The 108,794-nt window shown below is 30.9% G+C and overlaps 16 protein-coding genes, 1 long non-coding RNA gene and 1 pseudogene across 22 annotated transcripts; 5 read left to right on the top strand and 13 right to left on the bottom strand.

Moving 5' to 3' along the window:
• Positions 1 to 23,344: 23,344 nt before the first annotated feature.
• Positions 23,345 to 31,853, top strand: LOC123262951 (uncharacterized protein PF11_0207-like). 5 transcript variants are annotated; one of them, XM_044725455.1, is made up of 10 exons: positions 23,345 to 23,601; positions 24,490 to 24,738; positions 25,480 to 26,121; positions 27,231 to 28,309; positions 28,365 to 28,690; positions 29,076 to 29,395; positions 29,519 to 29,691; positions 29,749 to 29,962; positions 30,033 to 30,227; positions 30,907 to 31,853. In XM_044725455.1, the coding sequence occupies exons 1-10, from the start codon at positions 23,523 to 23,525 to the stop codon at positions 31,140 to 31,142; spliced, it is 3,513 nt and encodes a 1,170-aa protein (XP_044581390.1). In that variant the 5' UTR covers positions 23,345 to 23,522; the 3' UTR covers positions 31,143 to 31,853. The 5 variants fall into 5 exon arrangements, with proteins under 5 accessions (XP_044581390.1, XP_044581391.1, XP_044581388.1 ...); XM_044725456.1 differs by having other exon boundaries at positions 29,076 to 29,455; positions 30,948 to 31,120; XM_044725453.1 differs by having other exon boundaries at positions 23,346 to 23,601; positions 29,076 to 29,455.
• An 863-nt stretch (positions 31,854 to 32,716) lies between these two features.
• LOC123263175 lies at positions 32,717 to 33,971 on the bottom strand. Its single transcript, XM_044725720.1, has 4 exons — positions 33,590 to 33,971; positions 33,273 to 33,532; positions 33,106 to 33,201; positions 32,717 to 33,044 (listed from the first exon to the last, which is right to left on the bottom strand). Exons 1-4 carry the CDS (start codon positions 33,648 to 33,650, stop codon positions 32,760 to 32,762), a joined length of 702 nt encoding a protein of 233 aa, XP_044581655.1. The 5' UTR covers positions 33,651 to 33,971; the 3' UTR covers positions 32,717 to 32,759.
• On the top strand, positions 33,818 to 35,325 carry LOC123263176. Its single transcript, XM_044725721.1, has 3 exons — positions 33,818 to 33,992; positions 34,478 to 34,749; positions 34,817 to 35,325. The coding sequence occupies exons 1-3, from the start codon at positions 33,833 to 33,835 to the stop codon at positions 34,958 to 34,960; spliced, it is 576 nt and encodes a 191-aa protein (XP_044581656.1). The 5' UTR covers positions 33,818 to 33,832; the 3' UTR covers positions 34,961 to 35,325.
• Positions 35,326 to 36,491: 1,166 nt separating this feature from the next.
• LOC123262778 (H2.0-like homeobox protein) lies at positions 36,492 to 39,214 on the top strand. Its single transcript, XM_044725191.1, has 3 exons — positions 36,492 to 37,126; positions 38,417 to 38,613; positions 39,023 to 39,214. The coding sequence occupies exons 1-3, from the start codon at positions 36,853 to 36,855 to the stop codon at positions 39,212 to 39,214; spliced, it is 663 nt and encodes a 220-aa protein (XP_044581126.1). The 5' UTR covers positions 36,492 to 36,852.
• Positions 39,215 to 39,262: 48 nt separating this feature from the next.
• On the bottom strand, positions 39,263 to 43,068 carry LOC123262777. Its single transcript, XM_044725190.1, has 11 exons — positions 42,721 to 43,068; positions 42,250 to 42,656; positions 41,972 to 42,173; positions 41,273 to 41,431; positions 41,150 to 41,194; positions 40,568 to 40,891; positions 40,099 to 40,508; positions 39,835 to 39,934; positions 39,669 to 39,770; positions 39,453 to 39,611; positions 39,263 to 39,383 (listed from the first exon to the last, which is right to left on the bottom strand). Exons 1-11 carry the CDS (start codon positions 43,039 to 43,041, stop codon positions 39,327 to 39,329), a joined length of 2,286 nt encoding a protein of 761 aa, XP_044581125.1. The 5' UTR covers positions 43,042 to 43,068; the 3' UTR covers positions 39,263 to 39,326.
• A 1,297-nt stretch (positions 43,069 to 44,365) lies between these two features.
• LOC123263103 lies at positions 44,366 to 46,267 on the bottom strand. The gene is made up of 5 exons (XM_044725640.1): positions 45,778 to 46,267; positions 45,307 to 45,713; positions 45,030 to 45,231; positions 44,645 to 44,803; positions 44,366 to 44,561 (listed from the first exon to the last, which is right to left on the bottom strand). The coding sequence occupies exons 1-5, from the start codon at positions 46,096 to 46,098 to the stop codon at positions 44,508 to 44,510; spliced, it is 1,143 nt and encodes a 380-aa protein (XP_044581575.1). The 5' UTR covers positions 46,099 to 46,267; the 3' UTR covers positions 44,366 to 44,507.
• Positions 46,268 to 46,654: 387 nt separating this feature from the next.
• LOC123263104 lies at positions 46,655 to 49,993 on the bottom strand. The gene is made up of 5 exons (XM_044725641.1): positions 49,302 to 49,993; positions 48,831 to 49,237; positions 48,554 to 48,755; positions 47,045 to 47,203; positions 46,655 to 46,942 (listed from the first exon to the last, which is right to left on the bottom strand). Exons 1-5 carry the CDS (start codon positions 49,620 to 49,622, stop codon positions 46,889 to 46,891), a joined length of 1,143 nt encoding a protein of 380 aa, XP_044581576.1. The 5' UTR covers positions 49,623 to 49,993; the 3' UTR covers positions 46,655 to 46,888.
• Positions 49,994 to 50,202: 209 nt separating this feature from the next.
• LOC123262776 lies at positions 50,203 to 54,405 on the bottom strand. The gene is made up of 10 exons (XM_044725189.1): positions 53,845 to 54,405; positions 53,268 to 53,674; positions 53,055 to 53,154; positions 52,820 to 52,921; positions 52,561 to 52,758; positions 51,116 to 51,522; positions 50,932 to 51,031; positions 50,558 to 50,659; positions 50,344 to 50,502; positions 50,203 to 50,259 (listed from the first exon to the last, which is right to left on the bottom strand). Exons 1-10 carry the CDS (start codon positions 54,139 to 54,141, stop codon positions 50,203 to 50,205), a joined length of 1,929 nt encoding a protein of 642 aa, XP_044581124.1. The 5' UTR covers positions 54,142 to 54,405.
• Positions 54,406 to 54,486: 81 nt separating this feature from the next.
• On the bottom strand, positions 54,487 to 57,447 carry LOC123263105. Its single transcript, XM_044725642.1, has 6 exons — positions 57,107 to 57,447; positions 56,645 to 57,051; positions 56,485 to 56,584; positions 56,290 to 56,391; positions 54,699 to 54,857; positions 54,487 to 54,634 (listed from the first exon to the last, which is right to left on the bottom strand). The coding sequence occupies exons 1-6, from the start codon at positions 57,389 to 57,391 to the stop codon at positions 54,578 to 54,580; spliced, it is 1,110 nt and encodes a 369-aa protein (XP_044581577.1). The 5' UTR covers positions 57,392 to 57,447; the 3' UTR covers positions 54,487 to 54,577.
• A 1,015-nt stretch (positions 57,448 to 58,462) lies between these two features.
• On the bottom strand, positions 58,463 to 59,245 carry LOC123262944. The gene is made up of 3 exons (XM_044725444.1): positions 58,923 to 59,245; positions 58,722 to 58,821; positions 58,463 to 58,639 (listed from the first exon to the last, which is right to left on the bottom strand). Exons 1-3 carry the CDS (start codon positions 59,207 to 59,209, stop codon positions 58,628 to 58,630), a joined length of 399 nt encoding a protein of 132 aa, XP_044581379.1. The 5' UTR covers positions 59,210 to 59,245; the 3' UTR covers positions 58,463 to 58,627.
• A 39-nt stretch (positions 59,246 to 59,284) lies between these two features.
• On the bottom strand, positions 59,285 to 64,015 carry LOC123262942. The gene is made up of 6 exons (XM_044725442.1): positions 63,056 to 64,015; positions 62,588 to 62,994; positions 62,104 to 62,203; positions 61,942 to 62,043; positions 60,146 to 60,304; positions 59,285 to 60,071 (listed from the first exon to the last, which is right to left on the bottom strand). Exons 1-6 carry the CDS (start codon positions 63,359 to 63,361, stop codon positions 60,015 to 60,017), a joined length of 1,131 nt encoding a protein of 376 aa, XP_044581377.1. The 5' UTR covers positions 63,362 to 64,015; the 3' UTR covers positions 59,285 to 60,014.
• Positions 64,016 to 64,127: 112 nt separating this feature from the next.
• LOC123262941 lies at positions 64,128 to 66,216 on the bottom strand. The gene is made up of 6 exons (XM_044725441.1): positions 65,574 to 66,216; positions 65,097 to 65,503; positions 64,770 to 64,869; positions 64,610 to 64,711; positions 64,391 to 64,549; positions 64,128 to 64,307 (listed from the first exon to the last, which is right to left on the bottom strand). The coding sequence occupies exons 1-6, from the start codon at positions 65,877 to 65,879 to the stop codon at positions 64,251 to 64,253; spliced, it is 1,131 nt and encodes a 376-aa protein (XP_044581376.1). The 5' UTR covers positions 65,880 to 66,216; the 3' UTR covers positions 64,128 to 64,250.
• A 1,247-nt stretch (positions 66,217 to 67,463) lies between these two features.
• On the top strand, positions 67,464 to 68,667 carry LOC123262945. The gene is made up of 2 exons (XR_006509059.1): positions 67,464 to 67,583; positions 67,814 to 68,667. It is a non-coding gene; the product is annotated as an uncharacterized LOC123262945 (long non-coding RNA).
• Positions 68,668 to 68,877: 210 nt separating this feature from the next.
• On the bottom strand, positions 68,878 to 70,552 carry LOC123262940 (odorant receptor Or2-like). Its single transcript, XM_044725440.1, has 6 exons — positions 70,061 to 70,552; positions 69,596 to 70,002; positions 69,423 to 69,522; positions 69,267 to 69,368; positions 69,047 to 69,205; positions 68,878 to 68,985 (listed from the first exon to the last, which is right to left on the bottom strand). The coding sequence occupies exons 1-6, from the start codon at positions 70,352 to 70,354 to the stop codon at positions 68,914 to 68,916; spliced, it is 1,134 nt and encodes a 377-aa protein (XP_044581375.1). The 5' UTR covers positions 70,355 to 70,552; the 3' UTR covers positions 68,878 to 68,913.
• A 344-nt stretch (positions 70,553 to 70,896) lies between these two features.
• LOC123262938 lies at positions 70,897 to 72,870 on the bottom strand. Its single transcript, XM_044725436.1, has 6 exons — positions 72,184 to 72,870; positions 71,718 to 72,124; positions 71,545 to 71,644; positions 71,382 to 71,483; positions 71,162 to 71,320; positions 70,897 to 71,100 (listed from the first exon to the last, which is right to left on the bottom strand). Exons 1-6 carry the CDS (start codon positions 72,562 to 72,564, stop codon positions 71,029 to 71,031), a joined length of 1,221 nt encoding a protein of 406 aa, XP_044581371.1. The 5' UTR covers positions 72,565 to 72,870; the 3' UTR covers positions 70,897 to 71,028.
• A 147-nt stretch (positions 72,871 to 73,017) lies between these two features.
• On the bottom strand, positions 73,018 to 75,926 carry LOC123262775 (annotated as a pseudogene).
• Positions 75,927 to 77,315: 1,389 nt separating this feature from the next.
• On the bottom strand, positions 77,316 to 79,395 carry LOC123262939 (putative odorant receptor 92a). Of its 2 annotated transcripts, none has more exons than XM_044725439.1 (5): positions 78,896 to 79,395; positions 78,055 to 78,431; positions 77,862 to 77,961; positions 77,701 to 77,802; positions 77,316 to 77,549 (listed from the first exon to the last, which is right to left on the bottom strand). In XM_044725439.1, exons 1-5 carry the CDS (start codon positions 79,235 to 79,237, stop codon positions 77,328 to 77,330), a joined length of 1,143 nt encoding a protein of 380 aa, XP_044581374.1. In that variant the 5' UTR covers positions 79,238 to 79,395; the 3' UTR covers positions 77,316 to 77,327. The 2 variants fall into 2 exon arrangements, with proteins under 2 accessions (XP_044581374.1, XP_044581373.1); XM_044725438.1 differs by having other exon boundaries at positions 78,025 to 78,431; positions 78,896 to 79,391.
• Positions 79,396 to 86,512: 7,117 nt separating this feature from the next.
• LOC123262943 (cuticle protein 7-like) lies at positions 86,513 to 92,405 on the top strand. The gene is made up of 4 exons (XM_044725443.1): positions 86,513 to 87,187; positions 89,844 to 90,753; positions 91,763 to 92,000; positions 92,148 to 92,405. The coding sequence occupies exons 2-4, from the start codon at positions 90,745 to 90,747 to the stop codon at positions 92,312 to 92,314; spliced, it is 414 nt and encodes a 137-aa protein (XP_044581378.1). The 5' UTR covers positions 86,513 to 87,187; positions 89,844 to 90,744; the 3' UTR covers positions 92,315 to 92,405.
• The last annotated feature ends 16,389 nt before the right edge of the window (positions 92,406 to 108,794 follow it).

The raw sequence follows: 108,794 nt of genomic DNA, 5'->3' as shown, positions 1-108,794 counted from the left end.
AGTAAAGCAAAGTAAAGGGGAAAGATAAAGATCCAGGCGCGAATGAGGGGCCGGAGCAGTGCGGAGGCCGAGTGGGGGTTGAGGCAAAAAATAACCCGCGAGCTGTAGCTGTTATTCCTTTAAACGAGGACCGAGAACAGAGAATAGAGCCAGACGAATGAATACATAAGGAACGGAGGAAGATGGCGCAATAAGAGGAAAATCCAGTAGGGGAGCTCCAAGAGTTTATGTCTACATAGTTGTATATAAAAGCTAAATGATAAAGCTTCGCCACGCCCATCACCCCTTGACGCGCCAATCCTCTCCGGGTGCATTTGAATCACAACCCTCGGTGCATTGTCCTCTTTTTTTGCTGCACGGACCAAGTCCCTTAGCTTCCGAGAATCCGCCTTTTTCCTCCGGAGAGGCTTCGGCTTCTACACCCCTAAGATTTTTTTAATGTTCGGCTTATTCCCGGTCCCGATCACGCGCTCTTACTCCCAAGAATCCACCACAGTATCAGTCGTATAAGTCTCTTTAATAAGAAGAGATTTTTAATGCGAATATGCTAAGCGAAACAGGGAATAATAAACAATATGCTCCGGAGGGATGAGAGGCTTTGTTTTTTCCTCAGCCTGGATCAAATCTCTTGGTAATATATTGTGTTCTTAAGGTATTGCTTTTTTTTTCGTGATTTTTTAGTGTGCTTAGCTTAAGAGAAAATTTCCAGGAAAATAAGACACTTTTTTGGGGTAAAAATTAATTTAATTGAGACATATAAAGCATTATTAATATTTTTTAGAGAAATTTTGGGCTAAAAAGTGCTTTTTAAAAAATTGAATTGGTTTAAAAGATAAATTATGGACTTAAATAATTAATTTAAAGAAATTTTGGGGTAAAAATTATCTATTAAATTTAATTAAAACATATAAAGCATTATTAATATTTTTTGGAGAAATTTTAAGCTAATAAATATTTATTAAAAAATTGAATTGGTTTAAAAGATAAATTATGGACTTAAATAATTAATTTAAAGAAATTTTGGGGTAAAAATTATCTATTAAATTTAATTAAGACCCCTAAATTATTTTTATTATTTTTGAGAGAAATTTTAGGTTTAAAAAATAAATTATTGACTTAAATAATTAATTTAAAGAATTTTTGGGGGTGAAAATTATCTATTTAATTTAATTAAAACATATAAAGCATTATTAATATTTTTTGGAGAAATTTTAAGCTAATAAATATTTATTAAAAAATTTATTTGGTTTAAAAAATAAATTATGAATTTAAAGACTTTTTTGGGGTAAAAATTCTCTATTTAATTTAATTAAGACCCCTAAATTATTTTTATTATTTTTGAGAGAAATTTTAGGTTTAAAAAATAAATTATTGACTTAAATAATTAATTAAAAAAATTTTTGGGGGTAAAAATTATCTATTTAATTTAATTAAAACATATAAAGCATTATTAATATTTTTTGGAGAAATTTTAGGCTAATAAATATTTATTAAAAAATTTATTTGGTTTAAAAAATAAATTATGGACTTAAATAATGAATTTAAAGACTTTTTTGGGGTAAAAATTCTCTATTTAATTTAATTGAAACCTCTAAAGTATTTTTACGATTTTTTAGAGAAATTTTAGGCTAAAAAATGCTTATTAAAAAAATTTAATTGGTCTAAAAGATAAATAATTAATTTAAAGAATTTTATCGGTTTGATTTAAGCAGAAAAAATTTTTTTTGCTTAAAAAAATTTATTTTATTGAAATTAAGCTTTTAAATTGTTTTTTACATTAGTTAATTTTTTTTAAAGCAATTTGTTAATATTAAACATTAAAAAAATTAATTTTAAAATAAACACTTCATATTTTTACTGTGGAAGCTTAATAGCTTTATTTTGGGTATTATAAGCCTAATTTCAAATAAAAAAAAATTTAATAGAGTTTTTAGAATTAAGTAATTTAAAAACAGCCAACAAATAAACTTTGTTACTTATTGGTCTATTAAAAAGCTGTAACAAACCTAAAATAATTGTTTTACCGAAAAAAAAAAAAATTCTTTTAGTAATTAAAAGTTTTTAAGTCGTAAATAATATTGAAAAAAAACTTCAACTAAAAATAAAAAGATTAAGACATTTTTTTCTTTTAAATTTCACAGAATTTTTAACATTAGAATTTTTTTAAAACAAAAAATAAATTAAAGAATTAAAATTAAAATAAATTTATTAAAAATAAAAAAAAATTAGCGTCTGACTAAAAAGATTCCTGACTACTTTGAACAAAGAAAAGTGATATTTTCCTCGTCTGCAGACTGAAATTATAAACTATTCGACGGCGAATGGATTGAGCGGTAGTATGTGAGCCGAAATGGAGAACGGGGGCTCGTATGTGGAGGGTTTTAGGTTCTGCAAGGGTGGAAGCGCTCGCCGGAAATTTAATAGTATTAGAGAAGTAGAGGGCTTTTATTCTTACTGACTATCTCTGGGAACAGAGCTTGGGGACAGATATGGAGGATAAATGCATCGATATAGAGCAGTCACTCTTATCAACTTTTCTTTCATTGGATTTGAGAAGGACGGAAATGGGAGCAGCCATTCGTACGAAGACTCGGGCTTAAGTTGAAGATGATGATGACAGAATGGAGTCAGTCTTGGGGGCGAAGGCTCTTGGCTGGTGGCTGGTGGCTGGTGGCTGTTGGCTGTTGAATCCTCACCAAATCACCCTTCACCCGAAATTGATAATAAATTCGATAATGGTGAACGAGCGACGTAATCGCGCGAGGGTGAATTACCGCAATCTTATTGATATTGCCAACCCAGTCGCTGCTTTTCTGCTTTCGGGGAAAATTCAATACTCACGGCATTCATCCCATTTTATTTTTAATATATTTTAGAGTTTAGATTTTATTTTATTTTATTTTATTCTTTGCCTTTTATAGTTCCGAGAAATACACTCAAGTCACAATTTAATCACGGATTTCCTTCGATTTTTAATTTTTTTAATTTAGTTTGAACTTTTATATAATAAAACTACTTTTTTTATTATTTAAAAATTAAATTTAAATTATTAACTTTTTTTTTAAACAGATTTGTAATTTTTTATGGATATGATTGAGAGAAAAATTAATTAAACCAAGCCAATTTTTTTTAATTAAATTTTAGAGTTTATAAAATAAAAAGTAAATTTAAATTTTTAAACAAGTTTATTTTTTACAAGTGATACAAGTCAATATAAAAATTTTAAACTTTATAGCAAAATTATTAATTCAAAATTTTTTTCTTAAATTAAATAGGGAAATTTTTACATTTAAAAATTATTTTTTGTATAGATCTTTATTTTAATAATTGATTAAAAATATTTAAATTCTTATAAATTAATTTTTTAATTTACTATTTTTCTCTTGAATTAATTAAAAAATTTTTTAAATTAATCGTTATAAATAATAATTCAGGTCTAAATAATAAAAAAAAATTAAATAAGACCTTTAATTAAGATGATAATTCAAAATTTGTTTCTTAAATTAATTAGGAAAATTTGAACATTTAAAAATTATTTTTTGCATAGATAAATTTTCTTTTAATAATTGATTAAAAATATTTAAATTCTTATAAATTAATTATTAAATTTACAATTTTTCTCTTGAATTAATTAAAAAAATTTTTAAATTAATGGTTATAAATAATTCAGATCTAAATAATAAAAATTAAATAAGATCTTTAATTAAAATATTAATTCAAAATTTTTTTCTTAAATTAATTAGGGAAATTTTAACACTTAAAAATTACTTTTTATTGATAAATTTTAATTAATTCGATAATTTAAATAATTTATTAAAAATATTTAAATTCTGATAAATTAATTATTTAATTTTTAATTTTTCTTTTGAATTAATTAGAAAAATTTTTAAATTAAAGAATTGTAATAAATAATCCAGACCTTTATTAAAAAAATAATAAAATTCGTTGACATACAAAACAAAAACAGAATAATGTAAAACAATTAGAGAACTAAACAATAAATTTAACGAGGTTCAGGAACCTAAACCCTTTAATAAACAGTGACAATTAAAATAATTTCTTAAAATACTTAAGAGTAAATGAAACTCGTAACAATTATAAAATAAATTAAAATAAGTGAGGACAAAAGAATAGAAGCTTTCGCCGGAGTTTCTGCTCGGAGCAGAGTGAACTAAAGCAGTAAGCTGGGGCACACTTACCAGAGTGATGCAATTACAGCACTAACGAAGCTAACTCTTAATAGAAAATGGCTGTATGCTCCGCTGGTTGCAAACAGTAAACCATTACGGTTTTCTTGATTTAGTACTTTTGTCCTCGGCGCTGGTAGCACCCTCCGACCTCGGTCCTCAGTCCGCTCGCCCCCAGCTAACGAACTTTTATTTTAATTTTTACTTCAAACTATCCGGCTCTGGTAATTTTTAATTGCAATTGCTTGTTCCGAAAAAAACACACATATTTTCTCTTCCCACAGTGATTTATTGCCGAGACAATTGACGTGCTCTATACCTATAATTGACCGGCGGATCGGTAGCAATTCTACGAAAAGTTAGATCCATTTGGTAAATTGCGAAATTTCAATCAGTAATTTGGAAAAAAAGGTCTCTTTAGTCCCTCGCTTGGTCTTCTGGAGCACAATGATAGCAATAACAATGACAATGACAATGACAATGAGAAGGACGAGGACGCGTGGATTCTTTCGAAAAATCGTTTTCCCAAGCCATTGTGCTCGCAAGCTCCTGCCGACTTGGACTGCTGGAGATAAGAAGAGAGACAGAGGAGGAACCACCCTACGGGCTTCCAAGCGGAGGGTTTATACTTTTCGCTCAATGCTTGTCAGTACCAGAACCAGATATCTTTTGTCAACGGTTAGTGGTCCAGCAAAATTGTATGTTGTGCACTTGGATATATCACGATAAAAGCTCTTTCCCTCCCGCTCTCCTCCTCCTACTCCGAAAAAACCTCTTTTTCCGCCAGCAATTTTCCTAGCGTTTCATTTAGTTTGTTGTTGCTTTTTATAAGCGAAATAATTAAGCGGGGCTAAGGGAAATTGTGATAAGAATTTATTTCGTTTTTTGGTGAGTATATTAAGGGTGAATATTTACTTTTTATTGATTAGAACTAAATTTCTAGAAATAGCAGTCAATTTTTCTAGGAAAAATAATAAAAAATACTTTAACTTTTTTTATTATTTTAATATTATTAATATTAAAATTATTACTAATAATTATTACTAATAATTATTACTTATTATTACTAATAATTATTACTAATTATTACTTATTATTACTAATAATTATTACTAATTATTACTCATAATTTTACGAATTATTCCTAATAATTATTACTAATAATTATTCCTAATAATTATTACTAATAATTATTTCTAATTCCTACTAATAATTATTACTAATTATTACTAATAATTATTACTAGTTATTACTAATAATTATTACTAATTATTAGCAATATTATTATTAATATTATTTTTAATATTATAAGTTTTAAAAATTAATCTTATATTGTCTAAATAAAGATTTTTAACTTTATAAAGAGACTTTTAGACTTTTAATAATATTAAAGCTCGTTGAAAATTTATTTTTATAATTAAAAACTTTATAGAATAATTTTTGAACTTCTAAGAATTTTATAAAAATATTTACGAGCTAAAGATACTATAAAAAATGATTAAAAAATAATTAATATTGTTTTAAATTTTATAAAAATGTTTTAGAGCTTTTAATGACTTAATAATTCATTTAAAAATTTTTTTATGCCTTCAAATATTTTTAAATTCTTATTAAATCATACAAATAGCTTTTTCAAGTGAAAAAACTAATATAAAATCAAAAATTTAGCGTTAAAAAATTTGTAATAATTTTTTTAATAAGAAAATAAATTAAAATTCCACCAAAAACTCCAAGATTAATAAAAATAACAACAATTAATATACCCGGAGCTAAAAGACAATGAACGGTGTCAATTTCCTTGAATTTTTAATGACGACAATGTCTTTTCCGGCGTAATTAAAAACTATATTCGCTCATAGCGACTTACGAGGATTAATATTCGTTCTATTCTCGTGACTTCTTTGTCAATAATTACACCCGGTTACTCTTTACTTTAACTCAAACTTCTAACTGTAAACCATAGACAGTTTTAATGACAGCCAAGCGGATTTGCCGTGTCATGTCACATCAGTCATAAATCTAAATACATTTTATTTTATTTTAAAAAATACATAATACTCGACAAAAAAGTAATTTGCATGGATCCAGGAGCCTCCATATGTACGGGGTTCGCGCGTTGGAGGGTACAAGCCGTTTAAAATGTCGGTACAAAAGATTTAAATTATAATAATGGATTTATGCGCATATGTTAACAGAGCATTATTTTATAAAGATTTTTTTTTTTAATACTAAAGTTGATACGAGTACAAACGATCAAAGCTCTGTTCAGCTTTCAGTGTTCTCTCTTCTGTTCAGTATTGCGCATTATTCAAATACGTCTGGTCCCTGCTATGCACTACACTACTATTTCATATTTCATCTCGTCTCGTCTCGTCTCATCTCATCTCATATCACTTCACTTTGGCTCGGTTAAAAAGAGTTAAAAAAAGAGTTCAAAGCTAGTTTTTTGACTCTGGTGAATTTTCAATGCCGACAATCTCTCTTTTAATTTGAATAATTAAACAGAGATTTTCGCTGGAGCAAAGTAACGCTCAAAGGATCCTTGGTGTTAATATCAAACTAAAAAAAAAAAATTAAAAATAATTCCTAAACCTCGGGATTTATCATTAAGGTTTCAATCTGAGATCGTAAGTAATTTAGATCCCCAGTGAATAAATCAGACCCCAAAGCCCAAAGGGTTCACTGGTAGCGGCTGATGGCTGGTGGCACTCGAGTAAACGCTCTTTTGAAAATATTTTTACACTAATGGCTCCGGTCTGCACCCTTGCCTCTATCTGGTGGTACCCGTCAGTCGAAAACGCTGCCAGATATATATTTATTTATTTCTTACCCTCAACAGCAGCTGATCTCCCCCAGATCTCCAATATAATTGAGCATACAAGGGCTAAGGGCTCTAACTTCTAAGAATCTTCGATGTGTGACGCGTCAAGACGTTCTCCAGCCTCTTTTCACCGCGAATTGCTCATGCAAAAAAAGACCAACCGAGCGTTTATATAAACCCTCGTTTCCTTAATCCTTATCACGGATTTCAAAATTTCTTCAATTATTTTTAATCAAAATTTTATCCAAAATAATGATGATAATAATCTTGATCTAAATTTTATCATTAAATATTAATTGAGATTTATTTTTTAATAGTAAAAAATAATCTATATTTTCAAAAGAATGATAAGTATTTAGGTTGCATTTTAAAATTCTCTATCTCTAGATACATAATTAAGAAATGACCTTGTATCTCGTAAACTATTGACCTTTTTAAAGATATAAGCTCATCCCGATGTTACACTCATCAAGACCTTCCATTTGAGTACCCACATCAATGTTTCATATATTTTATATATTTATATATATATATATATATATATATATATATATATATATATATGTATATATGTATATATGAAAAATATATAAAAATGCATGTGGGTACTCAAATGAAAGCTCTTGATGAGTGTAACATCGAAATGAGCTTACATCTTTAAAATTATCAATAATTAAGAAACGATCTTGTATCTTGTAAACTATTGACCTTTTTATAGATATAAGCTCATCCTGATGTTACACTCATCGAAAGCTTTCATTTGACTACCCACATCAATTTTTCATATATTTCTATATATTATATATATGTATATATGAAAATGCATGTGGATACTCAAATGAAAGCTCTTGATGAGTGTAACATCGAAATGAGCTTACATCTTTAAAATTATCAATAATTAACAAACGATCTTGTATCTTGTAAACTATTGACCTTTTTATAGATATAAGCTCATCCTGATGTTACCCTCATCAAGACCTTCCATTTGAGTACCCACATCAATGTTTCATATATTTTATATATTTATATATATACATGTATATATGAAAAATATATAAAAATGCATGTGGGTACTCAAATGAAAGCTCTTGATGAGTGTAACATCGGGATGAGCTTATATCTTTAAAAATGTCAATAGTTAAAAAAGTACAGTCCAATTTTACAAAAGTCATTATAGTAATAATAATTTTTAACATAAATGAAAAAAAGGAACGAAATTTATTCACCAAAAATTTATTTTATTAAGCTTGCATAATAATAATAATTCAATCTTAAGAAATTTACCAAATTGCATAAATATTTAAATTGGCAAATGAGATTAAGCTTCGAAGTACCGCCATCTTTGCGTCGCCATATTCATTTTTGCGATTATATTTCTCCCCCGAAGAAGAAACAGCAGCGCAAAGGAATAAATTCCCAAAGAATTACCTCGTTTTCCTTGGAGCACCCGTTAACCCCCTGGAGGGTGGGAAAAAATAAATAATTAAGCGATGGACCCGCGAAATCAAGTCTTTTTCACTGTCGTTCCCTCCTACGGCGACTCGTACCCCCTCTTCAAGGGTTAAAATACATTAATAAATAGAGGAGCCAAATTTCGATATCAATCTCAATAAATCGATGGCTGAAATAAATTATTCGGAGATAAAAAGTCTCATCTATTTTTCCTCCTGATTTTTTATTTGCGAGACATATGTGATGAGTGTGACATATGTGTGAATGCAGAGTACATAGGCGGGTCATACTTTTTCACGGGAGTTTTTTCGCATTAATTAAAAGCTCCTGCCTCCGGTACGACTGCTCGGCCATCTTGGCTGAAGGCACGCCCTCTCCTTTGTTTTACTATTTTTTAATGATTTCGCCTTTGGAACTCCACTGGTGATTGTGTACGCTCCACGCGTTCTTCCAGCCCCAGACACCCGGAGGATTTGCCTATTTTTGCAATCTAAATCCACTTCAGCCCTCCGAGCGGTAATAAATAGCCGGATCACCGGCTATGGGCTGGCCAGGTCTAAAAAAAAACGGCCATTTATTTTTGGGTTATTATTTACCTCTAATTTAGCTGGCTAGTTAGTCCTCGGCTGTCCGAGGCTCAGGACTTTGTTTTTTACCTCTAGTTTTTTTTAAGTGCTCAGGTTTATAAATTTTAGTCAGTTATTATTTCATTAATTTCTTAATCTAGACTTAAAAGTTTTTAGCAATTACAATTTGTTGTAATTTTATTTTTGGAACAGTTTCAATTTTATTTTAAATTAAAAATGTAAGTTTTTAATCAAATTTATTTTTTTTTTTTTAACATATTTAGGAGGTTTTTACATTTAATTTTCAATATCAAAAATCAAATTTTACAATAATTTATTTTGTCAAAATTTTAATAAAGTTTTTACTCCAAATTTTACATCATAAAATTTTGAAACCCAAAATTTTGAATTATAAAATTAATTATTAAATATTATATAATGATAAAATAATTAAAAGAATTCAAAAGATAAAACATAATTTATGATGGAAAAAATTTTAAATCTTACTAAAATTAAAACTTATAAATTGATCAATCATTAAACTTATCAAAAATATTGTTTCCAAATTTTTACTCCAATTTAAAATGACGTAATACAATAAATAAAATTTATAAAAAATTGACGAGTTAATTAACAATCTATTTATCCAAACAATATTTTCATAAATTTCCACTCGATAAAAACATCAAAATATCATTGAGAATTTCCACTAAAAAGTTTCGGACATCTGCTTGCGACAATATTTAGACACCGTTGAGTTGACAACTTTTGTCCGCGGGGATTTCAATATCACCATATTTTACAACTCTCACGGGCATAAAACATCAATATATATAAATACATAAATACATAAATTCATAAAACGAGACTCTTGTTGAAAGATGTAGACGCTGCTTGGAAAATATTCAATAGGGTCTAGGTCAACTTTGATCAGCTTTGAATTACTGTCCATTGTCCAGAATCCATTTACGCCTCACAATTCCACGATTAAAACTAAATTTCTCCCACTTAAAAATTTTTCTCACCTTCTTAGAATTTTAATTTAATTTTTAAATAACAAATGTTCACATTTTGCGGCTAAAAGTAAATCTGCGAAATTCGCGCGACGGAACTTTGCGCTCACTATCCGTCGGCACTAAATTTTTCGTTCCACTCCCTCGCAAAAATGCTTGTTGTTAAATTTTGACACTAATTTGAGACATTTGAGGGTGACAGGAGTTTGTTGGCTTGAAAATAAATTAATTGGAGGAAAAATTATCGGGAATCTCGGATAATTCGAAGTGAAAACTAATTTCTTGGGAAAATTAAAGTGACTCGGGCTCTGAGAAATGAAATTTTCGTAACAACAAAATTAAATTTACGGTGTTGCGGTCTAAAATTCTCAACCTCATCTTCGTCTTCTCAAAGTTCGATATAATGTAATTTAATATAATAAAATTTAGTACCTTTGTACCTTGTAAGTTTGTGTGACATGATCGTTAATAGACTCCGTCTGTTGGATGCAATTTGGAGCCTCGGACTTTTGTCATCGAAAATCCCGGGCTAATTTGTATTGGGTGAAAAGTGTAACCCAAGATGCTCCATGCTTTATATAGTTCTTATTTTATTATCTTCTCTTTCAACACACTAAATATCAATGTTATTTGTATTTTGAAATTTGACCTATCAAGGATCGAAGCTAAACATGTTTTTTTAATAAATATTTCCCATGTCAAGTCCTTTGTCCGCTTTAAGTATCGAAATTTTATTGTGCGTCAAAATTATTCTAATACTCGACATATAGGCCACGCTTTGTACTTTTTTTTGGTAAATATTAAATAATTCAGGTTTTAAGATTTAAATTAAAAAGCCTTTTCTTGGATTCTTGGTAAATAAATTTTTGAGGGATTGTAAATAGAAAAATATGTTTTGTAATAAAATAAATATTACAATTTTAAATAAATATTATTATAAGTTTAAATAAATTTTTCTAAAGAAATTTTAATTAAAATTCAATCGAAAAATTTAAGAAAATAATTTTTTTAAATAATACTTTAATGTAGAATTTTTTAAATAATTTTTAATAAATATAAATCACAGAAAAAATATAATATTTAATTTTGATCAATTTTTAATGCTTTTAAATAAAATAATTAAAAAATTATCAAGAAGAAAATTTTTAATAAAATAAATATTACAATTTTAAATAAATATTATTATAAGTTTTAATAAATTTTTCTAAATTAATTTCAATTAAAAAATTTCGATTTTAATTAAGAAAATAATCTTTTTAAATAATTAATTATTAAAATGATTTACTGTAGAATTTTTAAAATAATTTTTAATAAATATAAATCACAGAGAAAATGTAATATAAAATTTTTATTAATTTTTATGATTTTTAAATAAAATAATTAAAAAATTATTAAGAAAAAAAATTTTTTTTAGACTCTTATTTTACAAAAATTTTACAAAAAAAAAAATAAATTTCCAAAAGCCAGCTCCTCAGTTTCTCAAAATAATATTACATACAGTAAATTTTTTAAAATAATTTTTAATAAATAAATAAATTATTTTAATAAAATAATTTAAAAATTATCAAGAAAAAAATTGTTTTTTAGACTCTTGTCAAAATTTTCTACCAAAAAAAAATTTCCAAAAGCCAGCTCTCCAGTTTTTCAAAATAATATTACATACAGTAGAATTTTTTAAATAATTTTTAATAAATAAATAAATTATTTTAATAAAATAATTAAAAAATTATCAAGAAAAAAGTTTTTTTTAGATTCTTATAAAAATTTTCTGAAAAAAATAAAAATTTCCAAAAGCCAGCTTCTCAGTTTCTCAAAATAATTCTAAAAAAAGGCGTAAAGAGTATGAATAATTTCAAATTATTTAGAGAGCTGGTTAGATCTAAGTAATTGCTACAAAAGGAGTAAAAAAAGAGGAAAATAATAAATTGAGAGGTCGTGAGATGCAAATTTGTTGATAGTGGTATTTTCAGCGGTTATGTGTATTTACTCCAAAAGTAAGTCTAGTCTTAACTTGACAATAAGTCATACGACGCACAGTAAGGATTATGGTTGATATAAGCAGGCGGGTCGCGGATTGCGGGCCGGGGGATGAAGGGTGAGAGTGTCAGGGGAAAATGTGTGTGCAGTGAGTGCTTGCAGTGGTGGCGTTCCGATTTGGGTGATGGTGAGCAGAGAGCCTCGTTCGATTCTCAATGTCTGGAAATAATTAGAAGCCGTGGGCACGGGTGTTGCCACGGCAACCGCCAATCAGAGAGGGCAAAGAAAAATTATTTTTTTTCTTTCTTCGCTCTCGCCTAGCCGTGATTTTTCAGTGCTTGAGCACCCGTCCACACTCGCGCCCGCGGGGAGATAATGTATGCAGCGACACGTCGGAACATCAACAGACGTACTATACCATCTACGTACATTCTACGAAACTCTGTACATTCTGCGGATTTGTACTCCCTTGACCGCCCGCGACTCTTGTTTATTGAGGCTTCCACTCTCCTCTCCTCTCCTCTCCTCTCCTCCCCCAATCGACATGTCACTGCTCCGGGCTCACTCGCTTTTATATATCACACTCACACACTCACTCTTGTTCCTCCTTTCCTTTTTATTCCACACCTGTGTCATTGCAAAATTAATCCCTCATATCTTTCATTACAGTTTCTATTTTTAAAAATAAAAGACTCGGATTTATCTGATTTAATCTCGAGTGCATTCCTCATAATGAAAAATAACCAGCTGATATATATATATATATATATATATATATATTTATATATATATATATATATATATATATATATATATGTGCTAAAGCTCTTTGTTTAACAGCTTCACCTCGGGAATAATTTTTAATGAACTTCATATATAATTCCAACCGCTATTCAAATTATTTCTAACAATATTTTTAATTATCGGAGATAAAATGTGTGAGAAAATAATTGAGTTCGATGGAATTTTATCTAAAAAAAATTAATTTGATTAAAGAGAAAAATTATTGAGCCAAAAAAAATTAATTATTTGTCTTAAATTTTAAGGATTAATTTTAAGAATTAATTTTAAGGATTAATTTTATGGATTAATTTTAAGGATTAATTTTAAGAATTAATTTGAAGGATTAATTTGAAGGATTAATTTTAAGAATTAATTTGAAGGATTAATTGTAAGGACTAATTTTTTTTTATAAAAAAATTAAAGTTTTGATAAATTATTTTGGAGAAAAAAAAATTCTCTGAAGCTCAGAAAAAATTTAATTGATTTTTTCCAAGTTTTTGTCGGGTGTAAAAAATCTACCGAGGACAAAATACAACTACCGTATGAATCCATTTATAGAGCAAGGCTCGATGTAGTTCTGGTAAGACATAACATATCCGGCGCGGGTGCGAATACTCGGGACTGAATAAGTTAATTAGGACAGGTAGGGCTTTAAGTTTGCCAAAACAATGAGGCTGGTTGTCAGCCCGAACCAAAATAAGACCCATTCAAGCCTTGACGTCGACACCCATCTTTAGTTCCTAGTACTACAGTTTATTTTATATATTATTTTATTATAATATTAAATAACTCACCATCTTAGTAATTTTAATTTAAAAAATTGAATAATAAATTCAGAAAAATTAACAAAAAAAATTATTCAAGCCAAAAAAACAATTTTTTTAAATAATTCAATCTTTGAATAATTTATTTTTCTAAATTTTAATCAGTAAAAAAAATTAAAAAAAATTTACTCAAGCCAAGAAAAAAAATTATTTTAATAATTTAATCTTTAAATAATTTACTTTTCTAAATTTTAGTCAGTAAAGAAATAAAAAAAAATTTATTTAAGCCAAGAAAAAAAATTTTTTTAATAATTTATTTTTATAAATTTTAGTCTGTAGAAAAATTATTATTTAATTTTAATGAATAAAAATTGATAATTATAATTATTAAAAAAAAAAAAATTGGAAAAATCAAATTCTATCAACGAATCGAAGGACAAAAATAACTTTAGTCAATCAAAAGGTTGTATGAAAAAACGGATGAGTAAATAAAAAAAAAAAGGGGTTCAAATTTCTCGGTCAAAATATCTTCCGGTCAGGATAAACGTGTAAAAGCGTTTATCCTAGGCGTAAAGAATACCCGTAACATGACACGTATTAAGTATACCTTGGCTGCACGTGGGAAGAAACCGCAGTGTGCAGGACCAAGGCAGCATCTCATACAAACCGTAGTCAAAAAAACAAACTCCAAATATCCAATTCAAAGCAAATATAAATCCAACTGAGGACTATTTTATTTTATTTATTTTATCGAGCCTTTGGAAAGCGAAAGGGTGTTTGAAAACATGTCAGATCCAATATCGGCGCTGGGCATCGATCTCCGATCCTCGCCCTCTTTTCTCCTTCTCATTAAACCGAGTGATTCCTCAATTCAACTCTTATTTCACCACGTCGCTGTCCATTATTGTTACTCCCGAGACGAGTAGGAAGTTTATAATGTTTTTTGTCGCGATAATAATAAACAAATAAGAGAAGGGTTAGATCGATCTGATCCGATCAAATTTCTCTTTCTCATGTCTTTCTCATAAATATCGCGATTCCAAGCTTGTCATTTATCATTCATTACTCTCTTTGTGGTTTTGTTTGTAAGAACATTACATTTTTTTTTTTTTTTCCCAAGAAGATGTGGAGTATAAAAAATTATAGAGTGAATTTTGGAAGGACAAAGGACTTGATAAATATTTTTAAAAAATTAATATTAAATATTAAATAAAAAAAAAAAAATATTATTAATATTTAATATTTAAAAAATTATTTGATTAAAAAGAAAATTTTTTTTGAAGAATTTTGCTGTTTTTAATTAAGCAAAAAAATTTTTTAATTAAGAAATTTTAAATAAATTTAAATTAATTAAGAAATTTTGAATAAATTTCATATAATTAGGAGATTTTTTTGCTTAATTGAAGACAGCAAAATTCTTCAAAAAAAATTTTATTTTTTACACAAAAAGTCTTCTTTTAATTCAAATAATTTTTTAAAAATTAAAATATTAAAGATTAAGTTATAAAAATTCTTTAATTAACAAATTTTGAATAAATTTTTCTTAATTAAGAAATTTTGGATGATTTTCTTTTAATAAAGAGATTTTTTGTCATTATTTAAGATAAAAAAATTCTAATTTAGTTTTAAAACAAATAAATTAATTAATTTATTCTAAAAATTTTTGCAACACTTCATCAATTTTTATTATAAATTGTTTTAACTAATAGGGATTAATTTCCGCGCTGTGAAATAATACGATAGCACAGAAATAATAAGGTCCAAGGAGATTTTAGTACTTGACATTAGCTTCCTAATTCCGTTTTAATAATCAGTGAATGGTCTCGTTGACGAGCCATTTTCTTGGAAGTCTTGCCGTCTTGATTATCGGCGAGCTCCGGATCGAGTGCTCACTATATATATGTATATATATAGACCTCTATTTAATCCTTATCGGACGAGTATAATCCGGTCTTTTCATTCGATGATTCAAATTCGGATGAAAAAGCTGTCCACGGTTTCTTTGAGGACTCCAGCGGCCTGTATATTCCTATCCCCGGAACTTTTAATAATTACGAGTGATCAATTACTCTGACCAATTAATCGTCTTGTCATCCAGTTAGCGCCTTCATTACACTCGTTAAATTATAAATAAAACTCCAATTACGGTACTAATTTTCTTTTATTTATCAAGATTTTCTTTTCAATTAATTTTAAAAATTTTACTATATTCAAAATTTATTTTATTTATAATTTTTTAACAAAAATTGACCAAAATAAATTTTATATATTTTTATAAATGAATTTAATTAAAGAAGAAAATTATTTTAAATCAATTAATTAAAATTTTTATCTATAAACAATTAGTACATTTTTTTAGAGAAATATTTAAATAATTCTTTTATTTTAAACAAAAAAATGTAAAAAAAGAAATATTAATTTTGTCTTATCAAAAAAATTGAATTAATTTAAAAATAAAAATTATTAAATAAGAATTTAATTTTTAATCAAGTAAAAAAATTCTTAAAGTAATAAATTTTACTTTATTTAATAATTTAAATTGTTCTTACAATTAATTAAAGTAAAATTTTCCTCTTGTGGCTTTAATATTTTAATTTTTTAGTTAAATTTTGAAATTTTGAAATTTTACTGCATTGATTAAAATTGAAAAATGGCAAAAAAGTGACTAAAAAATAAAATTATCAATAATATAATTTATAAAAAATTATTGTTGGGTTAAAAATGAAAATTCGGATAAATAATAACTTTTGTTAAATTAAAATATTAAAACACTAGTACAGTGTTGTAGATGCTCGTGAGTTTGATCTTGGCGTTAAACGAAAACGAGCCCTCGCTTTTAAACAGTAAATACATTTTAGCGTTAAGGGTAATGTGTAATATTTTTAATTGGATCTCACCCTCTCGCTTTTTCCGTCGGTGACTGCCCGGGACTGTCTTGTTCTCTCAGACCCACAACTCACAAAAAAACCTCTACATAATATTCATACGTATGAGATATGAGTAACATGTACGTACCCTCCTCTGTTCTCTGGTGTGCCTTCGCTGGTTCTTGCTCTGGTGGCAAACAACGTCGCGGAACTCGCAATTATTCTCCGCTGTGAATTGTTGCCAAGTGAATTATATATTTCATTCTTCAGCCCCCATCCCTCGAGAGTTATTCTTCGCGAGCAACCGGCGACATTGCGCTTTTTCAACGCTTCTAAATTTTGTTTTTATCAAAAATTATCGACTAGACTACTCTTTAAGCTTCAAATTTTCTTCTAAAAGTTAAAATTAGTTATTTTGAAAGAAAATTGCATTAAAAATTACTTTTTTAAGAACAATCCTTACTAATTTATGTCTAAAGAGCTTAATAAAGAAAAATTAAATTGATTTACGAACAAAACTTCTTCTCAATTAATTTTTCTTAATTTTTAGTTGTAAAAAAATTAATTTAGAGCTTTTTTTTGCTTAATATAGAAAGAAAATTATTAAACTAAGTAATTATTTTTAATCTGAAGAAATTTTACTTGATTAAAAAATTTTTCTAGTTAATTTAAAATAAAGAAACTCTTAAAAATAATTTTTTTGGTCCAAGAATTTTTCTTTTTAATTGTATTATTTTTTTTATTGATAAAAAAATTATTTTAAAGAGTTTTTCTATCTTAAATAAAGCCAAAAAAATTTTAAACTAAGAAATTTTTCTTAATATGAATAAATTTACTTTATTTAAGAATTTTTTCACTAAAATTGACAGAAAAAACTCTTAAAAATTATTTTAAGAATTTTTTCCTTTAATCAAGTTAATTTTTTTAAATAAAAAAATTATTTAAAGAGTTTTTTTATCTTAAATAAAGCCAATAAAATTTTAAACTAAGAAACTTTCCTTAATATGAATAAATTTATTTTATTTAAGAGTTTTTTTTCACTAGAATTGAGAGAAAAAACTCTTAAAAATTATTTCGAAGAATTTTGACCTTAAATTCTTTAAATAAAGTAATTTTTCTTCCCTTAAATTTTATTTATTTATTTATTTATTTAATTTATATGCCAAGGCAATAAGCCTAATGGCAAATACAAAAATGTAACAGTTTTATTTAATCATGTAATATAATTTTATTCGATTTAAAGTCAATTTTTTTTTTTAATTCAGACAAATTCGTCCTAAAAAAAGTTAAAAATGAGTAATAATTATGAATTTAACTGATTTATTAACAACAATTGCAATTAATGCCGGCTAACGAACCTATCTATGAGTCGAAAGATATTACGTCAGGCTTACACAATATTAACGCAGTCGTTAGTGTCAACCGGCGATGCCGATATGTATCTAAAGATCGTAGATCTTGTGTCAATCTATCTGGAAGTTCATCTGACTATATTAATATGCTGAACGGAACTTAACATCACGGAATAGAATATCCTGATTAGATCTTGAGTGGAAGACATCTGTGGCTAGATGTTTATTATTTGTTATTTTCGGTCTATTATTATCCACTTTGTGCGCAATAGAACTCAGTGACATAAAATATATTAAAGCTCGAGAGTGACAAAAAATACCGACGGGGTATTTCTTGAGGGTTGAATTTTAAGGCACTAAAACTCGACAATTTCATTATTTAAATTCAGTAAATTGCAGCATTCAGGTAAAACCCGTTATCTGAATCTCGGGGGCGGGGTCAGATCCAGACCGAGATAAAGATCAAAATTATAATGAGGATTTACTGTATAATCCGCTAAATAAAAAGTATCTCCGGATTATGCAATTTTTGTAATTCGGTCGTTTGCGGAATTTCATCCGACGTAATGGCGCTTTTCCGACTTCCGACCACTTTTTTTTTTTGTTTTACTTGTTTGCAATGAAATACAAAGAATTTTTTTTTTTGTCAATGTTCTTTTCTTAGAATTGTTTCAAAAGAAATGCATTTTTTCATTTTTACGAATAATTCAGTACAAATTAATATTGGAGAAAATTTCAATTTTTAATTTAATAATTCATATCGCAAAATTTATTTGCATATTATTTTTAAATCAATTATTAATATCATTCAAAAAATCCAAATCAAGAAAATTTTTTAGATTTTTCTTTAAAAAATTAATTTTTTTAATTGTATCATCACCAATTTACATTTTTTTGTATTGTAAAATTATTTTACAGATATATAATTTATTTTTTATAAAATAAATAATTTTTTAAAAAAAGTAATTAATGTTTTATCCAAATTTAAGACTAAGAAGTCTTTAAAATTTAATACAAAATTAATAAAATTAATTTTTAAGTACACAAAATATCACTATCGAATTTTTTAAATAAATTGTTTCAATTATTTTGGAGTAAATTAATTTAATACTGATAATTTTATAAAATAAATAATTTTTTAATAGAAGTAATTAATGTTTTATTCAAATTTAAGACTAATAAGTCTTCAAAATTTAATACAAAATTAATAAAATTAATTTTCAAGTACCCAAAATATCACTATTAAATTTTTTAAATAAATTGTTTCAATTATTTTGGAGTAAATTAATTTAATACTAATATTATTACATTATAATAAAAAATTTTAATAATCATGAATTAATTTATTAATTAAATAGTTGAAAAATTATTGAATTAAGTTAAATTAATCCCAACTAAGAAAAATTCTAATTAAAAAATTCTTCTGCTTGATTTTAAATGAAATATCTTTTAGAAATAATTGTTTTGATTACAAATTAATGCTTTTTAAATGAAATTAATTTTTTTATTGTTGTATTATTATTCAATTTATATTTTATAATAATTTAGACTTAATAAATAAATAAAATAATTTAAATATTGATAGATTACTTTTAAACTTTAAACTTAAATAATATTTCTTTGAAAAATAAAAATAATGCTTCAAAATTTTACAAATAAACTGGCTTTATCTTCTCTTTTACAAAAAAAAAAAGAGTAATCAGTAATCCTCAGGTATAACTTACACAATAATTATCGGTTTCAACAACAGCAGAGCTTAAGCTGAAGCTCTGAAAAAGAGTAATTAAAAATGTTCCTCGAGTTTCCTATCGGCGAAGAGACGGATTGAATTTTTGTCACTCAGAAATTAATTTTCCTCTGACACGATGATGAAAAAATGTAAAAATGTAAAAAAAGATTATAAATGGAGGTGATGATGCGTGCGGCAGTGCAGTGATTACACGTGACGTCTATCTGAATATAAAAATCAAATGGAATAAAATAAAATGATTTTTTATTAAACAAAATGGCACACATACTGCCGATTTGGGGTATGCAGACCCTGGTATTGTCATGCTGTCATATGCGTGTTATACAATCCTAACAAGCCACCATTTTGATTGGTGAAAGCATTCGTTGGCCCACTTTCGAGGGGTGGGTCGCTGGTCGCTTTTAGAAATAAATTTTCAGGCCACCCCTCGTGTTTTCGTCTCTCCTCTCCGAGCTCTGGCCTGTGTCACATTTATTTAACAAGGTAACGTAGTAACTTTGTTAACTTTGATTAGGGGAACCCCCGGCGAGTCAAGTGAGAGCCTAACGACCAATAGAATTGTCCCGGAGCATCAAAACGTTTATCGACGGACGTGTTATTTCTCTCGCTGCGGACCAATATAACGGATTTTCTTTTTTATAGTTATTTTTTTACAGACTTGTTACCTTCTTACGCTCTTTGTTCGGTTATTCTATTCATTAAATAAATAAGTTCATCTATTAAGCTCAATCTGTTACGTCAGTTTGTTATTTGTCATCGAAATAATCTTTGATTTTTTCTCATTTCCGCGAATCGTCGCTTTATAAATTGTTTGAGAATATTTTTACCCGTAAAAAATCTTTTTTGGGTTTATAAATAAATTTAGGACTCAATTTAAAAATTTTAATCTATCTATTTAATTTATTTATTTATTTGTTTAATTTATTTATTTAATTTATTTATTTAATTTTTAAACAACAAGTCCAATGTTAAAAAAATTAATTTAATTAAACAAAAAAAATCTGGAACTAAGAAAAATTATTTTGATAATTTTATTTAATTTAAAATTATCAAACTCTTAAAAATTTTTTAAATGGTTTATTTTGGAGTTATTTAACACAAAAAAATTTTAATAATTTATTTTTTAAAAAAATATTGTAAGGATAAGACTTTATTAAATTTAATTTAGTTTATTTAAATAATTATGAAGTAATTACACATTAAATAATTTTTTTTAATAAGTAAAAAAACAACAATTGATTTTTAATTATTTTTTGTATTTGATGTTGTTAAAAAATTAACAATTATTGTTTATTTAATTAAATTTAAACCTCTGTTTGATAATTTATAATATTTTTATCTGTTATTTTAATTTTACAAAAAAGTTTATTTTTAAAATTATTAACATTTTTATTAGTTACTTTATAATATATTAAATAAATTGGATTTCTTTTTTCTAAGAAAATTTACAAAAAAATAGTAAATGTGAAAATTAGAGCCAAACTAATAATTAATTTAATAAATTAGAGAATTAAATTTAATAAACTTAGATTAGAAAAAAATTATCCGACAATTTGATATTTTGTTGCGACGCAAAATATCTCTTGAATGTTATCCAATTAAATAAACTATTATTAAAAACTTAAATATAAATATTTATATTTATTAAAAATGATTGTAAATTAAAGTAAAAAAATAATTACATTGAAATAAAAAATATTAAAATGAAATGAAATAAATAATTACACCGTGAAGAAAATGCCAGTATAATTAAACAAAAAAAAAGGTGTGGAATTAAAAAAATAAAATGAGAGTAAATTTGATTATGAAGAAAGGCTTTTCATTAAAATTTTCTGCATTTGTATATAACTAAATCATTATTATAATAAAAATAGAGAAAGCAAGAATGAGCTTTTATGCCAAGTGTACATTAAAATTAAAATTAAAATATATAAATATAAAATTGCTGGGAGCGCGAATGTTTATGCCTATTGAATTATTGTGCTAAAACTATGGCGGAGTAATTATAATAAACGAAGGAATGCGCCATTACTCCGGGCTAAGAATTATTTATAGAATAATTTAAACAGAATTAAGAGTTGGACCAAAACAAATATAATAAAATAACACACATATATTCGATGCTTACTATAATACCCGTGGATCAGTTAACGAGGAATATAATTTAGCAGAATGGAAAAATAAAGAATAAAGGACTGCGTCAAAGCTCGCAAGTTATTCTCACGTCAACTTTAGAGGGTTTATGTTCACAGTCAAGGATATCATTATCATTTAATTTTCATGTTCACGCTGTTGCCGAGAATTTCAAGTCGTTAACCTTAGAATATAACTTGACATAACGACCAAGCTTCTGTTCCTCCTTCCATATTTATATTTAAATCCACAGATTCGGTAGAATCTTGCGCCAAGTTCCGTTCAAATCCGTTGTAAACGGAGCGCCAGACTACCGAGTGTGTTTACTGTAAGCAGAACGGTATTTCGAGGTTGCAAAACTTTATTTAATTCTACGGTTCTTCTCGTTCCTAAATTTTATATTATAACAGTCATTCATACTTTATTTTACTGATATTGATTAATTATATTCAATTATAACAATTAATCTACTTGAAATTATTAAATTTTATCTGCACAAACTATAGCAAGCTCAAAAATTTCGATCCTGACTTTTTTTCGATGTAAAAAGTGACATGCCACAGACTAAATAATTCGAGAATGCATGATAATGATAATCCTCCAATAGATGGGAAACTACAGTTAAAAAAATACATTTTACAGCTTGCATCCACACCCACTAGGGTGCGCTGGAATTATTTTTACATAAACTGTAGCTTCAAGGGGATCGTTTGCTATAAAAAATGCAGCCAACGCGAGATTTAAGTTGGTAACAATTGTAAATTTTTATTATAATTACAAAAAAAACTAAAATCCGAACAAAAACAGTTTCACTGTAAAAAAAATCGCGCCAAGTCCACGTTCATGAGACTATTAAGGAAAAAAAAATTTTTTTTTTCTTTACCGATATGACTGTATATGATTGTATATGATTTTCGGAAATTAAAAAAAATTTTGTTGTAAATTTAAAAGTTAAAAAAAAAATTTTAGAACGTACTTGGTGTGCGTCATTGTGTATTTCAATTTTTTTAAAGTTCTAGTAAATAGATTTTATGAATTTCATTAAAAGTAAAATATTTTGCAACCACGCACACTAAATACGTTCCAAAATTTTTTTTTTAATTTTTAAATTTACAACAAAATTTTTTTTAATTTCCGAAAATCATATACAATCATATCGGTTACTTGGATTTTTTTATTTTTTTATTTTATATCTTTTTGTAAAGAAAAAAAAATTTTTTTTTCCTTAATAGTCTCATGAACGTGGACTTGGCGCGATTTTTTTACAGTGAAACTGTTTTTGTTCGGATAATAATATCACTATCGTACGCCTCATTATTATTCTACCTCTAAATTTTAAATTTAAAACCAACAATTCAATATTTTCCTCCCAATCCTCTCAATAAATTTAACAATTTTATCCTAAAATATCCTCTCATATTTTAGCTTTCAATTTTTCAAAACTTTCAGCCCCATCTTTCGATTTTTCCCCACAATATTTCATCCCTTTTTTTACTTCCCACCGTTAAAGCTGCTCGCAACCTTTCTCTTGCTAAGTACCAATAAAAAGAGTCCCAACTTTACCCGCGAGCGCAGCGAGCGCGATTACGGCCGTAGATAAAACAATTTTCAGCATATAATTTATTATTCTGCCGCTGCGGCACTGCAGTAGCATTTCTCCTTCCATTTGAAGTTGAATTAAACATTGACCGTATCAGGGTTTAGCTCGCGTAGTGAAGACATACGCGGATAACATGACAGCCTCTTATAAATTAAAAGTTCTTCCTCCGGAAAATCCGCGAGCTTTAATAAAACAAAAATCCTCGCAAACTTAAAGAAAATTTGGTGGTAAATTTTGTTTTATTTTTTTTTTTAATTATGAGTATTTCTCAGGACAGTGCAGCGACTATCGTCTGTCGCGAGGTCTTTGACGAGGCCTCGCACCCTTCCAATGAGGGTGAGTTTTCACAATTTTCCTTACTAATTTAAAAAATAATTTAAATGTAGATAAAAAAATGGACTTTTTTTGTTTCTTGCAAAATTTTTTTATAAAAATTATCTATATATTTATTCGTAGAAAAATAATTGAATTATTAACTGTTAATTCGTTTGTTTATTTACATAACGATATCTACGCAACGGTACGACCTTATGTCGCGGTAGGAAAATCAATAAGTTTATACTGCGGGCAAAATACTGTAGCTGTGACCCTTGATTCCTTTATTATTTTATTATTTCCAAATACTTTAAGTTTGCTTTTTATAAAATTTATTATTTAAAATATTTATGTCTTTAAAATTTTTATGTTTTTATAAATGTAGGAATAAAGTTTTAATTTAAAATAAAAGACGTTTGAATTGTAGAACAGCTCACCCTGAGACAGCTGGCCTGGCTAGCAACCCACACCCCCATGCAATGCCTATATCCTCATGCCCGTGAGCACCTGTCAAACTAGCCTTGATAGAATTTTTAATGATCGCTATTCAGCTGCCGGAAAATGCAACCGAATAATTAATCTCCGCTTTATTCACACCAATTTTCGGAGCTCTATTTTGGCTTGTTAAATCTTAAATAATGAACTATGTAATTGCTCTATTTCCGCGTTTTGTAATTACAAAATTTTCATACATGATTTTTTAATAAAAAATTAATTATAAAAAATGTTTACGCTTTTTGAAGAAAAAAAAATCTTTAATTAAATAACGTAAGATTTTTGTTTTTAATAAAAAATTAATTATAAAAAATGTTTATGCTTTTTTAAAGAGAAAAAAATCTTAAATTAAATAAGTAAGATTTTCTTTTCGGGAAGAAATCTTCTGGAGTTGAGATTGATGATTTGTTGCAGAGGTTATCGATTACGCAAAGCGTATTGGAATCAACCCAATAACGGAACCACACCTCCTTGATCTTGCGCGTGAAGGGTTGATGGCACCCTTGCCGAAAGGCTGGAGCCCTTGCTTCCACGAGATCTTCGAGACCTGGTACTACTACGAGGCCTCGACGGGGACCACTACCTGGGAACACCCCCTTGATGGAAAGTACAAGGAGCTCGTCAAGACGGCGAGAGCTTCTCAGAGCCGACAGCAGAGTCTTGGTACTGCTCTTATCTTCTTGTTCCAATAAATCACGTTAAGATAGCATGATTAGATATAAGTAATCTTTTTATTTATTACTTGTTTCAAGTTCATGGTTTTATTGGACGGCATGTCGCACCTTGATGCATATAAAATTACATATGAAGCATATATGGTCAATAGATTGGGCTAAAAAAATTGACAATTTTTTTTTTCAATTAGATTTTATACAAATAAGAACTTTTAATGAAGAATTCATTTAAATAGATCATTAAGTTTGAGAAATTTTGATAATTTAACCATAAACAAAAATTATTTGCTGTATAAAATTTCAAAGTAGATAAAAAGCCAAAAAAAAATTGAAAATTTATTTTTAATCCTGAATAACGTTTGAAGGAATTAATTTATTGAGATCTTTTTGGTTGACCATTTAATTTTTTTTTTTAAATAAATATTGTTCAAATTTTTTCAAAGTTTCAATAAAAAAATTCATTCAAAAAAAAGAAAATGAAGTTTTTAATATCAATATTAGAAGCTGAAACTTTCAAAAAAAATTTTTTGGCCCGATCTAATCTCCAAATTAATTATATGTGAGTCATTCTAACGGATCCAATTATCCAATTTTTAACTATCAAAAGATCAATTAACGACAAATTAAATTAATAAAACATTCTGATTAATCAATTAAACAAGTGACCTATTTTCTGTAATTGGATTCGTCAGAGCATGTGTTTAGAGATAAAACCGAATTTCGCCCACAGACGATGACTCGAAAACATTCGCCAAGGATCTGGAATCCCACGAGGAGGCGACGATCCCCACGGAGCCGCCCCCATCAAAGCTCCCCCCGACGAAAATCCCCACAAAGCTGGCGCCGCTCAGGAAGTCCGTGAGTGACATGGGGAAGCGCAAGGACCACAGAAGGTCCACCAGCGAGGCCAGACTGACCGAACGCTCCGCCAGGGACTACACGAACCTCCAGTACCAGGACCCGAGGTTCTACGAGTCTCCGAAGCTGCTGAGCCCCGAGGGGGAGCTCAACCTCAGAGAAATTGTCAAGCGCTCGGAATCTATGAGCCCCAGGTATGAGAAGGACTGGGAGCAGTTGTCAAGTAAGTTCAGCTCCGAGGAGAACGTCATCGACATCGACAAGCTCAGCGCCAGCTCGCTGACCAAGATCGACGGCAAGGGTGACCGGTTCGACAAGGAGAAGCATCCCAGCCAGATAATGAGTCGCCAAAAGGAGCTCACTCTCACTGGCGGTGGTTCTATGTTCCTCAAGAGTAACAGGAGCCGCGATAACACTCCCAGTCATGAAGCCGCCAGGTTTGAGGATTTTCAGATCAACAGCCTCAGTCTCGAGAGGCCAAAGTCTATTCTACGAGAAAAGCCGCCTGAAGATGGTGAGTCCGAAGATATTTTTGATAGTGTCCTAGATTCTGGACAATAGCACTTGCTCTTTTCAAGGCACTTATTGTATTCTTTAACTTAACAAATAAAAGGCATACTACTGCTTAATTCTTTAGGCACTTTGTAGGCCGATAAATTTATTTTTGATTGTATGAAATTTTTTTTTATACACTTTGAATTGTTAAAGTTTCAATACAGTTTATAAATAATCTATAAAAAAATTTTTCTAATAATAAAATTGACCATATTTAGCCATATATATATGATCACGTCAGGCTATATTTATTTATTTCTTTGGAAAAGATCCAACAACCAAAGGCCAATAACAAGGTCACATAAGTTTACTTTTGATACATAATATATAATTTTTACATTATTATAAATACTTGTTTGTTACAAAGTAGTTTGTGCACTTATAGATAGATAGATAGATAGATAATAAATTTTATTTGATCCTGGAGTTCTAAGCTCCTTCAGGACCATCAACAATACACAAAGTTAATTGTTTACAAGTATACATTTGATACAGTTGTTGCAATACAATTTTAAAGATCGACATTAATTAATAACTATCATGTTAAATTATAAGATCAATGGTAATTATATTGATTGCAAGAAAAAATTAAAACAAGCTTGTTTAAAATTTTCAAAGGTGTCAATTTTTGTAATATCTGCCAGTAATTAATTCCAAATTTTTATGCCATGAATTAGGAAAGAATTTTCATTGATAGCAGAATTACTTGTTGGCAAATGCAGATAGTCATTCTTGACGTCGCCTCTCTTTAATGTAATCGGCAAAAATTCTAATTTTGATCTAAATAATTGATTATAATTTAGTTACGTATAATAACTTTTGATATTATTTAAAATATATTATGTAGCTAATATTACTGAAGAGATATTAAGATACATTTAGCTTTAGGTGGCTTAAAATGTCCTCATATGTCTTGATAAGACCATATAAAGCCTAATATGTCCATATATTTTTTGGTGTGAGTCGATATAAAAATTGGCCCTATTAGAAAAATTTTTTTCACAGGTATTTAATATCTTAAGCCTTATTCTTTGTAAATATTATGATTATAAATTATTTTCCTTCCAGATGATCGACATACAGAAGAAGAGCGAAAAAGCGTACGCTTTGACCTAGAAAAAGACAATTTAGACGACATAAAATTCACTTACTCAGGATCTGAGGATGAGGATTGGGATTCTGAAGTGTCAGAGCCAAAATCAGAGTCCAAAGACGACGCTTTAGATGACAAACTGGGTGCCAAGGAGCCTAAAAACAAACCATCTAGCCCTGGATCAAAAATGGTTGGCAACCGTTTTCTAGTTCAGGAGGTATCAGAATCTGAACACTTGAGCCAGTTGAAGGAAGACCTGGACGACCTGCCGACCAACAAGTTTACAAACATAAAAAACATTGACCTGTTCTCAAAAAGCGACACAGACAGCACGCCAAGGACAGGTAAGGACGATTCCAGATCCCTGGAAACAGAGGCTCATCTCAAGAAACTGAGGTCGGACCTCGAGGGGGTGAACAAAGAAAAGGAGAGAAACAAGAGGAAGGACGACGATGTGAAAAGTGCCATTACAAGGAAACACGAGAGAGAAATTCTTGAATTGAAGAGAGAGCTTGAGGAAAGAGTTGAGAGGACGCGGAAGGAAATGGAGGCGAGCTTTCTTGAGCAGCGCTCGCAGATGGAGAAGCTCATGGAGGGAAAGCTGGAGGAGTTTAAGAGTCAGCTGCTACTGAAGGAGCAGGAGGAGATCAATAATTTGGTCGCTGAAATGGATGAGACCAGGAGGAAGAATTTGGAGAAGGTCAGAAGTGAATTGGAGGCTTGCTATGAGAAGGAAAGACAGGAGATTTTTGTAAAGTTGAAGAATGAACTGGATGAGAAGAAGCAGGAGATGCTGGAGCTCAGGAATCATGAGATCGAGAAGATGGAGAATGAGTATGATAAGACAATAGACGAAGAAAAGAACCTCAAGATGGCTGAACATGATTTGGCGCAGAAGCACAATATTAAGATTGAAGATATGAAGAAGGACTTGGAGAAGGAGTTTGACGATTTGAGAAAGAAGCTGAGGGCCGAGCAGAGGGAGAAGATGACCAAGATTACAGAAGAGCATGAAAAGTGCTTGGCTGAAATTTCCCGGGATTATCGCGTTGAGGTAAGTTTTGACTTTTGGTTGTGTCTTAGGGGGTTATTGACTCGTTTTTTTACAGGAAAACATGGCTCGAAAGGTCTTCAAGCAGAAGCTAGACGAAATTAGGTCTGATCTGGCTCGGGAAATTGACAAGGAGACCAAAAAGATCTCCGATCGCGCTACCAGACAGGATTCCGCGGATTACGACAAAATTCGGTGCGAAAAGCGGATTTTGGAGGACAAGTACAAAACTTTGAAGGACAAGTACTTGAAGTTGAAGAACGACGTGCGTTTGGCGGTAGAAAAGAGGAGTAAACGCAAAGAGGGGCATACTACTGCTTCCGAAACAGAGAAATCAGGCTCCACTAGGACCAGGACCGAGAGAACCGAGTCTCTGACTCAGAAGTGAGTCGCTAGTTTTTATAATTACTTTTAAGCATCACCATTTTTCACGTATCTTACGGCAATTAAATTTTTATTCTTAATATCTCGTGAAAAAATTTTCTGACATAATTATTAAGTGATAATCTGATATAATTATTAATCATAATCTGATATAATTATTAAGTCATAATCTGATATAATTATTAATCATAATCTGATATAATTATTAAGTCATAATCTGTCCTGATATGGCGCAATTTGAACAATTGTCCCTATCAGGTAAGATGAAGCTCTAAAAAAATTTTCCCACGGGATTATTATTGGCTTATTTAGAGCCGCTGAGGTACGGGTTTCACCTTCATGTAATTCGCCTTAATATTTGGCTATAGGCCTTAATTCGTATTAGTAGAACATCATCGAAAAACGTGAGCTCAAGCTCGAAGCCAGAAGTGAACCAGAACCAGAACCAGAACCAGAACCAAAACACCGCAGACAACTCCGAGAGCCAGCAGTCCTTTCAGAGGTTCAGCCACGGAGACTCCAGAAGTGCCAAGTTTGAGTCAGACGACACCACCACCGCCAGCGAGACCATGAACTCAAACATCCTCCAGAAAAAAAAGAGCCACGCGAAAAAGACTCCGACAAAACTCCCGTTGAACAACAACAATATCGCGGACAATCCCGTGGAGAATATCCGGAAGCAGCTAGAGAAATTAGAAGACCTAGGTGATCAATTACCTACTAATGAAAATGCTTATACGTTGAGATACCCTTTCCAAGATAAAGGTATAGTCTGCGTGTTGATTTTCTCCAAAAAGCTCCGACTTATCGAGCTTATTTCCGTTCCAGTTCCCGTCAACGCTTCGTCGGAGCTCGAGTTCTTCAGACACCGGATCCACGTCGAGAGGGACTCCGTGAAGCGCGCCAGAGAAACCTTGAGAGCCCAGAAGAACATCTTCCAGGGAGTGCAGAAGGCCTGGAAAGAACGCAGTGCTCGAGCCACTTTGGAGCAGCTTGTTCAAGTATGTCTTCTTGTTTTTGTTTGCCTTTCAGTGCCTGGCTAATTCAAGTGCTTCTAGGAGGAACGAGAGCTTTCGGATATGGAGGTCAGTCTCCATCGCACCAAGAGTCTTCTTGGTGAAAAGGTTATTCATCTCAAGCATCTCGAGCAGTCATTAGAGCGCGTTGCCAACGCTAAAAAAAACGAAAATGATATCAGCCCAATTAAGAGCGATGAATTGACTCTCAGTGATATCTCCAGCGCTAGCAGCGGCTTTTCTTCTACTGATCTGGGTATTTTTATTTTACACTTTCCAACCTATTTAAGAACTTTTTATTAAGTTTAGTGATTCCATGCTTACAGACAAACCCGACTACTATCAAGAGTCTACGGAAATAATTGCCAGTCTTGAGAATTTGAACTCGGAAATTCGGGAAATTTGGAATGTTCTCAATAAGCGTAGGGGTAATAATGTACCACCACCTCCTAATTTGGTCGGTTCTGACACCAGATGGTTTCCTTTTCAGCATCTTACTACTCAATCAAATAATATTCAAGGTATTTGATTGATAATTTAAAAAAGAAAATTTTTTATATGGTTTTATACTGTTTTTTTTAAATTTTATATGGATTACTGTAATAATTGACCATATTCTAAATTTTTAAATACTGAAGTTACACGGAAAGAACAAGATGACACTGGATATCATCCCAGATTATACTCAGTGATATCTGTAGTGAAAAAAAATTTCAGATGGTAGCTAGAAAAATCCAGATTATACTGCGTAATATCTGGATTATTCTCATTGTAATTTAGATTATAATGCGTGATATCTGGATTATACTCATTTTAATCTGGATTATACTAGCTGACAACTTTTAATTTTTAAAATTTTTTTAACAAATCACTTATAATAAAAAAAAAATTCGTTTAAAAATTTCATTTTTCAAATGTATTATTTTTTTTTGATAACAATTTAATTCCTATAATACTCTAAAAAAATTTTTAATGTCTGTCAAATTTACTATAATTTTTTATAATGTAAAATTTACATGTTTTATTCTTGTAAATTTAGTATATTTTGTATATAAATTAAAAATTTTGTTTCCTTCTCCCTAAATTTAACAAATTTTTGACAGGAATTATTTTTATAAATAAATATTAAAAGTCCAGATATAAAAATTGGTTATTTTGTAAAACAAAATAAATTATTACTGCCATGTAAAAATGTTTCAGGTTTCGGAACTCCGAATATTCAATCAAATATTTTGTCACAGCTGACAGCTCACCCGCCGACGACAACGCAGAATATAATTGCTCAATACGGACCAAATAGTGGATTCACGACGAGTGTCGGGACGGTTGACCGCGGGTCTAACTTGATTGAGCGGACGCGAAACATGCGAGACTGGTTGAGGCAGGCGCGTGTCGAGACCACAGATTTAATCAGCACCGGACAGGCCACTCTATAACTATCAGAATTTTTATTTTTTAACGACTCTATTAACGATTGATATTAATATTATCACAGTAGACACGATAATTAATTCGTAGGAATTTATTACTCTCCTAATTGATAATTGATAATTGATAATTGATAATTGATAATTTATTATTGATGTTGATAAATTACAACTAATCAATTTATATATTAATATATTATATATTTTAGATAACTTTTTGGTTGTCCTTGTAAATTTATTTGCGTAATTTGTAAATAGTGAATGTTGTACAGGAAAGAGAAAGTAATTTTTATGAAAACAAAAAAATTATAGTACCTTTGTTTTATCATTTTATAAATATATTTAATATATAATATTACATTTTTTATTCATATATATGCCAAAGTAACACGCAATATCGGATATTGATTAACTTAAGTTAATGAACAATTGGTAATTAATATGACTTTACGGGCAATTTTATTAGAATTTCAATCTTGATGCAACAACCAAATGATTAATTGATGTGATAAAAAATAAAATAAAAGTATGACAGTAGATTACTTAAAATTAAAACGATCAAAAGTTAATATTAATGATAATTAAAATAATTGTTAAAAAAAAATTATACTCCCACGACAGATTTAAAAGTAAGTCGTTATTGTGCTTCCCTTGTTATTTTTATTTGTGATATCTTCACTCACCTGATAAAAATTTTCAAATAAATAAAACATATAATTCCTTAGTATTTTATTTGTTATTTATTTATCACTTTCAAAAATACATAAAAAATCCTTTAAGGCCTTGATTTAAATTTGTGCTTTTTTAAGGTATATCATTCTCACCGATAGTCAATTTATTATGATAAATATTAAGGCGGCATTTGAAAATGCTCTATCTCTAGATACATGATTAAAAAATGACCTTGTATCGTGAGAACTATTGACATTTTTAAATATATAAGCTCATCCCGATGTTACACTCATCGAGACCTTTCATTTGAGTACCCACATCAATTTTTCATATATTTATATATATTATATATATGAATATATGAAAAATATATAAAAATGCATGTTGGTACTCAAATGAAAGCTCTTGATGAGTATAACATCGGGATGAGTTTATATCTTTAAAAATATCAATATTTAAGAAAGTACAGTGAAATTTAACAAAATTAAGTAATGACCCTGTATCTTGTGAACTATGGACATTATTAAAGATATAAGCTCATCCCGATATTACACTCATCAAGACCTTTCATTTGAGTACCCACATCAATTTTTCATATATTTATATATATTATATATAAATATATATGTATATATAAAAAATATATGAAAATGCATGTGGGTACTCAAATGAAAGCTCTTAATAAGTATAACATTGGGATGAGCTTATATCTTTAAAAAGATCAATATTTAAGAAAATACAGTGCAATTTAACAAAAGTCATTATATAATAGCAAAATTTTATTTATTCATAGTTCACAAGTCACGGCAGTCACATAGTGACTGCAAGGTTTTTAGTTTTAATATTAATTCATTTTTAACTTTAGTACAAGAAATTAACTCTCAATTATTCACAAATTCAACATCAAAACTTTGATAATTAAAAAATTCAATTTTCTAATTTTCAAAAATATTTTCACTCCTGTTCAAATTCTTCCGGAAAAACTCGACAGTCTTTATGTTCTTGCTCGCAATTCTCCGAATTATCTTCAAACTCCTCTTTACTCGGCAGCCAAGACGTAAAAACTGTTTTTCTTGACCCATTATTTGACTCGCTCTTTAAAGAAGCTTGAGCTTTCAAAATAAACGGGGTCATTTTGCAGATCAAAAGCTTCACACACGACAAATCCATCCCATCTAATTGCTCGGTTATTTTCCGCGGAAGTTCTGGACTTTGGGCTTGTTTCAGCAAATTTTGGACCTGAATTCCAAAATTAACCTTATTTTCAATTGAAAAAAAATAGTATGATTTAAATAATCACCTTGTCGTCCGTAGAATCGACAATGGATTTTAAAACATCAAATTCTGAGTCGTCAGACTCATCCCTCGAAGATTTGACTTCAAAAAATGACGCGATCTGTTTCAAAAATTGACAAAAATTTGAAAAAAATTAATCCCTGAGATCAAAAAAAAAAAATAATTACTCACCACTTGCGCAAGAAAAATAGCAGAGTTGACAGTTATCGCGGCTATTTTCGGCGAGTCCAAGCCGAGAAGCCGAAAAAAAACAGACGCCAGGCTTCCAAACCCGGCGCTCCGATCTCCAGCGTCCTCTTGCGGGCTCTCATCGCCTTTTTTACGATCGGGCTGCTTCTTCAAGCTGTCAGAGACTAAGTCCGCGACTTCTTTCACCGTTTCCAAGTAATTTCTCATGCTTTGCAGCCCACTTTTCAACTTATCAAAAAATCCTGTCCAAAATTTGACAAATTAATTACAAATTAATCCACAAATTTGCTCAAAATTACCTTCTTCGCAACTTGTCGCGGAAATAAGACCGACCAAAATGAATATTTTAAGAGCAGTCATCTCTCCTGGGTGTCTTAAACTTGTATGAACTTCTGGGCTAGCGGGACCTGGCAATTAAGCGACTTACTTCCTTTGCTGAAAGTGTCACAAGTTTCGCACCGGCGCTCAACCATAAATAAGTATCCTAGAACTCTAGAACATTACACAGTTGCGTTTTAACTGCGGAAGATTTAATATCAGAGATGATTCTCTTCTCTAAGTGTAATTTGATATTTATTTGCACTTTGGTGATCACTTTGCTGCCCTTCGGGCTCTTGGAGCTTTATTACGATGAAGTTCAAAGCTTGAGCGAACTTCCAATGAATAAACTTTTGAAAATACGATCCAGTTTCGGCGAAATCGGTCAGTAGAATTTTTATTCATAAAAATTATCAATTTAATTTAATTTTTTAAACTTGGATAATTTTTCTTAATTCAAATTTTTAAAAGGAACACTTAAAAAAATTAATTTAATTTAATTAATTTAAATGAATTGTGTGTTTAAATTAATTAATTTTTTTAAATTCAAATTTTTAAAAAAGAACACTTAAAAAATTAATGTTATTTGATTAATTTAAATTAATTAATTTATTAAATTTAATTGTTTAAATTAATGTAAATTTGAATAAAATTTAATGTGTTAAATATTAATAATATAAATTTTTATAAATATTTATTGATATCAAAATTTTGATAAAAATTTATTAATGATAAAAATATTAATAAAAAATTATTGTCTTTATTTTATTTAATTAAAATTAATTAAAAATTTTGTTTTGAATTAAAAAATATTACAACATTTAAAGTTTTCTTTTTATTAAAAAATATATTAATTAAAAAAATTTAAGAAGAAGAATATTTAGAAGAGGAAGAAGATGAGAATGGCTTAGAAGGAAGAACAATTCCTTTAGCCTACAAGTTGCCTCAGAAAAAAATCGGTAACAAATTGCGGAGACACGGCGGGTGGGATGAAAAAGGCGAGGAGAGTAAAATTTCTAAAATATTCCAATTTTCTCTAACAACTCTGTCGTTTCTCGCCTTCGGCGGGTACTTGCTCACTTTAATCATTACTTCTTTAAAAAGAAATTCGGGTACTTCCGGAAATGTAATCGTTTTATCGGTAAGTACCTTCATATTTTTTTTTTTTTTTATTTTAATTTTTATAAATAAAAGGTGGAATTTTTTAGAATCTGCAAAAATTCACGAGACCAAAGCGTGATGTGTTCGGAATAGACCCAATGGAAAACGACTTCAACACCGACAGACTCTACCGCGGGATGATAATGCTCTCGGAGGAGTTTGCGTCTTACTCCAAGCCGAAGCACTATTGATAGATATTTAGTTATATTTTCATTGTATTATTTATTGCGGCTGTCAATGTGAGCTGGCAATTTAACTTTTCTCGATCATTAACTGTTCTGAAATCAAATAAAATCTAATAAGAGCGTGTGTGGGTGTGCGCTTGGTGTTTGTGTGGTATATGTGTGTGGATAAACTACCGGGATGTGTATACACAAACTACGAGGAATATTCTCGACATGTAGGTGGTATAAAGCTTCGAATATGCTTTCCCAAATAAACATTTAAGTGTCTGTATACAACGCTCTAGGGATCTGATGATAACCATATGGCGTACGCCGACGAATTTTATCAAATTTACTCGCCTTTTTATTTTCGTTTATCTACTTGTAATTAATTATTTTTATGATTTACAAAATTTTTAATTTAATTATCTAAAAATTATTTTTAGCTTTTAAATTTTAATTATTTTATAATAATTCAAAGCTTATTTTTTTATCTATTGACAAAAAATCAATATAAATTTTTTTATTAAAAAATTGCAGCGCCATCTGTTGAAAATCTATTCAACTATGTTAAGAGGATTTAATGGGCGCCTATAAAGGACAACTTTTGGATAATTTACAGTTTAAGCGCAAGTATAATCTCTAATTAAAGGGACTTTTGGTTATGAGTGAGGTTGGCGCACGAGCAAAGTGTGTGTGCTGACACACGAGCACCAAAAGTCTTATTAACTCATTGTCGGCTTACAAATAAAAAATGTAATTAAAATGATGTGCTGATAATTGATCCCAGACATTTATTACTACGATAGATGGTCCCGGCAAATTGATCCCAGCGTCAATAGATCTACTGATAGAAGGATTTGTTTATAGTTAAAAATATTTCTTAATATTTAATAAATAAATATCAGATTTATTAAATACAAACAAATTATTTTAAATACTAAGAAATATTTGTTTAATACTAAAAAGTGGTCTCTAATAAATTGTTTGTTAAATATTAACAAATATTTTTAACTATAAACAAATCCTATCAGTGTCTTAACGTCAAATGATCCCGACGTCAATTGATCTTAATAATAACTCATCCCAGATGAAGTTCAAGGATAATGACACCCGAAAAAATAAGAAAACAAGTTTATAATTATTTACCTAGAATAATCGGGGTATTTAAATTTGCTTTGATCGAAATAAAAGGAATAAAGTAAATGAGTCATTGCTTATTTATGAGTCATCACACTCTGTAATTAATTGAGCTGAAAATCTATGATAAAAGGGCACAATACGGTAATAAGCTTATGTTTTGGTCGATTGTCGAATAAACATACATAAAATCCATAAAAAAGGGCACAACACGGTAACAAGCTTATAAATTGATAGTGGGATCAGTTGTCATTGGGATTAAATATGCCGCTGGAATCACTTGTCGTTGGGATCAATTATTATGGAACTATTAAAACAATATTGTAGTGAAAAAATTATATTTTTGAATTAATTATTACTTTTTATTACAATTATTTTATTAATATAAAAAATGTAATGAAATTTTAAATGACAGCATAAGAATGAAGATGAGAATGAGAATGAGGAGAATGAATATAAAGATAAACAAATAAAGATGCAGTATAATCTACTTAAGATTGTTTAATATATATAACCAATATTTATTTTCTCAGCTTCCGGATGATCATTTCAGTACTCACGGGTTTTATTTTAAAATAAGCCACGCCTCCGTTTAGTTTTAGTGGCAAATCAGCGGGATCTCACTGTCTGCTACTAAATGACGATTTTTGTTTTACGTAAACTTCACCAGGAATCTCCACAGTCTACCAGATTAATTTATTCCTCTGAAAAATACGCACTTTGTTACAATGTCTTCCGATTTGCTCAATCTTTAATTGTCAATATTAATAAATTTTAAGATGGAGTACAGTGTTGAGTCGTCAAAACTGAAATTTGGAGTTGAGAGAATTTTATCTTCTGACTTTTGCAACAAAACTCTCCCCATTCCCAAAGTGACTATTAAGTTGTTCGGAAACTACTCCGGCCAAGAGTGCCCTTGCATTGGTGGGTGTAACAAGTGCATGACTTTTTGTAATTTCACTTCTGAGTCGCTTTGTGCGCCGAATTATACCAGTGTTATTGAAAAGTATCAAAGTATTTGTCGGCCTGCTCCTTTGAGGCCTATTCCTCGAGGTAATTATCCACTTTTTTTGTTAATAATTAATTAATTAACTGGTATTAATTATACGTTTCCTAAAAAAATATTAATAATTTTTTTTGGACATAAATTTATCTTTTTTTTTAAATAAACAATTAATTTATCTTCATAAAAATAATTTATAAATTTTCTTTAGAGCTTTAATAATTTAAAATAAAATTTTTTTGATAAAATGTCAAAATTTTAAAAGGTTTAGAACTTAAAAAAAAAATAAAAATTACAAGCATATTAATTATTTTAATAAAGAAAAATTTTTTTTTAATTTTTTATAAAGCTACAATATTCAAAAAAAATTTTTTTTAAATAAATAATTAATTTAGTTTGATAAACATAATTTATACATTTTTTCTTAGAGCTCTAATGATTTAAAATAAAATTTTTTTGATAAAATATCAAAATTTTAAAAGGTTTAGCACCTAAAAAAAAATAAAAATTAAAAGTATATTAATTATTTTAATAAAAAAAAAATTTTTTTTAATAGTTTATAAAGTTACAATATTAAAAAAAAAATTTTTTTAAATACAAATAGTGTGAAAAAAAATTTATTCTAAAAAATATTGAAATTTTTATGGGCTTAATAATTAAATAGAATATTTTTAAATATAATAATAAGATAATTTTGGGCTTAATTAATTTCTTAATTACAAAAAAAACAATAGCAAGTTTCTTAGTACAACAAAGTTGATCACAAATGACGGAATAATTACCAAAAATAATAATGTCAAGTGTAAAGTTACATAATAAATGACTAGTACCATATGGAGAGCAGTCTTGTTTCCCTGAATATCTATAACAAACCTGCAATAGAGACGATAATATTTACACTTTAGTGTATTCTTGCGTTTCCTGTCTATGTTTAAACGTTATCCTAAGTGCCTCGGATGATTTACCCGCTGTGTAAACACTCTCTAGAGTCGATGATTTGTCAAAAATCCATTATCCGTCAAATCAAATAGCACTGATCAAAAAAACCGGATAATTAATATTAACAATACCATTTAATTAAATAAATAAATACCAACCGCGAGACATAAATACTCGGCAATAAACTTGGTAATTTACACGATTAGTAAAATTTGTCTGCGGGTAATAAAACGGGAGCTTGTTTAGGTCACGACACATGTTGTATACTTTAAGGTTGTAAATCTCGGGCAAGTACAGACAGAGTATGACTCGACGAAATCTTTTGAATGCTTACGTTCTTTTATCTTTCAGTAATTCCAATCATTAGTTATGATTTTGCAATAAATTTTGTGTTTTTTTAGTTCCTGTTTCTTCGACGACGACGACGACGACGACAAATAATACAGAGAGTGGATCCAGGAGAAAAAGGTCCTGGTCGAGGGCCGTCTTCAGCGCTTTGCAGAGAAAAGGATTGGAGAAGAGATTTTCGTTGCAAAAATATATTACTAAGCCTGACAGACGGCAATTGGCGGCTACTTTAGGGCTTACTGATGCACAAGTAAGTCAAAAAAATTTTTTAATTTAATTTTTGATGATTATTTTATTTTTTAATCGATTGTATTTTTAAATATTTATATTAATAATTAATATATTGATTAATAAAATTTAAATTTAGTTTAAAATATTGTTATTAATATTTTAATTAAATTTTTTAATAGAAAATATTTTATTAATCAATATATTTATTAATGAAAAATTAATTTTTTAATAAAAATACTATCGATTAAAAAATAAATAATATATTGTTTAGTAAAATTTAATTTTAGTTGAAAACATTATTATTAATATTTAAATTAAATTTTTTAATGGAAAATATTTTATTAGAAAAATTTAATGAGTTATTTTGAAGTCAAATATTGAATTAAGCCATTTAAAAAATTATAATTTATAAATTATTTTTTATTTAGGTAAAAGTTTGGTTCCAAAACAGAAGAATGAAGTGGCGACATACAAAAGAAAGCGAAAATATAATCCCAGAAGGATCTGATCCCCAAAAAAATTTACCAAAACACCAAAATCAAAACCAAAATTCGCAAAAAAATTCCAATTCAAATCCAGAAATCTCGGATGAAGAAGAAGAAATTCAAGTTGACATTTGAACTTTGTTTTTTAAGTACATTTTAGTTAAAAATATATTTCTTGATATAATACTTTACATTAAAATAAATAAAATAAAACAATTTTTATAAACTAGACTAAATTCCCAAAAAATTATTCTCCAAGTACGGCGCGCAAAGTCATAAAGTACGAGAGAGTACTGGACAGAAACTGAAAAAAAAAAGTTCAAAATTATTTTTCAACTTTTTATTTAACTCTAGTTACTTATTTTTGGCTTACTGTTGCGTAAAATTGGAGAGTGAGAGCTGGAAGAACACCGACAATTGATATCACCAGAGGTTTTTGGGCCCGACGGATCATCGTCAACGTAGATTTCTGCATTTCTATCGATTTCCCAATCCACGCGGACTTGTAGATCGACCAGGCGACTTTTTCGCTCTTAAAACACGTTTTTGAAGTTAAAATTAATTAGTTTTGGAATTTTTGGCTACTGACCATCGCTCGCAAGTCGTCCGCTGGCCAAGCGCTGATATACAGTCTCAAACATCCGCCGACTACCATTAGAATGAATTGCGACAGCACTGGAAGAGGTTGGCGCTGTTTGGAGCAACAAATTCAAATTTTGATTCATTATTTAATAAAGAATTATAATTATACTTGCATAGATAAGCGGAATCGCGCCAAAAATGACCGCCATTGCCATTGTTGCGTTGCTTTTTAGAATAATGTATTTAACTGGCTTCGAAAGTTGTTTTACGAACCTGAAAGTTCAAAAATTGTCAAAATTACTCTCAAAAATTTTTTTTTTACTCTGAAATTTCTAAAATTTGAACCAAAAATAATTTTTAATCCCAACTTTTTAATAAAACCTTCAATTTTTGATCTGAACTCAAAATTTTTAATCCAAAAATTGATTTGCAATTACCGTATGCAATTTTGATGTTCAATAATGCAAATTTTGAGCTCTTCATTGCTAGAAACTTCTTCTAATTTCTGTGACAGAATTTCTAGTCTCGTTGAAGAGTAGCTCAGTAACAGCGCAACTGTAAAATCCACAGTAATTCCCAAGCCCGTTTGCAAAATCGCCAAAATTTGCTGGAAGTAAATGACGTAGTGTCTGGTCGTAAAAGGCTTTATGTCAAACGGGTACCAAGTGTCTGCTGGCAAAATTTGCTTCATAAAAATTGGGCCGCAGGAAAATGCAATTGCCGTTTGGAAATAGGAGAGCCCCACGAAAGCGCAGAAGGAAAAGTAGCGGCTTACGTATTTTTGGAAAATCACCATCTCGTTTCCCTTTGACAGTTTTATGTAGTCTGATATTTCTGTCAGCAAAATCTGTCCAAATAATTAGAAAAGTTTCTCAATAAAATTTTGAAAAATTCAAAATTACTTACATACAATTGCCGCCGCTGAATTTTGCAGATCAGCAAATTGAAAAAGACGTCGCCCAAGGCCGTCAATTCCGACAGCGACTTCATCATCGAAATAATTTCCTTCCTGTTGAAGTACGCGCCCAAGATCAGCGGAACAAGAAGCGCGATGACGTTCAAAAAGAAAACGCTCCATAAAAATTCTCTAGCTAACTTTGATACTCTGGAGATTTTTGGATCCGGAGGCCAAATCGACGTCAGTCTTCCGAGAATCGACAGAATGTGGACTACAGTCGCCGGCTCGACGTACATTGTTCTCTTGTTTCGGAAAATTGTTCGATAAATAAAGGTTCAGGGCTTTGTTCTGCACTAGACTATACAAAGAACAGCAAAGCTTAAAAGTAGAGACGTAATTAACTTTTATTGCGTTCGATGAATTAAAACGGAGGATTCATTATTGATTCTAATTGATTGGCCGTTTAATGGCGGTTAGAATCGACTAGCCGTCAGAAATGGATCAAAGGAATACTTAAGTAGCTCATAATTGCTCGTTAGCGCTAAAGACATCAAGCGGAATTGTTTATTGGCTTTTTTCTATTGACTTACTACTGCGTGCATTGCCGCAAAGTAGGAAAACGCTGTTGAAAGAAACTGAAACAATTATTGGTCATTAAATCTATTGTTAAAAAACTACCTTCATTATTTTTATTTCCTTTTGATGATAATTACATTTGAGTAGAACTCGTTGGAGAGGGTCTCTAGAAAACCTGGAATGTTTATCGTTATTGGCTTTTGCGTTCTGTGGATTACTGACAGCCAGAGCTTTCTTATGACTGGTGAGTGCATTGCTGTTGTGCTGAAGATTTTTTCTGAGACTGATTCACTTGACTGTAAGTATTTTTTTTTTTCATTTTATCTTTCGAATTATTAATAAATATTAATCAATAATTACTAACAATAATTTTTTTAATTAATTTTGGCACAATTTTTAATAGTATAAATTTGAATTTTTTTTTTTTCACTGATAGGATTTGCTTATAGTTAAAAATATTTGTTAAAATTTAACAAATCATTTATTAGAGATCACTTTTTAGTCCTCAATAAATATTTCTTAGTATTTAAAAATATTTATTAATATTTAATAAATTTATTAAATACAAACAAATCATTTCAAATACTAAGAAATATTTATTTAATACTAAAGGTCTCTAATGAATGATTTGTTAACTCTTTAAAAATATTTTTTGGCACAAATAAATCCTTTTATTAGTGTTTTTAATTAAAAATTATTATTATGATTAAAATAAAAGTTATAAAAAAATATTGATACAATTTTCAAAATATTTTCAGAGTGATAATTCTAAAAAATCAAAATTTGATTTTAGTTTTATAATTTAGTAATTAGATCTTGAAAAAAATATTTCTTACTACAGTTAGCAAATTATCAGCGGCCCAAGTACAAACATAAATATTTATCGTCGCACTGACGACTAATATAGCAAACTGAACTTTAACAGTAATTGGTTCGTCCGAAATAAGAACAATGGCTCCAAAAATCATCCCAACTTTCGTCATAGTCACTGTGGTAAGAACAATAAGCCTAATTGGCCGAATAGCCTGCTTAGCAAACCTAAAAAATTGTTTTTTAAATAATTTATACATGAGAAAGAATATTTAAATAAAAGTTGTGAATATAAAATAAAAACCGCAAGATTTCCTGATGTGTTCTGATAAAATCCCGCATTTCATCTAGAGATTTTAAGTTGTCTATTTCTGAAATAAGTATTTCAAATCTCGAACTCAGGTACCAGAGAAATAAAGCAGCTTGACAGTCGAGAGCCATTCCAGCGGAGCATTGGTACCCAACAATGCACTGATGTGCATAAACAATCGTAGCAACTACGGGATGGTCCACAGAAAAAGGGTAAACAGCGTCACTGGGAAATTTTTCAGGTAGCACCAGAGGTCCCATCAACACCGCGGTTGTCGTCATGTAGTAACTGCATGTCATGTATCCGTGGAATATCCAGCACTTGTTGACGTATTTTTGTAAGTACAATCTGTCATTTTGACTTGCATTTTTTATAAAATCATTCAATGACCCTCCAAGCTCCTGTTTGATTAAAAGTTTTGTAATTTCAAAAATTATTAAACTAAATATTAATTCAAATTCAAACCTGCAGTTCCTCCCGGTAAATCCTGCAGACAATAACCTTGAGCACAAAGTTAACAATCCCCGAAATGAGGATGAATGATTTCATAACCACAAAGGTATCATCGATAAACTTTATCACAGATACTATCAGCGGGAAAAAGAGTCCCACAGACAAAAAAATAGAAAACCAGAAAAAAGCTTCGAAGAGTATCAAATTGAGTCTTCCTGTTGGCGCCCAGATACAAGTCAACCAGACGGTGAGTCTTGTGAAAGACACAGCGGCTTCTGGGGTTACTTTAGACCCCCCATTTTCAGATCCAAGTCTTCTGATAGCTGGTTTCATACTAGCGGTTGATAAACAAAGCGTCGGTTAGAGTTGTTACTTATTATTAAATTTCCGAGACGGTGAGGCGCTTACTCTTGCAGCCGGGTTATGAATTTATAATGCATATTACTATTTAAAACTTGGAAGGGTTGAAACGCTGATACCTCGGAGGGGTGTTATTTTTTAACGCAGAATACAATAGATGATACATAGTAATTATTCAGCCGGGGTTCGCGGAATAGACAAAGGGTCAGAGTATTTTCAGAAGGAGCTTCTTGCTGCGCTAGCTCCAACAGTTACATAGTAATTATTTAACCGTGAGGTTGCGAGGAAACAAAAGCCTCGAGTATTTTTAGTGTCGATTTGTTGGAGTGATAGAAGCTGGACAGTTAGGGCGCTTTTATCGATACAATATATTAAGGAGAGAAACTTAAAATTTATTTCCTCGGCTGAGAAGTTACTTCGATTAGTTTAAATCACATAAAATGAATTTAGGTGATATAATTTGGTAATTTAATATAATAATATTTTAAATAAAGTTTATTTATTGTTTAAATTACAAATTTAATTATTATTTGATTGCATTAGAGACGAAATCCACCGATTACTATTAAAATAACTTGTGATAATACTGAAAGAGTTTTGCGCTGTTCCAAATATAAAATCAGAAGTTGGATTCATTATTACAATTATTATTATGATTATTACAAAAATGATTATGATTATTATCGATTATACTTGCATTGTGCTAAATTTTTCTAAATATGGTCATTATTATCATTGTAGTGTAGCTGTTTGGAAATTACTTTGGATAAGGTTGGAAGACGAAGGCGGCTTACGTATTTTCAGAACATCCCCTTCTCGTTTCCCTTCGATATTTTTATGTAGTCTGATATTTTTGTCAGCAAGATCTGTCCAAATAATTAGAAAAGTTTCTCAATAAAATTTTGAAAAATTCAAAATTACTTACATACAATTGCTGCCGCTGGATTTTGCAGATCAGCAAATTGAAAAAGACGTCGCCCAAGGCTGTCAATTCCGACAGCGACTTGATCATCGAAATAATTTCCTTCCTGTTGAAGTACGCGCCCAACATCAGCGGAACAAGAAGCGCGATGGTTCAAAAGAAAACGCTCCATAAAAATTCTCCTTGGATAACTTTGATACTCTGGAGATTTTTGGATCCAGAGGCTAAGTTGACTTCAGTCTTCCGAGAATCGACAGAATGTGGACTACAGTCGCTGTCGCGACGTCCATTGTTCTCCTCTTTCGAAAAATTGTTCTTTAAATAAAGGTATAGGACTTTGTTCTACACTAGATTACACAAATAACATCAAAGCTATAAAGTAGAGACGTAATAAATTTTTATTGCGTTCGATTAATTAAAATGAGGGATTTGTTATTAATTCTAATTGATTGGTCGTTTGATGGCGGTTAGAATCAACTAGCTGTAAGATGAACAAAATTGTTTACTAGCTTTTATATTAACTTACTACGGCATGCATGGCTGTGAATACGGAAAACGCTGTTGATAGAAACTGAAACAATTATTGGTCATTGCATTAAATTTATTGTTAAAAAGCTATCTTCATTATTTTTATTCATTTCTGAGGATAGTTACGTTTGCATAGTACTCGTTGGAGAGGGTCTCTAGAAAACCTGGAATGTTTATCGTAATTGGCTTCTGTGTTCTGTGAATTACTGACAGCCAGAGCTTTCTGATGATCGGCGGGTGCTTCGCAGTTGTGCTGAAGATTTTTTCTGAGATTGATTCACTTGACTGTAAATAATTGTCTTTATATTATCATTTTAATTATTGATAAACGTTAATTACAATTTTTATTTGATTAAATTTGTTAATATGTATTATTAGAAAAAATTATTGATACACTTTTTAAAAATATATTTTTAATAGTAATATAAAAGATAAATCATATCACGATCAAAAATTGGTTACAGTATTTTAAATTTTTTAATTATTATCAGAAAAAAAAAATATTTCTTACTACAGTCAGCAAATTATCAGCAGCCCAAGTACAAACATAAATATTTATCGTCGCACTAACAACCAATATACTAAATTGTAATTTAATGGCAATTGGTTCATCTGAAATAAGAACCAAAGCTCCAAAAATCATTCCAATTTTTGTCATGGTCACGGTAGTAAGAACAATAAATCTAATTGGCCGAATAACCCGATCCGCAAACCTAGAAAAAATTCTCTCTTTACATATTTTATTTATTAAAAAAGTTAGTAAATTAAAATGAAGAATAAAAATAAACCGCAGAATTTCCTGATGTGTTCTAACAAAATCTCCCATTTCTTTTACAGACGACACGTTTTCTACTTCTGAGATAAGTATTTCAAATCGGGCACTCAGATACCAGAGAAACAAAGCAGCCTGACAGTCGAGAGCCATTCCAGCGGAGCATTGGTACCCAACAATGACCTGATGAGCATAAACAATCGCAACAACGGCAGGGTGGTCCACTGGAAACGGGTAGACAGCACTACTGGGTAAATTTTCAGGTAATACCAAGGGTCCCATCAACACCGCGGTTGTTGTCATGTAGTAACTGCACGTCATGTATCCGTGGAACATCCAGCACTTGTTGACGTATTTTTGTAAGTACAATCTGTCATTTTGACTTGCGTTTTTTATAAAATCATTCAATGACCCTCCAAGCTCCTGTTTGATTAAAAGCTTTGTAATTTAAAAAATTATTAAACTAAATATTAATTTAAATTCAAACCTTCAGTTCTTTCCGGTAAATCCTGCAGACAATAACTTTGACCACAAAGTTAACAATTGCCGAAAGTTGGATAAATGATTTCATAACCACAAAGGTATCATCGATGAACTTTATCACAGATACTATCAGCGGGAAAAAAAATCCCAGACACAAAAAAATGGAAAACCAGAGAAAAGCTTCGAAGAGTATCAAATTGAGTCTTCCTGTTGGCGCCCAGATGCAAGTCAACCAGACGGTGAGTCTTGTGAAAGACACAGCGGCTTCTGGGGTTACTTTAGACCCCCCATTTTCAGATCCAAGTCTTCTGATAGCTGGTTTCATACTAGCGGTTGATGAACAAAGCGCCGGCTAGAGTTGTTACTTATTATTAAATTTCCGAGACGGTGAGGCGCTTACTCTTGCAGCAGGGTTATGAATTTATAATGCTTATTACTAGTTAAAACTTGGAAGGGTTGAAAAGCTGATGCTTCGGAGGGGTGTTATTTTTTAACGCAGAATACAATAGATGATACATAATAATTATCCACCCGGGGTTTGCGAAATAGACAAAGGGCGAGAGTATTTTTAGTAAGAACTTCTTACTGCACTAGCTCCAACAGTTACATAGTAATAATTCAACCCCTAGGTCGCGAGGAAACAAAAGCCTCGAGTATTTTTAGTGTCGATTTGTTGGAGCGATGAAGCCTGGGCAGTTGGGGTGCTTACATCGATATGATATTAAGGAGAAAAACTTTCTTGGCTCGAGAAGATATTTCGATTAGTTTGAATTATATATAATTCAGTAAATTAATATTTTTAATAAATTCTATTCAATGTTTATTCCATAAATTTGATTATTATTTCATTTTATTACATAAATAAAACTATAAGTTGTAGAACTATGAAAATAATTGTCTCTAAAAATTACCAGTTGCGTCGATTTTTGTGAAAAAAAAAAATGATGGTAAAAGCAACTGTAGAAATTATTCAGCAATTTTTTTAGTTTCTAACATTCGTTTGTCTTTGACATATATTATTTTTGAATAACTAACCATCGTTCGTCGTTTGTCGTTTGATTGGAGTTAGAATCGACTAGCTGTGAGATGAACAAATTTGTTTATTAGCTTTTCTATTAACTTACTAAGGTACGCATGGCTGTGAATAGAGAAAACGCTTTTGAAAGAAGCTGAAACAATTATTGGTCAGTAAATATATTGTTAAGTAGTTCTATTTATTATTGTCGTTTTTTTTTTTTTTTTTTTTTTTTTTTTTTTTTTATGATTTTTACGTTTGCATAGTAATCGTTGCAGATGGACTCTAGAAAACCTGGAATGTTTATCGTTATTGGCTTTTGCACTCTGTGGATTACTGACATCCAGAGCTTTCTCATGATCGTTGAGTGCGTTGCAGTTGTGCTGAAGATTTTCTCTGAGACTGATTCACTTGACTGCAAATTATTTTCTCGATATTATTATTTGAATTAGTGATAAACGTTAATTAGAATTATTTTTTCTTCATGACCGATTATGTATATATAAATTAAAGTTTTTTTTCATGCCTACTGGTCAAGTGACTAGTGAACCTTATTCAAGCCAAGCGATGGACATTCCATCTGCACTATTGTTCGAGAGACATTCTCTCTTTGCATTAGTTCTATGGGGTCCATCGAACTTGAATACTAGTAAAGCTGGAAGTTTTGTGGTATTATCTGTTCGAGTTGTAAAGATGTTAAACAAATGAAAGAAAATGAAAGAGACTACATGAGAGCAAAGATAAACTTTGAAAAAATAAATGGGGTAGGTTACCAAGCCAGGAATCGAACCTGGATCTCCCTGATAACATGTCAGGAGCTCTACCAGGGAGATCCAGGTTCGATTCCTGGCTTGGTAACCTACCCCATTTATTTTTTCAGTTTATCTTTGCTCTCATGTAGTTTCTTTCATTTTCTTTCATTTGTTTAACATCTTTACAACTCGAACAGATAATACCACAAAACTTCCAGCTTTACTAGTATTCAAGTTCGATGGACCCCATAGAACTAATGCAAAGAGAGAATGTCTCTCGAACAATAGTGCAGATGGAATGTCCATCGCTTGGCTTGAATAAGGTTCACTAGTCACTTGACCAGTAGGCATGAAAAAAAACTTTAAGTTAATTAGAATTTTTATTTGATTAATAGTATATTTCTTACCTAGGGCAGGAAAATAAGAAATGTCTCAGATTACATGTAATTGTTGACCGAGGCGAAGACGAGGTCGACAAACATGTGATCTGAGGCTTTCTTATTTCCTGCCCGTGGTGAGAATACTATTTTTTTCCTTGACGGAGGCGGAAAGCGGCATTTTCATTTAGCGCAGCGGGCGGAAAATTGACGCTTTCCGCCCGGAGGGGAGAAAAATTATTTTCTGCCCTCCAGGCGGAAAGTGGCAACTTTCGGCCCGCTGCGCTAAACGAAATTGCCGCTTTCCGCCTCTGTCGGACAGAAAAATAGTATACAAACCTATGGCAGGAAAATAATAAATATCTCAGATCACATATATGTCGACCTCGGCTTCGCCTCGGGCAACATATATGTGTTCTGAGACATTTCTCATTTTCTTGCCACAAGTGTGTAATATACTATATATTTATAGAAGAAAAAATTATTTGTTAAATTGGTAATAAAATTATTGATACACTTTTTAAAAATATTATTATTATAATAATTTAAAAAAAAAAATCGTAACACGATCAAAGATTAGTTACAGTATTTAAATTTACTAATTATTATTTAAAAAAGAAAAAAAACATTTCTTACTAGAGTCAGTAAATTATCAGCAGCCCAAATAGAAACATAAATACTAATCGTCGAGCTAATAACCAATATAGTAAACTGTACTTTAACAGTAATTGGCCCGTCCAAAATAAGAACAATGGCTCCAAAAATCATTCCAATTTTTGTCATGGTCACGGTCGTCAGAACAATCAATCTAATTGGCCGAATAACCCGATCAGCGAACCTTGAAAAAATTCTCTCTTTACACATTTTATTTATTAAAAAAGTTAGTAAATTAAAATGAAGAATAAAAATAAACCGCAGAATTTCCTGATGTGTTCTAACAAAATCTCCCATTTCTTTTACAGACGACACGTTTTCTACTTGTGAGATAAGTATTTCAAATCTGGCACTCAAGTACCAGAGAAATAAAGCAGCTTGACAGTCGAGAGCCATTCCAGCGGAGCATTGGTACCCAACAATGACCTGATGAACATAAGCAATCGCAACAACGACAGGGTGGTCCACTGGAAACGGGTAGACAGCACTACTGGGTAAATTTTCAGGTAACACCAGGGGTCCCATCAACACCGCGGTTGTCGTCATGTAGTAACTGCATGTCATGTATCCGTGGAACATCCAGCACTTGTCGACGTATTTTTGTAAGTACAATCTGTCATTTTGACTTACGTTTTTTATAAAATCATTCAATGAGCTTCCAAGCTCCTGTTTGATTAAAAGTTTTGTAATTTAAAAAATTATTAAACTAAATATTTATTCAAATTCAAACCTGCAGTTCGTCCCGGTAAATCCTGCAGACAATGACCTTGAGCATAAACTGAATAATTGCCGAAATGAGGATGCATGATTTCATAACCACAAGGGTATCATCGATGAACTTTATCACAGATACTATCAGCGGGAAACAGAGTCCTAGAGACAAAAAAATAGAAAACCAGAGAAAAGCTTCGAAGAATATCAAATTGAGTCTTCCTGTTGGCGCCCAGATGCAAGTCAGGTAGACGGTTATTCTTGTAAAATAGACAGCGATTTCTGGGGTAACTTCGAATCTCCCATTTTCAAATCCAAGTCTTCTGATAGCTGGTTTCATACTAGCGGTTGATGAACAAAGGACCGGTTAAATTTATTACTTATTATTAAATTTCCTAGACGGTGAGGCGCTTACTCTTGCAGCAGGGTTATGAATTAATGATGCATATTACTATTTAAAACTTGGAAGGGTTGAAACGCTGATGCCTCGGAGGGGTGTTATTTTTTAACGCAGAATACAATAGATGATGTATAATAATTATAATTATTGACCTGGGGTTCGCGGAATAGACAAAGGGCGAGAGTATTTTTAGTAAGAGCTTCTTACTGCGCTGGCTCCAACAGTTACATAGTAATTATTCAACCGCGAGGTCACGAAGAAACAAAAGCCTAGAGTATTTTTAGTGTCGATTTGTTCTTAGAGCGATAAAGTCTGGACAGTTGGGGTGCTTACATCGATATTATATTAACCATTAATAAGAGAAACTTTCTGGGCTCGAGAAATTATTTCAATTAGTTTAAATTCGGTAAGTTAATATTTTTAATAAAGTTTATTGATTATTTATTTTATAAATTTTATTACTTTTAATTTTATTAGATAAATAAATTTATAAATTGTGAAACTATTAAAATAATGGCTTCTAAGAATAAACAACTGCTCTGATTGCTGTAAAAAATGAGAATGCCGCTGAAAGAAACTGTGAACATAATTTTTATTTTTTTTAATATTTTGTATTTTTTATTAAAGTTGGTTTTTACGAAATTTAAAGGCAAAGACATACTGATGAGTAATATTGATTAGAGACTGTCTCTAGAAAACCGGGAATGCGGATCAGCACAGGATACTGCGTCCTATGTATGATAAGAAGACACGTTTTTCTCATTTTTTGGTTCAATGTCAACAATGAGTTAAATACTTTGCTTGACATTCTGTTGCTTGTCTAAAAATAAAATATTAGTTAATTATAGTTACAAAATAGCAGGAACTTAACTTACAAGTTCAATTAGTCGGTCCGCTGGCCTGATAAACGTGTAAATATTTAAGGCAGTAAAGATAACTATTACTCCACACTGAAGTTTTTCAATCAAACCTTCGTCCTGTTGATTAAGGTGTAATTTATAATTTTTCCTTAATTTTATTCTTAAAAAAAACATTGCATAAATATTTTTTATTAATCTTTAAAATTCAAATTTTTAGATAAATTTTCTTTGTAATTATTTATTTATTAAATAATTAAAAAAATTGCATAAATATTTTTTATTAATCTTTAAAATTCAAATTTTCAGATAAATTTTCTCTGTAATTATTTATTTATTAAAAAATTCAAAAATTGCGGAGTTAATTTTTTTTTTAATAACATTTACTTAACTGATATAAGAACAACCGCAGCACAAATAATAATGAACTTATTGATGGTGGCCGTCGAGAAAACGACAGCCCGAATCGAAGGAATAGTTTCATCGACGAATCTACAAGTTGATAAAAACCGCTGAATCTTCAAATAAAAAACTTGAATCTCAATTATCAAGCTTATTAATCAGTATATATTTTACAGCAACAAAGACTGGTGGTTTCTGATAAACTGTCTTAGCTGAAGATGATCCTCGACGTGGTCCATCTGGAGAATCAGGGCCTCGAATCTTACACACAAGTACCAGAGGTAAACCGCCATCTGGCAATCGAGAACAACCGCCGCTGCAGCTTGATACCCACCAATGCTCTGTTGTAAGTAAACAATCATCGCGACTAGTTTATTTTCCGTTGAAAATGGATACACTGCTTCTGTTGGAAATTTTTGCGGGAGGATTAACGGTCCGAGTAGAAATCCAGTTGTCGTAAAGTAGCTACCGATTGTTACGAATAGTTGAAATTTCCAGCACTCGTCGACGTTTTTTTGGATTATTTTTCTCTCAAATTTGTCCGCATTTTCTATGAAATTTTTTAACGTCGATTGTAGCCTCTGCAGGACAATAAATTACTTAAAAATTATTTTTCTGAGTAATTTAATATTATAAAATTATAATTTTTTTTTTTTTTTTTTCAACAATTATAAAAAATTTAATTTATTAAATTTAATTTATTAAGATAATTTAATTAATTAAATTTATATTTTTTGGGACTTTAAATTAATTAATAAAATAGCGTCCTAATTATTAAAATCAAAAATTTTTTTCGTAATATGAAAAAAGGTTCGTGTTATATAAATATACCTTAAATTTATTGCAGTATATTCTGACAATCACAACTTTAATAACGTAATTAACTAGACTGCTCATAAAAGTCAAGGATCTTATCACTACCACTAACTTGTCCAAGTTCTCGAGGATCGAAAGGAGCAAAGATAAAAAAAAAGTAACTGTTAAAAGCACCGAGGCTATCATAAGTACTCTAAACATAAAAAGTCGTAACTTATCAGCACGTTGAGGAGCGAAAATATAAGTCAGAAGAACTGACGCCTCGGTGAATCTAATAGCTGTTTCTGGAGTAACAATGAATCCGCGTCGGCCAGCCTTCATATTGATCAGCTCAGTTTATTAGCTCGGCTGTCAGATAACGACTGCGGATGCACTAAAGTTACTTACCAGCTGAACCCGGAGCTTCTGAATAAATAATAGCTATCGCGGAAGTTGTTAACGCACGTTTCGAATCTAGTTATTATTTTAATTACAGGCATAGAATTGTACTCGGGCCTTAGAAGCTACTTTAGTACGCTTTTTAAAAGGTTTTTCTTTATTGTTACCGATTTGGACTGTGAAGAACATTGTCGGACGTCAATACGTGAAAAATAAGAATTTTTTAAAATTGATTTATAGATTGAAAAATTTATTTATTATTGTTAATCAATGTGCGATAATGTGAATCGTGAAGACATAGGACGTCAGTTACTGTAACTAATTTCTAAGAATTAATTAGGCATTAACAGCGGCACGAATTGTCGCAAAAGCTGAAAATGCTGCTGAGAGTAACTGAAATTAATACAAATTAAATATTAATTTTTTATATTTAATATTTGGTGTAAAATAAATGTAAGACGCACTGCTGAGTAATATTCATTGGAGAGAGTATTAAGTAGGCCTGAAATATTTATAGCGACAGGTTTTTGGGCTTGATGAAGAACTATCGACCATAACACTCTTGTTTTGGAGTCATGCTTCCACGTCAGACCAAATATCTCGTCAGACAAACTTTTGCTGGACTGTAAAAATAAATAAATAAATAAAATATTATTATTTAATAATTGGTATTAAGTTATTTACAATAGTTAGCAAATAATCAGCCGGCCAGATGCAAACGTAGATATTTATTATCATACTCAGCGCCATTAATCCAAATTGAATTTTTACAGCCGTTGGTGCATTCTTTGAAAATAATTTTTTAATTAAGAAAAGATTTTTTTTTTTTGGCTTATTAATATTTTAAATAGTTCAAATAAATATCTGACAAGTTAAAATTAAATTAATAAATATTAAAAATAAAACAAAAATTGCTTACTGAGATCAAAAATATCCCACTTATAATTATTCCCTGCTTGGTAGCAAGAACTGTAGAAAGTGCCAATATTCTGGTCGGAGCAATCATTACTTCCGCGTATCTAAAAAAAAATTAATAAAAAAAAACACTGATAGAATTTATTTATAATTATTATTAAAATGTTGAATAAAAAATTAGTTAGTAAAAAATATTTGAACAATTAAAATTAGTTACCTCAACAAATTTTGGTACTTTTGAATGTAGCGACGAAATTGGCGACGAGTAACGACAGTTTTGGTTTCAGCTATAAGCAAGTCAAATTTAACGCTGATGAACCAGATAAAAAGCGCTGCCTGACAATCGAGAACCATCGCACAGAAGCATTGGTAACCAATCAGGCATTGGTGCAAATAAACGATCCCCGCAACAATTGGGTGTTCCACCGAAAAGGGGTAAATTGCGTCGGTGGGAAACTTTTGGGGCAGCAACGCCGGGCCGGCTGCAATTGCTGTTACCATCACGAAAAAAAAACACGTCAAGAAAAACTGGAATTTCCAGCACTTGTTGACGTACTTTTGCAAAGTTTTTCTTTCCTTGGCATTTGCATTCGCTACAAATTCTTCCAATGACGAGTTTAGATACTTTAAAAAGAATATTTAATTAAAATTAATTTTTATTTATCGTAAATTTTAATATTAAAATAACTTAAATATTTAAGTTTATTATTTTTTACCCTAAAAATACTGCAAAAAAAAAAATAAATTATAATTACAGTAATTTTTTTTATTAATTAATGATTATTTTTACTGACCTGTAATTCATTTTGATAAATTCTAACAACAATTACTTTTCCAACATAATTTAAAATACCGCCAATTACAATCACAGACTTAATAACAATTAACAAATTATTACGGTGTTCGATTATCGAAAGCACTAGCGGCCAAATAAGTAAAAGCGACAATGAAGTGCTAGTGCACATCAATACTCTGAACCAAAACTGATTATTCTTCGGCGGCCATGTGAAGGTAAGAATCACCGATAACTTTGTAAACTCAATAGCTTTCTCGGGAGTTACTTTAAATGCGCAACTTCTTAACGCTTTCATATAGACCGAAGGCTAGTTGCCGTTTTATTTAAAATGCGCTAAATTTAACAGCCACTTGAGCTCTCTCATATCGACTGGAGTAAAAGGACAAGAGGTAAGTAACAAAGGGAGTTCTGTGAACTCCCGGTTTTTGAATAATTAATCACTTTTGTAGGTAGCTCTAACACTAAACGCATCTAATATTTCACAAACGCTTCCTGTATAATTATAACCAGCTATAGTCAGACATTTTTTTTAGGGAAAACTCTTGCCGCGCCAGCTCTGAAGCTTACATTGTAATTACTCGACCCCCGAGTTCACCAGAAGACAAAGGGTTTAAGTGTCTTAGTATAGACTTATACTAGCGGGAGCTATGGTGGCTTTATTTTCCTCTTTCGGTAATTTATTCTATGAAATTTTGCAAGTTGTATTACAAAATAGCGTAATTTTTCATTTTCTAGGAGTTTACTGCGACACGAATCGTCGCAAACGCGGAAAACGCCGCCGATAGAAACTGAAAATAAAAATTTGATTAATTATTAAGATTATTTTCATATTGTGATAAGAAATAAATTTACCGCTGCGTAGTATTCATTGGAAAGATTATTTAGGAGACCTGGGATGTTTATTATAACTGGTTTTTGGCTCCTGAGGAGAACTATGCTCCACATTTTTCTTACTTTTGGCTCGTGTTTCCAAGAAGAGCCGAAAATTTCTTCTGACAAGGTACTGCTCGACTATTAATAAATTTTTTTATTAAATTAGGTCTTAACAATTTAAAAAAAATTTTTTTTTAAGGTAAATTTATTTTAAATAATTTTTGAATTAATTTAACTAATTTTAAAGGCAGAATTAATTTTTTTTAATACGTAATCGTTTTATTTTGTAATTTTATGAAAAATTTTTAATTATTACATTTGATCAACAATTTAGAGGTGATAAAATAAATTTTAGTTCATAGAAAAAAATTTAATAATGCCAACTTTTTAATTTTGTAGTTTTTTATAAAATACATTTTAAAAATTCCTTAAAAATTTTTAAATCATGAAATTATTATTTTCATTTTTTAACATTAAGAAAAAAATCAAAATTTTCTTTTTTACTTATTTAATCCACAGATTCGGTAGAATCTGGCGCCAAGTTCCGTTCAAATCCGTTGTCAACGGAGCGCCAGACTACCGATTGTGTTTACTGTAAGCAGAACGGTATTTTGAGGTTGCAAAATTTTATTTAATTCTACGGTACTTTTTTTCCTCAATTGTATATTATAACAGTAATTCATACTTTATTTTACTGTTATTAATTAATTATATTCACTTATAACAATTAATCTACTTGAAATTACTAAATTTAATCAGCACAGACTATAGCAACGCAAAAATTTCGATCCTGACTTTTTCGATGGGCAAAGTGATCTGCCACAGACTAAATAATTCGAGAATGCATAGTAATCCTTCATTAGATGGGGAAACTACAGTTAAAAAAGATATTTCACAGCTTGCATCTACACCCGCCAGGGTGCGCTGGAATTATTTTTACATAAACGTAGCTTCAAGAGGATAGTTTGCTATAAAAAATTCAGTCAACGCGAGACTTAAGTTGGTACCAATTGAAAATTTTTATTATAATTACAAAAATACTAAAATCTGACCAAAACAGTTTCACTGTAAAAATCGCGCCAAGTCCACGTTCATAAGACTATTAAGAAAAAAATTTGTTTTTTTCTTTACAAAGATATAAAATAAAAATTAAAAATCCAAGTAACCGATATAATTGTTTATGATTTTCGGAAATTAAAAAAATTTTGTTGTAAATTTAAAAATTTAAAAATTTATGGAACGTACTTGGTGTGCGTCATTGTGTATTTCAAGTTTTTTAAAGTCTTGTAAATAAATTTTACGAATTTTATTAAAAGTAAAATATTTTGCAACCACGCACACTAAATACGTTACAAAATTTTTTTTAAATTTTTAAATTTACAACAAAATTTTTTTTAATTTCCGAAAATCATAAACAATTATATCGGTTACTTGGATTTTTTAATTTTTTTATTTTATATCTTTTGTAAAGAAAAACAAATTTTTTTTTCTTAATAGTCTTATGAACGTGGACTTGGCGCGATTTTTTTTACAGTGAAACTAATTTTGGTCAGATTGATTAATTACTTACAACAGTTATCAAATAATCAGCAGCCCAAGTACAGACATAAATATTAGCCGTAGTACTCATAACCATGATTCCAAATTGAACTTTAACAGCCAATGGTTCATTCTTATTTTCCCAAAAAATAAATATTAAAAAAAGCCATAAATACGCTTTAGATTATAAAAATATAATTTAAAAAAAAGAAAAGAAATTCCTTACTGAAATTAAAACAATACCTCCAAAAATCATTCCAATTTTGGTTACAGACACAGTAGAAAGCGCCATTATCCGAGTCGAAAGGATTAATTTATCTGCAAATCTAAAAAATAAAACATCAACAAAATAATCCAAAAAAACAATTTTAATATCAATTATTTACATTAACAAATCTTGATGTTTCTCAACAAAATGACACAGCTGGTCATGATTAACCACTGACTTACTTTCAGCACCAAGTAACTCAAACTTGCCGCTCAAGAACCAGATAAACAAGGCAGCTTGACAGTCGAGAGCCATCCCGGCGGAGCACTGGTAGCCGACAAAGCACTGATGTAAGTAAACAATCCTTGAAACTACTAGATTGTCCACCGAAAAAGGATAAATAGCATCAGTGGGAAATTTTTGGGTCAACACCAGAGGCCCAATTAGCATCGCAGTGGTCGTTAAATAATAACTGCAGGTCATAAAAAACTGAAACTTCCAGCACTTGTCAATTAATTTCTGCATAACTATTTTTTCCTGGTCGTTGGCTTTGTCCACGAACTGATCGACTATTGTTCCGAGTTCCTGAAAGGTTATTTTATCAATTTTTTTTAATTTTAGTAATAAATAAATTACAGACCTGCAGTTCCTCATGATAAATCCTCACGGTGATAACTTTCGCGACGTAATTAACGATACCGCAAATGAAAATTACGGACTTTATAATGATAAAAAAATTGTCCGAGTGTTGGATAATTGAAACGATTAGCGGCAGAAGAAGTGCGATGGATAAAAACACTGAAAAACACATGAATACTTTGAAGAGGAATAATCTTTTTCGCGGAGGCCAGGCGCATGTTAGGAATACTGTAAGCTTTGTGAACTTTATCGCTTTCTTGGGAGTCACTTGGACGTTAAGTCTCATATTGGCTGTTTTTAACGTTATCAGGTGTTACTTCAGAGGCCAGTCGCTTCATATTGATCAGGACGATTCTACAAAGTCTGAAAATACCCGACAATGCCCCTCCGTGTAACGAGAAGGCTTTGAATTAATAATTTTATCATACGCGGAAATAGTTAGCGCATATTATAGTCATATTTGCAGAACATATAATTTTAAACTCTCGTTAGTTATTATTTTAATAAGTGGCTTGGTATTGGAAACAAGGGGTTTGTCTGTAGTTTAGTCAGACGCTAGAGCTTTACTAACTATAAGCTTGTTATCGTAAGGAGGTGTTACGACAATTTATCTCTAATTTTATTTTAGAAATATTAATTGTATTTTTATTATAAAAAATAAAAATAATAAATTATTTATGTTACTAAATTTAATTATTTAAATATTGTAATTAACTTTCAAGATTTTTTGATAAATTTTTATAGAGTAAATTTATAATAAAAAATGAGAATTTTTTTTATAGAAATTTTTTTTCAATTTTCAATTTAAAAAAATGAAAAATTTGCTGCAGTATACATGAATAAATAAATAAATAAATAAATATTTAAACGAAAAATTAGCGATGTAATATGGTAAGTTAATTAAATAATAATTTATTAATATATTTTGTTAACTAATTTTATGAATAATTCAACTTTTATATGAAAATTAATTCATCTAAGAGTTGAAAACAGCCCTTAGTGCTGTAAAAATAGAAAACGCTGCCGAGAGGAACTGAAATAAATATTTTTTTGTAATTTTAAATTAAAATTAAAATTTTTTATCGAGAAAAAATTCAATTAAAAAATATTATTTTTATTATTGTAGAACTAATTTTTGCTTTTCAAAATGTTTTTTTTTCTCGAATTAAGATTTTTAATCAATGTAAAAATATATACCGATGAGTAATATTGATTAGAAAGTGTCTCTAAAAACCCAGGAATGTTTATCATGACAGGATGCTGCGCCCTATGGATGATAAGGACACAAGATTTTTTCATTTGCAGCGTCCACGTCCAGAACCTATCCAGCACCTTATTGGACACACCATAGCTCGTCTGAAAGGTTTGAACTTAGCTCATTGAAGTAATAAAAAAAAAAAAAGAAGACTCACGGGAGGGTAAAGAACCTTACAACGTCTATTAGACTGTCTGCTGGCCAGATGAATGTGTAAATATTAAGAGCGATAAAGCTAATCATTATGGTACACTGAATTTTTTCGAATCAACTTCCATTCTATTAATATAGTTACAGATTTAATTATTAACAATTAATAAATCCAAGTGCAATAATTAAATTAAATAAATATTTATTTAACTGATAGCAAAATAACCCCGGCACAAATCATAATGAATTTATTGATTGCGACCGAGGAGAAAATTACTGCACGAATTGGCGGAATTACTTTCTTGGTGAATCTAAAAATAATAAATATAACATTTTCAATTCGTCTAAAAATAAACATAAAATTCTTAAAAGCTTCAAAGTTATTTTAAAAAATTAATTAACATAATTTTACAGCAGTAAAGATTGATGGTTCCTGATAAACTGCACAAGCTGATGCTGGTTCTTGACATAATCCATCTGAATTATGAGCCCCTCAAACCGTACACACAAGTACCAGAGGTAAATCGCCATTTGAGAGTCAACAGCCACTCCAGCGGAGCACTGGTACCCGACCAAGATCTGATGTAAGCAAATAATAACCGCGATTGGAAAATTTTCCGTGGAAAAAGGGTACACTGCGTCTGTTGGAAATTTTTGCGGCTGCACCAAAGGCCCCAATATAAATGCCGTGGACGCCATGTAGGTCCCAAAAGTAACGAACAATTGAAATTTCCAGCACTTGTTAACAAATTTTTGGATTATTTTTCTGTCAACTTTCCCGGCATTCTCTACGAAATTTGTTACAGTCAATTGTAACTTCTGTAATACCACCGACAATTTTTATTTATTCTCAGAATAATATTAAAAATTTTTAAAATTTTAACAAACCTCAAATTCCTTCCCGTAAATTCTGACAATCACAACTTTCGCTACGTAATTAACCACGCTGCAAATGATGGACAATGCTTTCAACACCAAAAATAATTTCTCAATGTTTTCTATTATTGAAAAAACTAAGCCAATAAATAACGCTATACTTAACAGCACCGAAATCCATCTAAATATTTTGAACAACAAAAGCCTGAATTTTTTTGCGTCGGATAGCGCGAACATGTAAGCCAGGAGAACCGACGCCTTGGTGAATCTAATAGCCGTTTCTGGAGAAACAATTAATCTAGCCTTCATATTAATTAGCTCAGTTTATTAGCACGGCTGTCAGATAACGACTGCGGATGCATTAAAGTTACTTACCAGCTGAACCTCGAGCTTCTGAATAAATAATTACTATCGCGGAAGTTGTTAACGCACATTTCAAATCTTGTTATTATTTTAATTACAGGCTTAGAATCGTGTTCGGACCTTAGAAGCTACTTTAGTACGCTTTTTATAAGATTTTACTTTATTGTTACCGATTAGTACTGTGAAGAACATTGTCAGATAATTTTTAAGCATTGTAATATATTGTTTTAAGAGACAATAACATTTTTTGTAATTCATTTTTGAGTTAAGAGTTGACAACAGCGCGAATTGTTGCAAAACATGAAAACGCTGCCGATAAAAACTGAAATATGAGTAAGAATTATGAATAAAGGTACTTTATTAATTTCTGAAGCTATATATTATTTTTGAACTTACTGATGCGTAGTATTCGCTTGAAAGAGTAGCGAGAAGACCTGGAATGTTTATTACAATTGGCTTCTGGGCTCTGTGAATTATAAAAAGACACATCTTCTTCATTTTCAGGGAGTGACGGCTAAATACATTGAAAATTTCACTGGACATAGCTGCTCCCGACTGAAAAATTTAATTTTTAATGGAAAAAAGCTAATAAATTTAGTACACTGATATAAAAACAATCTTGATTCAAGAAACTTTTTTTCTTCAAAACTTGAACTCTTGAAACTAGATACACTGATAGAAGGATTTCTTAGTATTTAAAAAGATTTCTTTGTATTTAAGAAATCATTTCTTAAACATCATTTCTTAGTATTTAAAAAATATTTCTTAAATACAAAGAAATATTTCTTAAATACAAAGAAATATTTCTTAAGTATTAAGAAATATAACTACTAAGAAATATTTCTTAAATACAAAGAAATATTTCTTAAATACTAAGCAATATTTTTTAAATGCTAAGAAATGATGTTTAAAATATGATTTCTTAAATACAAAAGAAATCTTCTTAAATGCTAAGAAATCCTTCTATCAGTGTATAGATATATTTGTCTCTTGGTTCAAAATAGGCGATAACATTGATTATAGATGTTACCGACTTGTGTTAAGAATGGCTTTTTTTTTGAGTCATTAATTTACTTATTTCCAAGAAATAATTTTTAACTTCCCGCTAAGAAAATTGAAAATTTACAAAAATCGGGAAGTTATTGGTTTCACCCCGTTTTTCGAAAATCGAATTTTCAACGGATGTTGACGTTTTAAGGTCCTAGGAAGCCTCCCCGAATGTTTCCGCGATGATGTCCGTACGTCTGTATGTATGTGTGTGTGTGTGTGTGTGTGTGTATGTGTGTGTGTGTGTGTACGGCCGTATATAAACCTCTTATAACTTTTGAACGGCTTGACCGATTTCATCGCGGTTGGCACCATTCGAAAGGGCTTGACTAAACTTAGATTATGAGCATTATTTGGATCGATTTAAACCAGTAGATTTTGAGAAATCTCAAAAAAACTGCAAAAAAATTTTTTTTGAAATGTGGTTTTTTTGGAATAACTTTGAAACGGCTTGACCGATCAATTCTAAAAATAAATCAGCTCTTAACATAAAAAAAAAAACACGTCGATTTCCGCTAGCCTGGTCGAAATTGGTTAATTCGTTCGTGAGTTATCGTTAACGAAAAAAATCGAAAAAGTCGTTTTTTGGGAATTACTTTGAAATTCCTTGTTCGATAAATTTAAACTTAAAAGTTCTTCATGAGGCTTTGAATACTGCGTTAAATGCCACCAACCACAAAAAAATCGGTTCATTCATTCAAAAGTTATTGCGGTTTAAAAATTCGAAAAATAGTGTTTTATTCAACTTCTAGCAGATTTTTGAGCTCGAAGAGCTCAAAAACATAATAAGTGTCGGTTTGTGCGCTTAAGTATGAAATGAGCAGCGGGAAGTTGCAGGGATGGCTTTTAGGGTCAACCGTTTTCCTAATTTTTTTTTTTTTGGTATAACAATTAAATACTATTTAGTTTTTGAAATATACTTTGATGAATTATTTTAAGTTTTTTAATCGATAATGTTATTTTGATTGAAAAACTTAAATGTGTCGATTGAAGATAATATAGCTTTCAAGCCAAGAAAATCTAAATCAAGACAATAAATTCTTAAAGCAAAATAATAATTTGTCTTCCAAAATAAATTCTTAGATCAAGAAAATATCTCTTGAGTCAACATAAATTTTCTATCAGTGTATGATTATTTTCGTTACAATATTCATCAGATCATCTGCGGCCCAGGAGTATAAAAATGTGTTAAATGTTGAGGATATTGCTACCATAACGAACTGAAGTTTTACTAGAAGAGACTCGTCCTGAAAATATTTTTTTCCTTAATCAATTGGTGGTAAGTACTTATTTATTTTACATTTTACCGAAATTAAGAAAAACCCACTAGAAATCATTAAAATTTTCGTCACTGATATTGTTGTAAATGCTAGAGCGCGAATTGGCGGGATTAATTCGTCGGCAAATCTGAAAATATTCTTTTTTAATTTATAAAATAACAATATTAAATTTTTCATAGAAAATTTCAATGAATTTTTTCTAATCAAAAAATAATTTAATTTTGAGCAAATTAATTGAAATATAAAAAAAAATCAAATTTTTTAAAATATATAATAAATAGTATATTACACACCTGTGGCAAGAAAATGAGAAATGTCTCAGAACACATATATGTTGCCCGAGGCGAAGCCGAGGTCGACATATATGTGGTCTGAGATATTTATTATTTTCCTGCCATAGGTTTGTATACTATTTTTCTGTCCGACAGAGGCGGAAAGCGGCAATTTCGTTTAGCGCAGCGGGCCGAAAGTTGCCACTTTCCGCCTGGAGGGCAGAAAAATAATTACTCACGCTAGAATCTCTTGATGTTGTCTAATGTACCAACACAAATCCTCTCTTTTAGCTACTCGATTAATTTCAGACACAAGAATATCAAATTTAGCGTTGAGATACCACAAAAACAACGCTGCTTGCCCGTCCAAAACCATTCCAGCTGCGCAAAGATACGCAGCAAAGCCCTGATGAGCATAAATAATCCCAGCAACTACAGGATTGTCCACAGAAAAAGGATACACCGCGTCCGTAGGAAATTTCTGCGGCAGCACCAACGGCCCCACAATAATTCCCGTAGCTCCAATGTAGTAACAGAACACCATGAAAAATTGGAATTTCCAAAACTTGTCGACGTACTTTTGGAAAACTACCTTGCTAGAGTCACTTGCTTTCAGTATGAACTCATTCAACACAAATCTAAATTTCTAAAGGACACTTCGTATAAATCTAAGTAATTTTTTTTCTTTTAATTTAAAGAATACAAACCTCAAATTCTCGATGATACCTCGTGACAATTACAACCTTCGCAACATAATTGGCGAGAGCTGTCATACAAATCGCTGATTTTAAAATAATTAACATATCGTCGAGATAAATAACTATCGAAAATAAAAGCGGGAAAAATAATCCAAAGGATAAAAAAACAGATAGATACTTTCGGAGTCTGAAGGAAATTTTGGACTCGTCTCCCTGCGGGGGCCACATACAGGTCAGATAAACACTAACTTTTATAAACTTCACCGCTTTTTCCGGCGTTATTCTAAATCCGCGACTTTCAGTCGATAGTTTCATTTCTAGGCAAGTTGTGAACTCTTGCGCGAGTTTATTGAGACTGAGTGAGCTCCTGAAAGTTCTCCAGCGCCGAACAGTGAAAGGATGAATAAGTAATGACGCTAACGCGGAAATAGTTTATTCGAAAGGGTTGATACCATACATTTTAAATGTTGGAGTTAATAGAACCTATAATTAATGCTTTTAACCCTCGTTAGAAACTAAGATCGCTGTTATTCTAGTAACAAGCTACAATTTTCACGAAGGGTTATTGTTTTGCAACTTACTGCCAGTGAAATATAGAACAAAGTCTCGGTTAGTTACTAGGGTGCGTCAAAATTTAATCTTCGAAAGCAACCTTTTAAAATTGAAATTTTGAGCTTCGCTTTTAACAGGAGCTGTATTTGGACATTTCCTGACATATTTTGGTGTGTCATAATTTATTTAATATTCACAGAATTTTTTAATAGGAGTTTCGTTTGGCCAAATTTTGAAATTTTGAAATTCCAGAAAAATTGCTTCAACAAAACTCCTGTTAAACAATTATGTGAGCATCAAATAAATCCTGACACATCAAAATATCTTAAGAAATGCCCAAACCTAATTCCTGCTAAAAGCGAAACTCAAAATTACAATTTAAAAAGGTTGCTTTTAGAGATTAAATTTTGACGCACCCTATTAGTTACTCTAGTGTTATTATGACGTTAATTAATATTAAGAATATTATTCATGATGAAATTATCTGATAAAAAATTCTTTAAATAATTTTTAAATAAGAAACTAAATATTTCAAATTACTATTATCAATAATAGTTTATGCAAGTTATGTTTAACATTAATCAATAATTTTCAAGCATTGTAATATACTACTTCAACAGATATCAACATTTTTTTGTCATTCATTCCTGAATCAAGAGTTGATAACAGCGCGAATTGTTGCAAAGCACGAAAACGCTGTCGATAAAAACTGAAATAGGAGTAAAAACTATAAATAGATACTTTATTAATTTCTGGAGGTATTTATTTATTTATTTTTTTTTTTGAACTTACTGATGCGTAGTATTCGTTTGAAAGAGTAGCGAGAAGACCTGGAATGTTTATCACAATTGGCTTCTGGGCTCTGTGAATTGTTAAAAGACACATTTTCTTCATTTTCAGGGAGTGATGGCAAAATCCATTGAAAATTTCACTGGACAAGGCCGGTCCCGACTAAAAAAATCTAATTTTCAATAAAAAGAGCCACCAAATTTAGTATGATCATTTTCTTACAATATTTATCAGATCATCTGCGGCCCAGGAGTATAAAAATGTGTTAAATGTTGAGGATATTGCTACTATGACGAACTGAAGTTTCACTAGAAGAGTCTCGTCCTGAAAATATTTTTATTTAAACAATCGATGGTAAGTACTTATTTATTTTAAATTTTACCGAAATTAGGAAAAACCCACTAGAAATCATTAAAATTTTCGTCACTGATATTGATGTAAATGCAAGGGCGCGAATTGGTGGGATTAATTCGTCGGCAAATCTGAAAATATTAATCTAATAAATTTATTTATAATCAGTATTAATTTAATTATTCTCTGTGAAAGAATTCTCTGATATGACCATTGCCGATGATTTTATCCGTTTTAAATTTTTGTTTAATACGACATAATAATTAACGCAGAAAAATTTTAGAAGAAAAAATTATTTAAAAATAAAACAATTAAATATCATAAAATTTTTTCACATTTAAATAACTTCAATACCTACAATAGTATCTCTTGATGTTGTTTGATGCACCAGCACAAATCCTCTCTATTGATGACTCGCTTTATTTCCGACACAAGTATTTCAAATTTGGCATTGAGGTACCACATGAATAACGCTGCCTGTCCGTCCATAGCCAACCCCGTAGCGCACTGATAGGCAACAAAGCTCTGATGCGCATAAATTATTTTGGCAACAAGGGGATGCTCCACCGAAAACGGATACACCGCATCGTTGGGAAATTTTTGCGGGAGCACCAATGGACCCAATACTAATCCCCCAGCAGCAAAATACCAGCCGAAAACCATCAAAAATTGGAACTTCCAGCTCTTGTCGATGTATTTTTGGAAAACTAACATGCTTGAGTCACTTGCGTTCATTATAAACTCGTTCAACGTGGCCCCTAGTCTCTAATTACACAAACATCAACATTAATTAAATTTAAGTTAAATAAAAAATATGTTTACAATTGATACGAACCTCAAATTTTCTGTGATAGATCCTTATGATGAAAAATTTTATTAAAAAATTAATTGTTACCACCCCACATATAATTGATTTCAAAATGACTACCATGTCGTCGATGAAGTAAAACACTGAATTTATCAAAGGAAACAATAATCCCAGAGCTACCACAACCGAGAAACACATGAATAGTTTGAAAAAAACTTTTGACTTGCTTCTCAACGGCGGCCACATGCATAACAAAAAAACACTCATCTTAATATACTTGACGGCTTTTTCCGGCGTCATTTTAAAGCCGCGACTTCTAGTCGATACTTCCATTTCTAATCGAGCTGTTCTCTCTTGCGTGAGTTTATTAACAATAACCAGGCTCCTGAAGCTGCCAACCGCTTAGTAGTTAACGTATGAATAAGTAATGACGCTAACGCGGAAATAGTGTATTCGAAAGGGTTGATACCATACATTTTAAATGTTGGAGTTAATAGAACCTATAATTAATGCTTTTAACCCTCGTTAGAAACCGCGATCTCCTTTATTCTAACAATAAGCTTTGTTCCTTCGAATTTACTGCCGTTAGAACAAAGTTGCAGTTGGTTATTTTAGTCCCTAAGAATAATTTCTACAAGCCTTTGTATCTAAATCAATTCTACAAGACATTGTTAATTTAATCGTGTTTTACAGGTTTTTTTTTTTTCAAATTTGTAACTGCAATTTTCCCAATTTTTTTGGTTTTTTGAGATTTTTTTAATTTTTAAACGTTAACGGGGCACTGGGCTAATTAACGTTCAGATTTAGATTCAGTAAATTAAAATACAAAAGAATCATACTTGATCCGGGTCCACAAGAATTTTTTTTTGGATTCGAATTCAGTGGGTCAATATTCATTTCGATAGGTAGGTGCAATCCAAAGTACATACCACTTTTTTTTGTGTGCCGGAGTTATGTATGATCATATATTTTGGATATATTCTATGTAACAACTATATTTATTAGAATATTTGTCAGACAATTAAAAATTTTAAAAATTTAGGCATTATAACGATATCACAATATTTGATTATAAAAATATACAATGTTATAATTTTTTTTATCAACTGTTGTTTTATTAAAAAGTATAAAAATTACGATAAAATAGTGTCATTTATTGTTTTCTTGTAATTAATGAAATTTATCTCAGAAGCAATTTATTGAAAGGGTTCAGCTATCAACCTATCTTATAGAAAATTGAATTATTTACAAAAAAGGTCCTTTGCAATTTAGGTGTCAGATCAATAGTTTAGGAGAAAAAATCAAAAAACCACGACTTTTGAGCAAAAATTGAATGTACAATTTTTTACTGGCGAGGTAACTCATAAATTGGAAATAAACTGTCAGAGCTTTTAAAGAGGAAGGATTCCTCTACAACTTCTGCCCATGGTCAAATGAATATCATGAAATGTCGCTATGCTATAGATAATTTAAGCAAAAAAAATTATTTTAACGGGTTAATTATATGGGAAAACTTTAAATTCATCCAGCGAGTACTTAAAATTGAAATTAAGAACTATCCATTGGTGAGAATTTTTTTTTCTATGTTCAGAACAATATTTCGTCAATGGAGTGAGAAAAAAAAATAGTCGTCTCAAATGAAGCACCCTAATACTGATGTGTAATACTGAAGACAGAGACTTGGCATCACTCCACGTATGGATATCGTTGTGGGTAATTGAGATCGACGAATAACTCTCGTTGTTGTTCTTATCATATCAACGGAGCCTTTTATGCATTTGCTGTTGTAGACGTTTCAGCTGATTGCTTGACTCTGTAAGTTTTTTAATAAAAATTTCAAACTTAATTACACTTTATAATATTTATTTTATTTTCAAAATTAATGTATTAACTGTAACAGCTCTTATATAGTTTATGGAAATAAATAGAATATCATATTTACCACTTGGATAAGATTGTCAGCAGGCCAAGCATAGATAAAAAGCTCAAAACCTGCGTTCCCAACAATATTAGCAACCCGAAGCTTGACAGAAAAGGGTTGATTCTGTACAAATGATTAGTTTACTGCAATTACAAATCCTCTATATGAATTACTCACACTAATCAGCGCTAAGCATCCGGAAATGACTCCAATTGTCGTAGTCGCTATTGTAGCGAGAGTTATGTACTGAACTGCATGTTTAACTTCCTTAGCGTACCTACGGATCAATTGAAAAGATCCATTACTCGGAAAAAGCAATTAGCAGCATAATTAATTGCTTCTTTAGTTACCTGAGCACTTGCTGGTGCTTTTTGATGCAAGCTACCAAATCCCGTTCGCTGGAGACCTCCCGAACGTGGTAGCCCAGAACTTCAAACTTCACGCAAGTGAACCACAGCAAGATAGCGACCTGTAAGTCAATCGTGACAGCTGCCCCAATGAAAAATAGCGCTATTATCTGCTGCAAGTACAACGCGATTCGCAATGGTTCACTTTTAACAACAAACGGGTACGCTGTGTCTGTCGGATAAGGGTGAGACAGAAGGATAGGCTCAATTATGAACGCCAGACAGACTGCCCACATGCTGAGGTTCACAAAGACATGAAAGAACCCGCTCTTCTCGATGTACTTCTGCAGGCACTTTTTTTCTAGAGGGTTGGCGTTTCTTATAAAAGTTTCCATCTCGTGGTGCAGAAACTAAACCAAAAAAGTTAAAATTCGTTAAGAAGTCAGTGAGTATATAGTTTGATGCTTTACTTGAAGGCGATCAGACTGATATCGGCAAATCAGCAATTTCAGAAAAGCTTGACCTGATGCTCCGCTTTGACAAGCAGCTTTCACCATCACCAGCGAATCCTTGCGAAACACAAAGACAATGAAAAGCTAAACTGATATTCATCAATTTTAAATAAGTTTTTCTTCGCCGAGGGTGAGACTGTTTCTGATAATAAATGTTGCGATGTATGGAAAGGGTTTTACTTTTCTTTGTTCTGTGCTACTATATCTTTAAATTTATTCATTCACTTCAATGGAAGTGATATTGCAATTTTAGAATACTCTGCAACTCAATCGATTCAATAAGGTTATTTTAAATTGTTACAAATTGCATAATGTGTGAGTAAAACATTAAAATTTTTATGAAACGTATAACCTAAGAAAAAATGCGCTGATTTCGAAATTTTTTATATTATGCCGTTTTTATATATGGCTAAATTGAAGAATTTTTTCTAAAGAATACTTGTTTTTTTTTTTTTTTTTTTTTTTTTTTTTAAACAAAACGAAATACACTGATAAAACTTTTCAAACCACTTTGTTCTATTTTTTTATACAAATATATTTCCAAATAAACATTTTTGTTAAAAAAACTATTGTCTTTACTGATCTCTTTAATTTTCAGTCTCATGTGCTGCATAAACTGCTCTCAAAGTTGTAAAACACGAAAACGTGGTAGACAAAAACTGAAAAAATAAACTCTATAACATTCTGCACAAGTTCCAAAAGTAAATTAAGCAAACATACTGATGTGTAATAATGCAAACAAAGGCTCGGCATCACTCCACTGATGGTTATCATTACCGGAACCTGTGATCGATGAATAACGTTCATTTTCGTTCTCATCATACTAATTGGAGCGTTTGTCCATTTGCTGTTATAAACACTCCATCCAATGTCCTGGCTCTAAAGTAAGTTTTACATAAGTAATTTCATAAAGATTTATTCTGTAAGAACATGTACCAACTTTTTGAATAAGATTATCAGCAGGCCACGCGTAGATGAAGAGTTCTGAGGTTGCATTTCCAACAATATTAGCAACCCGAAGCTTGACAGATAAGGGTTGATGCTGTACAAATGATTAGTTTACTGCAATTACAAATCCTCCATATGAATTACTCACACTGATCAGCGCCAAGCATCCACAGATGACTCCAATTGTCGTAGTCGCTATTGTAGCAAGAGTTATGTACTGAACTGCATGTTTAACTTCCTTAGCGTACCTACCGATCAATTGAAAAGATCCATTACTCGGAGAAAGCAATTAGCAGCATAATTATTTGTTTCTTTAGTTACCAGAGCACTTGCTGGTGCTTTTTGATGCAAGATACCAATTCCCGTTCACTGGAGACCTCCCGAAAGTGGTGGCTCAGGACTTCAAACTTCACGCAAGTGAACCACAGCAAGGTAGCGACCTGGAAGTCAATCGTCAGAGCCGCCGCAATGAAACATAGCGCCATTATCTGCTGCAAGTATAACGCGATTCGCAATGGTTCACTTTTAACAACGAACGGGTACGCAGTGTCTGTTGGATAAGGGTGAGACAGAACGATAGGCTCGATTATGAACGCCAGACAGACTATCCACATGCTGACGCTCACAAAGACGTGGAAGAACCCACTCTTCTTAATGTATTTCTGCAGGCACTTTTTTTCTAGAGGGTTGGCATTTTTTATAAAAGTTTCCATCTCGTGGTGCAGAAACTAAACCAAAAAAGTTAAAATTCATTAAGAAGTCAGAAAGTATAGTTTGATGCTTTACTTGGAGGCGATCAGACTGAAATCGGCACACCAGTAACTTCAAAAGAGCTTGAGCTGACGCACTACTAAGACAAGCTGCTTTCACCATCACCAGCAAGTCGTTTCGATACACGAAGACACCGTTTGCTAGAGGCAAGAATAGCAACAGAATTGAAATGAATGCAGTCCACCAGCGAATGTTGAACCAAATTCGGCTCAACCTGTTCACTGACTTGGACAGTGGCCAGGAACTGACCAAGTAGACGTTCATTTTTGTGAAATTCACTGCTGCCTCGGGACTCGCTGAGAACTTCATTGTTTGATCAGAAGTTGCTCTTCTAGTTGCGGAAATGTGACTGAGGGTGATGACTTCACAAGACGGCGAAATGTGGGGGAAGAAAGGGAATCGGTTAAACTAACACCCCTCTGTTATTATAGGTGGTGAATATTATATATCTCTATTCATTCTTCCGCGAAATCAAGATGTATAATTATCGGGAGTATTAGCTTAAGGTTGGAGCCTACGGACAATGAAAAGCTAGACTGCTGTTCATCAATTTTAAATAAGTTTTCTTCGCCGAGGGTGAGACGGCTTCTAATAATAAATGTTGCGCTGTATGGAAAGGGTTTTACATTTCTTTGTTCCTTGCTGCTATATCTTTAAATTTCTTCAATAAAAGTGAATTTGAAATTATGGAATACTCAGTAACTCAATCGATTCAATGAGGTTATTTTAAATTGTTACAAATTGCATAATATGTGAGTAAAATATTAAAACTTTTATGCAAAGAATAACCTGCGAAAAAAAAGCTGATTTAACAATTTTTTACATCATGCAATTTTTATATATGGCCAAATCAAGGAATTCTTTTGAAAATATAATAAGATACTCTGATTAAACTTTTCAAATCACTTTGTTCTATTTTCCTATACAAATATATTTCAAAATAAACATTTTTATTAGAGAAACTATCATTACTACTGACCTCTTCAATTTTCAGTCTCATCTGCTGAATAAACTGCCCTCAAAGTTGTAAAATACGAAAACGTGGTAGACAAAAACTGAAAAAATAAAATCCATTAACTTCTGCACAAATTCCAAAAAGAAAATAAGCAAACATACTGATGTGTAATAATGCAAACAAAGGCTCGGCATCACTCCACTTATTGATATCATTACCGGAACCTGTGACCGATGAATAACGTTCATTGTTGTTTTCACCATACTAATTGGAGCGTTTATCCATTTGCTGTTATAAACACTCCATCCAATGTCCTGGCTCTAAAGTAAGTTTTACACAATTAATTTCATAAAGATATATTCTGTAAGAACATGTACCAACTTTTTGAATAAGATTATCAGCAGGCCACGCGTAGATGAAGAGTTCTGAGGTAGCATTTCCAACAATATTAGCGATGCGCAGTTTTACAGAAAATGGTTGATTCTGCAAACAAAGTATCTATTAGTTTATCAAGAAAAAGATTCTTTTTCCATGAATTACTTACACTGATTAACGTCAAGCATCCACAAATGACTCCAATTGTCGTAGTCGCTATCGTAGCAAGAGCTATGTAGTGAACTGCATTTTTAACTTCTTTAGCGTACCTACCGATCAATTGAAAAGATCCATTACTCGGAAAAAGCAATTAGCAGCAAAATTATTTGCTTCTTTAGTTACCAGAGCACTTGCTGGTGCTTTTTGATGCAAGATACCAATTCCCGTTCGCTGGAGACCTCTCGAAAATGGTGGCTCAGAACTTCAAACTTCACGCAAGTGAACCACAGCAAGGTAGCGACCTGGAAGTCAATCGTGAGAGCCGCTGCGATGAAAAATAGCGCCATTACTTGCTGCAAGTACAACGCGATTCGCAATGGTTCACTTTTAACAACAAACGGGTACGCTGTGTCTGTCGGATAAGGGTGAGACAGAAGGATAGGCTCAATTATGAACGCCAGACAGACTGCCCACATGCTGACGCTCACAAAGACGTGGAAGAACCCGCTCTTCTCGATGTATTTCTGCAGGCACTTTTTTTCTAGAGAGTCAGCGTTTTTTATAAACATTTCCATCTCTTGGTGCAGAAACTAAACCAAAAAAAGTTAAAATTCGTTAAGAAGTCAGTGAGTATAGTTTGAGGCTTTACTTGAAGGCGGTTAGACTGATATCGGCAGATCAGCAATTTCAGTAAAGCTTGACCTGATGCTCCGCTTTGACAAGCTGCTTTCACCATCACCAGCGAATCCTTACGAAACACAAAGACACCGTTTGTTAAGGGCAAAAACAGCAGCAGTAACGAAATGAATGCAGTCCACCAACGAATGCTGAACCAAATTTTGGTCACTCTGCTTACTGATTTAGACAGCGGCCAGGAACTGACCAAGTAGACGTTCATTTTGGTAAACCGCAGGGCTGCTTCGGGGGTTATCGACAACTTCATTCTGAGAAACTGAGGCTTGATACCGGAAGTTCGCTCTTTGCTAGCAGAGACTGAACTGACGTAAAAGCTCGTGGGGAGCTCCGTCATTGTAAAGTATAATTACCGTTGCTGAATATTGTATATCTTTGTGCTTTATCCAGTCTTCCTCGGAATCAAGAATGTATAATTATCGGGAATATAAACTTGAGGCTGGAGCCTACGGACAATGAATAGCCAGACTGGTATTCATTAATTTTAAATAAGTTTTCCTCGCCGAGGGTGAGACTGTTTCTAAAAATAAATGTTGCGATGTAAGAAAAGGGTTTTACTTTTCTTTGTTTTGTTATGAATTACATTCATATGTAGTAATGCATTGCTAGCAAAATTAATCAAAATTTATTTATACATAATAATTTTTACTTTACTAGTTGAGCTTTCTTTTGAATATAAATTCCCTCAGCTCTAACAGGGTTTTCCAAAAAAAAAAAAAAAAATAATCAGTTTTTTTGATACATCATAATATTTTCTAAACAACAGTTCGCTAGTTGTAAAAACAGTAATATTCAATCGTTTTCTATTTTAGCCAACATGACTCTAAGTGTCGTAAAGTAGGACAACGATTTGGAGAGAAACTGCAACAGATAATTAATAATTTGAATTATAAAAAAACTTTTGAATAAAAATTGCTTTTTTTTAGTACTGTAGCATAGTAGTTCAATGAAAGAGATGGAACAACTCCAGTGATAGATATGGTTAAAGGTTTGTTTGATCGTTGTATAATTATTTAAATTGACTGGTTTAGCTTTTTTGAATTTTTCAACCACTGAGAGCAGTAAATTTCCTATCCGATTTTCTCACTCTGGAATAAAATGTTCAAATAAAGTGTTCGGCTGCTCAATTTTAAAACGCAGTAACTAACATTTAGAAATTTCTTTTAATTTTTCTTATTAAAAAAAATTTTGCCTGCCAAATTGATGAATAATTTGATTTATGAATAGAAAATACTTGAATATAAATATTTTTAAGAAAAAATACTTGAAATTAAGGTCTAAAAGTTATAAAAAATGCAGCAATATTAAAAAAAAATTAGGTATAAAAATTTTGCAGTTACTGTGTTTTAAAATTGGGCAGCCGTGTTGTCCCTGTAAAAATATTTTTGGTGTGGGTTGATCTGGTCATATAGGGTACAAATTTTTTAAAAGAGTGAAAAAAATAATTTTTATTTCATTACTTAACATTTCAAAGTTAACTCTCTCATAGGGAGAGAATTTAGCGACCATGCGCCATCTGTTGGAAATTTTGAACACTATCTCCGGCCAAAAAATTATATATGACTGAATTAGGCCTAATATAAAAATGTCAGGACGTTTTTGCACTGATGTACACTCACCATTGTCCCCAGCATTTCCGATGGCCACGCTGTGACATACAGAAGCATAGAGAGCCCTCCAACGACAACCACAAACTGAAGCTTGACAACCGTCGGTTGGTTCTAATGTTTTAGAAATTTGAGTAAGTATGTAACAAATTTAAAAAAGGCCATTCGGCAGCCGAAATGGAAGTAGATTTTTCAAATAAAAAAAAATTGATTTTTAATAAAATAATATAATAACACTGATGATGTATAACTTAATTCATGAATTAAAAACAAAATTCAATAATAAATTTAACTATTTAGAACAAATTTTGGAAAAAAAAATTATCTTGTGAAGAAAAAGTTTCTCAAATATTTACCAAAGAATTGCACAGATTATAAGATTTGAATTATAAATGTCCAAATTTTAAGTAACTGCTTAGGAATAACATTTTCCAAGTTATTCAAAATTTTGCTACCGGATAAAATTTTAGTTGAAGAAAACAATGGTTAGAACTAATTTGTGACATATTTACTGTCAACCTACCCGAAAACATTACACGAAAGACTGATCAATATCGTTATTATTGAATTTACATCATGATTAAGCTATGATGTAGACAATAATTCTAAAACGGCTGCAACAGTAAACCTGTTTCATTAAACGAACTCTAAAAGGAGTAATATTGATCGAAACCAAAAACGTAACTCAAAACGTAACTTAAACTCAAAATTAAAATATCAAAAACGTAACTTAAACGTAACAAAAACTTAACGAAAAACGTAAACGTAAACGTAACTCAAACTGATCCCATATGCTTTCGTCATGTTCCTCTACATTGGAGCGCTGGCGGCTCAACCAGACCTAGGCATTCCACCCGGAAGTCTCAAAGGGTTAGACCAACGTCTCACATCAAACGAAACCGGGTGACTTATAGTCCCGCTCCTCGGTAACGCTGATTTACCCACATACTCTGCAACCTCCAAACTCAATAACTCAAAACTTACAATTCGAAACTCAAAACTAAAAATTCAAAACCCACAAACTCAAAATAACTCAATAAAACCCATAAATAACTCGACCTCTATATTTTCCAAAAACTTGACCCTAAAACTGACTCTAATTTCAAAAATCTCAAAAGCTCGACTGTAACTGTAACTCTCTAAATTAACACTAAAACTGTAGCTCCTCGTTCCTCGGCATCTACACTCGGACTCTACTCACTAAAGACTCGCTAAGAACTCACTGAAGGTTCGCTAAAGACTCACTTTTAATCCTCTCAATTATTTTCTATAAAATTTTGGCCTTGGAATATCGACTTAAAATCACAAAAAATCTGTTGGCGCTAGTGACGTTCATTTTAAATAGACCCCGGTCAAAAAAATAACGTCACAATATATATATATATAAATACATACATACATAAACTTTTGAACTATATATATTTTCTGACTCAACTCGACAAACTAAGTCAGAAAATGGCTAAATTTTTTAAAATTTGCGCCATGAGGACGGCTGCAATAGTTAGATTTTTGTAAAATCTACTAAAAACTACGGAAAAGTCTTACCCCGATAATATGAACGCCTCCCAAAATTACGGCCAATATCGTCATTATCACCGTGGTTGCTACTATATATTTTCCTGCTCTGATAACTTCTCCAATGAACCTGCAATTAAAAACACTGACATAAAGTACCGCCTAGAAATATTACATGAAATATATCGTAAATACCTGAGCAAAAATTGATGTTTACGAATGCACTTGTAAAGCTGTTTGTTGCAATCTATTTTTTTCATTTCCAGGCCAAGGATCTCCAGTCTTGCGACGGAATACCAAAGGAGCATCGCCAATTGACAGTCAATCGCGGTAATAGATGAGCAGAGAATTCCTGCGTACGCCTGATCGAAGTAGACAATCTCGTAAATCGGGTGGTTAGTCACAAGAAACGGATACTTGGCGTCTGTCGGAAATTTCTGAGGCAGAATTGCAGGACCTAGGATAACTCCAATGCTTCCTAACAGCGCGAAAACGTTCAAAGTAACGTGGACCATCCCACAATCTCTAATGTAACCCAAGAAGATTTCTCTTTCGTGATGCTGCACTTTTTACGTAAGTCTCCATTTCTCCTAGCAAATACTGTCAATAATTCTGATTACTGACAATTATTTTGGGTGGATATTTATTAGGGTGTCAAAAAAATTAAAAAAAATTCGTTACAGAATACCTTAATAAATTTTTTATCCAAATAAAATTAAAAAAATCTATCATTTTAAAAAATGTCCAACTTTAACTTGAATTAACTTTTGAAAAAGTGAATTTATTAAAAAATCATTTTTGAATTTTTTTATACACTGTATGTTATAAAAATGAAAAATGAAAAATTTTTTAAAGATAATTTAAAAGAAAAAATTATTTTTGAAATTTTTTATACACTCTAATTAAATAAATATTGAAACCTGAAATCGTTGATGCTGAAATTTGCACAGGAGCATTTTAATCATGCACTGAAAGCAAGCCACCGCTAAGCAGAGAGACTTTGTCAACTCAAGTACGTTTTTTCGATCAATGTATGCAGCGTATACTAGAGGAATCACTAGACACATTCCTAATATCCACGAAATCCACCATTTAATAGCGAACAATGCTTTTTGGCACCTGCGGACGTCTTTATAGGGGGGCCATGAGCACACCAAAATAGTTACGAATTTGGAATAGGCTATCGCGAACTCGGGATTAATTTCAAACATTACACATTCACTGTTACTTGACGAATTATTATTGACTCTAGTAGATATAAAGTTTAAAGTTAAAGGGGTTGTATTGACCCGGAGTTGTAAGTCTTTATGTGGCTTGTATATTACTGCCGAGGATTTGGTAACTGCGGCAGCGCGTTCGTCCCGAAGTTAATGCGTTAAATAATAATCGACGAAGGAATAGAGGATAAAGTTAATTATATCCGACACATACAGGTGGTTATTACTAAGTTGTACTGGCTATAGTGTTATTATGCAGTGAGATAATCATACGGTTAAATTTCTCCTGGATCTCCGCGTCTTTGTTATGGGTTTCAGCGACCTGAGCAGACCCTTAAATACTAACTGAGGTCATTTACAGACAGAATTTGTTGGCTTTTTTGTTTCGACAGTTGTTGCGTATAAAATTATGTAAAATTAAAGTTCAGTACAGTGAAATATTAAAAAAAAAAAAAGCGTTTAAAGTTTTGTGTTTGATAATGTTATTTCATCCCTTGTAGAAAAAATAAATGAAATATATTAAATCTATATTTAAATTGCACTTAAAATATATACAAAAATTGGTTATAATTATATTTTTTTATAAATATTTTTTCCCCATTCATTTTAAAAAACAATAATTTTTTATTATATTTTTCTTCCTAACGAATTTATGAAATAAATTAAAATAAATTGACAAGGATTAGGATAAAGGTTGTGAATAAAAAATAACTTTTATTATTATCTATTCAAATAATTTTCAACAGGCCACTTAAAAAAGTTTATTCCATTTTAGCCAATATAATACGAAGAGTTGTGAAGTAAGAAAATGTTTTTGACAAAAAAGTCGCATAGTAGTTTAACGATAACGCTGGAAATACTCCAGAAAGGGAAATTACTGCAGGTTTGTTCGATCTTTGTATAACAAACTCTATTCCTTTGTTTAGTTCTTTTGAATTTTTCAGCCATGGAGAATTGTAAATTGTCCAGCCGACGTTTTCGCACTGAAAAATCATTCTTAAATTAAAAAAAATATTGAGGAAAATTAAAACTCTCTTGGGTAAGAAAAAGTTTGATTAAGCCAAAAAGATCTTTTATATCTATAAATAAATAAATTTATTTATTTTCAGAGCCATTTTATTAATTATCACGTACCATTCTGGTGAGAATTTCCGAGGGCCAAGCAGTGACGTACAGTAGCATAGAAAATCCTCCAACAATGATCACAAATTGCAATTTAGCGATCAACGGTTCGTTCTACTATTAATGTCTTAATTAAAAATAATCAAAATTTATATTTTACTTCCAAATTTTACCCCGACAATATGAACGCCTCCCAGAATTACAGCCAGAGTCGTCATTATGACGGTAGTTGCGACCAAGCATCTTCCAGCTTTGATAGTTTCGTCGACAAACCTAAATTAAACATTTTATCGTTAAAAAAACAAAATGTTTTGTTGAAAAATTGATAAAAATTACCACAATAAATACTGATGCTTGCGAACGCACTCGTAAAATTGGCAAACGCTGGTTATCTTCTCCATTTCCAGGCTCAAGATGTCTAGCCTGGCGATCGAATACCAGAGCAGCATCGCGATTTGGCAGTCGATGGACCCGATCGAGGAGCAGAGAACCCCCGCGAAAGCTTGATGGACGTAAATAATCTCGTAATTCGGGTGAGTCTCCACGGAAAAAGGATACTTGGCTTCCGTTGGGAGCCTCTGGGGCAAGACAAGAGGCCCCAGAATCACCCCAATACTCGCTACCAGGGAACAAACGTTCAGAACCACGTGAACTAGTCCGCAGTTTTTTATGTAATTTAAGAAAATTTGTCTTTCGGACGGCACGCTAGCTTTTACGTATTCCTCCATTTCGTCAAGAAGAAACTGTTTGATAAATTTTTAAGCTTCAGAAATTTTAATAAGAAGTTTAGCTTTACTTATTATGACTTGATTTGTCCATATATAATTTTTTGATAAAAAATAATTCTAAAAACTTCCGACAGATGGCGTATGATCGCTAAATTATCTCGTAGAAAGAGAGTTAATTTTTTTGATATTATATTAGAACAAAAAAATTATTTTTTTAATATTTTTAAGAGCTTAATGAGTTATTAATTTATAGTTTTATCAATTTTTCTTCAAAATGACATGATACGAATTAAAAAAAAAATAATTATTGTAAAAAAATTTATTTTTTGTAGGTACGCATAATTTTTCTTTATTTTTGAGGCTTCAAAAATTTTTTTCAGAAATATTTTGCAATTTTTTGATCATAAAAAATTTTCCAAATTTTTAACAATTAAAATTGAAAGTCCAACCTGATGAATTTTTGAAAAAATAAATTTTACCTTGATTCGCTGATTCTGAAGCTTGCAAAAAAACATCTTGACCGCGCACTGCCCACAAGAAACCGCCAGGCAAAGAGATTTCGTGAATTCAAGCACATTTTTCCGATCAACAACTGCCGCGTAGATCAGAGGAACCACCAAAAAAATACCCAGCAGCCACGAGATCCACCATTTTACGTTAAATACCACCAAGTCGCGCTTACTCGAATTCCTCCCCGGCGGCCAAGAACAGACTAGCGTAACTGTTAACTTTGTATACGCAATCGCGAACTCCGGATCAACTTTAAACATTTTGTAGCCGTGGCTCCCCTTCGAGTGTTTGCTCACCAGAGGGAAGCTCATAAGCTATTCACGACTTTCTCACCCTATAATTTACCTGGAAAGCTTTATTTATATCTTCTATAGACAGCTAGAGTCTTTTTCAAAATATATTCTCGCGAAATCTCAAATTTTTCAGGAAAATTTCTTCCTAATTACTTTTTTGCAAATTTCTAAAAGCCACGAATTTTTGCGCGTTAATCATAAAATATTCTTATAAAAACAAACTTTTTTTCAATGAAAAATTAAACGATAAAATTTAAAAAAACTAGAGTTATATTTGATTGAGCCTGTACATGCACGGATAGAGTAATATTAAATAATAATTCACCTTTTGTATTACTTAATTGCTATGAAGGGGATGAATATCGGAATTTTTTTTTTCAAACACTGTAATTTTGTCTATTATTACAGTAAAAGCAAAATTTTAAAATCTTTCTCTAAGAGTTCATTTACCTTTCAAGTGAATAATAATTTTAAAATGAAGAATTTTTGGTTAAATATATTTTTTAAAGCCGGAAAAAAATTTAGTAGCTTTTTAAAATTATTAAAATAATTTTTTTTGGTGCATATATTAATTTTTTATCACTTAAAAAAATTTTAATTTTCGAATAAATTATATAATTATCATGAAATGATACTTAACGTTGTAAGGTAAAGAAGGAGGGCACATTTCCGACACTTGATAAGAATCAACAAATGGTAAGTTACCGACAGACGCTGCTGTGTGTTACTGTCGATAGGGTAGGCAAAAATTGTAATAATATTATCTAACTAGGGTGATAACACAATACATATTATTTTGAAACAACGATGCAACTGATAATACCGTCATTATAATTGATTAACCTGGTTGCACGCATGTAAAAGCAGCGAGGAATAAAACCAGACAACTAATCTGTGGACGGAGCTTAAAACAATAACGGGATATTGACGTGATATAACAGCAATAGATAATAAATAATAATTTATAATATTTTATTATCAAGGCAATAAATTCGGATGATGGATAATAAGTACGGTGACAGAATGGGAATGTGAATGTGAATATGATTCATAGTTGATTTGATGACATTAATTTTCCGAGTTTCCCAGATAGGCGCTCAATTTTGGATTCATTCTCGTTCTCGCAGCCTCTATTGCACGTACATCCGTGATTTACTCCGAAGACCCATTAATTGGCGCATGGCTTCGATGATTGGGCACACCTAATCAATCTTCACTTCCTATTGTCCGGTTATTCGCTGCATCCCATTTTTTGTTCAATCTCCTGCTGTTGGAACAAAATTTTATTTTTAATCAACGATTATTGTTCCGGACAATTTTATTTTTACTCTGGCAAATTTTTTATTTAATTAGAACAATCCATTGTTACTTTTGTAAAAATGTGAAGAGAATATTTTCAAAAACGACAATAAATATTGAATTTTTTTGGTAGAATAAAAAAAAATAAACAAAAGTTTGGATGAAATTTGAATAGAAAAATAAACTTGATACTGAAAAAAAAAAAAAAAAAAAAAAAAAAAAAATTGATACTCGCCCATCTACAATGGGAGTTTTCAGTAAAAAATTGTGAACCAAAGAGAATCGCAACGAGGTAAATAAAAATATTTATAAAGTAACTTAAACTACAGTAAACATATAAATATTGATGCGAGACTTACTAATAAAGCATTGAAGGTATCAAAACAACGAGAACTGATACAGAGCTGGCAACTAAAATACCCAAGAGTATTACCGCAATCTCAACAGCCGTAGGCTCGACAGTATTTGGTTTCTATACACCAATAAAAAATGAAAAAATAAAAAATAACAAACAGTGAAACATAAATATAAACAAAAATAGTCTATTGAAAAGAACACAGCTCGAAATAAATGCTCGAGGTCAGATAACAGAGGAGAACAATCATTAAAAAGTTCGGCAACCTGCACATAATACTCTATCGATTCCCGTACAAAAAACAATACCGCTCTAATTGAATAAATTCATTAAAACTTGGAGGAACAATTAAGTGGATCATTTAATAAATTTTGACGGAGCAACAATTGCCAGGTATAAACTACAAAGTCGGTTAAATTAATTAATTGCGTTACAAATAATTGTTTTTCATTTTCCAAACTAAAGTTTAATTGCTTGTAGAACTTTTTATCATTATTGCTATTATTAAGTTAATTAACTCGTTACCTACCTGAGTGCTGGTGGTTTGGGAGCAGACAAAAGCACCCAGTGATAAGAAAAATACCACCGATGAAAGGCGGAACATTTTCGACCTAATAGGTGCTTCCTATCGGAGAAATTTTAAGACTGATTGCTGTCGAGAGTTAACAATACTGTACTGAAGTCCGTCTTTGGTGTCCGCTATCGTTATCAGAAAGTCTTTTCTTATCTGTGTAACGAACTCAGTTCGAGTCGGTTAAATACTCGATTTAATTACTGTTTTGCTAACTTATTGTTTTAGTTATTGATAAGATACTGACAAGTGGCCATCGCAAACATTCATTTATTCTCAATAACATTAAATATATCCTGGTAAAAAAAAAACTATTGTTGATATTATATATCAATTATTAATATTTTACTAATTAATAATAAACTTAACTAGCAAACTTGCAGTCACTATGTGACTGTCGTGACTTGTGAATTATAAATATATAAAATTTTGTTTTATTAAATAATAACTTTTGTTAAATTGCACTATACTTTCTTAAATATTGACGATTTTAAAGATATAAGCTCATCCCAGTGTTATACTCATCGAGAGCTTTCATTTGAGTACCCACATGCATTTTTGATATATTTTTCATATATACATATATTTAGTATATATTTTAAAGATATAAGCTCATCCCAATGTTACACTCGTCAAGAGCTTTCATTTGAATACCCACATGCATTTTTGATATATTTTTGATACATACATATATATAATATATATAAATATATAAAATTTATGAAAAATTGATGTGGGTATTCAAATGAAAGGTCTTGATGAGTGTAACATCGTGATGAACTTATATCTTTAAAAATGTCAATGGTTCACAAGATACAAGGTCATTTCTTAATTATGCATCTATAGATACAGAATTTTTAAATGCAGCCTAAATACTTACTATATTAAATTGACTATCGGTGAGAATGGTATGAAACCTAGAAAAGACACAAATTCAAATCAAGACTTTTGCAATAACACTAAATTTCACTAAAAAAACTGATTTTATCACATGACTATCCTGGACATAAAATTTTTCTTATTCTCTTCATAATATAGATTATGTTTAAAGTTTTCCTTTAATAAAAAATTGTTAGTATTGTTGTTAAAAAGAGTCTAATTACTCGAAGAAAAAATAAATTTACTTCCAACAAATGTGAAAAAAAAAAAAAAAAAGCGGTAAAAAAATATAAAGAAAAAGGCGCTGACGTCAGTAGCACACAATTCTTGGTGGAGTTTTCTACGCTGACACAAACTCAGAGACAGAGAAAAATGAAGATTATTTAGGTGGTACACTTTGGCAATTTTCAAGTGGTCTCATCCGAGCCGTTTAGACACCGACACCCGGAATTTTTCGAGTGTCGTTGTAAGCTTGCCCGGGCTGATATTGCCACTTTTATTTATTTACTGCGTCTCCCATTATAAAATATAAATTCTTACCGTCAATTTTATTTTTATTAAAAAAAAAAAATTTTTTTCTGAATCTACAAATTGATTTTTATTAATTATTTTTAATCGTCGCGCGAATAATCAAATTCTCCACGTCGCAAAATGATAATTAATTTATTACAGTGATGAAAATTCATGGAGAAAATACAGTGAGTTTTTGGAATTATTTTCATAATCGATAAACGCATTTGCGAATAATTTAAAACTAATTATTACAAAGCTCCCGGGACATAATTGTGATATGAATAATTATGATACTCATGAATTTATAATTAATTAATTTTACCTGGGATTTCATCAATAAAATTATCCTATCTATAATATATATATATTATGAATTTATGATTATTAATTTATTGAGCCCTCGATAATTCTGTTAATTTCCATTTATTTAAATAATTATTTTTTTTTAGTTTAGTTTAATTAAATCTACTTAATGATCCGTACATAATATTAATAAAATACCTCTATTTCGGTATAATGCACTCAATTCAAATAGGATTATGCCGGTTATATAAAATTGATAATCTTGACTTACAAATAGTACGTGAACAGAAGTACTAGTTAGCTATTTAATTCAAGACTAGTCGGAGTTTAAGAATTCAACTGGTTCAAAATGCCGGGCACGTCGTCTCGATGAGCTACAGACCAGACAAAACTTCATTTTTATTTCACTTTTTTTTTTTTTTTTTTTTTTCTACTTACCGTCTTTCATTTAATTTTCATTATTTTAATTTAACCGCTATTTTATTTTATTTATTTCAAAGTAACTACTCGAAAAAATTTCCTACAATTAATTTACTCACTCTGCACTTAATTTCTTATTATTAATTACTTTAATATTACCTTTAATGTAAATTAAATTAAATTAAAATATTTATAATTCGTAGAAAAATTTCTATAATATTTTTTATGAGGAAAAAATAATAATTAAAGTATTAAAAAAAAATTAAATCAAAAATTTTTGATAAGTTGTTTGAAGAAATAAAAATTTCTTCAAAGATTTCAAGTGATATAAGTGCAAGTTTGGTAATTAAAGATGGCTTTGAAGCTCGAAAATTAGTAACTGACCCGGCAGATTGAAATTCAGCTCCCTAAGGTCAGCTTCAAGTTAATTGGTAACAAAATAACCGAAGTATTGTTTTATCACAAAGCTTTAAAATGAAAACATTTCAATGTTGGCTTTAATTCTTTACTCTTAAATTACACTTATAAAAATATTCTGATATTTAATTAATAAAATAAGGTGATTAAAAAATAGATAGAGAACTGAAGCCATAAAATATCAGCCAATTAAGTAAAGTGACATGACAGTTTATCAGTAAGTAAAATCTTAAAAAATGACATTTTACGACTTTTCACTTAAACAGACGTAGTTTTCAATGTAAGCTCATTAAATAGAGAAGAGTGCCGCTTGGCTCCAATATCTTCTGTTGCTATAAGACATAAATCGGCTTATATTCACGGGTATTGATACTCACCGTGAACTCGAGCGTGTTTTGATCGTAAACCGACGTAAATTAAACAGAGGACATAAATTCGCTATTTTTCCGTTTCTTTAACTGTCAAATGCACTTACGCTTTTCCGTTACAACGGTTTTATTTATTTTCTGTCATTAAGAGTAGAAATACCCGGGATGGTAGTAAACCAGGAAAATACAGTATATAGGAGATGAAGAAAATAAGAAAAATAGACACGGACTCTGGACTGGGATCTGGATCGGGATCTCACGTACTACTCTCCTCAAGATGTCTTTCCAGTACATAGGTAGATAAATTAATGTGGTGCTTGAAAAATGACACAGAGTATTGCGATAATCCGGGATGGAGTGACGGTGTCACGTTTTCCCTGCCCACCAGCATCAATCACCTCAATTTTAACAAGGAACAGGTGCGGTACATTTCTTCGGGACGATAGGACGATGATATCGGCCTGATTAAAGTGCCTGATAACCGAATAACTGGGTACCTAATATTTAATACCAATTTTTCCGAAGTTTTTTCGAGAAAAAAAATAATAACTTATTTTTTCAAGCTGAATTTTCATACAAAAATTGTACACTGATAGAAGGATTTATTTTTATTAAATAATATTGGTTAATAGTTAACAAATAATTTATTAGAGACCACTTTTAGTATTCATTTATTAAATATTAACAAATCTTTTTAAACACTAAGAAATATTTGTTAAGGACTCAAAAATGGCTTCTAATAAATGATTTGTTAAATATTAACAAATGTTTCGACGTTCTAATTGGCAAATTGTCTAACTCCATTTTAGAGAATCTTCTATTTGTACGAAAAAAAAACAATTAGTTCAAAATTTATTATCATTTTAAAAAATCATTTAATGTCATCATTATCTAATAGAGGTACAATATTTTGGGTTGGATCATTCAAATAATTTATAATTGGACTATTGCTATATCAAAATGTTAAAAAATAAGAAGTTAGACCAATTGCTAATTAGACCGTCGATAAACAAATTATTTATTTATTTATTTACCAAATTTTTAGACTCTAAAGCCTTAGCTCCCTAAGGGCCTTACATAGAAATGAATACATAGTAATAAGAAAATTAATTAAACAGTAATGGATATAAAATAATAAGACAGTAAAAATAAGTAATAAGAAAAGTAACGTTGTCTCTAAACAAAGTCTATCCAAATTACTATTTAATGACTTTAGTTCATAAAACAAAAGAAAAGAAAGAATATGAATTTGAACATTTCGTAATTTGAATATTTTAGTAATTACAGTTATTTATCTAGCAGTATGATGATGTGTAGCACTAAATGGAACAATGCATAGATTATATAAGTTACAACAGTCATTCAAATGCGCAAGTTAGTATTAGTTAACATATTTATATTCAAGACACTCATAATAACAATATTTTGTAAAAAATATAAGTAGAACTCAGGAAGGTTGACTTGAGCATCAACAACACTTTATTCAGAAACAGCAATAATGTCATAGTCCAAAACTCGAAAATGATCACAAAGCTCATCAATACGTGGAACTAGTGCCTGCGCATTTAGATGGCAAATTTTTACATTAATTAAATTAACTGATGAACTGCAAATAGTATCACACTGCTGAGAGACAACGACACCACGTTATTAGCTTAAGCCAGGAATTTTCTTCAAATCCATCGACGGTAATACTTTCAGTGGCTGAGAGCCATCTTGAAGCCTAACACAAACCGTACCTGCCGCAATCCAAATATTTTTCTTGCTGATCGTCGGAAATTATCTCACAATACTCTGACGCAACTTGTACAATGCAGACGGAAATCGTCTGTTAACATAAACCGGTAGTTTACCCACACCTTGATGTACGAACATATCAGCCATAATGTTCTGACGCACTTTTTTCGCCTGAAAAAATTTGTTAACAATAAGCGAGTATTTAAAAAATATTTTTTAAATAATAAGAAATATAAATACTAAAAATTATTTCTTAAATACTAAGAAATATTTTTTAAATACTAAGAAATGATGTTTAAGAAATGATTTCTTATTTACAAAGAAATCTTCTTAAATACTAAGAAATCCTTCTATCAGTGTATATAAACATATCGTAAAATTTTTTCACGGATAACCAATTAAGCCGGTATCTACTTGCCTTAGTGTGGGACAAGGACCACCTTACACCTTCTCTGGATACTCCTGATGGTCATAGACATGTAGGTAATATATTTTATTCCCGAGGAGACCTATAACTCCTGTGGAGAGCTGCACCACTGCTCCGCACCAGAGGAGCTAAATCAATAGCTGAGAGCTTAAAAGCTCTCTATTAATTTTTTATTATTTAATAACATTATAATAAAGAGTTTATTGAATTTTATGGCCGCGATAAAACGGAAAATGACTTTTTCACGGGCACGCTGAGAACGAATGTTTTTCAGGCGACTCGCGCACTCCTTCCAACATTTTTTACCTTTCTTTGCTCCAGAACTGGGGTGACAATCTCTGACGACGCCGACAGAACCAGAAAGCGGAGCACGAGTAGAAGCAAAAGTAGAAGCAGGAGGAGGAGAACGGGAAACAGCTTTTATTATCCGAGCTTTTACGATCCATCAGCAGATCCTATTGATGGGTGGCTTTGAATTCCAAATTCGAATAAAGAAGACGACGTTGGTGAATAAGTACACCGTACATTCATGTGGGTGATAAGAAGAGGATACCGCTCGCTAGCTGTGTAGTCTTGAGGACCATCAAGTGCCATTTGGATCATGACAGAAGCTTTTACGCGGTTTCCCCTCACCAAATGATCATTCCTATCCGACCATTCGACGGTTCGAGATGTACACGTAAATATTTTACCGGAATATCTGTTGAAAGAACAATTTTTCCTTCACGCTCTACCTTTTTAAGTTTTAATCTTCCGTATTGCGGTGTAAACTGATAGAAGAATTTGTTTATATTTAATAAGCTTTATTAACTGTTAATAAATGATATTTTAACATCATAGGTTTTAATAAATATTTATTAACAATTAATAAATTATTTATTAAACACGATTTATTAAATGTTAATAAATATTTGTTAACTATTAATAAATCTACTTTCCTTCAAAATAAATATTTATTAAATGTTAAAAAATATTTATTAAAATTTAATCAATTAAATAATTGTCTTCAAATAAATTTAATTATTAATATTTAATAAATCATTCTATCAGTGTAATTGCAATTTTTCCTTCACATAAATTAAAGTACTAGGTGATGGTAATTGTTAATTGAAATCAACTAACCAATTCGTTAATTTGATATTTAATTTTTCCCATTTCCAATTATAATTAAAATTATAATTTTTAGTATTAACAAGCGATCATTTGGAAATTGAGTATTGGTTTAATTATTTTTATTATACTTCGAAATGAAGCCACTTAAAAAATAATGGCTCTAATTTTCTGGACATGTATTTTTCGAAATTCAAAATATCATGTATAAAATAATTGATATTGCATCAGATTTGTGTTGATTTATTTTCAAAGCAAGAAATTGTAATTAATAAATAATGAATGGACATTTTGAATACCTTGGATGAATATTAATTACATATTATAATTAATCTGGACAAACATTGAATTTGATTAAGACTATTTGTTCTGCGATAATTACTTAACTAAATATTTAGATCTAAATATCTAATGCTGATTAAACACAGCGTTGATGCTTGAATAATTACACAGTAATTCTGCTCGAGACTTATTTATATCTCGATCAGAAAGAATCCCGGAAAAATGATGGATTGATTTCTTAGAGCGGTGTTTTGTCAGAAGAGTAGCTTTTTTGATACGAGAGACGGTAGTCAATGCATGTACGAGCGAGTTAAGAATTAGAGCGTGATCGAACGAGACGGCTCACGAACCACTGGTTATTTGCAATATATATATATATATATATATATCGAGCTTATTCAATTTATCCACGTCTTTCTTCATTTTTATCATATATACTTTTTACCTCAGATTGTGTTCGTTTTAATCCACCTCAAATCCCGCATTGTCACACCCGATTGGATTATTCTCCGCGTGAAAATGCCTTCGTTTCTTGGTAAATAGTACTAAAATGCCTACGATCATTTCTCTTTCTCTATTATTTGTATTGCGGTGTAGATATTTTGTTACAGTTCGCTGATACAAGCCCGAGATTTGCATTAAATAAAAAAAATTATTCAACTCTGATTTCATTCTTTAGTTTTGATGCAATTTTTCTGATTCTGAAAAAAATTTCCTGAAAAATGAGTACCCACATGCATTTTTCGATATATGTGAAGCTTGAGTTACATATCACATTTGTACTTTTGTCACATATGATAATAAATTTTTAGTAATTTTTAAATATAGACTTGTGAGAAGTCATTATAAAGAGAATTTTATCCTCTACTAGCAACCTTGCAGTCACTATGTGACTGCCGTGACTTGTGAATTATAAATAAATAAAATTTTGCTTTGATAAATAATGACTTTTGTTAAATTGCACTGTACTTTCTTAGTTATTAATATTTTTAAAAATATAAGCTCATCCCGATAGTACACTCATCAATAGCTTTCATTTGAATACCCACATGCATTTTTATATATTTTTCATATATACATATATATAATATATGTATATAAATATATGAAAAATTGATGTGGGTATTTAAATGAAAGGTCTCGATGAGTGTTGCATCGGGATGAGCATATATCTTTGAAAATGTCAATAGTTTAGAAGATATAAGGTCATTTCTTAATTATGTTAAATTGCACTGTACTTTCTTAATTGATATTCTTAAAGATATAAGCTCATCCCGATGTTACACTCATCAAGAGCTTTCATTTGAATACCCACATGCATTTTTGATATATTTTTCATATATACATATATATAAATATATGAAATATATGAAAAATTGATGTGGGTACTTAAATGAAAGGTCTTAAGGAGTATAACATCGGGATGAGCTTATATTTTAAAAAATGTCAATAGTTTACAAGATACAAGATCATTTCTTAATTATATCAAATTGCACTGTACTTTCTTAAATATTGATATTCTTAAAGATATAATCTCATCCCGATGTTACACTCATCAAGAGCTTTCATTTGAGTACACACATACATTTTCATATATACATATACATATAATATATATAAATATATGAAAAATTGATGTGGGTACTCAAATGAAAGCTCTCGATGAGTTTAACATTGGGATGAGCTTATATCTTTAAAAATGTCAATAGTTCACAAGATACAAGCTCATTTCTTAATTATGTATCTCGAGATAGAGCATTTTTGAATGCAGCCTAAACACATCATCATAATTTAAGTATTGGTGAGAATGATATGAAACTTTGAAAAGGCACAATGCTTATTCTCTTAATAATATAAATTATAAAAACTCAATGAAAAAATTTTATTATTAATATTGTTATTATTATTCCTATAAATTTATAATTCTTCATTAATTTTTTCAGTATCAAAAGATCTTCAATCTGTCAATATAAACAGAAGTAAAGAAAAATAAATGGAGAAAACTAAAGAGAATCGACATAAAGTCAGTGGATTGCAAGGTTGTTACTAATGCCAGGATCGATACTCCCGTCTTTGCTCAGGCAAACAGTTAAATTGCGACTCGGTGGCGTGAAATATCCTGTTTTAGTCGTATATATATTATCGTATCCCGCAACCCTGAGGTTTGTTGCCAAATTGGAACCTCGTACCCGCACTAACACTGACACCAACACCAACACCAACCCAATCTCAAAATCAGTGTACCATCCACTGTTTTGTCTGTGTCAATGCACTTTAATTAAGCACCAACAAAAATAATCCAATTTCCATAATTGGCTTATTAGTCGCTTATTACTCATACTCTTATTACTAAAATAACTTATTATTTATACAAAGAGATGATTAAACACTTATTCCTTGTGAGTAAATGTTTCTGCTAAATAAACCAACCGTGAAAGCGGCTACACTGACGTCAACTATCAACTATTAAGTATCAAGCGCCAGCCGTTAAGTTTGCTATTTAATGTGCCTCAAATCCTAAGCTGCAACATCTACATCGTGTTATTTCACACTTTAACAGCCCAAATAACTCCTGCTGTGTAAATATTAATAAACAAACATTGTTAAAACGCTTCGATGAACAACATTTCCCATTTTTTTGGAGCTATTTGCTAAAGTGACAAGCAATCATCGAGTTTTTGCAGCTCTTTTACTAGTTTCATATCCATTACGTTGGATAATGACACAATGATAAATAGTGATGCAACATACCTTACTCTAGTTGGTATAAAACGGATTTTCGTCGGCTAACTCTACCATTAGACGACGGGCAACCAGACAGAATAAGGATCAATTTATCGAAAAATGGCTAAGGTAAGTGAAATTTTTAGAATATCACTTACTATATATTATTAAAAGAATTAAGAAATGACCTTATATCTTGTGAACTATTGACATTTTTAAAGATATAAGCTCATCCTGATGTTACACTCATCAAGAGCTTTTATTTGAGTACCCACATCAATTTTTCATATATTTATATATAATATGTATATATGTATATATGACAAATATATCAAAAATACATGTGGGTATTCAAATGAAAGCTCTCGATGAATGTAATATCAAAATGAGCTTATATCTTTATAAATGTCAATAGTTAAGAAAGTACAGGGCATTTTAACAAATATCTTGTGGACTATTGGCATTTTTAAAGATATAAGCTTATTCCGACATTATACTCATCTAAAGCTTTTATTCGAGTACCCACATCAATTTTTCATATATATATATATATATATATATATATATATATATATATATATATATATATATATATATGTATTTATGAAAAATATATCAAAAATGCATGTGAGTACTCAAATGAAAGCTCTCGATGAATGTAATATCAAAATGAGCTTATATCTTTAAAAATATCAATAATTAAGAAATGACCTTGTATCTTGTGAACTATTGACATTTTTAAAGATATAAGCTCATCCCGACATTACACTCATCAAGAGCTTTCATTTGAGTACCCACATCAATTTTTCATATATATATATATATATATATATATATATATATATATATATATATATATATATATGTATATCTGACAAATATTTATAAATGTCAATAGTTAAGAAAGTACAGTGCAATTTAACAAAAGTCATTATTTAATAAAAAAAAATTTTTGTTGGCTTGAGTTAATTTTACTCGATCTAAGAATTTTCCCGTTTGATTCAAATCAAATTTTAATGATTTTTTTTCTTGATACAAGAAAAAAAAACTCTTGAACAAAAATTTTTTCTCCAATTTGTTTATACATAGTCGTAAATTTAATGGTTAACAATTTTATTGGGACAATCGTCGCGGACAGTTGGTATTACTTGTGGCGATGTCAGCTCTCATGGGACTGCAGGGGGTGTCAGCGGGTCACGCGCACAGTTTCGCCCACTTTCACGGGCCGGTGGAGGGACCAGGCCACGAGGTAGCCTTCCACGATTCGCACGGTCACCATCATGTTGACTACGTAGCCCATCCTAGTTACAAATTCGCATATGGGGTCGAGGATCATCATACCGGGGATTACCACGGTCACAAAGAGCACCGTGACGGTAATATTTTGTTAATTAATATCTTGTTGTAGAACCACTGGCTTTCCTCCATAATGTAATTACTAATTGCACTTGTGACGTGATTGCTGGAGGGTGGTTAATTTGGAATATTGAACAACTCCACCGGGGATTTGGTGTTTATTGCAGGCAAGCAGACCGTCGGCGAGTACACAATAAAGGAGCCGGGTGGTAATGTTAGGACCGTAAAATACTTCGTTGATCCGCACGGCGGGTTTTTCGCTGATGTACACAACTCCAACGGTAATGATCATTCCGGGGGCACTTACGGAGGACACCATGAGCACCATTATTGATTCACCGGTTCCAGCTACTCTGATATGAATCTTTCATATCGCGCAAATCCCGCTCGCCTTTTATGATTATTGTTTACCTATAATATACATTAATAAATATTCTATGGTATTAACAAAATATGCTAAAATCTTTTTTGTTTTTCATTTTCATGCTCTTTGTGATGCTCCTGGAATTTTTGGTTGTCGATGTATTTAAAGTAGGGATTACATGTGGTTCTCACGTCGAATATTGAATAGTTATTGATACATATGGTAATTTTATACAAAAAGTCCTGATTTGTTATATGGAATGAATTTTTGTTTAAAAATGACATTAATTGTAGGATATTCTGCAATTTATAATCTAATTACAGTTCTTTTGAAAATTATTCACCTATTCAATGAAAAAAAATATCGAAAAGTAACATTGATTTTTCACTACAGTATTATCTATATTATTAAGAGCCTATATTATTAAATGACCTTGTATCTCGTGAACTATTGAAATTTTTGAAGATATAAGCTCATCCCGATGTTACACTCATCAAGAGCTTTCATTTAAGTACCCACATCAATTTTTCATATCTAATATATAAAATTCTCGGGTCACAATGTTCGTTCCCATACTCCTCCGAAACGGCTTGACCGATTCTCATGAAATTTTTATGCATATTCAGTAAGCCTGAGAATCGGCTACTATATATTTTTCTAACCTCTAAGTGATAAGGGGTGTTCGCCCTAAAAATTTTTTTTTTATTTTCTTGATAAAATTTTTTTTTTTTTTATTTTTTTATTATGTGGCATCAAAAAATACATACAACTCTAAATTTGCACTTTTTTATCACCAATCCTTGCTTTTTAATAGTCATTTTCATAATTTTATCATTTTCTATCCCGCTCAATAACATCAATTATTATCACTTGGTAAGTTATCCCCTCCATGTGTCTACGGGTGTCACTTCTCACCCTGTAAACAGCGCGGAGTAGGGATGTTACCTCTACAGTTTTCGGCTATTATTAGTGTTTATGCTTCAAGCGTAGTAGTTAAACATTTTTACTATCTCGGTGTAACTCTCATATCAAATATATTCTCGAGTAACTTTATTATTTATTTATTAATAACTAATATTATTGAATATAATTAATTATTAATAACTAATAAAATTATTAATTTTGAGTGTAAATCGCACGATCAGTTAATTAAGTGACTTACATAACCTCTAAAATACTCAACACGTTGCGAACGTTCTTCAACACTGTAGAAACGGCGGCGATTGTTACTCGCAATGTCCCACTAATGAATGAGGAACAAAGAACCATTTACGACTGCATTATGCTCGCAGTTTCAGCAGGACAAGGTGGGTTCTTCTTTTTAGATGCACCAGGTGGAACTGGTAAGACATTCCTTATTTCGCTAATTCTCGCCAAAATACGATCCAATAATGGCATCGCATTGGCCGTTGCATCATCGGGCATTGCGGCAACTTTATTAGATGGAGGCAGAACAGCTCATTCAGTATTTAAGCTACCACTAAATATTCAAAATAACCCTGACGCAGTGTGCAACATAAAAAAACAATCGTCCATAGCAACAGTGCTGAAACAGTGTAAAATTATCATCTGGGATGAATGTACCATGGCACACAAACATTCGCTTGAGGCGTTGAACAGGACATTGAAAGATATTAAAAACAACGACAAACTATTTGGTGGCACTCTGTTAGTCCTTTCAGGTGACTTCAGACAAACACTTCCCGTCATTCCACGTTCAAACCCCGTCATTCCACGTTTGAACCCGCCACGGCTATGCAACGGTACGCGATTAGTCATTAAAAAATTAATGAAAAACGTTATCGAAGGCACCATTTTAAATGGCAAGTTTCGAGGTGAAAATATATTGATACCACGAATACCTATTATACCCACAGATGTGCCAATTCAATTTCCGATTAGATTGGCATTTGCAATGACTATTAATAAATCCCAAGGCCAAACAATGTCTGTTTGTGGCTTAGATTTGAGCACACCATGTTTTTCACACGGACAATTATACGTTGCATGCTCTCGAGTGGGTAAACCGTCAAGTTTGTTTGTATTAGCTAAAGACGGACTAACAAAAAATATTGTTCACGCTGCAGCATTAAGAGATTAATATTATGTAATTAATTAATTATATAAATAATTATTACTTTTAATAAATTAAAACAATTAATTGTTTAGTGTTTTGTTATTTTTAAACAACATTCCCTCATCGTTCACAGCGCTCCAGGCCTTTTTCACTCATATTCTACATCCTTATACACTTCCAATAAGTTAGTAATTTTTTTTCTACACTAGAAATTCTCTAGAAATTATTCACATGGCAAAACAACGTTTGCCGGGTCAGCTAGTATATATATGTATATATGAAGAATATATGAAAATGCATGTGGGTACTCAAATGAAAGCTCTTGATGAGTGTAACATCGGGATGAGCTTATATCTGTAAAAACGTCAATAGTTAGAAAAGTACAATGTAATTTAACAAGAATAAGTAAAAAATGATCTTATATCTGGTGAACTATTAACATTTTTGAAGATATAAGCTCATCCCGATGTTACACTCATCGAGAGCTTTCATTTGAGTACCCACATCAATTTTTCGTATATTTTATATATTTATATATATTATATATATATGTATCTATCAAAAATATATAAAAAATGCATGTGGCTACTCAAATAAAAGCTCTTGATGAGTGGAACATCGGGAGGAGCTTATATCTTTAAAAATGTCAATAGTTAATAAAGTACAGTACAATTTAACAAGAGTCATTATTTATTTATAGTGACTACAAGGTTGCTAGTTAAAGTAAAAAATTTTTAAATATTTTACTAATTGAAAAAATTTGGACTATAAATTATTGTTTTTTTTTTTTTTTTTACCTATATTGATATCGTAAGAATAAAATGAAAAGTATTTGTACCAATCTCTTAGTTTACTCAGCAGTCAAGAAAGTTTAAATGATTGTTCTACAACAGTATATCCGAATTGAAAATGCATTCACAGCGATAAGGATATATATAAATTGGTATTCAGTATTCAACATAAAATAATCTTCGAAAGCAGTTTTACGAATATTGTTTAAAAATACTTACAATAGAGAAAAGAAAACTGGAATACTTCCGGTAGAACTGTTTCTAGTAAAATCAATTCCCGAATTAGTTTGCTTGAATAGTCAAAATTCAAAGTTTCGTGAAAAAAAGTAAATATTTTATTGACTGTTGAGGGGAATAAAATCCCCAGAGAACAAAGATAGAGCTTGCTCTGAATATAAATGCTGTTGTAGATCAGACATGGACATATCAATAGAAATAGAAATATATATAATAAATAAAAGTACAGAATGGTAATTTTGAATTGCAAGAGTTGGTTCTGGGTTGAAGAATTTGAAGATATGCACTCGGAAAAGCCGCCCAATCAATGGCGTGCATTTTAATGCTGGTCTGACATATTGAGTCCGGATAATCCGGGGATTTTTATTGTATATCGGAAATATTGAACTTGAATTTAAAGATATATTCAAATAAAAGATTTGTTTGCCTTATCCACTAGATATCTTTTTGCAGATCAAGGAGGAGGACACTAACGAATTGAATTTATGGAGAGAAACATAGTATAAAGGGACGGTAAAAATAGTGGAAATAAATCAACAATGGTACTTGCAATATCGATAACGTCGTTCGGAAAAAAAAAGTTTAAAAGGAAGGAAAAAACGCAATAAGAGGTTTCTTTTGCAGCTTACGGGAGATTGAATTGAAATATTGATATCTAACCACTTAATTGAGTTGAAGTATTACTCCCTTGAGAGGACAATGAATTTGCTAAAGCACCTCTTGAGGATAAACTCAATCAGAGTTCCGTAAATGGAATCAAATTATTTGAAAAAACCGCTTTGTAATCTCAAGAAATAATTCCTGGGCACTTGAAACACTTTTAACCTTTAGTAGTGCCATTGGTATCTTCAGTTTCCGGTTGCTTCTCGAATTATGTGTCAAGCGATAGTAAAATAATTACACTATAAAAAAAAAAAATATTTTTATACATTATATGACTTGATATGTTGATTAAAAAAATTTTTATGGGAGTAGTACGGAAAATTTCCGATAGGTGGCGCATGGTCGCTAAACTTTCTCATTACCAGAGAGTTGAATATTTAATATAATAGTAAGTAGAGCAATTCGAAAGCTAAATTTTCTAAAAAAAAAAGCAATTATAGTTAATAGAATTAAGAAAACATCACTTTTATACATTATATGACTTGATACGTTGATTAAAAATTTTTTTATGGAAGTAGTACTGAAAATTTCTGATAGGTGGCGCATGGTCGCTAAATTTTCTCACTACCGGAGAGTTGAATATTTAATAATATAGTAATTAGAGCAATTTAAGGGTTATATTTGCTAAAAAACTAGCAATTATCGTGAATATCAGTAATGAGAATCGTATTACTGGTCGACAAAGCTGTAGTTGAGCAGAAAGATGTTTATTTGTCAGTGGGATCTAATTTATCGTAAGAATGTTCTAAGATTTATCACACAAAATTATTTATCGCGGAGATAAAGACAATGGGGGATACCGAAGAAACGAGCACAGAGAGTTGGCACAATAAGACCTAAAAGGAGCTTATACAAAAGTTTGTACTCGGTAACAAAAGTAAAACATAAAAGTATCAGGAATAAGAGAGCCGAGTTTGGCTTATGGAAAAGTTAGCTACACTTATTCACGTATTAATTTTGGTTATGTCGTGCTAGGATTCATTAGCCTACACTCCCATATTCCCTGGCCTCTTTTTATATCCTTATATATATGTATATATAAAATATATCTCGGCGTTTTGCACAAAAGATTTCAACAAAAAGTCAAAAGTTTGCTTTACAAACTTTTCCGAGTCCAATAAAAAATGATACGCCGTTATGTATCAAATAAAAAGGTGCTTGCAAGCTGGGACTCGAAAGCATTCGCCCCTAAAAAGCCTCAAAGCTCTAATTTCGTAAAAAATATTTGCAAAGCCATTCGAGTGGTGTAAACTTGAACAGTTAAACACAGCTCCAACTTTTCTGTTTTTGCCGATTAAAGAGGAGATAAGACGCGAAAGACGGGGCCAAGTTGAAAGACCGTAAAAGAAAAGTTAGAAGTAGCGTTTACCAAGCGTAAACTTGCCGAGTAGAGGTACGGCCCATACCTAGCGCGAAGATTCATTAGACATTGCTTGTTTTACGCGCTATACTCTCTCTCTCTCTCTCTTTCTCTCTCCTTTTAGGTGCAAATGTGCAAGGTAAGTATATACACATATTGCAGAATATTCAAAGAGCAGGGGCTTGATAACTTTCGTCACAACTCGAGAGCTTACGGATAAAAGCGTCCAGCCGGTGGTGACTGCCGGACAGAGAGCTTTGAAGAGCCTTTTGCTGATTCCAGACAAAACTAGTGTACATCATGCCGGTTAGTTGTTCAGTTTGTCACAGGAACATTTTAGTTATCGTCAAAGTTGGTTCGAGTGAGAGGTTGTATCTAGTAATCTGGTATCTGGGGTGAAACCTGTAAAAATGTTTTCAAATGTGTCTTGATATGGGTTTTTATGAAAAATTTCTTTATAAAAAAAAAAATAAAATTGTTTAGTCGTCGATATAACTAAAAATCAAAGTCAGATAAATTTTTTAAAGGAGTGTTAAAATTTATTTGTCTTCTTATTTAATTTTCTAAAATTTAAGTCTCCTATTAGGAGAAGATTTAGCGATTATGCGCCACCTGTCGGAAATTTTATGAACTATCTTTAATCGAGAAATTTTAGAGAGATTTGTCTTCATCTTGCCAATTTTTATATGAAATTATTTTTAAAAATGGGTATCAAGAAGTTTTGTTTGACAGATACGAAGTTATGCCGGATAATTTGATATTTGAAGTTTAAATAAGAGCGCACTTAATACAAAGTCACCTGGGAAGGTTTTATAATTCATAACTCATTTAGTTGACGTAATTTGGAGCGGAGTGGAATTGGTACTCGAGGCTCGGAGTTAAGTACCAGGAAAATAAGGAAAAAAATAATAAAATTCACTTGACTTCTATCGACTGTGACCTAGATTATGTCGATATGTAGGTGAGTTTAGCTGGAAGCTCGGGGCGAGTTTGACTATAACGATCAGACATTTGGACGATGGGACACTAAATTTTGAAATAAACGATAATTTAGCGATATATCTAGCCGACAGTAGCGACACTGGCTCCCTCTCCTTCTCCGAAAACAACTGACACACTATCATTTGAAAACGGCTTTCGTTTTGCCGGATAGCATTAAAGTTTTGGAGCGAGTCCAACGCGCATCTGCCAGCACTCGAAAACACAAGATGCATTGCATGATACGACTTTTTCCTCGCCTACCAAAGAGGGCCGGGGGAATGCTGGTGATTTTCGAGTGGAAATGGAGAAGGATAAATAGAACTGGGACTCGATCCGAACCCGCGGCCAATGACGACTCATCATTCTCAATGAAATTTCTCGAGTAATCGTATATTATTCGAATATCAGGATATGTCCTATTCAGCTGAGGGCTTCCCAGATCTTCTCTACCCGAGCTGTGAGCTCCGGCAACCAATAAACTCTCAATTACGTACTTGTTTGGAATCTCGCTTCTCTCAAGAAACCATATACGGGATTCAAAGCTCATGCTGGAATTCTCTGGCTCAAGTCACGCATTCCACAACCAACCTCCACACAATCAGTCAGTGTAAAATGTGGTATATGGTTATGTTTCTTACTTATTGCTTCTGAATTATATTAGCTTTGCGTAGCAATCTTTGCCAGCGGGCAGAACTTTCAGTGTGTATCAATTTCGTGGGTATTTACAATATAACTGGAACACTTGATATTAAATTTGGAAATTTTATATTCTTAAATCATCCGTAAAAAAATTTTCTGATATGCCTTCAAGTCTCATATAACCCAAATATAAGTTGTTTTCTCAAAATAGTACCAAAAATTCCCAACAGGTGGCGCATGGTCGCTAAATTGTCTCCCTAGTGAAGAGTTGAATTTTACAGATTAAGTTTTAGATCAAAAATTATTTTTTTTCTCGTTTACAAATTTTATTTGTAAACATTTTCTAGTTTAATCAACTACTACATCAATTTAATAATTAATTAATATAATAATTAATCTAAAAACTTCAAAAAATATAAAAGTCAATAATTATGATAAAAATTAGATTTTTAATTTAAATCATCCGTAAAAAAATTTTCTGATATGCCTTTAAGTCTTATATAACCCAAATATAAGTTGTTTTCTCAAAATAGTACCAAAAATTCCCAACAGATGGCGCATGGTCGCTACATTGTCTCCCTAGTGAAGAGTTAAATTTTACAGATTAAGTTTTAGACGAAAAATTATTTTTTTTTCTTTTTTACAAGTCTTATTTTCTAGTTTAATCAACTACTACATCAATTTTTTAATTAATTATTATAATAATTAATGTAAAAGGTTTTTAAAAAATTTAAAAAGTCTATAATTATTAAAAATTATTTCTTTAATTCCATATTTGGTCAATTTTAAAATCAAAAAATATTTTCTCAATCAAGTAATTTATTTTAGTGAACTCTCTGAAATAAATTTCAAAAAAAAATAATAAAAATTACCATTTAAAACAGAAAAAAGTAATAAAACTCACGGATAGTAGTTTGATAGTATATTTGATTATTTTCAGTCCCAAGTGATTGAAAGCACTATAGCTAAATCCAAAACTGGTAAAAATAAACGTGATGCATGACGATAACTAAGAGTTGATTTGGGTCTATCAAACAAGCTTGGACTTTTATTTTCCTGTAAATAATTCACTGATGACCAGAGTTTTATTCCGAGCTCTCACTGGCTTACTCTCTACATACCAATATATATATATATATATATATATATATATATATATATATATATATATATATATATATATATAACGATGCATAATGGAACGAATGATAATTTCTCGCACATCCATCTGATCCGCGCCCCCGTCGATTAACACCAGTGCGAATAGAGCGACGCTTTTTACACCACCACCGGCACGGTAGATGTAGACCAGATTAATGGAGTTCGCGAGGTGTTTTTGCTCATTGCCGTGCGGCAGAGTGCCCGTGTTTGGCGTCTCTGTCCTGGAAAGTTCCTCCAGGTATATCTATACCGGGCAGATGCCAGGAAGGCAAAACGAGTAAGAGCGATAGCCCGTTACCCGTTACATTGTAGCTAAGAGTAGGAGTAGGAGCAGGAGCAGCTAACCGAAAAGTGAATACGGGCAAATGTCATTCGGTTCCATCCAGAGTTAAGAGTCGAGACGGTGAAGGTAAGACTCGCATTACCATTTTGGCCACTCGCCAACTTACACCAGTAAGTCCTCGGTCCAAATTCCGATTTCCCGATCTCACAGATAACCCCCCGACTTCTCCTAAGATTCTGCTTTCTTATATATTCTTACTCTTATTTTTATTCACCTTACTCGCTTTACTTTTACTTGCTACTATTATTACACTCACTTTATAAACAGTCGCTACTTTTTATTCTTTAGATTTACTTTAACAGAAACTTTTGAGCCTAAAATCCGCCGCAGAGACAAACAAACTTGCCTTGACATACCCAGCGGACAATCAGTCCCGAGTTAAATTAATTATTTTGCAAGGCCATTGCTGCTCGGAATTTCACATTTTCCTTGGAAACTTTTACAAAGTCTTTATTTACACTGTGGAAAAATCGGGAGTGCAACTGAGGACCGAGTTTTTGCAATGAAATAAATTTTTATTAAGCTAGAACTAGTTTCACATGCCAAATTACTAACAAATACTTTAAACAATTTATTTCCCTTTCAATATTGGATTAATTAATTACTTTTTTTTTTTTTTAATTTGAAACGTTGAACCAAATTTTGAAGATTATTTTATTCAAAAAGTTTTTTGGCAAATCCTAATTTGAAAGACAAATTATTATTAGGTCTAATTAAAATAAATTTTTGAGCTTACAAAGAAACAAAACGTTAAATTAATTATTTAGCAAGGCCATTTCCGCTAAAAACTTTCCCAAGGTGTCTCTATTTATTGTTAGCAATGATAACAAGGGAAGTAGAACGTTAATCAGGTAAATATTGTTGGAAATAGTGCCAGTCATGTATTAAAGTTGTTGGATTGTGTCAACAACTAAACACAGAAGAGAGAATCATTTTCTTGAAATATAATATCTTGCATGTAGGTAAATTTGTATTTGTATTTATATTTATATTTATAATATATTTAGTAATATATGGGAATAGGTGTACGAGTATTAAAAGGGGCTGGTGGGATAGGTTGTTGATGCGCAAACGTGCAAACAGCGCACATTTGTGGTATGGTGTTGACACTATCTAGCAACTCGCATGCATGGCACTTTGCGCCACTTGCAATCCCCCTGGGGTGCGATGATTAACGATCCACTAAAGAGACCAGCTACTGTAATATATAATATACATTATATAAAGTATAATATCCTATACATTATTGTTGTATTAATTCAAGATGAAATGCATTTTTTTTACAAATCCCAGCCGGCTCAGTCACCATTATGGTTTTGTCATGGTAATTATAGTTTGCTGTATAGGAAATTATAATTTTTTTCGTTAATAAAAATAATAATAATCTATATTATTAAGAGAATAAGCAAAATTTTATAACCAGTGTACTTATATGATAAAATGGGTTTTTATGGTTAAATTTGGTATCTTTGGAAAAATCGTGCTCTATCTCTAGATACATATAACTAAGAAATGACCTTGTATCTTGAAAACTATTGACATTTTTAAAGATATAAGCTCATCTCGATGTTACACTCATCAAGACCTTTCATTTGAGTACCCACATCAATTTTTCATATATTTTATATATTTATATATTTCAAAAATACCATATATATAAAATATATAAAAAATGCCATGTGGGTACTTAAATGAAAGGTCTCAATGAGTGTTACGTCAAAATGAGCTTATATGTTAAAAAATGTCAATAATTAAGAAATGACATTGTATCTTGTCAAATAATGATATTTTTAAAGATATAAGCTCACCCCGACATTACACTCATCGAGATCTTTCATTTGAGTACCCACATCAATTTTTAATATATTTTATATATTTCACAAATACCATATATATGAAAAATATATGAAAATGCATGTGGGTACTTAAATGAAAGGTCTCGATGAGTGTTACGTCAAAATGAGCTTATATGTTAAAAAATGTCAATAATTAAGAAATGACATTGTATCTTGTCAAATAATGATATTTTTAAAGATATAAGCTCACCCCGACATTACACTCATCGAGATCTTTCATTTGAGTACCCACATCAATTTTTAATATATTTTATATATTTCACAAATACCATATATATGAAAAATATATGAAAATGCATGTGGGTACTTAAATGAAAGGTCTCGATGAGTGTTACGTCAAAATGAGCTTATATGTTAAAAAATGTCAATAATTAAGAAATGAAATTTTATCTTGTCAAATAATGATATTTTTAATGATATAAGCTCGTCCTGATGTTATACTCATCAAGAGATTTCATTTGAGTACCCACATCAATTTTTCATATATTTATATATATTATATATATGTATACATAAAAAATATATGAAAACGCATGTGGGTATTCAAATGAAAGCTCTTGATGAGTGTAACATCAGGATGAGCTTATATCTTTAAAAACGTCAATAGTTAAAAAAGTACAGTGCAATTTAACAAAAATCATTATTTAATAAAGCAAAATTTAAAGAAAAACTATCTTTAATGTGTGTGAAGGATGAAAAGTAAAAAAGGGATAGAGATTAGCGATTAGAGCTTATTAAGCAGCGTTGTAGCTGGCTCAAGTCCAATGTAGTTTATGAATGCAGACTAGGATCGAGTTTGATCCATGTTACAGTCAGTTTGAATATAATTTGGAGTCTCTTTCAGCAGGAACACGGAGGCTGCTCGATATCACGACGACAAGGACGTCTTGCTAAACGTCAGATGGATTCATATCTCGATAACCAGGGAAGGAGTCAAAGTGGGATCTCGAAGGCACTTTACCACTTGAGAAACTTCCGACGTTACTGTAGAATACAAATAAGACATGACAGTTTCATCTCCTTATATTCTAACCTGAACTCTCTCGGATCCTAAATCCATATACCGGTGTGATGATATCTCCAAGATTTTAGAGTATAACCGCCGGGAGCTAACCGACTCCGATTCACTGTCAACTTGATTCAACTTAAATTTATTTTATTTTATTCGTTTGTTCTATTCTTTTTACTCCACCATTTTATTATTATTATTCCCTTAACTTTTCCGAATTTTATCAAAAAGTTTGCCGCACTTTTCTTCGGAGTTTTCTCCGCCATAAATATTTAAATATTAAACAATTTCGCCGAAAGCGCTGGATAATGTACGAGTCCCCAGAGACTGGAGCATTATTACATATATTTATTAAAAAGAGCCCTACATATTGTATTTACGCGTATCAGCGAAAAGAGTGTCCAATTTATAGATCAGTTTGGATTTTTTAGATACCACGCAGTCGTTATTGTTTTGTTAATTAAACCGGCGTGTTGAAATGATACGGAGAATCGTCGGAATAAGCCTTGGGGACTTATGGAACCTATTGATCACCGGAACGTTCCAATCGCATCGGACATGTTGCAAAAATACTCATCGCTCTCCAGCTTCACATAAATTCGATATTTTTTATTAGAAATATTTGTTTGGAATTTTAACTGAGCTTTCGTTGTTTTTTATTTTCACGGAAATTCATTTTGAGGATTGATATCCATGTGCTTGCTTCTCCTCTTCAATCTAAACAAAATTTTGGCATACTGATTAAATTATTTTGTCAAAAATATCAATTAATTATACACAAGCATCATAAGAGAGTCAAAAAAAAATTTTTTGTTTTAAAACTTATAGATTCAAATTGAAGATTCTTCCTAGGAGAAGATTTAGCCACCATGCGCCATCTTTTGGGTATTATTAACACTAATTTTAATAAAAATTATACTGTTCTCAGTTTAAAATATAAATTAATTACAGATAAGCTTCATAAGAGTCAAAAAAAATTTTTTTGTTTTAAAACTTATAGATTTAAATTGAAGGTTCTTCTTAGGAGAAGATTTAGCCGCCATACGCCATCTGTTGGAAATTATTAATACTAATTTTAATAAAAAATTATACTGTCCTCAATTTAATTTAATTTAATTTAATAAACAAATTTTCAATCACTGAACAAAAATTTACATTATTAATTATTCAATTTAATAAATTTTAATTAATATTTCTCTTGAATAAAAATATGAATTTATTTTATTTAAATATTAAATATAATAAAATTTTGGTCCATCATCGATATTTATTATTTGAAATGAATATTGTTCTTTAATTCCTTCCAGAGGGAACTATAGAAAATTGAATATTTTCAATAATATTTAAAAATCCCAAATGTAAATATTGTTTTTTACAATACAATGAAGCCTCGAGTATTAATTAATATAAATTTTGTTTACCAATTCAATAAAATATAACAACGAATAATATTTATCGAAAAAGTTTTGATATTAATATATCTTCAAAAAGATTGATAAGTAAAATTTGTGAAAACAATAGCACTCGGGTAAACAAATATCACTGAATTAGAATAGTAATTTATTCTAGTATGTTTTTGAGGAAAATATTTTCACCAAATTTGCAGCCCGGGTTGCCGTGAGAGATTAAGGAGCGAGTTAATCAGCTTAGAGTTTAGTTCTATCGGTTTTTTTAAATCGAGTGGATATTTTTGCGGGGGTTTTTTTTCTTTTTTTTCTACCGGTGCTCGCGGGATGCTGCGGTCGCATGCCAACTTTATTGACTCTTTTTGCATAAAAAGTCGTTAACGACGCGAAACGAAGAAAGAGTATAAACAAAAAGTGTTGAAGTATCCGAAGAAAAAGGAGAAGAAAAAGAAGGAAAGGAATATAGGAACTGCTGGTTTTCCGAAGTGAGCTATGGGTACACCAACGACCTGCAAAGTTTTCAGTTTGGAAACTCACCAACTATATACTCTTTAATATATAACACATATACCCAGCCTAAGTCTCAGGATCCTTCCAAGGTTTTGTGTGATATACCTTTAAACTTGGCAACTTGGCTAGATGCTGGGTTTTAACTATTTTATAAAGGATTTAACTATTAGTTTGCTACTTTTTGTATATCCAATGCCAGTAATTAGGTTTCTATTATTTATTTATTTATTTATTTATTTATTTATTTATTAATCTCGTTACAAAAAAATTCTATAGATTTTTTTAATATTAAAATCTTTAATATTAAAACATGTATTTCCCCTTTGACGGTTCTCTAAATTATATATTCATGATAAGCTTCTTAACAGAGTGACTATTTTCTATTTAGATCTGTTCTAACGGCTGAGAATTTAATTATTTAAGCTCGTTCAAAATTCATGGATTTTTTTGTTTCTCTCGTGTGACGTCAATGAAAATTATTTGATGAATTAATTCAATCGGATTAAACTATTTCATAAAATATTAATAAAAATCTAATGTACATGATTGATTATTAAAAGACTTTAGATGTAAAAATACAAGATTTTATTTAGAATGAAATTAAAAAAATATTCTGTAAGTCTATTTAAAATTTTTTTAAAAGTAGTATTGAAAAATTCCAACAGATGGCGCATGGTCGCAAAATTGTCACATTAGAAGAGAGTGAAATTTTAGATTTTAATTATTTTTGTCATTGTTTTTTAGTTTTTGTAAATCAATAAACCAAAAAGCAACCTTGCAGTCACTTGTGAACTATAAATGAATAAAATTTTGCTTTATTGAATATATTCAATAAAGCAAAATTATACTTATTTATAGTTCACAAGTCACGGCAGTCACATAGTGACTGCAAAGTTGCTAGTTATTTATTAAAATCTAAATTGTTCAAAATTTGTATTAAAAAAGTTTGGAAAATCCAAATGAGCATGCCTTAAGCGCTCATGTCATACATAAATTATTTAGATCATAACAAAAATTATTCGTTTTTAATTTGAATTTTCCCGCGAGTAGTATTATCCCCTCTGTAAGTTGAACTAAAGAAATATTTTAACAGATGATAAAACAGTTAGTAATTATACCATCATGTATGTATAGTTTCTGCTTGTTTATAGTTATTTCAATTCTGTTTATGAAAAATAATATATATGGCTGCCGAAATCGCAGAAAAAGTCACCGAACTGACAATCGAAAAAAATTAACTGTATCGAAACGGAATTATTTTGACACGCAATTTTCACAAGGGTTTTGTGAAACTTCCTCAGGAATAAAACAAAAAAAAAATTAAATCGTGAAAGTGATTTTTGACAAAGTTGTGGTGTTATCAAACCCATAGCTCCCGTGAATACCACGCTCTTATTCATTTAATTCATCAGAAAAACGAGTTTTTCTCTGAGAAATCTTATTTAATCGATAAGAAAATTTTTTTAACGTATTCTATAGTAACTATTATTTATTTCAATATGCTTTTTATCCATAATTTTTTTCGTTTAAATTATGAAAATCACGTTTTAATCGAAATCACGATTTTTAGGCGAGAGTAGAGCATACCTGCGCGCTTCGCGCTTAAAGCATGCAAAATTATATTAAAAAATAAAAAAAATTATATATGCTTATAACAAGCCTAATGTATTAAATTTTTATATCCAGACGTATAAAAAATTAGAAAGTGGCTTTTATTAGAAAATTTTTCAAGGGAAACAACAATAAAACCGCACGAAGAACTGTTAAAATATTTATCACGACGTCGGCAATAATAATCTGATAAAGTTATATCGTTGTTTTGACCGTGCACGGGTGATATCTCGAGTAGATTTACCGGGGGGTGATTTAGCTCGACAATAGAGACCGGGTAACGATGAAAATCACCAGAGGACGGAGATGGAGGCCGCGGAGGGTGAGGGTGGATGGAACACGTGTGGCGTGGAGTTTTTCCACCCGAGTGCAGCGCCGAGAAAGAATGTGACGGGAGGGTGACAAGAAAATTGCTTTTAAACTGCAATCGTTTCGGTCTCGTACACCTCGTAGTACAGATAACCCGGACCGAGAACGACGAGTATAAGTCTACCTGTTGGAACTACTGCATATCCACTTTTTGTCTCGATTCTCTTCCTATTCCGTAATACCGGGTGGGTTTTCTGTCTGGTGTACTGGATCCTTTTTGCCTTCTTCGCTCCTCCGAGACTCGGTTTTTCCTCCGGATTTTATTTCCCCAGTACTTTTATTTAAACTGTATTTATTGCCTGCTATTGTTCTTTATATATTTTAACCCAAATTTTTTGTTTTTGAGCTCACTAAAGTCGCTGTTATAATTACACTTAGTAACGCTATTACTTTTCATGTTATTTATTTCTTTATAATTTTAAATTTCGCACTGCGACACTCTTTATTTCTCTCACACTTTTACCTTTTTATTTTATCTCGCCATAGATAAATTCATTACGTACTTTTTTTTTATTTTATACTTTTTGATAAATTATGTAATACAACTCTTCTACAAAAGTACTATAATTATGTTCCATAACTGTTATGTAATTAATTTCAATTCAAGCTTCAACTTTTTATAAAATTCACTTTTTTAGTTTAAATAAAAAAATTTTTTAACAATTGCTGAATATTATAATAAAAAAATTTTTAGTATAATTTTTAATATTTAATTTTATAGAAAATGTGTACAAAATATAGGACAAAAATCTATATGATTAAAAGAATAAGGAAAATTTTGTCCCTAGGATAGTCATATAATAAAACCGTTTTTTTTTTTTTTTTTTTTTTTTATAGTGAAATTTAGTTAATCTTAATTATCTCTAGATAGATAATTAGGAAATGACCTTGTATCTTGTTTATTGACATTTTTGAAGATATAAGCTCACCTCGATGTTACACTCGTCAAGACCTTTTATTTGAGTGCCGACATCAATTTTTCATATATTTTTTATATTTATATATATTATGTATATGTATATATGAAAAATATATCAAAAATGCATGTGGGTACTGAAATGAAAGCTTTTGATGAGTGTAACATCGAGATGAGCTTATATTTTTAAAATATATATTATATATATGTATTATAATGACTTTTGTTAAATTGCACTGTACTTTTTTAAATATGGCCATTTTTTAAGATGTAAGCTCATCCCAATGATACACTCATCAAGATCTTTCATTTGAGTACCCACATGCATTTTCATATGTACATATATATATATATATAATATATATATATAAAAATATGAAATATATGAAAAATTGATGTGGGTACTTAAATGAAAGGTCTTGATAAGTGTAACTTCAGGTTGAGCTTATATTTTTAAAAATGTCAATAGTTCACAAGATACAAGGTCATTTCTTAATTATTGACATTCTTTAAGATATAAA

The sequence above is a fragment of the Cotesia glomerata genome, linkage group LG4, assembly GCF_020080835.1.
Source record: "Cotesia glomerata isolate CgM1 linkage group LG4, MPM_Cglom_v2.3, whole genome shotgun sequence".
Taxonomy (NCBI): domain Eukaryota; kingdom Metazoa; phylum Arthropoda; class Insecta; order Hymenoptera; family Braconidae; genus Cotesia; species Cotesia glomerata.
The sequence above is the reverse complement of the archived record's forward strand: the minus strand, read 5'-3'. Positions and strand labels throughout refer to the sequence as shown.

What these genes read in the sequence shown, in the direction of transcription:
- LOC123262951 (XM_044725453.1), top strand. Translation starts at nt 23,523, where the DNA reads ATGAGTATTTCTCAGGACAGTGCAGCGACTATCGTCTGTCGCGAGGTC. An exon ending in CTTTTCTTCTACTGATCTGG is followed by an intron (nt 29,963 to 30,032) that starts GTATTTTTATTT and finishes CCATGCTTACAG; the next exon opens with ACAAACCCGACTACTATCAA. An exon ending in TCAATCAAATAATATTCAAG is followed by an intron (nt 30,228 to 30,906) that starts GTATTTGATTGA and finishes AAAATGTTTCAG; the next exon opens with GTTTCGGAACTCCGAATATT.
- LOC123263175 (XM_044725720.1), bottom strand. Translation starts at nt 33,650, where the DNA reads ATGACTGCTCTTAAAATATTCATTTTGGTCGGTCTTATTTCCGCGACA. An exon ending in CTATTTTTCTTGCGCAAGTG is followed by an intron (nt 33,202 to 33,272) that starts GTGAGTAATTAT and finishes TTTTTGAAACAG; the next exon opens with ATCGCGTCATTTTTTGAAGT. An exon ending in TCGATTCTACGGACGACAAG is followed by an intron (nt 33,045 to 33,105) that starts GTGATTATTTAA and finishes TTTGGAATTCAG; the next exon opens with GTCCAAAATTTGCTGAAACA.
- LOC123263176 (XM_044725721.1), top strand. Translation starts at nt 33,833, where the DNA reads ATGATTCTCTTCTCTAAGTGTAATTTGATATTTATTTGCACTTTGGTG. An exon ending in ATCCAGTTTCGGCGAAATCG is followed by an intron (nt 33,993 to 34,477) that starts GTCAGTAGAATT and finishes AAAAAATTTAAG; the next exon opens with AAGAAGAATATTTAGAAGAG. An exon ending in GAAATGTAATCGTTTTATCG is followed by an intron (nt 34,750 to 34,816) that starts GTAAGTACCTTC and finishes GGAATTTTTTAG; the next exon opens with AATCTGCAAAAATTCACGAG.
- LOC123262778 (XM_044725191.1), top strand. Translation starts at nt 36,853, where the DNA reads ATGGAGTACAGTGTTGAGTCGTCAAAACTGAAATTTGGAGTTGAGAGA. An exon ending in TTTGAGGCCTATTCCTCGAG is followed by an intron (nt 37,127 to 38,416) that starts GTAATTATCCAC and finishes GTGTTTTTTTAG; the next exon opens with TTCCTGTTTCTTCGACGACG. An exon ending in TAGGGCTTACTGATGCACAA is followed by an intron (nt 38,614 to 39,022) that starts GTAAGTCAAAAA and finishes TTTTTTATTTAG; the next exon opens with GTAAAAGTTTGGTTCCAAAA.
- LOC123262777 (XM_044725190.1), bottom strand. Translation starts at nt 43,041, where the DNA reads ATGAAACCAGCTATCAGAAGACTTGGATCTGAAAATGGGGGGTCTAAA. An exon ending in CCAACGAGTTCTACTCAAAT is followed by an intron (nt 41,195 to 41,272) that starts GTAATTATCATC and finishes TAATTGTTTCAG; the next exon opens with TTTCTTTCAACAGCGTTTTC. An exon ending in TTCAGCGGCGGCAATTGTAT is followed by an intron (nt 40,509 to 40,567) that starts GTAAGTAATTTT and finishes TTATTTGGACAG; the next exon opens with ATTTTGCTGACAGAAATATC.
- LOC123263103 (XM_044725640.1), bottom strand. Translation starts at nt 46,098, where the DNA reads ATGAAACCAGCTATCAGAAGACTTGGATCTGAAAATGGGGGGTCTAAA. An exon ending in TTTACCGGAAAGAACTGAAG is followed by an intron (nt 45,714 to 45,777) that starts GTTTGAATTTAA and finishes TTAATCAAACAG; the next exon opens with GAGCTTGGAGGGTCATTGAA. An exon ending in ACACATCAGGAAATTCTGCG is followed by an intron (nt 45,232 to 45,306) that starts GTTTATTTTTAT and finishes AATTTTTTCTAG; the next exon opens with GTTTGCGGATCGGGTTATTC.
- LOC123263104 (XM_044725641.1), bottom strand. Translation starts at nt 49,622, where the DNA reads ATGAAACCAGCTATCAGAAGACTTGGATTTGAAAATGGGAGATTCGAA. An exon ending in TTTACCGGGACGAACTGCAG is followed by an intron (nt 49,238 to 49,301) that starts GTTTGAATTTGA and finishes TTAATCAAACAG; the next exon opens with GAGCTTGGAAGCTCATTGAA. An exon ending in CTGATAATTTACTGACTCTA is followed by an intron (nt 47,204 to 48,553) that starts GTAAGAAATGTT and finishes AATAATTTGCAG; the next exon opens with TCAAGTGAATCAGTCTCAGA.
- LOC123262776 (XM_044725189.1), bottom strand. Translation starts at nt 54,141, where the DNA reads ATGAAAGCGTTAAGAAGTTGCGCATTTAAAGTAACTCCCGAGAAAGCT. An exon ending in CTGCGGTTGTTCTTATATCA is followed by an intron (nt 50,660 to 50,931) that starts GTTAAGTAAATG and finishes CTTAATCAACAG; the next exon opens with GACGAAGGTTTGATTGAAAA. An exon ending in CGGACCGACTAATTGAACTT is followed by an intron (nt 50,503 to 50,557) that starts GTAAGTTAAGTT and finishes TTTTATTTTTAG; the next exon opens with ACAAGCAACAGAATGTCAAG.
- LOC123263105 (XM_044725642.1), bottom strand. Translation starts at nt 57,391, where the DNA reads ATGAGACTTAACGTCCAAGTGACTCCCAAGAAAGCGATAAAGTTCACA. An exon ending in GAGGTATTGTTTTAATTTCA is followed by an intron (nt 56,392 to 56,484) that starts GTAAGGAATTTC and finishes TGGGAAAATAAG; the next exon opens with AATGAACCATTGGCTGTTAA. An exon ending in CCAATGAATACTACGCAGCG is followed by an intron (nt 54,635 to 54,698) that starts GTAAATTTATTT and finishes TTTTATTTTCAG; the next exon opens with TTTCTATCGGCGGCGTTTTC.
- LOC123262944 (XM_044725444.1), bottom strand. Translation starts at nt 59,209, where the DNA reads ATGGCGTCCACGGCATTTATATTGGGGCCTTTGGTGCAGCCGCAAAAA. An exon ending in AACCATCAATCTTTACTGCT is followed by an intron (nt 58,822 to 58,922) that starts GTAAAATTATGT and finishes TATTATTTTTAG; the next exon opens with ATTCACCAAGAAAGTAATTC.
- LOC123262942 (XM_044725442.1), bottom strand. Translation starts at nt 63,361, where the DNA reads ATGAAACTATCGACTGAAAGTCGCGGATTTAGAATAACGCCGGAAAAA. An exon ending in GGTATCATCGAGAATTTGAG is followed by an intron (nt 62,995 to 63,055) that starts GTTTGTATTCTT and finishes AGTGTCCTTTAG; the next exon opens with AAATTTAGATTTGTGTTGAA. An exon ending in CAGATGATCTGATGAATATT is followed by an intron (nt 60,305 to 61,941) that starts GTAACGAAAATA and finishes TAAATTTTTCAG; the next exon opens with TCGGGAGCAGCTATGTCCAG.
- LOC123262941 (XM_044725441.1), bottom strand. Translation starts at nt 65,879, where the DNA reads ATGGAAGTATCGACTAGAAGTCGCGGCTTTAAAATGACGCCGGAAAAA. An exon ending in TCTATCACAGAAAATTTGAG is followed by an intron (nt 65,504 to 65,573) that starts GTTCGTATCAAT and finishes TTGTGTAATTAG; the next exon opens with AGACTAGGGGCCACGTTGAA. An exon ending in CAGATGATCTGATAAATATT is followed by an intron (nt 64,550 to 64,609) that starts GTAAGAAAATGA and finishes AGATTTTTTTAG; the next exon opens with TCGGGACCGGCCTTGTCCAG.
- LOC123262940 (XM_044725440.1), bottom strand. Translation starts at nt 70,354, where the DNA reads ATGAAGTTCTCAGCGAGTCCCGAGGCAGCAGTGAATTTCACAAAAATG. An exon ending in CTGATAATCTTATTCAAAAA is followed by an intron (nt 69,206 to 69,266) that starts GTTGGTACATGT and finishes AACTTACTTTAG; the next exon opens with AGCCAGGACATTGGATGGAG. An exon ending in GTTTGCATTATTACACATCA is followed by an intron (nt 68,986 to 69,046) that starts GTATGTTTGCTT and finishes TTATTTTTTCAG; the next exon opens with TTTTTGTCTACCACGTTTTC.
- LOC123262938 (XM_044725436.1), bottom strand. Translation starts at nt 72,564, where the DNA reads ATGACGGAGCTCCCCACGAGCTTTTACGTCAGTTCAGTCTCTGCTAGC. An exon ending in GATGCTTGACGTTAATCAGT is followed by an intron (nt 71,484 to 71,544) that starts GTAAGTAATTCA and finishes CTTTGTTTGCAG; the next exon opens with AATCAACCATTTTCTGTAAA. An exon ending in CTGATAATCTTATTCAAAAA is followed by an intron (nt 71,321 to 71,381) that starts GTTGGTACATGT and finishes AACTTACTTTAG; the next exon opens with AGCCAGGACATTGGATGGAG.
- LOC123262939 (XM_044725438.1), bottom strand. Translation starts at nt 79,237, where the DNA reads ATGAGCTTCCCTCTGGTGAGCAAACACTCGAAGGGGAGCCACGGCTAC. An exon ending in TTCAGAATCAGCGAATCAAG is followed by an intron (nt 78,432 to 78,895) that starts GTAAAATTTATT and finishes TTTATCAAACAG; the next exon opens with TTTCTTCTTGACGAAATGGA. An exon ending in CGGAAATTCTCACCAGAATG is followed by an intron (nt 77,550 to 77,700) that starts GTACGTGATAAT and finishes ATGATTTTTCAG; the next exon opens with TGCGAAAACGTCGGCTGGAC.
- LOC123262943 (XM_044725443.1), top strand. An exon ending in TCACAAAGAGCACCGTGACG is followed by an intron (nt 92,001 to 92,147) that starts GTAATATTTTGT and finishes TGTTTATTGCAG; the next exon opens with GCAAGCAGACCGTCGGCGAG.